The 118,974-nt window shown below is 26.3% G+C and overlaps 12 protein-coding genes across 26 annotated transcripts; 5 read left to right on the top strand and 7 right to left on the bottom strand.

The window, feature by feature from the left end:
* The first annotated feature begins 57,031 nt into the window (after positions 1-57,031).
* eIF2beta (eukaryotic translation initiation factor 2 subunit beta) lies at positions 57,032-61,658 on the top strand. 2 transcript variants are annotated; one of them, XM_012493289.3, is made up of 7 exons: positions 57,431-57,686; positions 58,278-58,535; positions 58,691-58,847; positions 58,923-58,955; positions 59,847-60,031; positions 60,122-60,406; positions 60,495-61,658. In XM_012493289.3, the coding sequence occupies exons 1-7, from the start codon at positions 57,669-57,671 to the stop codon at positions 60,537-60,539; spliced, it is 981 nt and encodes a 326-aa protein (XP_012348743.1). In that variant the 5' UTR covers positions 57,431-57,668; the 3' UTR covers positions 60,540-61,658. The 2 variants fall into 2 exon arrangements, with proteins under 2 accessions (XP_003698371.1, XP_012348743.1); XM_003698323.4 differs by lacking the exon at positions 58,923-58,955 and having other exon boundaries at positions 57,032-57,686.
* Positions 61,430-63,684, bottom strand: LOC100865284 (putative malate dehydrogenase 1B). Of its 6 annotated transcripts, none has more exons than XR_015292348.1 (7): positions 63,462-63,684; positions 63,199-63,402; positions 62,813-63,126; positions 62,406-62,695; positions 62,146-62,322; positions 61,937-62,072; positions 61,430-61,882 (listed from the first exon to the last, which is right to left on the bottom strand). XR_015292348.1 is itself a non-coding variant. In XM_086909322.1 (7 exons), the coding sequence occupies exons 1-6, from the start codon at positions 63,603-63,605 to the stop codon at positions 62,023-62,025; spliced, it is 1,179 nt and encodes a 392-aa protein (XP_086765448.1). In that variant the 5' UTR covers positions 63,606-63,684; the 3' UTR covers positions 61,430-61,882; positions 61,996-62,022. The 6 variants fall into 6 exon arrangements, 5 of the variants coding, with proteins under 5 accessions (XP_086765448.1, XP_086765440.1, XP_086765430.1 ...); XM_086909322.1 differs by having other exon boundaries at positions 61,996-62,072; XM_086909314.1 differs by having other exon boundaries at positions 61,996-62,072; positions 62,141-62,322.
* Positions 63,685-63,716: 32 nt separating this feature from the next.
* On the bottom strand, positions 63,717-65,245 carry LOC116413872 (uncharacterized). Its single transcript, XM_086909367.1, has 5 exons — positions 65,038-65,245; positions 64,702-64,937; positions 64,431-64,623; positions 64,240-64,335; positions 63,717-64,167 (listed from the first exon to the last, which is right to left on the bottom strand). Exons 1-5 carry the CDS (start codon positions 65,084-65,086, stop codon positions 64,055-64,057), a joined length of 687 nt encoding a protein of 228 aa, XP_086765493.1. The 5' UTR covers positions 65,087-65,245; the 3' UTR covers positions 63,717-64,054.
* Positions 65,246-65,439: 194 nt separating this feature from the next.
* On the bottom strand, positions 65,440-67,234 carry LOC100865165 (stress-associated endoplasmic reticulum protein 2). The gene is made up of 3 exons (XM_012493290.3): positions 66,742-67,234; positions 66,214-66,286; positions 65,440-66,117 (listed from the first exon to the last, which is right to left on the bottom strand). The coding sequence occupies exons 1-3, from the start codon at positions 66,823-66,825 to the stop codon at positions 66,080-66,082; spliced, it is 195 nt and encodes a 64-aa protein (XP_012348744.1). The 5' UTR covers positions 66,826-67,234; the 3' UTR covers positions 65,440-66,079.
* Positions 67,235-67,449: 215 nt separating this feature from the next.
* TM9SF3 (transmembrane 9 superfamily protein member 3) lies at positions 67,450-71,712 on the bottom strand. 2 transcript variants are annotated; one of them, XM_086909277.1, is made up of 10 exons: positions 71,216-71,712; positions 70,841-71,036; positions 70,649-70,771; positions 70,328-70,572; positions 70,000-70,239; positions 69,627-69,912; positions 69,333-69,540; positions 69,103-69,249; positions 68,937-69,020; positions 67,450-68,857 (listed from the first exon to the last, which is right to left on the bottom strand). In XM_086909277.1, the coding sequence occupies exons 1-10, from the start codon at positions 71,300-71,302 to the stop codon at positions 68,713-68,715; spliced, it is 1,761 nt and encodes a 586-aa protein (XP_086765403.1). In that variant the 5' UTR covers positions 71,303-71,712; the 3' UTR covers positions 67,450-68,712. The 2 variants fall into 2 exon arrangements, with proteins under 2 accessions (XP_086765403.1, XP_086765400.1); XM_086909274.1 differs by having other exon boundaries at positions 69,333-69,537; positions 69,624-69,912.
* Positions 71,713-71,765: 53 nt separating this feature from the next.
* Positions 71,766-77,301, bottom strand: LOC100868491 (pre-mRNA-splicing factor RBM22). 2 transcript variants are annotated; one of them, XM_086909341.1, is made up of 4 exons: positions 77,165-77,301; positions 73,203-73,438; positions 73,076-73,129; positions 71,766-72,977 (listed from the first exon to the last, which is right to left on the bottom strand). In XM_086909341.1, the coding sequence occupies exons 2-4, from the start codon at positions 73,254-73,256 to the stop codon at positions 71,850-71,852; spliced, it is 1,236 nt and encodes a 411-aa protein (XP_086765467.1). In that variant the 5' UTR covers positions 73,257-73,438; positions 77,165-77,301; the 3' UTR covers positions 71,766-71,849. The 2 variants fall into 2 exon arrangements, with proteins under 2 accessions (XP_086765467.1, XP_086765463.1); XM_086909337.1 differs by lacking the exon at positions 77,165-77,301 and adding an exon at positions 73,715-73,936.
* RpII215 (RNA polymerase II subunit RpII215) lies at positions 75,983-87,306 on the top strand. Of its 4 annotated transcripts, XM_086909260.1 has the most exons (11): positions 76,013-76,174; positions 77,865-78,046; positions 78,755-79,024; positions 79,117-81,778; positions 81,876-82,081; positions 82,756-83,415; positions 83,500-83,888; positions 83,958-84,076; positions 84,174-84,362; positions 84,450-85,594; positions 85,783-85,911. In XM_086909260.1, exons 1-10 carry the CDS (start codon positions 76,159-76,161, stop codon positions 85,589-85,591), a joined length of 5,835 nt encoding a protein of 1,944 aa, XP_086765386.1. In that variant the 5' UTR covers positions 76,013-76,158; the 3' UTR covers positions 85,592-85,594; positions 85,783-85,911. The 4 variants fall into 4 exon arrangements, with proteins under 4 accessions (XP_086765390.1, XP_086765386.1, XP_086765381.1 ...); XM_086909264.1 differs by having other exon boundaries at positions 75,983-76,174; positions 77,883-78,046; positions 84,450-87,306; XM_086909255.1 differs by having other exon boundaries at positions 84,450-87,306.
* mah (solute carrier family member mahogany) lies at positions 86,128-89,543 on the top strand. The gene is made up of 8 exons (XM_031919732.2): positions 86,128-86,394; positions 87,489-87,609; positions 87,685-87,797; positions 87,871-88,003; positions 88,083-88,217; positions 88,274-88,383; positions 88,447-88,653; positions 88,748-89,543. Exons 1-8 carry the CDS (start codon positions 86,169-86,171, stop codon positions 89,434-89,436), a joined length of 1,734 nt encoding a protein of 577 aa, XP_031775592.2. The 5' UTR covers positions 86,128-86,168; the 3' UTR covers positions 89,437-89,543.
* A 667-nt stretch (positions 89,544-90,210) lies between these two features.
* Positions 90,211-92,873, top strand: LOC100871436 (putative pyruvate dehydrogenase E1 component subunit alpha, mitochondrial). Of its 2 annotated transcripts, XM_003698321.3 has the most exons (7): positions 90,211-90,568; positions 90,727-90,744; positions 91,087-91,323; positions 91,404-91,622; positions 91,688-91,936; positions 92,006-92,254; positions 92,337-92,873. In XM_003698321.3, exons 1-7 carry the CDS (start codon positions 90,518-90,520, stop codon positions 92,520-92,522), a joined length of 1,209 nt encoding a protein of 402 aa, XP_003698369.1. In that variant the 5' UTR covers positions 90,211-90,517; the 3' UTR covers positions 92,523-92,873. The 2 variants fall into 2 exon arrangements, with proteins under 2 accessions (XP_003698369.1, XP_031775602.1); XM_031919742.2 differs by lacking the exon at positions 90,727-90,744.
* A 260-nt stretch (positions 92,874-93,133) lies between these two features.
* Positions 93,134-95,052, top strand: LOC100871673 (uncharacterized). Its single transcript, XM_003698322.4, has 3 exons — positions 93,134-93,528; positions 93,886-94,008; positions 94,083-95,052. Exons 1-3 carry the CDS (start codon positions 93,368-93,370, stop codon positions 94,258-94,260), a joined length of 462 nt encoding a protein of 153 aa, XP_003698370.1. The 5' UTR covers positions 93,134-93,367; the 3' UTR covers positions 94,261-95,052.
* Positions 95,053-96,376: 1,324 nt separating this feature from the next.
* LOC100871555 (zinc transporter ZIP3) lies at positions 96,377-102,819 on the bottom strand. Of its 3 annotated transcripts, none has more exons than XM_012493266.3 (4): positions 102,750-102,819; positions 101,378-101,914; positions 99,760-100,798; positions 96,377-97,381 (listed from the first exon to the last, which is right to left on the bottom strand). In XM_012493266.3, exons 2-4 carry the CDS (start codon positions 101,612-101,614, stop codon positions 97,101-97,103), a joined length of 1,557 nt encoding a protein of 518 aa, XP_012348720.2. In that variant the 5' UTR covers positions 101,615-101,914; positions 102,750-102,819; the 3' UTR covers positions 96,377-97,100. The 3 variants fall into 3 exon arrangements, with proteins under 3 accessions (XP_012348720.2, XP_086765422.1, XP_086765428.1); XM_086909296.1 differs by having other exon boundaries at positions 101,378-101,949; positions 102,750-102,783; XM_086909302.1 differs by lacking the exon at positions 96,377-97,381 and having other exon boundaries at positions 99,682-100,798; positions 102,546-102,786.
* Positions 102,820-102,947: 128 nt separating this feature from the next.
* Positions 102,948-117,229, bottom strand: LOC100864810 (zinc transporter ZIP1). Its single transcript, XM_086909377.1, has 8 exons — positions 117,073-117,229; positions 106,770-107,023; positions 106,179-106,346; positions 105,827-105,988; positions 105,594-105,752; positions 104,791-104,998; positions 104,462-104,592; positions 102,948-103,020 (listed from the first exon to the last, which is right to left on the bottom strand). The coding sequence occupies exons 2-8, from the start codon at positions 106,994-106,996 to the stop codon at positions 102,963-102,965; spliced, it is 1,113 nt and encodes a 370-aa protein (XP_086765503.1). The 5' UTR covers positions 106,997-107,023; positions 117,073-117,229; the 3' UTR covers positions 102,948-102,962.
* Positions 117,230-118,974: the final 1,745 nt, after the last annotated feature.

A 118,974-nucleotide genomic window follows, 5' to 3' on the forward strand; every position in this document is an offset into this window, starting at 1 on the left:
GATGTGGATTCGCGTTTATGATTCAAAACCGAATAATTATGTAAAAACTGATATTTCGACATAGGTGTCGAAATGTATCGGCCAGAAAACAATAACGCTTTTGTAATCGTGGACGTTCTTCTAAATCTTAGATATGATGAAAGAACATCATAATTTGGAGATTTCTATTCGAAATAATGTGGATTCGCGTTTATGATTCAAAACCGAATAGTTATGTAAAAACTGATAATTCGACATAGGAGTCGAAATGTATCGCCAGCAAACAACAACGCTTTTGGAATCGTGGAAGTTCTTCAAAACCTTAGATATGATGAAAGAACATCATAATTTGGTGCCTTTCGATTCGAAATGATGTGGATTCGAGTTTATGATTCAAAACCGAATAATTATGTAAAAACTGATAATTCGACATAGGAGTCGAAATGTATCGGCCAGAAAACAACAACGCTTTTGGAATCGTGGAAGTTCTTCTAAATCTTAGATATGATGAACAACATAATTTGGAGATTTCTATTCTAAATGATGTGGATTCGCGTTTATGATTCAAAACCGAATAATTATGTAAAAACTGATATTTCGACATAGGTGTCGAAATGTATCGGCCAGAAAACAACAACGCTTTTGTAATCGTGGACGTTCTTCTAAATCTTAGATATGATGAAAGAACATCATAATTTGGAGATTTCTATTCGAAATAATGTGGATTCGCGTTTATGATTCAAAACCGAATAGTTATGTAAAAACTGATAATTCGACATAGGAGTCGAAATGTATCGGCCAGCAAACAACAACGCTTTTGGAATCGTGGAAGTTCTTCAAAACCTTAGATATGATGAAAGAACATCATAATTTGGTGCCTTTCGATTCGAAATGATGTGGATTCGCGTTTATGATTCAAATCCGAATAATTATGTAAAAATTGATAATTCGACATAGGAGTCGAAATGTATCGGCCAGAAAACAACAACGCTTTTGGAATCGTGGAAGTTCTTCTAAATCTTAGATATGATGAACAACATAATTTGGAGATTTCTATTCGAAATAATGTGGATTCGCGTTTATGTTTCACAACCGAATAATTATGTAAAAACTGATAATTCGACATAGGAGTCGAAAAGTATCGGCCAGCAAACAACAACGCTTTTGGAATCGTGGAAGTTCTTCAAAACCTTAGATATGATGAATGAACATCATAATTTGGTTCTTTTCGATTCGAAATGATGTGGATTCGCGTTCAATATTCAAAACCATATAATTATGTAAAAACTGATAATTCGACATAGGAGTCGAAATGTATCTGCCAGAAAAAACAACGCGATTGGAATCGAGGAAGTTCTTCAAAAATTTAGATTTTCGATGTTGAAATAGAATTTTTCACAAAATTGATTTCACGGTTCGGACTCATCGAAAAAAGGAGATTTCATAAAAGAAAAACATAATTTGGAGATTTCGATTCGAAATGATGTGGATACGCGTTTATGTTTCAAAACCGAATAATTATGTAAAAACTGATAATTCGACATAGGAGTCGAAAAGTATCGGCCAGCAAACAACAACGCTTTTGGAATCGTGGAAGTTCTTCAAAACCTTAGATATGATGAAAGAACATCATAATTTGGTGCTTTTCGATTCGAAATGATGTGGATTCGCGTTTATGATTCAAAACCGAATAATTATGTAAAAACTGATAATTCGACATAGGAGTCGAAATGTATCGGCCAGCAAACAACAACGCTTTTGGAATCGTGGAAGTTCTTCTAAATCTTAGATATGATGAAAGAAAATCATAATTAGGAGATTTCTATTCGAAATGATGTGGATTCGCGTTTATGACTCAAAACCGAATAATTATGTAAAAACTGATATTTTGACTTAGCAGTCGAAGTGTATCGACCAGAAAACAACAACGCGATTGGAATTGTGGAAGTTCTTCTAAATCTTAGATATGATGAACAACATAATTTGGAGATTTCTATTCTAAATGATGTGGATTCGCGTTTATGATTCAAAACCGAATAATTATGTAAAAACTGATAATTCGACATAGGAGTCGAAATGTATCGGCCAGCAAACAACAACGCTTTTGGAATCGTGGAAGTTCTTCAAAACCTTAGATATGATTAAAGAACATCATAATTTGGTGCTTTTCGATTCGAAATGATGTGGATTCGCGTTTATGATTCAAAACCGAATAATTATGTAAAAACTGATAATTCGACATAGGAGTCGAAATGTATCGGCCAGCAAACAACAACGCTTTTGGAATCGTGGAAGTTCTTCAAAACCTTAGATATGATGAAAGAACATCATAATTTGGTGCTTTTCGATTCGAAATGATGTGGATTCGCGTTTATGTTTCAAAACCGAATAATTATGTAAAAACTGATAATTCAACATAGGAGTCGAAATGTATCGGCCAGAAAACAACGACGCTTTTGGAATCGTGGAAGTTCTTCTAAATCTTAGATATGATGAACAACATAATTTGGAGATTTCTATTCTAAATGATGTGGATTCGCGTTTATGATTCAAAACCGAATAATTATGTAAAAACTGATAATTCGTCATAGGAGTCGAAATGTATCGGCCAGAAAACAACAACGCGATTGGAATCGTGGAATTTCTTCAAAAATTTAGATTTTCGTTGGTGAAATAGAATTTTTCACAAAATTGATTTCCCGTTTCGGACTCATCGAAGAAAGGAGATTTCATAAAAGAAAAACATAATTTGGAGATTTCTATTCGAAATGATTTGGATTCGAGTTTATGATTCAAAACCGTATAATTATGTAAAAACTGTTATTTCGACATGGGAGTCGAAATGTATCGGCCAGAAAACAACAACGCTTTTGGAATCGTGGAAGTTCTTCTAAATCTTAGATATGATGAAAGAACATCACAATTTGGATATTTCTATTCGAAATGATGTGAATTCACGTTTATGATTCAAAACCGAATTATAATGTAAAAACTGATATTTCGACATAGGAGTCGAAATGTATCGGCCAGAAATCTACAACGCGATTGGTATTGTGGAAGTTCTCCTAAATCTTAGATATGATAAAAGAACAACATAATTTGGAGATTTCTATTCGAAATAATGTGGATTCGCGTTTATGTTTCAAAACCGAATAAATATGTAAAAACTGATAATTCGACATAGGAGTCGAAAAGTATCGGCCAGCAAACAACAACGCTTTTGGAATCGTGGAAGTTCTTCAAAACCTTAGATATGATGAAAGAACATCATAATTTGGTGCTTTTCGATTCGAAATGATGTGGATTCGCGTTTATGATTCAAAACCGAATAATTATGTAAAAACTGATAATTCGACATAGGAGTCGAAATGTATCGGCCAGCAAACAACAACGCTTTTGGAATCGTGGAAGTTCTTCTAAATCTTAGATATGATGAAAGAAAATCATAATTAGGAGATTTCTATTCGAAATGATGTGGATTCGCGTTTATGACTCAAAACCGAATAATTATGTAAAAACTGATATTTCGACATAGGTGTCGAAATGTATCGGCCAGAAAACAACAACGCTTTTGTAATCGTGGACGTTCTTCTAAATCTTAGATATGATGAAAGAACATCATAATTTGGAGATTTCTATTCGAAATAATGTGGATTCGCGTTTATGATTCAAAACCGAATAGTTATGTAAAAACTGATAATTCGACATAGGAGTCGAAATGTATCGGCCAGCAAACAACAACGCTTTTGGAATCGTGGAAGTTCTTCAAAACCTTAGATATGATGAAAGAACATCATAATTTGGTGCCTTTCGATTCGAAATGATGTGGATTCGCGTTTATGATTCAAAACCGAATAATTATGTAAAAATTGATAATTCGACATAGGAGTCGAAATGTATCGGCCAGAAAACAACAACGCTTTTGGAATCGTGGAAGTTCTTCTAAATCTTAGATATGATGAACAACATAATTTGGAGATTTCTATTCTAAATGATGTGGATTCGCGTTTATGATTCAAAACCGAATAATTATGTAAAAACTGATAATTCGACATAGGAGTCGAAATGTATCGGCCAGCAAACAACAACGCGATTGGAATCGAGGAAGTTCTTCAAAAATTTAGATTTTCGATGTTGAAATAGAATTTTTCACAAAATTGATTTCACGTTTCGGACTCATCGAAAAAAGGAGATTTCATAAAAGAAAAACATAATTTGGAGATTTCGATTCGAAATGATGTGGATACGCGTTCATGATTCAAAACCGAATAAAAATGTAAAAACTGATATTTCGACATAGGAGTCGAAATGTATCGGCCAGAAATCTACAACGCGATTGGTATTGTGGAAGTTCTCCTAAATCTTAGATATGATGAAAGAACAACATAATTTGGAGATTTCTATTCGAAATAATGTGGATTCGCGTTTATGTTTCACAACCGAATAATTATGTAAAAACTGATAATTCGACATAGGAGTCGAAAAGTATCGGCCAGCAAACAACAACGCTTTTGGAATCGTGGAAGTTCTTCAAAACCTTAGATATGATGAATGAACATCATAATTTGGTTCTTTTCGATTCGAAATGATGTGGATTCGCGTTCAATATTCAAAACCATATAATTATGTAAAAAATGATAATTCGACATAGGAGTCGAAATGTATCTGCCAGAAAAAACAACGCGATTGGAATCGAGGAAGTTCTTCAAAAATTTAGATTTTCGATGTTGAAATAGAATTTTTCACAAAATTGATTTCACGGTTCGGATTCATCGAAAAAAGGAGATTTCATAAAAGAAAAACATAATTTGGAGATTTCGATTCGAAATGATGTGGATACGCGTTTATGTTTCAAAACCGAATAATTATGTAAAAACTGATAATTCGACATAGGAGTCGAAAAGTATCGGCCAGCAAACAACAACGCTTTTGGAATCGTGGAAGTTCTTCAAAACCTTAGATATGATGAAAGAACATCATAATTTGGTGCTTTTCGATTCGAAATGATGTGGATTCGCGTTTATGATTCAAAACCGAATAATTATGTAAAAACTGATAATTCGACATAGGAGTCGAAATGTATCGGCCAGCAAACAACAACGCTTTTGGAATCGTGGAAGTTCTTCAAAACCTTAGATATGATGAAAGAACACCATAATTTGGTGCTTTTCGATTCGAAATGATGTGGATTCGCGTTTATGATTCAAAACCGAATAATTATGTAAAAACTGATAATTCGACATAGGAGTCGAAATGTATCGGCCAAAAAACAACAACGCTTTTGGAATCGTGTAAGTTCTTCAAAATCTTAGATATGATTAATGAACATCATAATTTGGTTCTTTTCGATTCGAAATGATGTGGATTCGCGTTCAATATTCAAAACCATATAATAATGTAAAAACTGATAATTCGACATAGGAGTCGAAATGTATCTGCCAGAAAAAACAACGCGATTGGAATCGAGGAAGTTCTTCAAAAATTTAGATTATCGATGTTCAAATAGAATTTTTCACAAAATTGATTTCACGGTTCGGATTCATCGATAAAAGGAGATTTCATAAAAGAAAAACATAATTTGGAGATTTCGATTCGAAATGATGTGGATACGCGTTCATGATTCAAAACCGAATAATAATGTAAAAACTGATAATTCGACATAGGAGTCGAAATGTATCGGCCAGCAAACAACAACGCTTTTGGAATCGTGGAAGTTCTTCTAAATCTTAGATATGATGAACAACATAATTTGGAGATTTCTATACTAAATGATGTGGATTCGCGTTTATGATTCAAAACCGAATAATTATGTAAAAACTGATATTTCGACATAGGTGTCGAAATGTATCGGCCAGAAAACAACAACGCTTTTGTAATCGTGGACGTTCTTCTAAATCTTAGATATGATGAAAGAACATCATAATTTGGAGATTTCTATTCGAAATAATGTGGATTCGCGTTTATGATTCAAAACCGAATAGTTATGTAAAAACTGATAATTCGACATAGGAGTCGAAATGTATCGGCCAGCAAACAACAACGCTTTTGGAATCGTGGAAGTTCTTCAAAACCTTAGATATGATGAAAGAACATCATAATTTGGTGCTTTTCGATTCGAAATGATGTGGATTCGCGTTTATGATTCAAAACCGAATAATTATGTAAAAACTGATAATTCGACATAGGAGTCGAAATGTATCGGCCAGCAAACAACAACGCTTTTGGAATCGTGGAAGTTCTTCAAAACTTTAGATATGATGAAAGAACATCATAATTTGGTGCTTTTCGATTCGAAATGATGTGGATTCGCGTTTATGATTCAAAACCGAATAATAATGTAAAAACTGATATTTCGACATAGGTGCCAGATAACAATAAAGCGATTGGAATTATAGAAAATCTTCAAATTCTTTGATATGATGAAAGAACATCATAATTTGGAGATTTCTATTCGAAATAATGTGGATTCGCGTTTATGATTCAAAACCGAATAGTTATGTAAAAACTGATAATTCGACATAGGAGTCGAAATGTATCGGCCAGAAAACAACAACGCTTTTGGAATCGTGGAAGTTCCTCTAAATCTTAGATATGATGAAAGAAAATCATAATTAGGAGATTTCTATTCGAAATGATGTGGATTCGCGTTTATGATTCAAAACCGAATAATTATGGAAAAACTGATATTTTGACTTAGCAGTCGAAGTGTATCGGCCAGAAGACAACAACGCGATTGGAATTGTGGAAGTTCTTCTAAATCTTAGATATGATGAACAACATAATTTGGAGATTTCTATTCTAAATGATGTGGATTCGCGTTTATGATTCAAAACCGAATAGTTATGTAAAAACCGATAATTCGACATAGGAGTCGAAATGTATCGGCCAGAAAACAACAACGCGATTGCAATCGTGGAAGTTCTTCAAAAATTTAGATTTTCGATGGTGAAAGAGAATTTTTCACAAAATTGATTTCCCGTTTCGGACTAATCGAAGAAAGGAGATTTCATAAAAGAAAAACATAATTTGGTGATTTCTATTCGAAATGATTTGGATTCGAGTTTATGATTCAAAACCGGATAATTATGTAAAAACTGATATTTCGACATGGGAGTCGAAATGCATCGGCCAGCAAACAACAACGCTTTTGGAATCGTAGAAAATCTTCAAAACCTTAGATATGATGAAAGAACATCATAATTTGGAGATTTCTATTCGAAATGATGTGAATTCGCGTTTATGATTCCGAAAACCGAATAATTATGTAAAAACTGATATTTCGACATAGGAGTCGAAGTGTATCGCCAGAAAACAACAACGCGATTGGAATCGTGGAAGTTCTTCAAAAATTTAGATTTTCGATGGTGAAATAGAATTTTTCAAAAAATTGATTACCCGTTTCGGACTCATCGGAGAAAGGAGATTTCATAAAAGAAAAACATAATTTGGAGATTTCTATACGAAATGATGTGGATTCGCGTTTATGATTCAAAACCGAATAATTATATAAAAACTGATAATTCGACATAGGAGTCTAAATGTATCGGCCAGAAAACAACAACGCTTTTGGAATCGTAGAAAATCTCCAAAACCTTAGATATGATGAAAGAACATCATAATTTGGAGATTTCTATTCGAAATAATGTGGATTCGCTTTTATGATTCAAAACCGAATAGTTATGTAAAAACTGATAATTCGACATAGGAGTCGAAATGTATCGGCCAGAAAAAAACAACGCTTTTGGAATCGTGGAAGTTCTTCAAAACCTTAGATATGATGAAAGAACATCACAATTTGGATATTTCTATTCGAAATGATGTGAATTCGCGTTTATGATTCAAAACCGAATAATTATGTAAAAACTGATAATTCGACATAGGAGTCGAAATGTATCGGCCAGAAAACAACAACGCTATTGGAATCGTGGAATTTCTTCAAAAATTTAGATTTTCGATGGTGAAATAGAATTTTTCACAAAATTGATTTCCCGTTTCGGACTCATCGAAGAAAGGAGATTTCATAAAAGAAAAACATAATTTGGAGATTTCGATTCGAAATGATGTGGATACGCGTTCATGATTCAAAACCGAATAATAATGTAAAAACTGATATTTCGACATAGGAGTCGAAATGTATCGGCCAGAAATCTACAACGCGATTGGTATTGTGGAAGTTCTCCTAAATCTTAGATATGATGAAAGAACAACATAATTTGGAGATATCTATTCGAAATAATGTGGATTCGCGTTTATGTTTCAAAACCGAATAATTATGTAAAAACTGATAATTCGACATAGGAGTCGAAATGTATCGGCCAGCAAACAACAACGCTTTTGGAATCGTGGAAGTTCTTCAAAACCTTAGATATGATGAAAGAACATCATAATTTGGTGCTTTTCGATTCGAAATGATGTGGATTCGCGTTTATGATTCAAAACCGAATAATTATGTAAAAACTGATAATTCGACATAGGAGTCGAAATGTATTGGCCAGCAAACAACAACGCTTTTGGAATGGTGGAAGTTCTTCAAAACCTTAGATATGATGAAAGAACATCATAATTTGGTGCTTTTCGATTCGAAATGATGTGGATTCGCGTTTATGATTCAAAACCGAATAATTATGTAAAAACTGATAATTCGACATAGGAGTCGAAATGTATCGGCCAGAAAACAACAACGCTTTTGCAATCGTGGAAGTTCTTCAAAACCTTAGATATGATGAAAGAACATCATAATTTGGTGCTTTTCGATTCGAAATGATGTGGATTCGCGTTTATGATTCAAAACCGAATAATTATGTAAAAACTGATAATTAGACATAGGAGTCGAAATGTATCGGCCAGCAAACAACAACGCTTTTGGAATCGTGGAAGTTCTTCACATTAGATATGATGAAAGAACATCATAATTTGGTGCTTTTCGATTCGAAATGATGTGGATTCGCGTTTATGATTCAAAACCGAATAATTATGTAAAAACTGATAATTCGACATAGGAGTCGAAATGTATCGGCCAGAAAACAACAACGCTTTTGCAATCGTGGAAGTTCTTCTAAATCTTAGATATGATGAAAGAACATCATAATTAGGAGATTTCTATTCGAAATGATGTGGATTCGCGTTTATGATTCAAAACCGAATAATTATGTAAAAATTGATATTTCGACTTAGCAGTCGAAGTGTATTGGCCAGAAAACAACAACGCTTTTGGAATCGTGGAAGTTCTTCAAAATCTTAGATATGATGAAAGAACATCATAATTTGGTTCTTTTCGATTCGAAATGATGTGGATACGCGTTCATGATTCAAAACCGAATAATTATGTAAAAATTGATATTTCGACTTAGCAGTCGTACTGTATCGGCCAGAAAACAACAACGCGATTGGAATTGTGGAAGTTCTAAATCTTAGATATGATGAAAGAACATCATAATTTGGAGATTTCTATTCGAAATGATGAGGATTCGCGTTCATGATTCAAAACCGAATAATTATGTAAAATCAGATATTTTGACATAGGAGTTGAAGTGTTTCGGCCAGAAAACAACAACGCTTTTGGAAACGTGGAAGTTCTTCTAAACCTTAGATATGATGAAAGAACATCACAATTTGGAAATTTCTATTGGAAATGATGTGGATTCCCGTTTAAGATTCATGACCGAATAATTATGTAAAAACTGATATTTTGACTTAGCAGTCGAAGTGTATCGACCAGAAAACAACAACGCGATTGGAATTGTGGAAGTTCTTCTAAATCTTAGAAATGATGAACATCACAATTTGGAAATTTCTATTGGAAATGATGTGGATTCTCGTTTATGATTCAAAACCGAATAATTATGTAAAAACTGATATTTCGACATAGGTGTCGAAATGTATCTGCCAGATAACAATAAAGCGATTGGAATTGTAGAAAATCTTCAAATCCTTAGATATGATGAAAGAACATCATAATTTGGAGATTTCTATTCGAAATGATGTGAATTCGCGTTTATGATTCCGAAAACCGAATAATTATGTAAAAACTGATATTTCGACATAGGAGTCGAAGTGTATCGCCAGAAAACAACAACGCGATTGGAATCGTGGTAGTTCTTCAAAAATTTAGATTTTCGATGGTGAAATAGAATTTTTCAAAAAATTGATTTCCCGTTTCGGACTCATCGGAGAAAGGAGATTTCATAAAAGAAAAACATAATTTGGAGATTTCTATACGAAATGATGTGGATTCGCGTTTATGATTCAAAACCGAATAATTATATAAAAACTGATAATTCGACATAGGAGTCTAAATGTATCGGCCAGAAAACAACAACGCTTTTGGAATCGTAGAAAATCTCCAAAACCTTAGATATGATGAAAGATAATCATAATTAGGAGATTTCTATTCGAAATGATGTGGATTCGCGTTTATGATTCAAAACCGAATAATTATGTAAAAACTGATATTTTGACTTAGCAGTCGAAGTGTATCGGCCAGAAGACAACAACGCGATTGGAATGGTGGAAGTTCTTCTAAATCTTAGATATGATGAAAGAACATCATAATTTGGAGATTTCTATTCGAAATGATGTGGATTCTCGTTTATGATTCAAAACCGAATAATTATGTAAAAACTGATATTTCGACATAGGTGTCGAAATGTATCTGCCAGATAACAATAAAGCGATTGGAATTGTAGAAAATCTTCAAATCCTTAGATATGATGAAAGAACATCATAATTTGGAGATTTCTATTCGAAATAATGTGGATTCGCGTTTATGATTCAAAACCGAATAGTTATGTAAAAACTGATAATTCGACATAGGAGTCGAAATGTATCGGCCAACAAACAACAACGCTTTTGGAATCGCGGAAGTTCTTCTAAATCTTAGATATGATGAAAGAACATCATAATTTGGAGATTTCTATTCGAAATGATGTGGATTCGCGTTTATTATTCAAAACCGAATAATTATGTAAAAATTGATAATTCGACATAGGAGTCGAAATGTATCGGCCAGCAAACAACAACGCTTTTGGAATCGTGGAAGTTCTTCAAAACCTTAGATATGATGAAAGAACATCATAATTTGGTGCTTTTCGATTCGAAATGATGTGGATTCGCGTTTATGATTCAAAACCGAATAATTATGTAAAAACTGATAATTCGACATAGGAGTCGAAATGTATCGGCCAGCAAACAACAACGCGATTGGAATCGTGGAATTTCTTCAAAAATTTAGATTTTCGATGGTGAAATAGAATTTTTCACAAAATTGATTTCCCGTTTCGGACTCATCGAAGAAAGGAGATTTCATAAAAGAAAAACATGATTTGGAGATTTCTATTCATAATGATTTGGATTCGAGTTTATGATTCAAAACCGGATAATTATGTAAAAACTGTTATTTCGACATGGGAGTCGAAATGTATCGGCCAGCAAACAACAACGCTTTTGGAATCGAAAAAAATCTTCAAAACCTTAGATATGATGAAAGAACATCATAATTTGGTGCATTTCGATTCGAAATGATGTGGATTCGCGTTTATGATTCAAAACCGAATAATTATGTAAAAACTAATTCGATATAGGATTCGAAATGTATCGGCCAGCAAACAACAACGCTTTTGGAATCGTGGAAGTTCTTCAAAACCTTAGATATGATGAAAGAACATCATAATTTGGTGCTTTTCGATTCGAAATGATGTGGATTCGCGTTTATGATTCAAAACCGAATAATTATGTAAAAACTGATAATTCGACATAGGAGTCGAAATGTATCGGCCAGAAAACAACAACGCTTTTGGAATCGTGGAAGTTCTTCACATTAGATATGATGAAAGAACATCATAATTTGGTGCTTTTCGATTCGAAATGATGTGGATTCGCGTTTATGATTCAAAACCGAATAATTATGTAAAAACTGATAATTCGACATAGGAGTCGAAATGTATCGGCCAGAAAACAACAACGCTTTTGCAATCGTGGAAGTTCTTCTAAATCTTAGATATGATGAAAGAACATCATAATTAGGAGATTTCTATTCGAAATGATGTGGATTCGCGTTTATGATTCAAAACCGAATAATTATGTAAAAATTGATATTTCGACTTAGCAGTCGAAGTGTATTGGCCAGAAAACAACAACGCTTTTGGAATCGTGGAAGTTCTTCAAAATCTTAGATATGATGAAAGAACATCATAATTTGGTTCTTTTCGATTCGAAATGATGTGGATACGCGTTCATGATTCAAAACCGAATAATTATGTAAAAATTGATATTTCGACTTAGCAGTCGTACTGTATCGGCCAGAAAACAACAACGCGATTGGAATTGTGGAAGTTCTAAATCTTAGATATGATGAAAGAACATCATAATTTGGAGATTTCTATTCGAAATGATGAGGATTCGCGTTCATGATTCAAAACCGAATAATTATGTAAAATCAGATATTTTGACATAGGAGTTGAAGTGTTTCGGCCAGAAAACAACAACGCTTTTGGAAACGTGGAAGTTCTTCTAAACCTTAGATATGATGAAAGAACATCACAATTTGGAAATTTCTATTGGAAATGATGTGGATTCCCGTTTAAGATTCATGACCGAATAATTATGTAAAAACTGATATTTTGACTTAGCAGTCGAAGTGTATCGACCAGAAAACAACAACGCGATTGGAATTGTGGAAGTTCTTCTAAATCTCAGAAATGATGAACATCACAATTTGGAAATTTCTATTGGAAATGATGTGGATTCTCGTTTATGATTCAAAACCGAATAATTATGTAAAAACTGATATTTCGACATAGGTGTCGAAATGTATCTGCCAGATAACAATAAAGCGATTGGAATTGTAGAAAATCTTCAAATCCTTAGATATGATGAAAGAACATCATAATTTGGAGATTTCTATTCGAAATGATGTGGATTCTCGTTTATGATTCAAAACCGAATAATTATGTAAAAACTGATATTTCGACATAGGTGTCGAAATGTATCTGCCAGATAACAATAAAGCGATTGGAATTGTAGAAAATCTTCAAATCCTTAGATATGATGAAAGAACATCATAATTTGGAGATTTCTATTCGAAATAATGTGGATTCGCGTTTATGATTCAAAACCGAATAGTTATGTAAAAACTGATAATTCGACATAGGAGTCGAAATGTATCGGCCAACAAACAACAACGCTTTTGGAATCGCGGAAGTTCTTCTAAATCTTAGATATGATGAAAGAACATCATAATTTGGAGATTTCTATTCGAAATGATGTGGATTCGCGTTTATTATTCAAAACCGAATAATTATGTAAAAATTGATAATTCGACATAGGAGTCGAAATGTATCGGCCAGCAAACAACAACGCTTTTGGAATCGTGGAAGTTCTTCAAAACTTTAGATATGATGAAAGAACATCATAATTTGGTGCTTTTCGATTCGAAATGATGTGGATTCGCGTTTATGATTCAAAACCGAATAATAATGTAAAAACTGATATTTCGACATAGGTGCCAGATAACAATAAAGCGATTGGAATTATAGAAAATCTTCAAATTCTTTGATATGATGAAAGAACATCATAATTTGGAGATTTCTATTCGAAATAATGTGGATTCGCGTTTATGATTCAAAACCGAATAGTTATGTAAAAACTGATAATTCGACATAGGAGTAGAAATGTATCGGCCAGAAAACAACAACGCTTTTGGAATCGTGGAAGTTCCTCTAAATCTTAGATATGATGAGAGAAAATCATAATTAGGAGATTTCTATTCGAAATGATGTGGATTCGCGTTTATGATTCAAAACCGAATAATTATGGAAAAACTGATATTTTGACTTAGCAGTCGAAGTGTATCGGCCAGAAGACAACAACGCGATTGGAATTGTGGAAGTTCTTCTAAATCTTAGAAATGATGAACAACATAATTTGGAGATTTCTATTCTAAATGATGTGGATTCGCGTTTATGATTCAAAACCGAATAGTTATGTAAAAACCGATAATTCGACATAGGAGTCGAAATGTATCGGCCAGAAAACAACAACGCGATTGCAATCGTGGAAGTTCTTCAAAAATTTAGATTTTCGATGGTGAAAAAGAATTTTTCACAAAATTGATTTCCAGTTTCGGACTAATCGAAGAAAGGAGATTTCATAAAAGAAAAACATAATTTGGTGATTTCTATTCGAAATGATTTGGATTCGAGTTTATGATTCAAAACCGGATAATTATGTAAAAACTGATATTTCGACATGGGAGTCGAAATGCATCGGCCAGCAAACAACAACGCTTTTGGAATCGTAGAAAATCTTCAAAACCTTAGATATGATGAAAGAACATCATAATTTGGAGATTTCTATTCGAAATGATGTGAATTCGCGTTTATGATTCCGAAAACCGAATAATTATGTAAAAACTGATATTTCGACATAGGAGTCGAAGTGTATCGCCAGAAAACAACAACGCGATTGGAATCGTGGAAGTTCTTCAAAAATTTAGATTTTCGATGGTGAAATAGAATTTTTCAAAAAATTGATTTCCCGTTTCGGACTCATCGGAGAAAGGAGATTTCATAAAAGAAAAACATAATTTGGAGATTTCTATACGAAATGATGTGGATTCGCGTTTATGATTCAAAACCGAATAATTATATAAAAACTGATAATTCGACATAGGAGTCTAAATGTATCGGCCAGAAAACAACAACGCTTTTGGAATCGTAGAAAATCTCCAAAACCTTAGATATGATGAAAGATAATCATAATTAGGAGATTTCTATTCGAAATGATGTGGATTCGCGTTTATGATTCAAAACCGAATAATTATGTAAAAACTGATATTTTGACTTAGCAGTCGAAGTGTATCGGCCAGAAGACAACAACGCGATTGGAATGGTGGAAGTTCTTCTAAATCTTAGATATGATGAAAGAACATCATAATTTGGAGATTTCTATTCGAAATGATGTGGATTCTCGTTTATGATTCAAAACCGAATAATTATGTAAAAACTGATATTTCGACATAGGTGTCGAAATGTATCTGCCAGATAACAATAAAGCGATTGGAATTGTAGAAAATCTTCAAATCCTTAGATATGATGAAAGAACATCATAATTTGGAGATTTCTATTCGAAATAATGTGGATTCGCGTTTATGATTCAAAACCGAATAGTTATGTAAAAACTGATAATTCGACATAGGAGTCGAAATGTATCGGCCAACAAACAACAACGCTTTTGGAATCGCGGAAGTTCTTCTAAATCTTAGATATGATGAAAGAACATCATAATTTGGAGATTTCTATTCGAAATGATGTGGATTCGCGTTTATTATTCAAAACCGAATAATTATGTAAAAATTGATAATTCGACATAGGAGTCGAAATGTATCGGCCAGCAAACAACAACGCTTTTGGAATCGTGGAAGTTCTTCAAAACCTTAGATATGATGAAAGAACATCATAATTTGGTGCTTTTCGATTCGAAATGATGTGGATTCGCGTTTATGATTCAAAACCGAATAATTATGTAAAAACTGATAATTCGACATAGGAGTCGAAATGTATCGGCCAGCAAACAACAACGCGATTGGAATCGTGGAATTTCTTCAAAAATTTAGTTTTTCGATGGTGAAATAGAATTTTTCACAAAATTGATTTCCCGTTTCGGACTCATCGAAGAAAGGAGATTTCATAAAAGAAAAACATGATTTGGAGATTTCTATTCATAATGATTTGGATTCGAGTTTATGATTCAAAACCGGATAATTATGTAAAAACTGTTATTTCGACATGGGAGTCGAAATGTATCGGCCAGCAAACAACAACGCTTTTGGAATCGAAAAAAATCTTCAAAACCTTAGATATGATGAAAGAACATCATAATTTGGTGCATTTCGATTCGAAATGATGTGGATTCGCGTTTATGATTCAAAACCGAATAATTATGTAAAAACTAATTCGATATAGGATTCGAAATGTATCGGCCAGCAAACAACAACGCTTTTGGAATCGTGGAAGTTCTTCAAAACCTTAGATATGATGAAAGAACATCATAATTTGGTGCTTTTCGATTCGAAATGATGTGGATTCGCGTTTATGATTCAAAACCGAATAATTATGTAAAAACTGATAATTCGACATAGGAGTCGAAATGTATCGGCCAGAAAACAACAACGCTTTTGGAATCGTGGAAGTTCTTCACATTAGATATGATGAAAGAACATCATAATTTGGTGCTTTTCGATTCGAAATGATGTGGATTCGCGTTTATGATTCAAAACCGAATAATTATGTAAAAACTGATAATTCGACATAGGAGTCGAAATGTATCGGCCAGAAAACAACAACGCTTTTGCAATCGTGGAAGTTCTTCTAAATCTTAGATATGATGAAAGAACATCATAATTAGGAGATTTCTATTCGAAATGATGTGGATTCGCGTTTATGATTCAAAACCGAATAATTATGTAAAAATTGATATTTCGACTTAGCAGTCGAAGTGTATTGGCCAGAAAACAACAACGCTTTTGGAATCGTGGAAGTTCTTCAAAATCTTAGATATGATGAAAGAACATCATAATTTGGTTCTTTTCGATTCGAAATGATGTGGATACGCGTTCATGATTCAAAACCGAATAATTATGTAAAAATTGATATTTCGACTTAGCAGTCGTACTGTATCGGCCAGAAAACAACAACGCGATTGGAATTGTGGAAGTTCTAAATCTTAGATATGATGAAAGAACATCATAATTTGGAGATTTCTATTCGAAATGATGAGGATTCGCGTTCATGATTCAAAACCGAATAATTATGTAAAATCAGATATTTTGACATAGGAGTTGAAGTGTTTCGGCCAGAAAACAACAACGCTTTTGGAAACGTGGAAGTTCTTCTAAACCTTAGATATGATGAAAGAACATCACAATTTGGAAATTTCTATTGGAAATGATGTGGATTCCCGTTTAAGATTCATGACCGAATAATTATGTAAAAACTGATATTTTGACTTAGCAGTCGAAGTGTATCGACCAGAAAACAACAACGCGATTGGAATTGTGGAAGTTCTTCTAAATCTCAGAAATGATGAACATCACAATTTGGAAATTTCTATTGGAAATGATGTGGATTCTCGTTTATGATTCAAAACCGAATAATTATGTAAAAACTGATATTTCGACATAGGTGTCGAAATGTATCTGCCAGATAACAATAAAGCGATTGGAATTGTAGAAAATCTTCAAATCCTTAGATATGATGAAAGAACATCATAATTTGGAGATTTCTATTCGAAATGATGTGGATTCTCGTTTATGATTCAAAACCGAATAATTATGTAAAAACTGATATTTCGACATAGGTGTCGAAATGTATCTGCCAGATAACAATAAAGCGATTGGAATTGTAGAAAATCTTCAAATCCTTAGATATGATGAAAGAACATCATAATTTGGAGATTTCTATTCGAAATAATGTGGATTCGCGTTTATGATTCAAAACCGAATAGTTATGTAAAAACTGATAATTCGACATAGGAGTCGAAATGTATCGGCCAACAAACAACAACGCTTTTGGAATCGCGGAAGTTCTTCTAAATCTTAGATATGATGAAAGAACATCATAATTTGGAGATTTCTATTCGAAATGATGTGGATTCGCGTTTATTATTCAAAACCGAATAATTATGTAAAAATTGATAATTCGACATAGGAGTCGAAATGTATCGGCCAGCAAACAACAACGCTTTTGGAATCGTGGAAGTTCTTCAAAACTTTAGATATGATGAAAGAACATCATAATTTGGTGCTTTTCGATTCGAAATGATGTGGATTCGCGTTTATGATTCAAAACCGAATAATAATGTAAAAACTGATATTTCGACATAGGTGCCAGATAACAATAAAGCGATTGGAATTATAGAAAATCTTCAAATTCTTTGATATGATGAAAGAACATCATAATTTGGAGATTTCTATTCGAAATAATGTGGATTCGCGTTTATGATTCAAAACCGAATAGTTATGTAAAAACTGATAATTCGACATAGGAGTAGAAATGTATCGGCCAGAAAACAACAACGCTTTTGGAATCGTGGAAGTTCCTCTAAATCTTAGATATGATGAGAGAAAATCATAATTAGGAGATTTCTATTCGAAATGATGTGGATTCGCGTTTATGATTCAAAACCGAATAATTATGGAAAAACTGATATTTTGACTTAGCAGTCGAAGTGTATCGGCCAGAAGACAACAACGCGATTGGAATTGTGGAAGTTCTTCTAAATCTTAGAAATGATGAACAACATAATTTGGAGATTTCTATTCTAAATGATGTGGATTCGCGTTTATGATTCAAAACCGAATAGTTATGTAAAAACCGATAATTCGACATAGGAGTCGAAATGTATCGGCCAGAAAACAACAACGCGATTGCAATCGTGGAAGTTCTTCAAAAATTTAGATTTTCGATGGTGAAAAAGAATTTTTCACAAAATTGATTTCCAGTTTCGGACTAATCGAAGAAAGGAGATTTCATAAAAGAAAAACATAATTTGGTGATTTCTATTCGAAATGATTTGGATTCGAGTTTATGATTCAAAACCGGATAATTATGTAAAAACTGATATTTCGACATGGGAGTCGAAATGCATCGGCCAGCAAACAACAACGCTTTTGGAATCGTAGAAAATCTTCAAAACCTTAGATATGATGAAAGAACATCATAATTTGGAGATTTCTATTCGAAATGATGTGAATTCGCGTTTATGATTCCGAAAACCGAATAATTATGTAAAAACTGATATTTCGACATAGGAGTCGAAGTGTATCGCCAGAAAACAACAACGCGATTGGAATCGTGGAAGTTCTTCAAAAATTTAGATTTTCGATGGTGAAATAGAATTTTTCAAAAAATTGATTTCCCGTTTCGGACTCATCGGAGAAAGGAGATTTCATAAAAGAAAAACATAATTTGGAGATTTCTATACGAAATGATGTGGATTTGCGTATATGATTCAAAACCGAATAATTATATAAAAACTGATAATTCGACATAGGAGTTTAAATGTATCGGCCAGAAAACAACAACGCTTTTGGAATCGTAGAAAATCTCCAAAACCTTAGATATGATGAAAGATAATCATAATTAGGAGATTTCGATTCGAAATGATGTGGATTCGCGTTTATGATTCAAAACCGAATAATTATGTAAAAATTGATATTTCGACTTAGCAGTCGAAGTGTATCGGCCAGAAAACAACAAAGCGATTGGAATCGTAGTAATTCTTCAAAATCTTAGATATGATGAAAGACCATCATAATTTGGAGATTTCTATTCTAGATGTGGGTTCGCGTTTACGATTCAAAACCGAATAATTATGTAAAAACTGATATTTCGACATAGGAATCGTAATGTATCAGCCTGAAAACAACAACGCGATTGGAATCGAGGAAGTTCTTCAAAAATTTAGATTTTCGATGTTGAAATAGAATTTTTCACAAAATTGATTTCACGTTTCGGACTCATCGAAAAAAGGAAATTACAGAAAAGAAAAACATAATTTGGAGATTTCCATTCGAAATGATGTGGATTCGTGTTTATGATTCAAAACCGAATAATTATGTAAAAACTGATATTTCGACTAAGCAGTCGAAGTGTATCGGTCAGAAAACAACAACGCTTTTGGAATCGTGGAAGTTCTTCTAAATCTTAGATATGATGAAAGAACATCATAATTTGGAGATTTCTATACGAAATGATGAGGATTCGCGTTTATGATTCAAAACCGAATAATTATGTAAGAACTGATAATTCGACATAGGAGTCGAAATGTATCGGCCAGAAAACTACAACGCGATTGGAATCGTGGAAGTTCTTCTAAATCTTAGATATGATGAAAGAACATCATAATTAGGAGATTTCTATTCGAAATGATGTGGATTCGCGTTTATGATTCAAAACCGAATAATTATGTAAAAACTGATATTTCGACTAAGCAGTCGAAGTGTATCGGTCAGAAAACAACAACGCTTTTGGAATCGTGGAAGTTCTTCTAAATCTTAGATATGATGAAAGAACATCATAATTTGGTTCTTTTCGATTCTAAATGATGTGGATTCGCGTTTATGATTCAAAACCGAATAATTATGTAAAAACTGATATTTCGACTAAGCAGTCGAAGTGTATCGGTCAGAAAACAACAACGCTTTTGGAATCGTGGAAGTTCTTCTAAATCTTAGATATGATGAAAGAACATCATAATTTGGAGATTTCTATACGAAATGATGAGGATTCGCGTTTATGATTCAAAACCGAATAATTATGTAAGAACTGATAATTCGACATAGGAGTCGAAATGTATCGGCCAGAAAACAACAAAGCGATTGGAATCGTAGTAATTCTTCAAAATCTTAGATATGATGAAAGACCATCATAATTTGGAGATTTCTATTCTAGATGTGGATTCGCGTTTACGATTCAAAACCGAATAATTATGTAAAAACTGATATTTCGACATAGGAATCGTAATGTATCAGCCTGAAAACAACAACGCGATTGGAATCGAGGAAGTTCTTCAAAAATTTAGATTTTCGATGTTGAAATAGAATTTTTCACAAAATTGATTTCACGTTTCTGACTCATCGAAGAAAGGAGATTTCATAAAAGAAAAACATAATTTGGAGATTTCTATTCGAAATGATTTGGATTCGAGTTTATGATTCAAAACCGGATAATTATGTAAAAACTGATATTTAGACATGCGAGTCGAAATGTATCGGCCAGCAAACAACAACGCTTTTGGAATCGTAGAAAATCTTCAAAACCTTAGATATGATGAACGACATAATTTGGAGATTTCTATTCGAAATGATGTGGATTCGCGTTTACGATTCAAAACCGAATAATTAAGTAAAAACTGATAATTCGACATAGGAGTCGAAATGTATCTGCCAGAAAAAACAACGCGATTGGAATCGTGGAAGTTCTTCTAAATCTTAGATATGATGAAAGAACATCATAATTAGGAGATTTCTATTCGAAATGATGTGGATTCGCGTTTACGATTCAAAACCGAATAATTATGTAAGAACTGATAATTCGACATAGGAGTCGAAATGTATCGGCCAGAAAACAACAACGCTTTTGGAATCGTGGAAGTTCTTCTAAATCTTAGATATGATGAACAACATAATTTGGAGATTTCTATTCGAAATGATGTGGATTCGCGTTTATGATTCAAAACCGAATAATTATGTAAAAACTGATAATTCGACATAGGAGTCGAAAAGTATCGGCCAGCAAACAACAACGCTTTTGGAATCGTGGAAGTTCTTCAAAACCTTAGATATGATGAAAGAACATCATAATTTGGTGCTTTTCGATTCGAAATGATGTGGATTCGCGTTTATGATTCAAAACCGAATAATTATGTAAAAACTGATAATTCAACATAGGAGTCGAAATGTATCGGCCAGCAAACAACAACGCTTTTGGAATCGTGGAAGTTCTTCAAAACCTTAGATATGATGAAAGAACATCATAATTTGGAGATTTCTATTCGAAATGATGTGGATTCGCGTTTATGATTCAAAACTGAATAATTACGTAAAAACTGATAATTCGACATAGGAGTCGAAATGTATCGGCCAGAAAACAACAACGCTTTTGGAATCGTGGAAGTTCTTCTAAATCTTAGATATGATGAAAGAAAATCATAATTAGGAGATTTCTATTCGAAATGATGTGGATTCGCGTTTATGTTTCGAAACCGAATAGTTATGTAAAAACTGATAATTCGACATAGGAATCGAAATGTATCGGCCAGAAAACAACAACGCTTTTGGAATCGTGGACGTTCTTCTAAATCTAAATATGATGAAAGAACATCATAATTTGGAGATTTCTATTCGAAATGATGTGGATTCGCGTTTATGATTCAAAACTGAATAATTACGTAAAAACTGATAATTCGACATAGGAGTCGAAATGTATCGGCCAACAAACAAAAACGCTTTTGGAATCGTGGAAGTTCTTCTAAATCTTAGATATGATGAAAGAACATCACAATTTGGATATTTCTTTTCGAAATGATGTGAATTCGCGTTTATGATTCAAAACCGAATAATTATGTAAAAACTGATAATTCGACATAGGAGTCGAAATGTATCGGCCAGAAATCTACAACGCGATTGGTATTGTGGAAGTTCTCCTAAATCTTAGATATGATAAAAGAAGAACATAATTTGGAGATTTCTATTCGAAATAATGTGGATTCGCGTTTATGTTTCAAAACCGAATAATTATGTAAAAACTGATAATTCGACATAGGAGTCGAAAAGTATCGGCCAGCAAACAACAACGCTTTTGGAATCGTGGAAGTTCTTCAAAACCTTAGATATGATGAAAGAACATCATAATTTGGTGCTTTTCGATTCGAAATGATGTGGATTCGCGTTTATGATTCAAAACCGAATAATTATGTTAAAACTGATAATTCGACATAGGAGTCGAAATGTATTGGCCAGCAAACAACAACGCTTTTGGAATCGTGGAAGTTCTTCAAAACCTTAGATATGATGAAAGAACATCATAATTTGGTGCTTTTCGATTCGAAATGATGTGGATTCGCGTTTATGATTCAAAACCGAATAATTATGTAAAAACTGATAATTCGACATAGGAGTCGAAATGTATCGGCCAGCAAACAACAACGCGATTGGAATCGTGGAATTTCTTCAAAAATTTAGATTTTCGATGGTGAAATAGAATTTTTCACAAAATTGATTTCCCGTTTCGGACTCGTCGAAGAAAGGAGATTTCATAAAAGAAAAACATAATTTGGAGATTTCTATTCATAATGATTTGGATTCGAGTTTATGATTCAAAACCGAATAATTATGTAAAAACTGATAATTCGACATAGGAGTCGAAATGTATCGGCCAGAAAACAACAACGCTTTTGGAATCGTGGAAGTTCTTCTAAATCTTAGATATGATGAACAACATAATTTGGAGATTTCTATTCTAAATGATGTGGATTCGCGTTTATGATTCAAAACCGAATAATTATGTAAAAACTGATATTTCGACATAGGTGTCGAAATGTATCGGCCAGAAAACAACAACGCTTTTGTAATCGTGGACGTTCTTCTAAATCTTAGATATGATGAAAGAACATCATAATTTGGAGATTTCTATTCGAAATAATGTGGATTCGCGTTTATGATTCAAAACCGAATAGTTATGTAAAAACTGATAATTCGACATAGGAGTCGAAATGTATCGGCCAGCAAACAACAACGCTTTTGGAATCGTGGAAGTTCTTCAAAACCTTAGATATGATGAAAGAACATCATAATTTGGTGCCTTTCGATTCGAAATGATGTGGATTCGCGTTTATGATTCAAAACCGAATAATTATGTAAAAACTGATAATTCGACATAGGAGTCGAAATGTATCGGCCAGCAAACAACAACGCTTTTGGAATCGTGGAAGTTCTTCAAAACCTTAGATATGATGAAAGAACATCATAATTTGGTGCTTTTCGATTCGAAATGATGTGGATTCGCGTTTATGTTTCAAAACCGAATAATTATGTAAAAACTGATAATTCAACATAGGAGTCGAAATGTATCGGCCAGAAAACAACAACGCTTTTGGAATCGTGGAAGTTCTTCTAAATCTTAGATATGATGAACAACATAATTTGGAGATTTCTATTCTAAATGATGTGGATTCGCGTTTATGATTCAAAACCGAATAATTATGTAAAAACTGATAATTCGTCATAGGAGTCGAAATGTATCGGCCAGAAAACAACAACGCGATTGGAATCGTGGAATTTCTTCAAAAATTTAGATTTTCGTTGGTGAAATAGAATTTTTCACAAAATTGATTTCCCGTTTCGGACTCATCGAAGAAAGGAGATTTCATAAAAGAAAAACATAATTTGGAGATTTCTATTCGAAATGATTTGGATTCGAGTTTATGATTCAAAACCGTATAATTATGTAAAAACTGTTATTTCGACATGGGAGTCGAAATGTATCGGCCAGAAAACAACAACGCTTTTGGAATCGTGGAAGTTCTTCTAAATCTTAGATATGATGAAAGAACATCACAATTTGGATATTTCTATTCGAAATGATGTGAATTCACGTTTATGATTCAAAACCGAATTATAATGTAAAAACTGATATTTCGACATAGGAGTCGAAATGTATCGGCCAGAAATCTACAACGCGATTGGTATTGTGGAAGTTCTCCTAAATCTTAGATATGATGAAAGAACAACATAATTTGGAGATTTCTATTCGAAATAATGTGGATTCGCGTTTATGTTTCAAAACCGAATAAATATGTAAAAACTGATAATTCGACATAGGAGTCGAAAAGTATCGGCCAGCAAACAACAACGCTTTTGGAATCGTGGAAGTTCTTCAAAACCTTAGATATGATGAAAGAACATCATAATTTGGTGCTTTTCGATTCGAAATGATGTGGATTCGCGTTTATGATTCAAAACCGAATAATTATGTAAAAACTGATAATTCGACATAGGAGTCGAAATGTATCGGCCAGCAAACAACAACGCTTTTGGAATCGTGGAAGTTCTTCTAAATCTTAGATATGATGAAAGAAAATCATAATTAGGAGATTTCTATTCGAAATGATGTGGATTCGCGTTTATGACTCAAAACCGAATAATTATGTAAAAACTGATATTTTGACTTAGCAGTCGAAGTGTATCGACCAGAAAACAACAACGCGATTGGAATGGTGGAAGTTCTTCTAAATCTTAGATATGATGAACAACTTAATTTGGAGATTTCTATTCTAAATGATGTGGATTCGCGTTTATGATTCAAAACCGAATAATTATGTAAAAACTGATAATTCGACATAGGAGTCGAAATGTATCGGCCAGCAAACAACAACGCGATTGGAATCGAGGAAGTTCTTCAAAAATTTAGATTTTCGATGTTGAAATAGAATTTTTCACAAAATTGATTTCACGTTTCGGACTCATCGAAAAAAGGAGATTTCATAAAAGAAAAACATAATTTGGAGATTTCGATTCGAAATGATGTGGATACGCGTTCATGATTCAAAACCGAATAAAAATGTAAAAACTGATATTTCGACATAGGAGTCGAAATGTATCGGCCAGAAATCTACAACGCGATTGGTATTGTGGAAGTTCTCCTAAATCTTAGATATGATGAAAGAACAACATAATTTGGAGATTTCTATTCGAAATAATGTGGATTCGCGTTTATGTTTCACAACCGAATAATTATGTAAAAACTGATAATTCGACATAGGAGTCGAAAAGTATCGGCCAGCAAACAACAACGCTTTTGGAATCGTGGAAGTTCTTCAAAACCTTAGATATGATGAAAGAACATCATAATTTGGTGCTTTTCGATTCGAAATGATGTGGATTCGCGTTTATGATTCAAAACCGAATAATTATGTAAAAACTGATAATTCGACATAGGTGTCGAAATGTATCGGCCAGCAAACAACAACGCTTTTGGAATCGTGGAAGTTCTTCTAAATCTTAGATATGATGAAAGAAAATCATAATTAGGAGATTTCTATTCGAAATGATGTGGATTCGCGTTTATGATTCAAAACTGAATAATTACGTAAAAACTGATAATTCGACATAGGAGTCGAAATGTATCGGCCAACAAACAGCAACGCTTTTGGAATCGTGGAAGTTCTTCAAAACCTTAGATATGATGAAAGAACATCACAATTTGGATATTTCTTTTCGAAATGATGTGAATTCGCGTTTATGATTCAAAACCGAATAATTATGTAAAAACTGATAATTCGACATAGGAGTCGAAATGTATCGGCCAGAAAAAAACAACGCTTTTGGAATCGTGGACGTTCTTCGAAATCTTAGATATGATGAAAGAAGAACATAATTTGGAGATTTCTATTCGAAATAATGTGGATTCGCGTTTATGTTTCAAAACCGAATAATTATGTAAAAACTGATAATTCGACATAGGAGTCGAAAAGTATCGGCCAGCAAACAACAACGCTTTTGGAATCGTGGAAGTTCTTCAAAACCTTAGATATGATGAAAGAACATCATAATTTGGTGCTTTTCGATTCGAAATGATGTGGATTCGCGTTTATGATTCAAAACCGAATAATTATGTAAAAACTGATAATTCGACATAGGAGTCGAAATGTATCGGCCAGCAAACAACAACGCTTTTGGAATCGTGGAAGTTCTTCAAAACCTTAGATATGATGAAAGAACATCATAATTTGGTGCTTTTCGATTCGAAATGATGTGGATTCGCGTTTATGATTCAAAACCGAATAATTATGTAAAAACTGATAATTCGACATAGGAGTCGAAATGTATCGGCCAGCAAACAACAACGCGATTGGAATCGTGGAATTTCTTCAAAAATTTAGATTTTCGATGGTGAAATAGAATTTTTCACAAAATTGATTTCCCGTTTCGGACTCGTCGAAGAAAGGAGATTTCATAAAAGAAAAACATAATTTGGAGATTTCTATTCATAATGATTTGGATTCGAGTTTATGATTCAAAACCGAATAATTATGTAAAAACTGATAATTCGACATAGGAGTCGAAATGTATCGGCCAGAAAACAACAACGCTTTTGGAATCGTGGAAGTTCTTCTAAATCTTAGATATGATGAACAACATAATTTGGAGATTTCTATTCTAAATGATGTGGATTCGCGTTTATGATTCAAAACCGAATAATTATGTAAAAACTGATATTTCGACATAGGTGTCGAAATGTATCGGCCAGAAAACAACAACGCTTTTGTAATCGTGGACGTTCTTCTAAATCTTAGATATGATGAAAGAACATCATAATTTGGAGATTTCTATTCGAAATAATGTGGATTCGCGTTTATGATTCAAAACCGAATAGTTATGTAAAAACTGATAATTCGACATAGGAGTCGAAATGTATCGGCCAGCAAACAACAACGCTTTTGGAATCGTGGAAGTTCTTCAAAACCTTAGATATGATGAAAGAACATCATAATTTGGTGCCTTTCGATTCGAAATGATGTGGATTCGCGTTTATGATTCAAAACCGAATAATTATGTAAAAATTGATAATTCGACATAGGAGTCGAAATGTATCGGCCAGAAAACAACAACGCTTTTGGAATCGTGGAAGTTCTTCTAAATCTTAGATATGATGAACAACATAATTTGGAGATTTCTATTCTAAATGATGTGGATTCGCGTTTATGATTCAAAACCGAATAGTTATGTAAAAACTGATAATTCGACATAGGAGTCGAAATGTATCGGCCAGCAAACAACAACGCTTTTGGAATCGTGGAAGTTCTTCTAAATCTTAGATATGATGAAAGAAAATCATAATTAGGAGATTTCTATTCGAAATGATGTGGATTCGCGTTTATGACTCAAAACCGAATAATTATGTAAAAACTGATATTTTGACTTAGCAGTCGAAGTGTATCGACCAGAAAACAACAACGCGATTGGTATTGTGGAAGTTCTCCTAAATCTTAGATATGATGAAAGAAGAACATAATTTGGAGATTTCTATTCGAAATAATGTGGATTCGCGTTTATGTTTCAAAACCGAATAGTTATGTAAAAACTGATAATTCGACATAGGAGTCGAAATGTATCGGCCAGCAAACAACAACGCTTTTGGAATCGTGGAAGTTCTTCAAAACCTTAGATATGATGAAAGAACATCATAATTTGGTGCTTTTCGATTCGAAATGATGTGGATTCGCGTTTATGATTCAAAACCGAATAATTATGTAAAAACTGATAATTCGACATAGGAGTCGAAATGTATCGGCCAGCAAACAACAACGCTTTTGGAATCGTGGAAGTTCTTCAAAACCTTAGATATGATGAAAGAACATCATAATTTGGTGCTTTTCGATTCGAAATGATGTGGATTCGCGTTTATGATTCAAAACCGAATAATTATGTAAAAACTGATAATTCGACATAGGAGTCGAAATGTATCGGCCAGCAAACAACAACGCGATTGGAATCGTGGAATTTCTTCAAAAATTTAGATTTTCGATGGTGAAATAGAATTTTTCACAAAATTGATTTCCCGTTTCGGACTCGTCGAAGAAAGGAGATTTCATAAAAGAAAAACATAATTTGGAGATTTCTATTCATAATGATTTGGATTCGAGTTTATGATTCAAAACCGAATAATTATGTAAAAACTGATAATTCGACATAGGAGTCGAAATGTATCGGCCAGAAAACAACAACGCTTTTGGAATCGTGGAAGTTCTTCTAAATCTTAGATATGATGAAAGAAAATCATAATTAGGAGATTTCTATTCGAAATGATGTGGATTCGCGTTTATGACTCAAAACCGAATAATTATGTAAAAACTGATATTTTGACTTAGCAGTCGAAGTGTATCGACCAGAAAACAACAACGCGATTGGAATGGTGGAAGTTCTTCTAAATCTTAGATATGATGTACAACATAATTTGGAGATTTCTATTCTAAATGATGTGGATTCGCGTTTATGATTCAAAACCGAATAATTATGTAAAAACTGATAATTCGACATAGGAGTCGAAATGTATCGGCCAGCAAACAACAACGCGATTGGAATCGAGGAAGTTCTTCAAAAATTTAGATTTTCGATGTTGAAATAGAATTTTTCACAAAATTGATTTCACGTTTCGGACTCATCGAAAAAAGGAGATTTCATAAAAGAAAAACATAATTTGGAGATTTCGATTCGAAATGATGTGGATACGCGTTCATGATTCAAAACCGAATAAAAATGTAAAAACTGATATTTCGACATAGGAGTCGAAATGTATCGGCCAGAAATCTACAACGCGATTGGTATTGTGGAAGTTCTCCTAAATCTTAGATATGATGAAAGAACAACATAATTTGGAGATTTCTATTCGAAATAATGTGGATTCGCGTTTATGTTTCACAACCGAATAATTATGTAAAAACTGATAATTCGACATAGGAGTCGAAAAGTATCGGCCAGCAAACAACAACGCTTTTGGAATCGTGGAAGTTCTTCAAAACCTTAGATATGATGAATGAACATCATAATTTGGTTCTTTTCGATTCGAAATGATGTGGATTCGCGTTCAATATTCAAAACCATATAATTATGTAAAAACTGATAATTCGACATAGGAGTCGAAATGTATCTGCCAGAAAAAACAACGCGATTGGAATCGAGGAAGTTCTTCAAAAATTTAGATTTTCGATGTTGAAATAGAATTTTTCACAAAATTGATTTCACGGTTCGGACTCATCGAAAAAAGGAGATTTCATAAAAGAAAAACATAATTTGGAGATTTCGATTCGAAATGATGTGGATACGCGTTCATGATTCAAAACCGAATAATTATGTAAAAACTGATAATTCGACATAGGAGTCGAAATGTATCGGCCAGCAAACAACAACGCTTTTGGAATCGTGGAAGTTCTTCTAAATCTTAGATATGATGAAAGAAAATCATAATTAGGAGATTTCTATTCGAAATGATGTGGATTCGCGTTTATGACTCAAAACCGAATAATTATGTAAAAACTGATATTTTGACTTAGCAGTCGAAGTGTATCGACCAGAAAACAACAACGCGATTGGAATTGTGGAAGTTCTTCTAAATCTTAGATATGATGAACAACATAATTTGGAGATTTCTATTCTAAATGATGTGGATTCGCGTTTATGATTCAAAACCGAATAATTATGTAAAAACTGATAATTCGACATAGGAGTCGAAATGTATCGGCCAACAAACAAAAACGCTTTTGGAATCGTGGAAGTTCTTCTAAATCTTAGATATGATTAAAGAACATCACAATTTGGATATTTCTTTTCGAAATGATGTGAATTCGCGTTTGTGATTCAAAACCGAATAATTATGTAAAAACTGATAATTCGTCATAGGAGTCGAAATGTATCGGCCAGAAAACAACAACGCGATTGGAATCGTGGAATTTCTTCAAAAATTTAGATTTTCGTTGGTGAAATAGAATTTTTCACAAAATTGATTTCCCGTTTCGGACTCATCGAAGAAAGGAGATTTCATAAAAGAAAAACATAATTTGGAGATTTCTATTCGAAATGATTTGGATTCGAGTTTATGATTCAAAACCGTATAATTATGTAAAAACTGTTATTTCGACATGGGAGTCGAAATGTATCGGCCAGAAAACAACAACGCTTTTGGAATCGTGGAAGTTCTTCTAAATCTTAGATATGATGAAAGAACATCACAATTTGGATATTTCTATTCGAAATGATGTGAATTCACGTTTATGATTCAAAACCGAATTATAATGTAAAAACTGATATTTCGACATAGGAGTCGAAATGTATCGGCCAGAAATCTACAACGCGATTGGTATTGTGGAAGTTCTCCTAAATCTTAGATATGATGAAAGAACAACATAATTTGGAGATTTCTATTCGAAATAATGTGGATTCGCGTTTATGTTTCAAAACCGAATAAATATGTAAAAACTGATAATTCGACATAGGAGTCGAAAAGTATCGGCCAGCAAACAACAACGCTTTTGGAATCGTGGAAGTTCTTCAAAACCTTAGATATGATGAAAGAACATCATAATTTGGTGCTTTTCGATTCGAAATGTTGTGGATTCGCGTTTATGATTCAAAACCGAATAATTATGTAAAAACTGATAATTCGACATAGGAGTCGAAATGTATCGGCCAGCAAACAACAACGCTTTTGGAATCGTGGAAGTTCTTCTAAATCTTAGATATGATGAAAGAAAATCATAATTAGGAGATTTCTATTCGAAATGATGTGGATTCGCGTTTATGACTCAAAACCGAATAATTATGTAAAAACTGATATTTTGACTTAGCAGTCGAAGTGTATCGACCAGAAAACAACAACGCGATTGGAATGGTGGAAGTTCTTCTAAATCTTAGATATGATGAACAACATAATTTGGAGATTTCTATTCTAAATGATGTGGATTCGCGTTTATGATTCAAAACCGAATAATTATGTAAAAACTGATAATTCGACATAGGAGTCGAAATGTATCGGCCAGCAAACAACAACGCGATTGGAATCGAGGAAGTTCTTCAAAAATTTAGATTTTCGATGTTGAAATAGAATTTTTCACAAAATTGATTTCACGTTTCGGACTCATCGAAAAAAGGAGATTTCATAAAAGAAAAACATAATTTGGAGATTTCGATTCGAAATGATGTGGATACGCGTTCATGATTCAAAACCGAATAAAAATGTAAAAACTGATATTTCGACATAGGAGTCGAAATGTATCGGCCAGAAATCTACAACGCGATTGGTATTGTGGAAGTTCTCCTAAATCTTAGATATGATGAAAGAACAACATAATTTGGAGATTTCTATTCGAAATAATGTGGATTCGCGTTTATGTTTCACAACCGAATAATTATGTAAAAACTGATAATTCGACATAGGAGTCGAAAAGTATCGGCCAGCAAACAACAACGCTTTTGGAATCGTGGAAGTTCTTCAAAACCTTAGATATGATGAATGAACATCATAATTTGGTTCTTTTCGATTCGAAATGATGTGGATTCGCGTTCAATATTCAAAACCATATAATTATGTAAAAACTGATAATTCGACATAGGAGTCGAAATGTATCTGCCAGAAAAAACAACGCGATTGGAATCGAGGAAGTTCTTCAAAAATTTAGATTTTCGATGTTGAAATAGAATTTTTCACAAAATTGATTTCACGGTTCGGACTCATCGAAAAAAGGAGATTTCATAAAAGAAAAACATAATTTGGAGATTTCGATTCGAAATGATGTGGATACGCGTTTATGTTTCAAAACCGAATAATTATGTAAAAACTGATAATTCGACATAGGAGTCGAAAAGTATCGGCCAGCAAACAACAACGCTTTTGGAATCGTGGAAGTTCTTCAAAACCTTAGATATGATGAAAGAACATCATAATTTGGTGCTTTTCGATTCGAAATGATGTGGATTCGCGTTTATGATTCAAAACCGAATAATTATGTAAAAACTGATAATTCGACATAGGTGTCAAAATGTATCGGCCAGCAAACAACAACGCTTTTGGAATCGTGGAAGTTCTTCTAAATCTTAGATATGATGAAAGAAAATCATAATTAGGAGATTTCTATTCGAAATGATGTGGATTCGCGTTTATGATTCAAAACTGAATAATTACGTAAAAACTGATAATTCGACATAGGAGTCGAAATGTATCGGCCAACAAACAGCAACGCTTTTGGAATCGTGGAAGTTCTTCAAAACCTTAGATATGATGAAAGAACATCACAATTTGGATATTTCTTTTCGAAATGATGTGAATTCGCGTTTATGATTCAAAACCGAATAATTATGTAAAAACTGATAATTCGACATAGGAGTCGAAATGTATCGGCCAACAAACAAAAACGCTTTTGGAATCGTGGAAGTTCTTCTAAATCTTAGATATGATTAAAGAACATCACAATTTGGATATTTCTTTTCGAAATGATGTGAATTCGCGTTTGTGATTCAAAACCGAATAATTATGTAAAAACTGATAATTCGTCATAGGAGTCGAAATGTATCGGCCAGAAAACAACAACGCGATTGGAATCGTGGAATTTCTTCAAAAATTTAGATTTTCGTTGGTGAAATAGAATTTTTCACAAAATTGATTTCCCGTTTCGGACTCATCGAAGAAAGGAGATTTCATAAAAGAAAAACATAATTTGGAGATTTCTATTCGAAATGATTTGGATTCGAGTTTATGATTCAAAACCGTATAATTATGTAAAAACTGTTATTTCGACATGGGAGTCGAAATGTATCGGCCAGAAAACAACAACGCTTTTGGAATCGTGGAAGTTCTTCTAAATCTTAGATATGATGAAAGAACATCACAATTTGGATATTTCTATTCGAAATGATGTGAATTCACGTTTATGATTCAAAACCGAATAATTATGTAAAAACTGATAATTCGACATAGGAGTCGAAATGTATCGGCCAGAAAACAACAACGCGATTGGAATCGTGGAAGTTCTTCAAAACCTTAGATATGATGAAAGAACATCATAATTTGGTGCTTTTCGATTCGAAATGATGTGGATTCGCGTTTATGATTCAAAACCGAATAATTATGTAAAAACTGATAATTCGACATAGGAGTCGAAATGTATCGGCCAGCAAACAACAACGCGATTGGAATCGTGGAATTTCTTCAAAAATTTAGATTTTCGATGGTGAAATAGAATTTTTCACAAAATTGATTTCCCGTTTCGGACTCGTCGAAGAAAGGAGATTTCATAAAAGAAAAACATAATTTGGAGATTTCTATTCATAATGATTTGGATTCGAGTTTATGATTCAAAACCGAATAATTATGTAAAAACTGATAATTCGACATAGGAGTCGAAATGTATCGGCCAGAAAACAACAACGCTTTTGGAATCGTGGAAGTTCTTCTAAATCTTAGATATGATGAACAACATAATTTGGAGATTTCTATTCTAAATGATGTGGATTCGCGTTTATGATTCAAAACCGAATAATTATGTAAAAACTGATATTTCGACATAGGTGTCGAAATGTATCGGCCAGAAAACAACAACGCTTTCGTAATCGTGGACGTTCTTCTAAATCTTAGATATGATGAAAGAACATCATAATTTGGAGATTTCTATTCGAAATAATGTGGATTCGCGTTTATGATTCAAAACCGAATAGTTATGTAAAAACTGATAATTCGACATAGGAGTCGAAATGTATCGGCCAGCAAACAACAACGCTTTTGGAATCGTGGAAGTTCTTCAAAACCTTAGATATGATGAAAGAACATCATAATTTGGTGCCTTTCGATTCGAAATGATGTGGATTCGCGTTTATGATTCAAAACCGAATAATTATGTAAAAATTGATAATTCGACATAGGAGTCGAAATGTATCGGCCAGAAAACAACAACGCTTTTGGAATCGTGGAAGTTCTTCTGAATCTTAGATATGATGAACAACATAATTTGGAGATTTCTATTCTAAATGATGTGGATTCGCGTTTATGATTCAAAACCGAATAATTATGTAAAAACTGATAATTCGACATAGGAGTCGAAATGTATCTGCCAGCAAACAACAACGCTTTTGGAATCGTGGAAGTTCTTCAAAACCTTAGATATGATGAAAGAACATCATAATTTGGTGCTTTTCGATTCGAAATGATGTGGATTCGCGTTTATGATTCAAAACCGAATAATTATGTAAAAACTGATAATTCGACATAGGAGTCGAAATGTATCGGCCAGCAAACAACAACGCTTTTGGAATCGTGGAAGTTCTTCAAAACCTTAGATATGATGAAAGAACACCATAATTTGGTGCTTTTCGATTCGAAATGATGTGGATTCGCGTTTATGATTCAAAACCGAATAATTATGTAAAAACTGATAATTCGACATAGGAGTCGAAATGTATCGGCCAAAAAACAACAACGCTTTTGGAATCGTGTAAGTTCTTCAAAATCTTAGATATGATTAATGAACATCATAATTTGGTTCTTTTCGATTCGAAATGATGTGGATTCGCGTTCAATATTCAAAACCATATAATTATGTAAAAACTGATAATTCGACATAGGAGTCGAAATGTATCTGCCAGAAAAAACAACGCGATTGGAATCGAGGAAGTTCTTCAAAAATTTAGATTATCGATGTTCAAATAGAATTTTTCACAAAATTGATTTCACGGTTCGGATTCATCGATAAAAGGAGATTTCATAAAAGAAAAACATAATTTGGAGATTTCGATTCGAAATGATGTGGATACGCGTTCATGATTCAAAACCGAATAATAATGTAAAAACTGATATTTCGACATAGGAGTCGAAATGTATCGGCCAGAAATCTACAACGCGATTGGTATTGTGGAAGTTCTCCTAAATCTTAGATATGATGAAAGAACAACATAATTTGGAGATTTCTATTCTAAATGATGTGGATTCGCGTTTATGATTCAAAACCGAATAATTATGTAAAAACTGATAATTCGACATAGGAGTCGAAATGTATCGGCAAGAAAACAACAACGCTTTTGGAATCGTGGAAGTTCTTCTAAATCTTAGATATGATGAACAACATAATTTGGAGATTTCTATTCTAAATGATGTGGATTCGCGTTTATGATTCAAAACCGAATAATTATGTAAAAACTGATATTTCGACATAGGTGTCGAAATGTATCGGCCAGAAAACAACAACGCTTTTGTAATCGTGGACGTTCTTCTAAATCTTAGATATGATGAAAGAACATCATAATTTGGAGATTTCTATTCGAAATAATGTGGATTCGCGTTTATGTTTCGAAACCGAATAGTTATGTAAAAACTGATAATTCGACATAGGAGTCGAAATGTATCGGCCAGAAAACAACAACGCTTTTGGAATCGTGGACGTTCTTCTAAATCTAAATATGATGAAAGAACATCATAATTTGGAGATTTCTATTCGAAATGATGTGGATTCGCGTTTATGATTCAAAACTGAATAATTACGTAAAAACTGATAATTCGACATAGGAGTCGAAATGTATCGGCCAACAAACAAAAACGCTTTTGGAATCGTGGAAGTTCTTCTAAATCTTAGATATGATGAAAGAACATCACAATTTGGATATTTCTTTTCGAAATGATGTGAATTCGCGTTTATGATTCAAAACCGAATAATTATGTAAAAACTGATAATTCGACATAGGAGTCGAAATGTATCGGCCAACAAACAAAAACGCTTTTGGAATCGTGGAAGTTCTTCTAAATCTTAGATATGATTAAAGAACATCACAATTTGGATATTTCTTTTCGAAATGATGTGAATTCTCGTTTGTGATTCAAAACCGAATAATTATGTAAAAACTGATAATTCGTCATAGGAGTCGAAATGTATCGGCCAGAAAACAACAACGCGATTGGAATCGTGGAATTTCTTCAAAAATTTAGATTTTCGTTGGTGAAATAGAATTTTTCACAAAATTGATTTCCCGTTTCGGACTCATCGAAGAAAGGAGATTTCATAAAAGAAAAACATAATTTGGAGATTTCTATTCGAAATGATTTGGATTCGAGTTTATGATTCAAAACCGTATAATTATGTAAAAACTGTTATTTCGACATGGGAGTCGAAATGTATCGGCCAGAAAACAACAACGCTTTTGGAATCGCGGAAGTTCTTCTAAATCTTAGATATGATGAAAGAACATCACAATTTGGATATTTCTATTCGAAATGATGTGAATTCACGTTTATGATTCAAAACCGAATAATTATGTAAAAACTGATAATTCGACATAGGAGTCGAAATGTATCGGCCAGAAAACAACAACGCGATTGGAATCGTGGAATTTCTTCAAAAATTTAGATTTTCGATGGTGAAATAGAATTTTTCACAAAATTGATTTCCCGTTTCGGACTCATCTAAGAAAGGAGATTTCATAAAAGAAAAACATAATTTGGAGATTTCTGTTCGAAATGATTTGGATTCGAGTTTATGATTCAAAACCGGATAATTATGTAAAAACTGTTATTTCGACATGGGAGTCGAAATGTATCGGCCAGCAAACAACAACGCTTTTGGAATCGTGGAAGTTCTTCAAAACCTTAGATATGATGAAAGAACATCATAATTTGGTGCTTTTCGATTCGAAATGATGTGGATTCGCGTTTATGATTCAAAACCGAATAATTATGTAAAAACTAATATTTCGACATGGGAGTCGAAATGCATCGGCCAGCAAACAACAACGCTTTTGGAATCGTAGAAAATCTTCAAAACCTTAGATATGATGAAAGAACATCATAATTTGGAGATTTCTATTCGAAATGATGTGAATTCGCGTTTATGATTCCGAAAACCGAATAATTATGTAAAAACTGATATTTCGACATAGGAGTCGAAGTGTATCGCCAGAAAACAACAACGCGATTGGAATCGTGGAAGTTCTTCAAAAATTTAGATTTTCGATGGTGAAATAGAATTTATCAAAAAATTGATTTCCCGTTTCGGACTCATCGGAGAAAGGAGATTTCATAAAAGAAAAACATAATTTGGAGATTTCTATACGAAATGATGTGGATTCGCGTTTATGATTCAAAACCGAATAATTATATAAAAACTGATAATTCGACATAGGAGTCTAAATGTATCGGCCAGAAAACAACAACGCTTTTGGAATCGTAGAAAATCTCCAAAACCTTAGATATGATGAAAGATAATCATAATTAGGAGATTTCTATTCGAAATGATGTGGATTCGCGTTTATGATTCAAAACCGAATAATTATGTAAAAACTGATATTTTGACTTAGCAGTCGAAGTGTATCGGCCAGAAGACAACAACGCGATTGGAATGGTGGAAGTTCTTCTAAATCTTAGATATGATGAAAGAACATCATAATTTGGAGATTTCTATTCGAAATGATGTGGATTCTCGTTTATGATTCAAAACCGAATAATTATGTAAAAACTGATATTTCGACATAGGTGTCGAAACGTATCTGCCAGATAACAATAAAGCGATTGGAATTGTAGAAAATCTTCAAATCCTTAGATATGATGAAAGAACATCATAATTTGGAGATTTCTATTCGAAATAATGTGGATTCGCGTTTATGATTCAAAACCGAATAGTTATGTAAAAACTGATAATTCGACATAGGAGTCGAAATGTATCGGCCAACAAACAACAACGCTTTTGGAATCGCGGAAGTTCTTCTAAATCTTAGATATGATGAAAGAACATCATAATTTGGAGATTTCTATTCGAAATGATGTGGATTCGCGTTTATTATTCAAAACCGAATAATTATGTAAAAATTGATAATTCGACATAGGAGTCGAAATGTATCGGCCAGCAAACAACAACGCTTTTGGAATCGTGGAAGTTCTTCAAAACTTTAGATATGATGAAAGAACATCATAATTTGGTGCTTTTCGATTCGAAATGATGTGGATTCGCGTTTATGATTCAAAACCGAATAATAATGTAAAAACTGATATTTCGACATAGGTGCCAGATAACAATAAAGCGATTGGAATTATAGAAAATCTTCAAATTCTTTGATATGATGAAAGAACATCATAATTTGGAGATTTCTATTCGAAATAATGTGGATTCGCGTTTATGATTCAAAACCGAATAGTTATGTAAAAACTGATAATTCGACATAGGAGTCGAAATGTATCGGCCAGAAAACAACAACGCTTTTGGAATCGTGGAAGTTCCTCTAAATCTTAGATATGATGAGAGAAAATCATAATTAGGAGATTTCTATTCGAAATGATGTGGATTCGCGTTTATGATTCAAAACCGAATAATTATGGAAAAACTGATATTTTGACTTAGCAGTCGAAGTGTATCGGCCAGAAGACAACAACGCGATTGGAATTGTGGAAGTTCTTCTAAATCTTAGAAATGATGAACAACATAATTTGGAGATTTCTATTCTAAATGATGTGGATTCGCGTTTATGATTCAAAACCGAATAGTTATGTAAAAACCGATAATTCGACATAGGAGTCGAAATGTATCGGCCAGAAAACAACAACGCGATTGCAATCGTGGAAGTTCTTCAAAAATTTAGATTTTCGATGGTGAAAAAGAATTTTTCACAAAATTGATTTCCAGTTTCGGACTAATCGAAGAAAGGAGATTTCATAAAAGAAAAACATAATTTGGTGATTTCTATTCGAAATGATTTGGATTCGAGTTTATGATTCAAAACCGGATAATTATGTAAAAACTGATATTTCGACATGGGAGTCGAAATGCATCGGCCAGCAAACAACAACGCTTTTGGAATCGTAGAAAATCTTCAAAACCTTAGATATGATGAAAGAACATCATAATTTGGAGATTTCTATTCGAAATGATGTGAATTCGCGTTTATGATTCCGAAAACCGAATAATTATGTAAAAACTGATATTTCGACATAGGAGTCGAAGTGTATCGCCAGAAAACAACAACGCGATTGGAATCGTGGAAGTTCTTCAAAAATTTAGATTTTCGATGGTGAAATAGAATTTTTCAAAAAATTGATTTCCCGTTTCGGACTCATCGGAGAAAGGAGATTTCATAAAAGAAAAACATAATTTGGAGATTTCTATACGAAATGATGTGGATTCGCGTATATGATTCAAAACCGAATAATTATATAAAAACTGATAATTCGACATAGGAGTCTAAATGTATCGGCCAGAAAACAACAACGCTTTTGGAATCGTAGAAAATCTCCAAAACCTTAGATATGATGAAAGATAATCATAATTAGGAGATTTCGATTCGAAATGATGTGGATTCGCGTTTATGATTCAAAACCGAATAATTATGTAAAAATTGATATTTCGACTTAGCAGTCGAAGTGTATCGGCCAGAAAACAACAAAGCGATTGGAATCGTAGTAATTCTTCAAAATCTTAGATATGATGAAAGACCATCATAATTTGGAGATTTCTATTCTAGATGTGGGTTCGCGTTTACGATTCAAAACCGAATAATTATGTAAAAACTGATATTTCGACATAGGAATCGTAATGTATCAGCCTGAAAACAACAACGCGATTGGAATCGTGGAAGTTCTTCTAAATCTTAGAAGTGATGAAAGAACATCATAATTAGGAGATTTCTATTCGAAATGATGTGGATTCGCGTTTATGATTCAAAACCGAATAATTAAGTAAAAACTGATAATTCGACATAGGAATCGAAATGTATCAGCCAGAAAACAACAACGCGATTGGAATCGAGGGAGTTCTTCAAAAATTTAGATTTTCGATGTTGAAATAGAATTTTTCACTAAATTGATTTCACTTTTCGGACTCTTCGAAAAAAGGAAATTTCAGAAAAGAAAAACATAATTTGGAGATTTCTATTCGAAATGATGTGGATTCGCGTTTATGATTCAAAACCGAATAATTATGTAAAAACTGATATTTCGACATAGGAATCGAAATGTATCAGCCAGAAAACAACAACGCGATTGGAATCGAGGGAGTTCTTCAAAAATTTAGATTTTCGATGGTGAAATAGAATTTTTCACAAAATTGATTTCCCGTTTCGGACTCATCGAAGAAAGGAGATTTCATTAGAGAAAAACATAATTTGGAGATTTCTATTCGAAATGATTTGGATTCGCGTTTATGATTCAAAACCGGATAATTATGTAAAAACTGATAATTCGACATAGGAGTCGAAATGTATCGGCCAGCAAACAACAACGCTTTTGGAATCGTGGAAGTTCTTCAAAACCTTAGATATGATGAAAGAACATCATAATTTGGAGATTTCGATTCGAAATGATGTGGATTCGCGTTTATGACTCAAAACCGAATAATTATGTAAAAACTGATATTTCGACTTAGCAGTCGAAGTGTATCGGTCAGAAAACAACAACGATTTTGGAATCTTGGAAGTTCTTCTAAATCTTAGATATGATGAAAGAACATCACAATTTGGATATTACTATTCTAAATGATGTGGATTCGCGTTTACGATTCAAAACCGAATAATTAAGTAAAAACTGATAATTCGACATAGGAATCGAAATGTATCAGCCAGAAAACAACAACGCGATTGGAATCGAGGGAGTTCTTCAAAAATTTAGATTTTCGATGTTGAAATAGAATTTTTCACTAAATTGATTTCACTTTTCGGACTCTTCGAAAAAAGGAAATTTCAGAAAAGAAAAACATAATTTGGAGATTTCTATTCGAAATGATGTGGATTCGCGTTTATGATTCAAAACCGAATAATTATGTAAAAACTGATATTTCGACTTAGCAGTCGAAGTGTATCGGGCAGAATACAACAACGCGATTGGAATCGTAGTAATTCTTCAAAATCTTAGATATGATGAAAGAACATCATAATGTTGTTCTTTTCGATTCTAAATGATGTGGATTCGCGTTTATGATTCAAAACCGAATAATTATGTAAAAACTGATATTTCGACTTAGCAGTCGAAGTGTATCGGTCAGGAAACAACAACGCGATTGGAATTGTGGAAGTTCTTCTAAATCTTAGATATGATGAACGACATAATTTGGAGATTTCTATTCGAAATGATGTGGATTCGCGTTTACGATTCAAAAAAGAATAATTATGTAAAAACTGATATTTCGACTTAGCTGTCGAAGTGTATCGGTCAGAAAACAACAACGATTTTGGAATCTTGGAAGTTCTTCTAAATCTTAGATATGATGAAAGAACATCACAATTTGGATATTACTATTCTAAATGATGTGGATTCGCGTTTATGATTCAAAACCGGATAATTATGTAAAAACTGATATTTCGACATAGGAGTCGAAATGTATCGGCAAGAAAACAACAACGCTTTTGGAATCGTGGAAGTTCTTCCAAAACTTAGATATGATGAAAGAACATCATAATTTGGAGATTTCGATTCGAAATGATGTGGATTCGCGTTAATGATTCAAAACCGAATAATTATGTAAAAACTGATATTTCGACATAGGTGTCGAAATGTATCTGCCAGAAAACAATAAAGCGATTGGAATTGTAGAAAATCTTCAAAATCTTAGATATGATGAAAGACCATCATAATTTGGAGATTTCTATTCTAAATGATGTGGATTCGCGTTTATGATTCAAAACCGAATAATTATGTAAAAACTGATATTTCGACTTAGCAGTCGAAGTTTATCGGGCAGAAAACAACAACGCGATTGGAATCGTAGTAATTCTTCAAAATCTTAGATATGATGAAAGAACATCATAATTTTGTTCTTTTCGATTCTAAATGATGTGGATTCGCGTTTATGATTCAAAACCGTATAATTATGTAAAAACTGATATTTCGACTTAGCAGTCGAAGTGTATCGGTCAGGAAACAACAACGCCATTGGAATTGTGGAAGTTCTTCTAAATCTTAGATATGATGAACGACATAATTTGGAGATTTCTATTCGAAATGATGTGGATTCGCGTTTACGATTCAAAAAAGAATAATTAAGTAAAAACTGATAATTCGACACAGGAGTCGAAATGTATCGGCCAGAAAAAAACCACGCGATTGGAATCGTAGTAATTCTTCTAAATCTTAGATATGGTGATAGAACATCATAATTTGGAGATGTCTATTCGAAATAATGTTTATTCGCGTTTATGATTCAAAACCGAATAATTATGTAAAAACTGATATTTCGACATAGGAGTCGAAATGTATCGGCAAGAAAACAACAACGCGATTGGAATCGTGGAAGTTCTTCAAAAATTTAGATTTTCGATGGTGAAATAGAATTTTTCACTAAATTGATTTCACGTTTCGGACTCATCGAAAAAAGGCGATTCGATAAAAGAACAACATAATTTGGTGATTTCTATTCGAAATGATGTGGATTCGCGTTTATGATTCAAAACCGAATAATTATGTAAAAACAGATATTTCGACATAGGAGTCGAAATGTATCTGCCAGAAAACCATAACGCTATTGGAATCGTAGTAATTCTTCAAAATCTTAGATATGATGAAAGAACATCATAATTTGGTGCTTTTCGATTCTAAATGATTTGGATTCGCGTTTATGATTCAAAACGGAATAATTATGTAAAAAGTGATATTTCAACATAGTAGTCGAAATGTATCGGCCAGGAAACAACATCGCGATTGGAATCGTAGTAATTCTTCTAAATCTTAGATATGGTGAAAGAACATCATAATTTGGAGATGTCTAATCGAAATGATGTGGATTCGCGTTTATGATTCAAAACCGAATAGTTATGTAAAAACTGATAATTCGACATAGGAGTCGAAATGTATCGGCCAGAAAACAACAACGCGATTGGAATCGTGGATGTTCTTCAAAAATTTAGATTTTCGATGGTGAAATAGAATTTTTCACAAAATTGATTTCCCGTTTCGGACTCATCGAGGAAAGGAGATTTCATTAGAGAAAAACATAATTTGGAGATTTCTATTCGAAATGATTTGGATTCGCTTTTATGATACAAAACCGGATAATTATGTAAAAACTGATAATTCGACATAGGAGTCGAAATGTATCGGCCAGCAAACAACAACGCTTTTGGAATCGTGGAAGTTCTTCAAAACCTTAGATATGATGAAAGAACATCATAATTTGGAGATTTCGATTCGAAATGATGTGGATTCGCGTTTATGATTCAAAACCGAATAATTATGTAAAAACTGATATTTCGACTTAGCAGTCGAAGTGTATCGGTCAGAAAACAACAACGATTTTGGAATCTTGGAAATTCTTCTAAATCTTATATATGATGAAAGAACATCACAATTTGGATATTACTATTCTAAATGATGTGGATTCGCGATTACGATTCAAAACCGAATAATTATGTAAAAACTGATATTTCGAAATAGGAATCGAAATGTATCAGCCAGAAAACAACAACGCTATTGGAATCGAGGAAGTTCTTCAAAAATTTAGATTTTCGATGTTGAAATAGAATTTTTCACAAAATTGATTTCACGTTTCGGACTCATCGAAAAAAGGAAATTACAGAAAAGAAAAACATAATTTGGAGATTTCAATTCGAAATGATGTGGATTCGCATTTATGATTCAAAACCGAATAATTATGTAAAAACTGATATTTCGACTTAGCAGTCGAAGTGTATCGGGCAGAAAACAACAACGCGATTGGAATCGTAGTAATTCTTCAAAATCTTAGATATGATGAAAGAACATCATAATTTTGTTCTTTTCGATTCTAAATGATGTGGATTCTCGTTTATGATTCAAAACCGTATAATTATGTAAAAACTGATATTTCGACTTAGCAGTCGAAGTGTATCGGTCAGGAAACAACAACGCCATTGGAATTGTGGAAGTTCTTCTAAATCTTAGATATGATGAACGACATAATTTGGAGATTTCTATTCGAAATGATGTGGATTCGCGTTTACGATTCAAAAAAGAATAATTAAGTAAAAACTGATAATTCGACACAGTAGTCGAAATGTATCGGCCAGAAAACAACAACGCGATTGGAATCGTGGAAGTTCTTCTAAATCTTAGATATGATGAAAGAACATCACAATTTGGATATTTCTATTCGAAATGATTTGGATTCGCGTTTATGATTCAAAACCGGATAATTATGTAAAAACTGATATTTCGACATAGGAGTCGAAATGTATCGGCAAGAAAACGACAACGCTTTTGGAATCGTGGAAGTTCTTCCAAAACTTAGATATGATGAAAGAACATCATAATTTGGAGATTTCGATTCGAAATGATGTGGATTCGCGTTTATGATTCAAAACCGAATAATTATATAAAAATTGATAATTCGACTTAGCAGTCGAAGTGTATCGGCCAGAAAACAACAAAGCGATTGGAATCGTAGTAATTCTTCAAAATCTTAGATATGATGAAAGACCATCATAATTTGGAGATTTCTATTCTAAATGATGTGGATTCGCGTTTACGATTCAAAACCGAATAATTATGTAAAAACTGATATTTCGACATAGGAATCGAAATGTATCAGCGAGAAAACAACAACGCGATTGGAATTGTAGAAAATCTTCAAATCCATAGATATGATGAAAGAAAATCATAATTAGGAGATTTCTATTCGAAATGATGTGGATTCGCGTTTATGATTCAAAACCGAATAGTTATGTAAAAACTGATAATTCGACATAGGAGTCGAAATGTATCGGCCAGAAAACAACAACGCGATTGGAATCGTGGAAGTTCTTTAAAAATTTAGATTTTCGATGGTGAAATAGAATTTTTCTCAAAATTGATTTCCCGTTTCGGACTCATCGAAGAAAGGAGATTTCATTAGAGAAAAACATAATTTGGAGATTTCTATTCGAAATGATTTGGATTCGCGTTTATGATTCAAAACCGGATAATTATGTAAAAACTGATAATTCGACATAGGAGTCGAAATGTATCGGCCAGCAAACAACAACGCTTTTGGAATCGTGGAAGTTTTTCAAAACCTTAGATATGATGAAAGAACATCATAATTTGGAGATTTCGATTCGAAATGATGTGGATTCGCGTTTATGATTCAAAACCGAATAATTATGTAAAAATTGATATTTCGACTTAGCAGTCGAAGTGTATCGGCCAGAAATTAACAACGCTTTTGGAATCGTAGTAATTCTTCAAAATCTTAGATATGATGAAAGAACATCATAATTAGGTGATTTCTATTCAAAATGATGTGGATTCGCGTTTATGATTCAAAACCGAATAATTATGTAAAAACTGATATTTCGACTTAGCAGTCGAAGTGTATCGGTCAGAAAACAACAACGCTTTTGGAATCTTGGAAGTTCTTCTAAATCTTAGATATGATGAAAGAACATCATAATTTGGTGCTTTTCGATTCTAAATGATTTGGATTCGCGTTTATGATTCAAAACGGAATAATTATGTAAAAAGTGATATTTCAACATAGTAGTCGAAATGTATCGGCCAGGAAACAACATCGCGATTGGAATCGTAGTAATTCTTCTAAATCTTAGGTATGTTAAAGAACATCATAATTTGGAGATTATGATTCGAAATGATGTGGATTCGCGTTTATGATTCAAAACCGAATAATTATGTGAAAACTGATATTTCGACATAGGAGACGATGTGTATAGGCCAGAAAACAACAACGCGATTGGAATCGTAGTAATTCTTCAAAATCTTAGATATGATGAAAGAACATCATAATTTGGTGCTTACCGATTCTAAATGATGTGGATTCGCGTTTATGATTAAAACCGAATAATTAAGTAAAAATGATATTTCGACACAGGAGTCGAAATGTACCGGCCAGAAAACAACATCACGATTGGAATCGTAGTAATTCTTCAAAATCTTAGATATGATGAAAGAACATCATAATTTGGTGCTTACCGATTCTAAATGATGTGGATTCGCGTTTATGATTAAAACCGAATAATTAAGTAAAAATGATATTTCGACACAGGAGTCGAAATGTACCGGCCAGAAAACAACATCACGATTGGAATCGTAGAAGTTCTTCAAAAATTTAGATTTTCGATGGTGAAATAGTATTTTTCACAAAATTGATTTCACATTTCGAAATCATCGAAAAAGGCGATTTGATAAAAGAACAACATAACTTGGAGATTTCTATTCGAAATGATGTTGATTCGCGTTTATAATTCAAAACCGAATAATTAGGTAAAAACTGATATTTCGACATAGGAGTCGAAATGTGTCGGCCAGAAAACAACAACGCGATTGGAATCGTAGTAATTCTTCAAAATCTTAGATACGTTGAAAGAACATCATAATTTGGTGCTTTTCGATTCTAAATGATGCGGATTCGCGTTTATGATTCAAAACGGAATAATTATGTAAAAAGTGATATTTCGACATAGGAGTCGATGTGTATCGGCCAGAAAACAACATCGCGATTAGAATCGTGGAAGTTCTACAAAAATTTAGATTTTCGATGGTGAAATAGAATTTTTCACAAAATTGATTTCACGTTTCGGACTCATCGAAAAAAGGCGATTCGATGAAAGAACAACATAATTTGGTGATTTCTTTTCGAAATGATGTGAGTTCGCGTTTATGATTCAAAACCGAATAATTATGTAAAAACTGATATTTCGACATAGGAGTCGAAGTGTATCGGCCAGAAAACAACAACGCGATTGGAATCGTGGAAGTTCTTCAAAAATTTAGATTTTCGATGGTGAAATAGTATTTTTCACAAAATTGATTTCACGTTTCGGACTCATCGAAAAAAGGCGATTTGATAAAAGAACAACGTAATTTGGAGATTTCTATTCGAACAGATGTGGATTCGCGTTTATGATTCAAAACCGAATAATTATGTAAGAACTGATTTTTCGACATAGGAGTCGAAATGAATCGGCCAGAAAACAACATCGCGATTGGAATCATAGAAGTTCTTCATAAATTTAGATTTTCGATGGTGAAATAGAATTTTTCACAAAATTGATTTCATGTTTCGGACTCATCGAAAAAAGGCGAATTCATAAAAGAAAAACATAATTTGGAGATTTCTAATCGAAATGATGTGGATTCGCGTTTATGATTCAAAACTGAATATTTATGTAAAAACTGATATTTCGACATAGGAGTCGAAGTGTATCTACCAGAAAACCATATCGCGATTGAAATTGTAGAAAATCTTCAAAACCTTAGATATGATGAAAGAACATTATAATTTGGTACATTTTGATTCGAAATGATGTGGATTCGCGTTTATGTTTCAAAATCGAATAATTATGTAAAAACTGATATTTCGACATAGGAGTCGAAATGTATCTGCTAGAAAACCATAACGCGATTAGAATCGTAGTAATTCTTCTAAATCTTAGGTATGTTGAAAGAACATAATTTGGAGATTATGATTCGAAATGATGTGGATTCGCGTTTATGATTCAAAACCGAATAATTATGTAAAAACTGATATTTCGACGTAATAGTCGAAATGTTTCTGCCAGAAAACCAAAACGCGATTGGAATCGTAGAAGTTCTTCAAAAATTTAGTTTTTCGATGGTGAAATAGAATTTTTCACAAAATTGATTTCTCGTTTCGGATTCATCAAAAACAGCCGATATGATAAAAGAACAACATAATTTGATGCTTTTCGTTTCGAAATGATGTGGTTTCCCGTTTTTGATTCCAAAACTATATAATTATGTTAAAAACTGATATTTCGACATACGAGTCGAAATATATCTGTCAGAAAACAATAGTGCGATTAGAATCGTAGAAATTCTTCAAAAATTTAGATTTTCGATTGTGAAATTCCAAAAATTCATTTCACCGTGCAGGGTTCATCAAAAACAGGCGATATGAATGAACAACATAATTTGGTGCTTTTCAATTCGAAATGATCAGGATTCTTGTTTTTGCTTCCAAATCTAGTTAATTATGTAAAAACTGATATTTCGACATAAGAGTCCAAATGTATCTGCCAGAAAACCACAATGCGATTGGAATCGTAGAAAATCTTCAAAAATTTGCATATGATGAAAGAACAACATAATTTGGTGCTTTTCCATTCGAAATGATGTGGAATCTCGTTTTTGTTTCCAAAACTAGTTATTTATGTAAAAACTGATATTTCAACATAGTAGTCGGAATGTATTTGTCAGTAAATTATAGTGCGATTGAAATCGTTGTACAGTATTCAAAAATATACATTTTCTAACAATAAGCTAGAATATTCCACAAAATTGATTTCTCCGTGCAGGTTTCATCGAAAACAGGTGATATGATGAAAGAACATCATAATTTGGTGCTTTTCGATATTAATTGATGTGGATTCGTGTTTTTGATTCAAAAACTTGAAAATTATGTAAATACTGATATGTTGATATAGGATTCGAAATGTATCTGTCAGAAAACAATAACGCGATTGGAATCGTAGAAATTCTTAAAAAATTAAGATTTTTGATGGTGTAATTGAATTTTTCATAAAATTGATATCACCGTGCTGTATTCATCGAAAGCAGGCGATATGATGAAGGAACAACTTAATTTGGTGCTTTTCGATTCGAAATGATGTGGAATTCCGTTTTTGATTCCAAAACTAAATAATTATGTAAAAACTGATATTACGAAATAGGAATCGAAATGTATCTGCCAGATTATTATAGTGCGATTGGAATCGTTGAACTGTCTTCAAAATTATAGAATTTCTAACAATAAATTTGAACTTTTAACATAATTGATTTCTCCGCGCAGGATTTATCGAAAGCAGGCGATATGATGAAAGAACATCTTAATTTGGTGCTTTTCGATTCGAAATGATGTGAATTCCCGTTTTTGATTCCAATACTAGATAAATATGTAAAAACTGATATTTCTTAATAGAAGTCGAAATGTATCTGCCAGAAAACAGCAATGCGATTGGAATCCTAGAACAGTCTTCAAAAATATAGATTTTCTAATAATAAACTAGAATTTTCCACAAAATTGATTTCTCCGTGCAGGTTTCATCGAAAACAGGCGTTTTAATGCAACATAATCTAATGTTTTGCGATTCGAAATGATGTTAAATAGTGTTTTTGATCCAAAAATTTAAAAATTATGAAAATACTGATATTTCAACATATGATTCGATTTGTATCTTCAAGAAAACTACAGTAGTATTGGAATCGTAAGTTATCTTTAAAAAATTTAGATTTTCGAGCGGTATATTAAAATTTTCCACAAAATTGTTTTCTCCATTTAAGATTAATCGAAAACAGGCGATATGATGAAGGAACATCATAATATGGTGCTTTTCGATTCGAAATATTGTGGAATTGCGTTTTTGATGCCAAAACTAAAAAATTATGTTTAAACTGATATTTCAATAGGTTTTGAAATATATCGACCAGAAAATTACAGTACGATTGGAATTGTAGAACATTCTTCAAAAATTTAGATTTTCGAGCGATAAATTAGAATTTTCTACAAAAACGTTTTCTCTTTGCAAGATTCATTAAAAATTGGCGATTTAATGCAAGAACGACATATTCTGATGCTTTTCGATTCGAAATGATGTGGAATCTCGTTTTTGATGTCAAAACTTGAAATTTTGTTAAAACTGATATTTCAACAAAGGATTAGAAATGTATGTGCATGAAAACTACACTGTGACAGGAATTGACGAATTTTCTGCTAAAATTTACAAATTCGAACAGTAAACTTGCATTTTTCATTAATTCGATTTCTCAGTGCAAGATTCATCGAAAACGGGCGATTTCATGCAAAAACAACATAGTATGACGCTTTTCTAAATGATATGAAATAAAAATTTTCAATGTCAAGAGTGCAAATTTTGTTAACTTTTAATACAATTTGTTTCTATCTTAAAATATCCAACATTCTTAGCAATAGAATATTAACAGCTGTTTAAATTTATGTTATTATAATTTGAATTATATTATTATATTGTATGTAAATTATTGTATGTAATTCATTTATTTTATCAATTTGAATTAATCATTAATTTTTTTTCAGTTCATTTATTATTATTTACGTTATTTTTATTTCAAAATTTTTTGTTTAAAATTCTCCATAGATAAAGTCAAATAGTATAAAATTGACTCTTCTCGACATTTTTAAGGAAAAAATTTTAAATAATTTAATTTAAATTTAATTATTATCATAACCGTAATCTCAAGCAATATTTACTTCTATTACGGTTCCAATTTCATTTATTATTTTTATTTATAATTTTTTCATAAAACAGATATATTTATATAATAATTTTTGCTTATTTAGAATATGGTTAAAGTTCAACACTTCAAATCTAACTTGTTTCTAAGATATCAATTCAAATCTAAGATATCTTTTTTGTTAATGCGATAAAAATAATTGTTTTATATTTTACTTAATAATTTTTAAATTTCTATTATTTCTATAGTAATTTATATCATAATTTTTGAGATATAAATGTTGATCGAATATTATTATTACATATTTCAATGCATTCACTAAAATGGAGCAATTATCTTAACATAAAAAATGTTAAATTATATAATCAAATTATATTAATTGCAAATTAATGTTATCAGTAATATATAAAATACATACATATTAACTAGTTTTATAATGAAATAAAAAATAATAACAAATTTTTATCAAAAGTTACTTACTTAAAAATATATAAGACTGATTTTATTATATGTACATATACTGAAAAATTTTTTTAAATGTAAAAAAATTATTATTAATTAATTATCAATATTATTTAAAATTTAAAATTACTTTTGTTTTATATTATTATATGTATAATTTTTCTTTTTATTTAAATATTCTTAAAAAATTCCAAAAAAATGAATTATATTTAAATAAAAACATTTTTTTCATTGTATTTTATATTATAATTTAAATGTATAATGCAATAAAAAATATGTTTTATTATTTATATAATAAATATATATTATTATTAAAAAATACGAATAAATTTATATACTTATATATCATTTTTTATCCTTCTTTTTGAAATTTCTTTTTTATATTTTTTTTATATTTTTAATTTTTATTATTTATCTTTTTTTATATTAAATTATTATTAAGTAGATATTTCCTTTAAAAACTAAATTACTTGATGTGTTTAAATCAATCTTTAAATATAAAACGGCTGCAATGTAATGATCAACTAATTTAATTATTTGCAAAAAATTTCGATATAATAGCTTATATTAAATTCTGTTTATACGTACATATTCGTATACATGCAACAATATATAAATATCACTTTTCAATTGCATAAATATGATATAATGAACGAATAATATTAATAAAACATTATTTTAATATCTATTCATAATGTATTTGATACTTGAATATTATGAAAACAATTCTTAATTCAAACGATCGAAAATTGAATAACTGAAATTAGTTTTTTCGTTATATATACAGAGTGTTTATAAAAATATAAAATACTTTTAAAGAATGGATTTTAGACATCAAAATTAAAAAATTTATATATATATTAGTAATACTTATTTAAAATTTTAATTTACATTAGATAGAATGAGAAATGAATATACAACATAGCTTACATAGCATAGTTTTTTAACGAAAAGAAAACACAATAATATTCTTTCAAATATATAAAAAACTATTTTTGAATTTTAATGTGATATAATATGCAATATACATAAATATCGTATAATATAACTATATAATGTACTTATGTCATTTTAAAAAAGAAAAATTTTATCATTTTTTTAATGCAAATTAAATTATATGTATAAATATACGTATAAATAATACGTAAATAATACGTAATTTGTTATTTAATAAAAAATTATCTCGAACAAGCTATAGCAATATCTACGATATTTAATGTTTATGTAATATTATAATATTTAATGTTTATGATAGATAAATCGTTGTATTTATTCAACTGGCCAAAACACATTTTATAGAAACAAACTAAAATATACTTCTATAAAATTTTGAATTAGAAATGTTGAATGTTTTTTTTTTTTACATAATTTTACTTCTTTTAAATATTTTCATAAGAAAACTATTAAGATTTGAATAATTTTATATTTTACAAATCATTGAATATTAATGAATCAATTTATGAACTTTATCTCTATCTAATTTTACAATTTATTAATTTTTTAATTTTATTAAATAGTGTATATATACTATCCACATTATTTAATTAAACATAGTAATATTTTTTCAATGTTATTTTGAACTCAATCTTGAAATATATTCTATTTTTTTTATAATTCTATTTAATGAAACTATATATTTGTCTTAGATAATTATTTATATAAAAAAATTCATATTTTATAGAAGATATAAAAGAATATTATTATTTATAGAATTATAAAAAAATGTTCTTACATTATTTGAAACGCATAAATAAAATATAAAAAATCAATATTTTCATTACAATATATTTTATTTAATTTATTAGCTTTTTTTTACTTACAATATGTATAAATATATAGTATATATATATATGCTCATTTTTGTTTATATATTTATATCTTTAAAAATATGATTTGATATTTATTTAAGTATTTAGATATGAAATACATTTTCTCCATTTGACCTTTACAAGATCTTTTTAATGAGAAAATTAATGACTATATTCATATAAAAATTTGTCTTGATAAATATCCTTAAACATTTTCAATGATGTTCAAACTCAATAATAATTTCAATGATCATTTCGGTTTGTATAATTTATTTCCTATTTATATAGTTTGTTTCCTGAATTAATTTAGTTTTATGTATATCATGTTGAAAATAATTAATCTCTCTGCGATAAAATTTCTTTTTTCTAATTTTTTCAATTTTTTTTAATTTTTTGTATTTTTTGTAATTTCTATTTATCTTTTTAATTTTTTTTATTTTAAAATCCTTAAATTTTAGTTATTTAAATTTTCATTATTTTTTTTAATTAATTGTATCGATATCATTTTTTTCTTTTCACAATTTCTTTCACAACTTTTTATAATATTATCTTTTCTGTATATTACTATTACTAAGCAATTAAAAATATAATAAATAAAAAAATAGCACACATAATTAGACAATGAAGTGAAAAATAAAATATGTTTATTTAAATGATGCAAGATATTCGTAATTTTTCTGTAAAATATACTACTTTAGAACATATTATTGTTGAAAAATAAAATATATTAATTTGAAACTGAATCTAATAATATTGGAAAAATATTATTGTATTTAATCAAGTATTGCTATATAATTATATATATTATATTTGATTTTTGAAAATAATATAAGTTATGTTATTACTAATAACATTGTTTAATTATATATTGATGTAATTTGTTTGATTTTGAAAAATTAATATAACTAATAAAATACAAATATCAAGATTAAGTATATACTACATATGTATAAATTTTGAAGTGAATTCAATAATATTTATTGAATTAGAAAAAATTTAATAAATATTACTGAAAAATGAAAGATACAAAAAAGAAACTCATAAAAGTATTCGAATACTTAGAGATAAATTGTGTTTATACTGAATTTATACAGTATATGTCTTAATCAAAAAGATAGCACTCTATGATTTTTAATGTTTTTCGATATTATTGTAATTTATTCATAAATATATATTTATATCTATATATAACGTATCTTTTTCTTAATAAGAACAAGTCAAACACAGTTAACATTTTTTTCTATAAAAATTATTAATTTATGTAAAAAAAAAAAAAAATTCGAACAAAATAATAGCACATATCTGAAAAAACAAAGAATTTTAGAATTAAGAAACTTTTTTTCAATATATTATTTTTTGAAGAGGATATATAGAGGTTATAATTAACGAATTCAATACTAAGATGTTTAAATTTAATGTATTAATTATTTATAGTTGTGAGAGTATAAATGAAATTTGAAAAAATCTAAAGAATGATGACAAACGAAAATTAATATTAAAACTTTGTAAAGAAAATAAATCTTATAAATTATAAATTAATTTTATAAATTATAAAAAAATTAATAATCTTTTTAATAAAAATAAACGGATGATTCAATATGAGTATTATATTATTAAAAAATAAAATAAAGAGGAAATTTTATAAATGAAAAAAAGTTATATGAAAAAATTAAAATACCATTGAAAAAAAATTATTCGTGTAATATTGATGATCGATTCTTACATTCACCCTGAAATTTGAAAATATAGAGAAAAAGATGTTCATCTAAAATTCTATCAAAAAATGTTAGAAGAATATAATTTTTATTATAGAATAATAAGAAAGAAATTGTATATTAATTATTATTATATTAGATATATTAAAAAAAAATGATTTTTACAAAAAAAATACATTAATAAAGACAAATTTTTCTGAAATATTGTTATATTTTCTGATGAAAATAAATTTAACATAATAAATATTTTTCATTTTAACAAATATAATTATGCTAAATATAATAAATAAATAAAATTATTTTATATATTATATATTAAATATTAATAAATATAATAATTATGGAAAAAACCAAAACATTAAATTAGAAATGTAGATTTCACACCCAGCAATAAAATATAATGGTTTTTTCTGGAATTAGATAACAGCCAATGATACTAAAAACTTTATTATATTTACATATGGAATTTTAAATGAATTTATATATATATATATATATTAAAAGAAAATCCTAAGTAAAGAATCGAAAAAGATTTATCACAAAATTTTTAAACAAAATAATAAAAACATTATATTCGTAATTAAAACTATAAAAAAATGGATACTGTGAACAATATATCTCATTTATATATATAAATACCCCATAAAAATAGGATATATGAAATATGAATATATATCATATAATAAATATGATAAATATCATAAAAAAATTAGTGTGTATAAAAAGTCATTTTATACATAACATTTGATCAAAAACATCAAAAGTAGATTAATTAAATATTAATATGAAATAAAATATAAAAATAATAAGAAATAATACATGCGTTCATATATTAAATTTTTCTTTATCTCTATAACAAATTTTTTTTAATTTTAACAAATAGAGGAGAGATTACATGAAAAGAATATTTTTGTTTCGAAAAATTTTATAAAAAAAATTAAAAAGTTATTCTACTTTTAATCGATAATATAAAAAAGATTAGAAATTGATCATATTAAAAACTATCTATTAAATAAGTTAAATGTATGTAACTATAAATAATATTATTAATTTTCTACGTTTAGAAATCTTTTTTTTAAAAAAGTATATTTTATGGTTTTTATAAATTAATTGTATTAAAAGAAACAGTGATTTATGAAAAAAATAGTATAATAAAAAAGAATAATATTAATATCAATTCATACTATTATATTTATTAATTATTATTTCTTTATTATTATCGATTTATTTCATCAATATGAATTCTATACTATTAATAATATAATATTCCTTTTTTTTAATAAGTCAGATTGATTTTTTATTTTTTATTTTTTTTTTTTTTTTTAGATGCATAACTAATATATTAATATATTATATTTTCTAAACTGGATAGTAATCCGTTAATCCATAACATATTTTTGTTGAAATTTTTAAATATTTAGTAAGATAAAGAAATTCTCTATCTATAATAAATATTTTTCTATTAATATTTGATTCATAAATAAATAAAGTAATTTTTAAATTTGTCTGCTTACCCAGTTTAACTAATATTAACAAATATAATTTAATTATTTTAAAAAATTTTTTAATTGATCTTATTGAACTTTTCTGTTTCTGAATTATTTTGTATATCATTTTTTGTATTTTATTAATACCGTTTTTTATGTGTTATTTGAATTGAAAAAAATATTTAAAATATTAAAAATAAGTGCATAATCAAAATCAATAATAATGATGCCCTTCATAATTTAATGATAATATCAGATCATGATATTTCTTTCATTCTTGTATTCCTTTCATAAATTTAATAAATAAATGAAAAAATTAATATATAATAATTTTAAATAAAAAATAATTAATTGTTCTGGAAATATAGTAAAAAAAATATTTATTTAAATATAGTAAAAAAAATTAGTTACAATATTTTGCAAAATATTTTGGAAAATTATCAGAAATTTTATTTTTGATGTCGGAAACATTCAATTGCATATTACCATATTATTACCATATTACCACATTATTACCATATTTTAATTCAACAATAATTTAAGACTAATGAATATACATGAATGTAATTAAAAAACAAAAAGATCATCGTCCTACATCGATTTTTCATCTTTAAGAAATTTACAATTTTTCAATATATATTCCTTTCACGTTATTTTTTTTCTATTATCAAATTTACTTCAAAGTTTATTAACATTTCTATATATATATATACACACACATATATATTATTATATAATCTTAATTGTATCTTAGTTGTATTTTATTATAGTTATAATATTATTTTGAAAAAATTAAATATAATATTTTCTTAAATAATAAAATTAAATATAGAAAAAACAAATTTTTATTATTTAAAGTTTTACTACGAGTACGTTTAATTCAAATACTTTCGTAAGTCAAATATAAGTCAATTTTTGGAATAAATTTTTTAATTTATGTGACTTATTTGTTATATCTATATGTGTATGTTATATGTATTATGCCTTTAAATATTAATTTCAAAAGCATGAAGGAAAAATATGTATATTTTATTATTATAAATAAATTTATTTATTTATATTTATATTAATTCGAATAATATATAAATTAATTGAAATATAATCTTTTAATGAATATATAATAATTTGATCACAACAAATCTATTCGTTCTGAGATTCAAATTCATAATAAATAAAATTATAACATTACTAATATAATTAATATAAATAACACTTAATAATCATATATATACATAGAAAATTATATTATATATATAATATAATATAATAGAAAGCAATTCAAGCTTATTTATTTTTGTAATTCGCGCTTAAATTCCTATTGCTTAATTCAGAGATTAAAGATCGATAAAATATATATGTGCAAGACCTTACAAAGTAACAGCATAGAAAAATGGCTGCATGACTTTCTATTTTTCTCTTTTTTTTTTAATTTCATTTTTTGTATCTAAAAATTTACTTAGTTTTGTATTGTTCTTTAAATTCATGATTAGAAAATTATAAGTTTATAAAATTTTGTTTAAGTTTTATTATGAACGTTAAGTTTTTTATAAATTATTTTTACTCAATCCGATTGGACAATAAAAGCATCAGTACGGATCAAATTCAAATTATCTTTTAATTAAAAAATTTATAACTGAAATTAAAATTAAATAATAATACTCAAAACAATACAATGACAAAATTTGATTTTTTAATAATGCAAATTTTGACTAATATTTTTTTAAATATTTTAATCTATAAGAAATAACCAATAAAATCCGCATTCTTTCTAAGTATCTTCTCTTTGTATAGTGAACTAGGCTGTGTGAATCATATAGAATATTTGGAAGTGTGAATGGCTCTTTGTACTTAGAAGTCGAATTTCTGATGCAATATTCGTTAACAAGACGTGAATGCACTGTATAGACAGTACGAAAGTATTGAGACCCGCGTGATAAAGATGCTAATATATATTTGAAAGCTAAGCAAATTAATAAGATAATTGAAGACACCAAAGTATTTAGAAAAATTTTCAAAATGACTGAAGAAGATTCGGTATGTAATAATATTAAAATTATATCTTTAGGAAAGAATCCATGTCGTATTGGAAAAGCATGAGAGTTGATTATCTTGACATACTTCTTGATTTTTTAGTTTAATTTTAATATTTATAAATAAAAGATAAAATTTAAATCTATGTAAAAGAATATTTTGTAAGGTAATTTATATATAATAAGAAAAATGCTACTTTATACATTCCAACCTCAAAACCATGTGGATAATATTCGAAAAAAATGTACAAATATATATATATATATTTATTACCAATATATCATGATAAATATTTTATTGTAATATTTTTCTTTATTGTAATATTCCATGCTTACGAATATAATATAATATTATATTTAATCTATGAAATATTTTGAAATGTATTTAACATAGTATATTTAAAAAAATTTATTTTTAAATTTCTATAAAAATATATTAGATTAATTAAGATAATTAATAATAATCTTTTATTATATCAATAAAGTTACTAAATTTCTTAAATATTATATATAATAATAAAATAATAAAATATGAAATTTCATATATAATAATAATATATTCATATAATAATGTAATAATTAAAAAAATTTATAGGTATTTGATCCTACTTTGAAAAAGAAAAAAAAGAAAAAGAAAACTACTTTTGATCTTGATGCAGCATTTAATGAAAGCGGTAATACGGGAGATGTCTTGGAAAATATTGACAAAGAAAATCAGGAACCTGAATCTTCTGCACCAGCTGAAGATGACGAAGCATTGGATTTAGAAAATTTTGGAAGAAAGAAAAAGAAGAAGAAAAAAGCATTTAATTTAGATGAACTTGATGCAGCTTTGCCTGATGCAAAAAAAGAGGTAGTATATATGTAACATAATGTGTAATTGTATATGAAATTATATTTAATAACATAATATATTATTAAAATACATAATGTATTATTTATTATAATTTATATACTATAATATATTTATATATTATATATATTATTTATAATTTATAATTTGAAAAGGATGTTGTTGAACAACAAACAGAAGAAGTTATTGTGGATGACACTTTTGACTTAGATATGGACTTCTCGAAAACTAAAAAGAAAAAAAAGAAAAAGAAAGATCTTGATGAATTAGTGGCTGAAGAAGAGCGTAAGGAAATTGAAGATAAAGAAAATGGTAAATATTATATATTGCAAAAATATCATTATTTGAAGTAACTAGTTGTTTATGTTACACATTATTTGTTAACATGCTGCACTGAATCTGAGCGAAGTGCAGAATACGGTAAGAAATATGTATTTCGTGTTTTCTGTATAATATTCTAAATATATATATATATATATAATAATCATATTTATATAATAACTAATTTTATATATCATTTCATTATTTTAGTTCCAACATAAAATAAATTGTTATTTTTCTTTGTTATTATATATTTTCATCAAATTAAATGATAAATAATATGAAAAAATTTTGAATAATAAGATTGTGTATATATTTAATGTATATTAAATATTGAATAATATTTTGATATTTAATATTGAACAAGAATATTGTTACGTTCAACAATATTGCCTTTATTTTTTTATCTTAATAATAGAAGCAGAATTTCTCATGTATCTTCACTATAATTTTGTAGACTTATGTAACTCATTATCAAATAATATTCGATATGTTCTTTCTATTCCATTCTCATTTTAATGTTTCTCATTTTCAAAATATTAAGAATTGCAAACTGAAATGAAAGAAATAACACTCATAATTGTTAAAAATCTGTGTATTGTCTTTGATAATATTAATTACATATAACACAACAAAGTGTATGTTGAATATATTTTTATTAATATCAGAGCAATATTGTATATTGTATAGTAATAGAAAATTACTAAAAATTATATTTACAACTTTTTGTTTATTAAACTTATTAATATTTTAATAATTTTTTTTTAGATTCTACAAATATTATAATAAAAAATTAATTATTCAAATAAAATTTTCTTTTTTTTTTTTTTTAAGTTAAATGTGGTTTTATATACTATATATATAAATTAAAATTTACAAATTAAAAACAAAAAGATTTAATATATTGATTAATAAATTTATTTATTAAATCTTTTATCATTTTTCTCAATGTATAATCATATATTAAATTAATATTATATTTCTTAATAGAAGAAACAAGTTGGGTTGGATCGGACAGAGATTATACTTATGACGAATTATTGGTAAGAGTATTTAATATTATGAGAGAAAAAAATCCAGATATGGTTGCTGGTAAAAAACAGAAGTTCGTCATGCGTCCTCCACAAGTAGTACGTATAGGCACTAAAAAAACATCTTTTGCTAACTTTACAGAGGTTAGTTTTATAATAATACTTGTTTATTTAAATTCATAAATTCTAAATTCTTTTTTTTTTTATTACTTGTCTTACAATTTTTAATTGTAGATATGCAAAACACTTCATAGGCAACCAAAACATTTACTCGACTTTTTACTCGCTGAATTAGGAACTAGTGGTTCTGTTGATGGAAATAGTCAACTTATCATTAAGGGTCGTTTTCAACAGAAACAAATAGAAAATGTTCTTAGGAGATACATTAAAGAATATGTTACCTGCCACACTTGTCGTTCTCCAGACACCATTCTTCAAAAAGATACCCGACTATTTTTCTTACAATGTGAAACTTGTGGTTCAAGATGTTCAGTAGCTAGTATAAAATCTGGTTTTCAGGTAATTATTTTTAAAAAAATTTTATAGCATTTATAATTAATTTGATATTTTTAAAAACTTTTCTAATAATCAATTATTTGTTTTACAGGCTGTTACAGGAAAACGTGCAGCTATTCGAGCAAAAACTGCCTAAAAAATTTGTCATATATCATGTTTATCAATTTTGTAGCATAATTTTGAAATTATCTGAGATTTCTTGTGTCAGAACGCAGTTTTTTACAATATCTATTATAATGGTGTGCAATTTGAACATTCATTTTTTTACTTATAGCAATTGAGAATGATCGATTAAAAAAAAACATTGTAAAATTTATTGCACAATATTTTTTATTAATCTGCAACAAACAAACAAAAATTATAGAAACTATTGATGAAAAAAAATTTTCTTCAAATTCACCTATTTTTAACATTCTTATCTTTATTTTTTGGGTTTGAAGTCTTTAATATATCATTTCCTCTTAAAATACATAAAATTATATAATTTTAACTTTTTTTTTATGCATTTTCATTATTTTGGCAATAATCATTGAACGCTTTCCAAAAAATACCTATACAGTTATATTGTACACTATTTCAATGATGGGGATAAAATAATCATATGATAATACGAAATGCATTATCCATTTGTCTACCATTGTGACATAACATCCTGTATAAAGAACTATCTACTAGATATAAAATGGTATGGATTACCAGTTGTTAACAATAGATTTTAAGCTGGTAATAACTTGTTATATCATTTTCTGTATACAGAAACTATAATTAAATTCGAGTACATTATTACACATGGTGAAAAGTATTATTCCCATAATTATCTTTTTGTGAAAAATATCATGATAAAATATAATAATTTTTTTTAAGTGATCAATAGCTAACTTTACTTAATTAATTTATTCAATTGTATTTATTAGGTAATAAATTTATTTTAAGAAACTTTATTATTCTTCTTATGTTCTTCATTAATAAATTAATAATTTGTATTTTTAAAATAATTTCAATATTACATAATTAATTTGCAAGTCATTAATATTTAAAATTATATTTTTTATTTGAATTGTTTTAATGCAATGCACTGCTAAAAATATCACTTATAAAATTATGTGCAATTTTAATGATTATATGTGCATATTATAATGATTAATCTGAATATACATATATGTTATATAATAAATTTGAATAATTTAGTATTTTTATGTATTACATAATACAATAAAATTGTAATTTTTTTAATAAAAATTTCTTGAAAAGTAAATTATCAAATAAGTAATTAAATTTTCGTTATATCAATTTCGTTTTTTAATTTAATTATTTTTTCCTTAATATCCATAGCAGTATCTATAAAATTTTGAAATATAGAAATTGGCATGTTTGGTATTGGAAAATCTTTGAAAGGAATCCATTTTCGTGTGCCATCTTCACATTCTTTTAAATATACTGGCTGTGAAAACACTAATCCCTTTGGTATACCAAATGAACCTAAAAAATTTAAAGTCCTATTTTATTCTATGATTTTTTCTTATTTTATATTACCATCAGATGCGATTCCCAATGATATAATTTCGTCTCCAATGATTTTTTTTTTGCTATACCATAATTTCAAAAGATCACAAATAGCTCTACATTTTGGAAAATCTTCTGATCTGCCTACTTGATATCGAACAAGGGCCTAAATAAAATTCATTTTTTTTCATATGTATAGAATATAGAAGAGTATAACAAATTTCGTATATATACCTTACGTTTAAAATGATTTTTATATGGATCTTTATCATGTGCCATGTAAAAAAACCATCTTAATTCTGAATATTTGATTCTAAATGGTATTGTAGTTTCATTCGAATTTAAAGCTTTTTTATGTGGATAATATATATCATATTTTTGAATCATATGATCAACATCTACAAAATGATTGATTCCTATAATTAAATTTAATATTAATACATATGTATAATAAGATATACTAATAATAATACTTTTTTTTATATAAATATAAATCAACCTAAGAAACCCCAAATAGGTGGACAACCAAAATTTTGGTGAGTAAGACCCAATGAATTCACAAATGTATGTATAAGTTCCAAACCATAATGAGCACTAGCAACTACAATATTTGTACTTGATAATTTTGTAACAAGTTCAAGCATAATATTAGCATAAAAACATGGAAGACTCATTGAACAAAAAATTATCTTCATATGTGAAGGTGCATATTCGTTTATATATGCAGATAAATTTTCTATAATTTTATAATTACGTTGCAACCAATTTTCTGTTCCTTCATTATCTTCTCTAAAATGAGCATATATAAATACTAACAGTTTATTATAATTATAATTATAATTATAATTATATTACAATAATAATTATAATAAATTTATTATTTTTTATAATAATAATAATAAATACCGCATAAAACTATCAAGATAAATTAATATATCACAATTTTTCAGTCCGTCAGGAATACTTTCCACGATATTTACTGTATTTAAACCAGCACCTATCGTTCTTGCATCTTTAAAAATTCTCCTAAGTTTAAAAAAACATCCTGGTTGATCATATAAACTAATAACGATTCCATGAGTCATCCAGAGTTCTTTTGTCATTAATAATTGAGACACAAGATCTGGACACATTGATCTTCCTGCTCCTATTATCATTATTCTACGACATTTTTCTTGTATTTGTAAATGTTTGCTTTTTTGTCTTTTTATGTTATGAGCCTTTATTAAAAAAATTTAATAAATCTGATTAGAATTATATAATATAGATAATTTTTTTATATATTTTTGTACAATTAATAAATCTGCTTGTAATGCGTCAAGTTCTTCTTTATTTAAATATGATGTGATGTTATAATATTTATGCAACAATTCCCAAAATTGATAACTACTTCCAATATAATTTACATGAGTTTGACTAAGTCCAATTTCTCTCCATATTAGAGGAGATTTAGTGTGAGTCCATTTATAAAGTTCACAAGTTTCTTTCAACCATGACTATAAAATAATTTTTAAATTGAATTGCATTTATAAATAAGAATATAATATTAACTTACTTCCCATTTTAAAGAACTTTTACTAATACTTCTATAATGAAAATTCGGTAATATTGTAGATAAACTTTCGGCAATAAAACATATATGATTAAAAGTAGGATCTTCTAAAATACCAGCTATTACAGTTAAACATCTATTTGTCATTTTGTATTATTAACAATTGAAAGAGCATTTAATACTTTTTCAAAAATTTTGATAAAAACATATTGATAAAATATATTTATAAAAATTTATTCATGTATAAAGAAAATAAAATTTATTAAAATTTTATTAAATTATTTTATTTTTAACTTGTTTTTATCTATTTATATAATAGATCTTAAATATAGAAATCATTCAATTATTAATTAATCAACTTTGAAAATTTTTTAATTTTAATGTCAGAATATATAATTAGTATTTAATTTTTAAAAATCAAATAATTAACATAAATAAATTAATTAAAATTAATCTTTTATATATTTCAGATATATTTTAATATAATATGATTGTTCTAAATTATTTTATATTAATAAATTATTGATAAAAAAAATTTAAAGTTAATCTTAAGTTAAATGAATATTTTTATATTTAAAATTGGTTATATTTTATATTTAAAATTCATTAGATATTTCTGGTAAATCAGGAATTTTATATTGTATCCATTCTTCATCAAATATAGGTGATATACATAATTTTGGTATTTCAAACTTAATTTGCCTTTGATCTAAATAAAAAATTTTAAATTAAATATATGTAGAATACATACATAAAAAATATATAATTAAATGTACTATACCTAATTCAAATTCATCTTCATAAGGTATTACTTCATTTCCCTTTTTTTTAAGTAATTCTTTAAATTCATTTTCTATGTCTTTAGTATAAATATCATCTGTAAAAATATATTTAAAAATTTTTTTAAATTATTTAATAAATTTTTAATAATTTTCAAATTATTTAATAAATTATGTAATTAAATTATCATACCAAATTCAAATTGCATATCATAATATGGAGCTAAATTTTCTGGTTCAGAATATAATTTTTTAACATGATTTTTTAAAAGTAATGGCTTTTTAAAAATACTTTCATTATACGATAAAGGTGATTTTACATGTTTTATATCAAGTTCTTTTTTTGGAGATATATCTTTTTTTTTTATGGAAAATGCACTTAGTTTCTGTAAAAAATTAATCTTATTTATAAAATAATTATATTTTATAATTTTTTATTTGTAAAATTTTTTAATAATTTATACTTCTGATGAAATATTTTTCCTAGGTGATATTAGTTGACCATCATTATCTAATTGTGTTAGTTTTGGCTTTAACAATTCTTGTTGTTTGTTGAAAGTAGCTTGCACAGTTTCAGGTACATTTAAATCAGAACTAGATCTAATTGATAATCCTTTTGGTTTTGATTGACCAACATTCTTTAAAGAACCATTTATACCAAGACATGTTTTTGATCTTGTTAGAGATTTTGTAGTTGAACCTATAGTAATTTTATTATTAATAATATTATATTAATTTAAAATAACATTTACAAAAAACAAAAAGAATAAATATTAACCTTTATATATTCTTATTCTTACCTTTGTGAAATTCTGATATTTCACCAAATAAATTAAATATGTTAGCCATAATAAAAATTTTAGCGAAAAATAAAATTAAAATAATAAAAAAAATATTTTGTAAAATAGAAAAATAATTTAATAACGTTTCGGTTTCTATAAGCTTTCCGTTTAATATGAATTGCTCTCTAAACAAAACTAGGGAAAATTGGTCACATTGAAATCTTAAATTACTAAAAGTTTTTTTATATAAAAAATAAAATATTTTATTACTATATCACATTATATGTGATATACATATAAATATAAACATTTCAATTATTTATAATATTTTATATTTATAACGAATTTAAATAAATTTTTTTATTGTTTTTTTTTCATTTTGTTTTTCCTATAAGGATCAATTAAGTTTATACAAAAATGTATTTATTCATAATATAATTTATTAAAAGAGACAAACAATTGTCCATAGCAAATATTTCATTAGGATAAATTACATTGAAAATACATATAATATATATTTTTTACACGTACAATGACTTATCATGTCTTAAGGCCTCTAAAAATATAGACAACCAAAAGCTACCAACTGCTTACATTGGAATGCTTTGATTAAATTGATACAATAAATTGATCATATATATATATACAATTATTTATTATATATAAGTATCAATGAAAGAATTTAAATTTTTCATAAGACTGAGAGCAAGAAATGCTATACAGAATTACAGAAAAAAAAATTATTTAATTTATAATATTTTGATTTCTGTAAATAAAATATATTAAATGTAATATTCTTTCATTGATATACATATATACAATTACATAAAATGTTTATAAATGCTAAATTCCTTTTACAAATAATTCTTATGAATTGTAGCAAAAAAAGGGAATTGTTTAATGGAAATTTGAATTCAGTTTTGTGTCAATATCATTACGACATCTACAATATGCAAAAAGACAGTTTGTTGTTTTCACTTGTATACCAATAAGATGTAGACAATTTTTTTAATATAAACTGCAATAGCAATATCTTTTTATCTTCATATTTTTAGTTTTTTTAACCCATTCTAATACTTTGAATTATTTGAAATACAGCTGGAAGTTAAAAAATTTTAATTTATATAGATATATAAATCTTTTCTATATATTTATTAAAAAAAATTATATTTAAATTATAATAATAAAACTCACCAGAACCACATACAACAAAGAGAAAAAGTGCTAATAAACAAGGTCCAACAGGAGATCCTTCATCTTGTGGCTTCTAGAATATTATTAAATGTAATAATTTGATATAAAAATTAAAATAATTAAATTCATAATAAAAAAAATTTATATATTATTTTACAATTCATACTTTAATAAAAAAAATATTTAAATAATTGATTCCTAAATTAAATATATATTCATATTACATATGGTAGATTTATTACTAGATTATTTTTATTATTGTTAAAAGATAAAAAATCATAAATATTAAAAATAAGATCTAACATTATTTAATTATTATTAAAATATATATAATATAAAATTAATAATATAAAGAAGTAATATATATTACTATCATTGCATACCATTGCATATCAATTATTTTGTCAATTAACCTTAATATTAAAAACCAATAATTATATATTTGAATGTAAATAATACATTTTAATTGTTTAAATAAATTTATATATAATTTAAATATATTTTATTAGATAATAAAATATAACATACTGATGACTTTGGAACATTTCCACGAAGTGTAATATTTTTTGTAGCCCTTTCGTTAGCGATACGCATTCTTTGTTTTGGTGCCATCTTTATTGTTTTTTATTTGCCAAAAGTACTTCAATAAGATTTGAAATAAATTAATAAATAATTTAAACACTATTTTAGTCACTGTACGTGTATTAGAATATGACGTTCTTGTGCTATAAACAAGTGTATACACTACACTCTATCCCTTACATCGACGTGTGCGCTTTGACACGTGAATACTTTGGAATATAGACGGAGTAACTTTTAGTGCCACACTGGCACCAACAGAATCAATTTAATAATTATATTTTTCACAATATTCTGATTTTTATAATTATATATACATACATTATTTTAACATTTATTTAATTATTAATATATTCATAATCATCTAAATATTTTACATGAAATATGTTTGAATAACGTAGTATAAACACGGTTCTTTAAATGTATATCTTATACACGCACTGTGATTATTTTTAAATGTAAAAATAATATATTTTGTGTATAGAGGAAAAATAAGTTAATAAATAAAATTTTAGAAAAAATTTAAATTAAAATAAAAAATAATTTCAACTAATGAAATCTATTTTTGCTGTTTACTATCAGTAATTTAAGAAACGATTTATAAATTTTAAAATAATTACTTTAAATGAATATGTGTATAAATAAAAGTAAATTGTATTTTTGCATGTAGAAATTTTATATTTCTTAGAACTGTTACGTCTAACAAACCATATGGTTCATTCGAATATTTTCATCGATATTCATTCAGCAATGCTTCACGTTAAGATAAACATACTCTCTACAACTCCCATATCCCTTTCCGTTTTATTTTTTTTTCAACAGCGATTAGATATTTAATATAATTCATATAATTAGATATTTAACCGCGTGAAAAAGATCACAATTAAAAATTTTACCACCATTATAGACTTACAATATTTTACACTTTACCAACGCACTCACAATTCATAATGAAGAGTATTCACAACAAAAAAAATGACATGTCGTGACATATAATGCGCAATTAATGGTAAAAAAATTTCTTATAATTCACATTTAATCCTAACTTACCTATAAATTAATATTATTTGAATTTTTAGTAAACAAATATTTATAATTTCAATTCAGAGTCACAAAAGTATTATTTTAACTTTAAATATTTTTTTAAAAAACTGAAGTACAGATTGTGTGATTAAATTGTATCGAAAATTAATATTACATAATTCATACATAATAATCTATAAATTTATAAAAATTTTTTTTGTTTTAATTATTTTTCAATTTAACTATTGATATCTAATTGGAATTATTTATATTTCTATCTAAAAAAAAATATTAAAATTCTTGAAATATTTTCAAATTATATTACATAAATATATAAATTTTTATGTAAATTCCAAGAAAAAAATAATCAGTAAATTTCAGACAAAATTAATTATATTATAATATAATGTAATTGAATAATCTTAAAAAATTGGTTGTTTTAAGTAAAATAATTCTATCATATAATAATCGGAGCCTATATTTTATATAATATTAAATTGTGACTCATGAAATGAATAATATGTATAATTGTTTGAATAATTGCTAAACTATTTGTTTCGCAAATATCTAACCTTCGTAAAACTTATCTTTTACTAACATAAAACAAATAAATTAATCATTTTCTTGAAATGAAAGTATCATTGTTACATCAATTGATATAAGGATGATAAAATATTCGTTGAATATTTTAAAAAAATGATATAACAAATATTTCTCTTTAAATATTTAAGCTACACTTCATTAAAATTAATATAGTTCTTTCATGGGTTGCATCTGTACATCATAAATAACTTTAATTTCAACCAAAAGAATAAGTTTTACTTTATAAAAACCGGCAGGTTTTATTCTGTATGTTCTTATTTTAGTCGATTGTAGATGTTATCCTAGAATTGTGGTTTAGTCTATTTTGACTGTAGAATAAATTTTTCGTACAAATGCATTAGTACCAACATAACCAACTGTTCCACACATTATACCCAAGGCAAGACTAAATAATGCCATATAACCAAAATAAAATGCCGTTTGGAAGAGACCATACATTCTGAAAAAGAAAAATATAATTACATTCTATTTTTTTTAATAAATTTGCATGAGATTAATCAAACATAATATAAATTTACTTAGTTTTAAAGAAGAAATAATAGAAGGAATATATATAGACATAACCAGCGGTTGAAGCAGCCGCTAAGAAACTTGTCCACTGCCTATAAAAAATATATAAAAATATAAAACACTATATAACAATATTCATAATTAATTAATATATAATAATCAAATAATGTTTACCATCGATAATCTTCAGCATTTAATAAAAAGTATGTACATACAATAGTAACACAAACAGTTACTATCATTAGAATAACAAATACTAGTAACATAAATCCATAAACATAATAAATTTTATATGCCCAAAATGAGGTAAAAATAAAGTACCTAAAAAAAAAATATATATAAAAAATAATTTGACATATTTTTTTAATGATAAATTTTAATGATAAATAAAAAATGAATATTACATTTCAATGAATATTGATCCAAAGGGCAAGATACCACCAAGCATAATAATAACTAATGGTTCCATGAACCATTTTTTTTCAGGAATTGGTCGAGGTACTGCATTAACTCTGCATGGTGCATCTGGAGTTCCAGCTAAATTACGACCCAAAATAGTTCCAACTAATGTTAATGGTAATATAACAAATATACAAATACATGTTACTGCTACCTATAATAAAATATTTTTGTTAATATATAGAAAAAACAAATGTATATAATATATAAATAAATAAGAATTACATAAATAATACTTTCCATAGAACCAAATGGTATAGCACGGCTGGCATGATAATACATTGCAATGAAGTTAATAAAAAATGCAGTGCCACAAACAATAAAAGGTAACATAAAGGCACTGAGAATCATTTGTTTAATCCAAATACGACCTCCCATACGTGCATATAAACCTCCTCCAGCATAACCATTTATAGGTGATGTAGCAGCATACACAAAAATTGCTGTTGATAACATCGATCCTCTCTCTGTATACAATTCTCCGAGGATAGCAAAAATAATAACACTAAGTACAACCACAGTAACCTAAAATAAAATAATTCATAAAATGTTATAATTACTATTTTAAAAATTTAAAAGTTTGATTTAGAAATTTTTAATTAGAATAATTACCTGATATCCAGCGCCTATAAGAGCTGAAAAAAGCATTGCATGACTAGCAGGTCTAAATACATCTCCATGAACTTGTTTCCATCCATATTCATCACCTAAATCTCGTTCCATGTCATCCATTTCTTCATCCCTACTATATCTAGCATAATCTTTTCTTAATGTACGCATTAAAATCATTGAAACAAGTCCAACAAGAAAGATTACCATCATAAAACTATTAAAAATACTGAACCAATGAATCTGAAAAAAATAAAGGATAAAAATCCATTTTTAAAATAAAATAATATATAATTTTTAATTTCACATTTTTTGATTAAAATATATTTACTCTGTGTTGAAAAAAATTAGGATCCAGATATTTGTCAAATCTATCTTCGAATTTAACATTACTCTTTTTCCAATTAACTTCATAACTGAAAGAAATGGCTGTATCCTGCACTAATTTAATTTTATTTTCACTAGTCAAATTTACATCAACTATTTGCTTTCCATTATATCCTATATCAAATTTCTTATGTGTCCAAATATAATAAGATACAATTCCATTATTATCTTCAGGCTCTCCCACAACACCTAAATATTAATAACAATCAATTAATATAATAGGAAAATACTCAAGAATTAAAAAAAATTAAAACTTTAATTTTACCCCATATTGGTAGATCATCCATATACATCTTATACCAATATTGATTCTTCACTGCATATATAAAAGCCTTTTCACTTTCTTCAGATAATTTTATTTGACAGTAATCCATTTTTGCAACATCAGCTATCAGATAATAAATATATATTATCATAATTAAAATATCTACCATTAATTAATAAAACTTCAAAATACCTTTGTATTCAATTTCCAGACCACTAAATTTGAGTTCAATTCCTTGTAATGCTTCAGAAAAAGTTTCATGATAATGATTAATAACATTTTTTGTGCCCATACAAAAAGGTAATGAATAATAAGAATAAGTTTCCTGTCGATTATGATATGGTCCAACAGTACTCATCCACAATACAACTTCATCATTATCTTCATACTAATGAAAAGAAAATATATTCCATCAATACATATATAAATATGTAAAACATAATACAATTAACATGTATATATGAAAACAAATCAATTTTTAATAAAATTATTAATTAAAGATTAGTTATTAAAATCTACAATATTAAATATTTTGAAAATATGTCAATTTTCTGAATATATACTTACAATGTGAGTGTGCTCGTCGAGATAGACAAAGGGGAGTAGGCTAAGCGCCAGAAAATGGAATAACAATCGAGCCCGACACATGATCATCGTGACGGGAAGGCGCACTAGGCGCCTTATGCTAATACAAATAGAAATTCAAAGATATTTTACAATAAAGATACTCCATAGATTCACGAAACAAATATTGCTTAATAGAAACACCGGACAAACAGGTACCAATGGACACGTATTAAAACACGATGATGACACTCACAGCAACCGCTAATGCGCTAGGTGTTAAGAATTCACTATCATAATAGATGGCGCTTTTATCATTACATTCCAGAAGTCCTTGCTGAATTATCGTAAAAATTAAAATAATTTATATGATTAAAATATTAAAAAAATTCATTGATATGAAATTACATTTAAAAAAATATATATATACAATATATAAATATATATATATATATATATATATATATATATATATATATATAAAATAAATATTCAAATAAACTTTAATATTTAATTAATTTATGAATTAGACATATTAATTTAGATACAATAGTTTAAAGAAAATCAAAGATATATATTTATTTTTTTACATATTTTTTTGCTATAATTACAATTAGTACAAATTTAAACTTTATTATTATTCTTCAGGCCAAGGTTTTCCTATTCCTTGAGATGCACCCATTCTTGATGGATCTTGACTGGGATAATGTATTGGAGCTGTTCCAGGTGGAAAAATTGGTGTTGCAGTGGCAGGTGTCATTTGAGGTGGAAACATATATTGAGGAGCAACTGGTGGAGGTGGAATCATCATTGGTGGCATCATACCAGGAGTAGTTTGAAGATTGAAAAAATTATTTCCCATACTTTCTGGTGGAGGTGGTAGAGCACCAGGAAGACCTGGTACAGGTTCTAAGATTTCTCTAGTTGCTTCTGCTGCAGATACAGTTTGTCTTCCTTGCGAACGTCCCCATTTAATTGTTAATCTTCGTCCTCCTAATATCAGTTTATTAAATGTTCTTTCGGCAGCTGCTTCAGCAGCACTTCTTTGCGTATACTGAATAAAAGCACATTGTTGACGAGGAACCATAGTTACAGAACGTATTTCTCCATATTGATAAAAGTGATCACGTAATTGCTTTTCTGTTAAAACATCTCCCAAGTTACCAACATATAAAGTTGTAATAGATTTATCCTCCGGTGGATCTAACTTAGGCATAGCTGCAGCTCTGCGCATTAATTTATCAGCAACAGGATCATTAACTCCATAATAACGATCTTTAATATTTTGATCAGCTAATGGATCATCAGGATCAGTAGGTTTTTCATGACGATATGGGCATTCTTCTCCCCTTTTACATTCTCCTTTAACCCAAAAGGAACAAATATGTGGTCTATTTCTTTTATAGTAAGGACTAGTCCTTGCTAACTTCATCAATAAATCACTAGCAGCTGCAGATTTACCAACAGCACCTGCTGGTGATGTGGGATCTATTTTACCAATTTCACTATCTATATTTTGTACATAATATTCTTTGTTTACATCTGATCTTGGTAAATCATCTTTAATTTTAAGTGCTGCATCACGTACTTGAATTGGCAAACCATATTCTAAATCAAGTAAACATGTTTGACAGACATTTTTCAAGCGACTACAAGTTTGACAAACTTCAGTCTTTTTAAACCGCATTCTTGCACCTGGACACCATCTAAATACTGTAAATGGACGCATGCATATTTTACATTCTTTTCCATATCTTTCTTTTGTCTGTAAATGCAAATATAAAAAATAAATTAAAATATATTTTTAAAAAATTAAAATTAATTAAAATTTTTATAAATTAATTAAATTAAAATTTGATCTACCATTCGAATATATGGATTGTCACCCAAACAAGTTTGACATAATATTGGAAATTCCTAAAAAGAAAAAAATAAACAAATATTTAAAATTTCATTTTAAATCATTATTCAAATATTTAATTATACTTACTGCATCTTCCCAATTTTGTCTATTATACATATTTGTTGTTTTAGAAGTAGCCATTTTTAATTATTTTATCTTGACTTTCTTATTCTTCTTACCAAAGACAAATATCAAATACGATTGTGACTAGTGCTTCTACATAAAAGTCACTAGTTAGTATTTTTTATAAAGCATTACTGCATGAAAGAAAATCGTGGCATATATTCATCTATGGATGAATATGGATTCATCGAATAGAGTTACTAGAAATAAGCAAATCAAAATATATAACACATGCTATGAATTTAGTTATTGGTTAATGAAATAACTATATATCAGTATCGTTTAATACATAAATTATATTATAAATATATATATATATATTATATATCCATTTTAAAAATATTGTTATGTAAATTGTAAACATGTTAATTTTTCATATAAAGTTTTAAATATAATTCATTCGTCTTTCACAAAATATTATTATTTATAATATATATATTAATATAAAAAAATTAAAAAATTTATTTATTAATTACTTAGTAATAAAAATATTTTTTTAATTATTTTATTAATCTTCTAAAATATGATATACAGAATGTAATATTAGAACATAAGAAATATTAGAAACTGGAGATTTTTCAAACAATATTTTCTTTTGCAAAAATTTTCGTTACGACTATTGAGTTATTAGCAAAAAAACGCTAATCACGAAGTATGTAACTTAGTTGAACTGCAACAATAGCGTTGGCTGCTGTGTCGGCTATTGAATATGAACAAATATATAATATTATATAATATATAATACTATTTAGTAATATATAAAATATTATAAAGTTTATTAATAATTTAATAAATTTAATTATATTTATAATTATATAACATAGTTCAATTTATTATTAAAGTTATTAATTTATTTGTTTGTTAAATCGTATTATAAATTTAAGAACAGCTTAAGAAATAAATCTATTATTTAAAACTATAAAAAAATAATACAATAAAACAATTTTTTTTTAAAATCTATATTATTTTATTCCTTACTTTAAAGATATAATAAAAGTTGTATTAAAATATATTGATAATTTACATTTTTTAATATTGATATTTACAAATATTAATTTTTATTATTATTATTTAGTTTCATATAAATTGATTGCATTAAAAATTTTGTTAAACTTTGTATTATATTATATATATATATATATATATATATATATATATATATATATATATATATACATTTACAAAATATATAACTTATCATTTAATTTCATAAAAATTGATTGGATTTGTAAATTTTATTCAATTCTACTTTATTATTTATTAATTTTATTAAATTTTACCTTTCTAAGTATTAAAAATTCTGAAATTTCTTTTATGATTTTTTATTAATTTTAACAAGTATTTAGGATGTCATTTTAATCAATATGATATTTTATATGATTATCTAAGTTTGTGTAAAACTTTTATTAAATCTAATAAAATTAATTCTAAAATTTTAATTCAAAAATTATTAAATCTAAAAATTAATAGAAACTATTACAAAATCTAAAAATTTTTGAAAAATTAAAAATAAGTTTTTTAAAATGTTTATTTCTTAAATTTTATTAATAACACACATTTTAATATTCAATCATACATCTATTATTTAATATTTTTCAAACAGATTTAGAAAGAAATAGATCTAAATCAAATCTAGATCTAATAATAACATATGAAATAGAAAGAGATGCAATGTTAAATTCAAATAAATAATAATAGAAAACATAAGTAAAATATAACACAATATTAATAAAATAATATAATTTGTAATAAAAATAAAGAATGAAAAATAAATAAGAAAAATTAAAAAAGCCAATAACAGTAAAAAAATATAAAGTATTCAAACATATTATAGTAAAACATGTGGTATAAATCATAGAGAATAAAAAAAAAGGATAAAACAATAAAAGAAAAAATAAAAAATAACAAAAGAAGAAAGGAAATCTTAATGAATATAAGAAAGCATGTATAATGGGATGTAATAAAACAGAATAAACAGAATAAAAAGAACATTTAGTTTATAAAAAGATCAATATGAAAAACTAGAATAGATAGAAAAAAGAAACAAAAAAGAAACAAAAAGTTAATAGAGAAAAAAAGAAGGAAAGCCTGAAAAGATTTCATTGAGAACATAGATCATAGAACAAAACAAACTTGTGATATTAAGCTATGTGAGAAAAATAAAATAATTCAATAGAAGATTCAAGAAAATATCATCTCTATCAAGAAGAAAGAACAAATAAAGATGAAAGAAATAAAAAAAAAATATTCTATCAAAAGACATAAATCTATACAAATATTAGAAAAAATAAATACTGTTATCAATCTGGAACTGGAAATGAAGAAAATGATACAAAACAGCAAAGCAGAAAAGAAAGAATAAAAGATGACAATATACAGGAATATATAGGAATTGAAAAAATAAAATAGCAAAATAATAAAGAAAAAAATAGATGAGAATAAAACACATCTTTTAATAGAATAAAAGGTAAAACAGAGATAATATTAACAACAAAGTTATTAAAAAAGATATAGAATATAAAAAATAGAAATATAATGAAAAAATCTATAATAAAATTTAGGATAAAGAAGAAATACCAGAAGAATGAAAAAAATATAACAATAGTTATTTAAAAGGAATAATAAAAAGATGTAGAATAAATTAAGAAAAATTTAAAAAAAAATCATAAAAAATGACAGAATGAATTTAAAAAAAATAAGAACATAATGAACAATCGTGCTATTTTGATTGCAGATATAAAAATAGAATCTAAAAAATACAAGAAAACTCTGATATTTGTGAATATAGAGAGAATTTACAACAAAGTCACAACAAAATAATAGTCACAAAAGAAAAAATTTTCTCCACAAGAAATATGGAAATATATAGATAAATACCTGCCAAATAGAACATACAAAATTATCCATCAATAATCAAACAATGGAAAATAAAAAAGGTACAATTTTTAATTCCAATATAATATATACATATAATATGACAAATATGAAAAATGAAATAAAAGAATAATTTAAAGAATAATTTAATTTAAGATATGAAAATTGTGAAATACAAATATTTCTTAATATAACAAACAAATATATAGTTTATTTATATAGTATATTTATATAATAGTTTAAATTTAGTTTATAAAAGTTTACAAAAATTTATACTTTTATATAAACATGTTATAAATAATAAAATTTATAATACAAGTTAAATTATAATATAAATATAAATATAGTATAAGTATAGTATAAGCAAACAAATTATCAGATTCATGATATTATTTTGATATTTTGATATTCTACGAGCGTATAGATATAAGAAAAGATTGGAATAAATACTTAAGGGAATAAAATGAAATGTTCGCACGTAAAATAAGAAATGAAAATAAACATATCTTTTCTGCAACATTTTCTTTTAGCACAATCACAAAAAAGAGAATAAACTAAATTAAATTAAATTACTATTTAAAAATTAAGAATGAAAATATTTTTTTTAAAGATCAAACTTTTTTAAGATTAAACTTTATTTGTTATTGGAACTCCAAAAATTATTAACTTTTTTATATTTATATTTTTTAATAATTTTTGATGAATAAAATCCAAAAATATTAATTTTAAATTTTAGAAATCCTGATTCAAAAATTATATGTAATGTTAATGATTTTAAGTATATTTAATAAATTATTAAGATACCAGATTAATTTATTATATATATTATTATGTATTTATAATTTATTCAATAAATTTAATCATTAATAAATAGAATCATTGTTTTCATATGAACAAATTAAATTGAGCTATACAAATATATTGAATATGTTTTATTTTTTTTAATAATTTATACGTGCGTGCGTATGTATGTAATATATATAATATATTACAACAATTATTTATTGAATCAATTTAATATTGAAACAAAAATAATTTTCTAAAATAATTACTGATATTGTTGTCATCTGTTGCATAAAAAATCTAACTTAGTATTTTAAAGATTTTATTTAATAAGTTTAAATAGTTGTCATCTATGAATAGTGATCAATAGTAACGAATGTGAATATAAACTAATATGGTGTCTAGTAACTTTTCAAATCATTTAAAAACCACTAACTTTATACACGAATAATTTTTAAACTTTTTAATAAACTATTAAACTTAAAATTAACATTTTTGAATTCTTTAAAAATTATTAAAGAGCACAAAAAAATTTAATTTTTCTTAAAATATAAAAAAAATCAATAATTTTAAAATAATTAATGTTTGCAAAGTAAATTAAAATAATATAAATTCAATTTTTAGTTTGAGATGTAAATAAATAATATGCTTTAGAATTTACATGTATTTAGATAAATAGTTAAAAAAAAATAAATACTATTTAATTAAAATACTAAACTAACATGTAAAGAGAAATAAAATTTGCCGGGATAAAATGATCAGAATAGCAGAAATATAGGGGAATAATGTTCCGTTGTGTATGTATGACTATGCAAAGACTTGATATGATTTGCTTCATATTCCAATCTTTTTTTTAATTATTTTTTTTAGTTTTACAATTCTTATTCATTCTTTGTAGATTGATAAGATTGTCTCGTACGGTTTCCTCGCGTTATTTTGTGACGTCATTAATAGCCATTTTGTCTCTAGCATGTATTAAGTCTGCAGGGAAGGGAGATGTCTTCATCAGGAAAGAACAGTTAGGAGTCGCGACGCAGAAGGCCGCGAGAGAAGCTGTATTCGTTCGTTGCAAAATGGCTACGTCCGACTCCAAAGCGCCTCTGCGAACTGTAAAAAGGGTCCAATTTGGCATTCTTTCTCCCGATGAAATAGTAAGTTTGTGGTTTGTAAATGAATAATACTGTGCAATATGTTTTTTCTGTGCTGAATTATTTTATTATGAATTTATCTATATCATATGAAACTTTGTCAAAATATTCAATGTTAATCAAACAGTTGCGCGTGTGATTTTCAACGATATTTATTGTATTTTTAAAGAAATATTACTTAAGATTATAAAGTATATGGAATAATAATAATAATAATAATAATAATAAATTTATATATAAAGTTCAATGTAAATCTTATTTATTTATTTATAATATCTACAAGCTTTTTTAAAATTTAATCAATTATAATTTTTTTAATATAAAAAGTTAAAATGTTTCATTTTAAATAAATAAAATTAAATATTAATAGATATAAAATTTAAAATAATCAAATTCAAAAATAAATTAAAATTATGATTTTAACAATAAACCAAAGTTTATTTATAAATATATAATTGTTGTATTTTTTCTTTAATAATTTTCTAATAATTATACAATTATATTATGTATATCTGTTTGCACATAAATGTGTTAAATATAAAATCTTAAAATAGTTTTGATGAATATATATATACATATATATATATTTCTACTATTTTGCTAATAAAATAGTTGGTAATAATATATTTAAAATTTTTTTTTGCTTATTATATATTGTAAATTTTTCAATTACACATAGATATATATAATTTTGTTTAATGTTTTGTATAGCGTCGGATGTCCGTCACAGATGGCGGTATTCGTTTTCCAGAAACTATGGAAGGTGGTCGTCCAAAACTTGGTGGACTTATGGATCCAAGACAAGGTGTCATTGATAGAAATTCTAGATGTCAAACATGTGCGGGTAATATGACAGAATGTCCAGGACATTTTGGTCATATAGATTTGGCAAAGCCAGTTTTTCATGTTGGTTTTATAACAAAAACAATAAAAATCTTAAGATGTGTATGTTTTTATTGTTCAAAACTACTTGTTAGTCCAGTAAGTATAGATTATGCATAATTAAAATTTTTTTATATTTATTATTATTATCTGTAACTAAAATTAAATTTGTATTATTTTCTTATTTACAGCATAATCCAAAAATTAAAGAAATTGTTATGAAAACTAAAGGTCAACCACGAAAACGTCTTACATTTGTTTATGATTTATGTAAAAGTAAAAACATTTGTGAGGGTGGTGATGAAATGGATATTAATAAAGAAAATCAGGAACAGCAATCTATAGAAAGAAAACCTGGACATGGTGGATGTGGTAGATATCAACCAAATCTTCGAAGATCTGGTTTAGATGTTACTGCTGAATGGACACATGTAAATGAAGATTCACAAGAAAAAAAAATGGCACTTACAGCAGAAAGAGCTTGGGAGATTTTAAAGCATATTACAGATGAAGAATCATTTATTCTTGGTATGGATCCGAAATTTGCACGACCAGATTGGATGGTAGTAACTGTTTTACCTGTTCCACCTTTATCAGTTAGACCAGCAGTTATTATGTATGGTTCTGCTAAAAATCAAGATGATTTAACACACAAGCTTGCTGATATTATAAAAGCAAATAATGAATTAATCAGAAATGAACAAGCTGGAGCAGCAGCTCATGTGATATCAGAAAATATAAAAATGTTACAATTTCATGTAGCAACATTAGTTGATAATGATATGCCTGGTATGCCAAGAGCTATGCAAAAATCAGGTAAACCTTTAAAAGCTATAAAAGCGAGATTAAAAGGAAAGGAAGGTAGAATACGAGGAAATTTGATGGGTAAACGTGTTGATTTTTCTGCTCGTACTGTTATTACTCCTGATCCCAATTTACGGATCGATCAAGTGGGCGTGCCTAGAAGTATTGCTCAAAATTTAACATTTCCTGAAATTGTAACGCCTTTTAATATCGACAAAATGCAAGAACTTGTTAGACGTGGAAATTCGCAATATCCAGGAGCTAAATATATTGTTCGAGATAATGGAGAAAGAATTGATTTGAGATTTCATCCAAAACCATCCGATCTACATTTGCAGTGCGGTTATAGAGTGGAACGTCATATCCGAGATGGCGATTTAGTAATTTTCAATCGACAACCGACATTACATAAAATGAGTATGATGGGTCATAGAGTAAAAGTTTTACCATGGAGTACATTTCGTATGAATCTTAGTTGCACATCACCATATAATGCCGATTTCGATGGTGATGAAATGAATTTACATGCCCCACAATCAATGGAGACTCGTGCAGAAGTAGAAAATATTCATGTAACTCCGCGTCAAATTATTACACCACAAGCTAATAAACCAGTTATGGGTATTGTACAAGATACACTTACTGCTGTAAGAAAAATGACTAAAAGAGATGTTTTTATTGAAAAAGAACAAATGATGAATATTCTTATGTTTTTACCTAGTTGGGATGGCAAAATGCCTCAACCTTGCATACTAAAACCAAAACCTCTATGGACTGGTAAACAAATTTTCTCCTTGATTATACCAGGCAATGTAAATATGATAAGAACTCACAGCACACATCCAGATGAAGAAGATGATGGACCATACAAATGGATTTCTCCTGGTGATACTAAAGTCATGGTAGAACATGGAGAACTTGTTATGGGTATACTTTGTAAAAAAACTTTAGGAACATCTGCTGGGTCATTGCTTCACATTTGTATGTTAGAATTGGGACACGAAGTCTGCGGACGATTTTATGGAAATATTCAAACTGTAATTAACAATTGGTTACTTCTGGAAGGTCATTCAATTGGTATCGGAGATACTATTGCTGATCCACAGACTTATTTGGAAATTCAAAAAGCCATCAAAAAGGCCAAAGAAGACGTGATAGAAGTTATTCAAAAAGCACACAATATGGAATTAGAACCTACACCAGGTAATACCTTAAGACAGACTTTTGAAAACCAAGTAAACAGAATTCTGAATGATGCTCGTGACAAAACTGGTGGTTCTGCCAAGAAATCTCTGACAGAATATAACAATCTAAAAGCTATGGTAGTATCAGGATCAAAAGGATCTAATATTAATATTTCTCAAGTTATTGCTTGTGTCGGTCAGCAAAATGTAGAAGGTAAACGTATTCCATTTGGTTTTCGTAAACGAACATTGCCACATTTTATCAAGGATGATTATGGTCCTGAATCCAGAGGATTCGTCGAAAATTCATATCTTGCTGGTTTGACTCCATCTGAATTTTATTTTCATGCTATGGGTGGTCGTGAAGGTCTTATCGATACTGCTGTAAAAACTGCAGAAACTGGTTATATTCAACGTCGTTTAATAAAAGCTATGGAATCTGTAATGGTGCATTACGATGGAACAGTTAGAAATTCTGTGGGACAACTTATTCAATTACGTTATGGTGAAGACGGTTTATGCGGTGAAACTGTGGAATTTCAGAATCTACCTACTATTAAATTGAGTAACAAAGCATTTGAAAAAAAATTCAAATTTGATCCAACTAATGAAAGATATCTTCGTCGTATTTTCAATGAAGATATCGTTAGAGAAATGATGGGATCTGGTGAAGTAATATCTGAATTAGAAAGAGAATGGGAACAATTAAATAAGGATCGTGCTGTACTTCGAGAGATTTTCCCTAGCGGAGAATCGAAAGTAGTATTGCCTTGTAATTTGCAAAGAATGATTTGGAATGTACAAAAGATTTTTCATATAAATAAGCGTGCACCTACCGATCTTAGTCCTATGAAAGTCATACAAGGTAAATAATTTGATAATTTTATCATGATTATGTTACATTCTATATAATTATAAATAATTTTATAATTACTTTAAAATTAAAATTTTTTTATTTCTAGGTGTGAAAGATCTTTTAGATAAATGTATTATTGTAGCTGGTGATGATAGACTTAGCAAACAAGCTAATGAAAATGCCACATTATTATTCCAATGTTTAGTAAGATCTACTTTATGTACAAAATGTGTTTCTGAAGAATTTAGATTATCCAGTGAAGCTTTTGAATGGCTTATTGGAGAAATTGAAACTAGATTCCAACAAGCACAGGTTTGTAGAAAATAAATTACATATATAAATAATGATAAATCAATTATATTTTTCATAAACAATATCGATTTCTAATAATGAAATATCATGGCATTGCATGATTTTTTTGAGTATATAAAAAAATATTAAAAAAATTAAATCATAAATTATATTTATTCTTTAAAAATTTTATAAATCTATATATCTTGGATAGAATTAAATATTTACAATTCAAATGTTATTACTTTATATATACTAATGTAATATTTTCATTATTTTTGATTTCTTTTTCTTATATTAAATATTAATAAATATAATATGATTATTAGATTCAATTCTTTTCATTAAATATATTCATTTATATGTTAATTAAAATTTTTGAGATTTGATATCAGTTTAAATAATTTTAATATCTAATTGTTGTCATCAGTTATAGATATAGTTTGACAACTATTATGACAAGGCTAATACATGATAATTCTGAATCTTTAATCTTTAATCTGATATAATAAACTTTTAAATATTTGAGCATCATATTGATTGAATATCATGAATATCATATCCATAAATATTTATATACATAATAATATATAATAAAATAAATTATACATATATAATTATAATTATATATCTATATGAAAATAGACTTAAAAATTAAATTCTATGTTTAAACTCAATTTTTTTATTTTACTTAGGTATCACCTGGAGAAATGGTAGGTGCTTTAGCCGCACAATCACTTGGTGAACCTGCAACTCAAATGACACTTAATACTTTTCATTTTGCTGGTGTATCATCGAAAAATGTAACTCTCGGTGTGCCAAGATTAAAAGAAATTATAAATATCAGTAAGAAACCAAAAGCTCCCTCCTTGACTGTATTTTTGACGGGAGCTGCAGCAAGAGATGCTGAAAAAGCAAAAAATGTACTTTGCCGATTAGAACATACCACATTAAGAAAAGTTACAGCAAACACTGCGATTTATTATGATCCAGATCCACAAAATACCGTAATCGCAGAAGATCAAGAATTCGTAAACGTTTACTATGAAATGCCTGATTTTGATCCAAATAAAATATCACCATGGTTACTTCGAATTGAATTAGATCGCAAAAGGATGACCGATAAGAAATTAACTATGGAACAAATTGCGGAAAAGATTAATGCCGGCTTCGGTGACGATTTAAACTGTATATTTAATGACGATAATGCCGAAAAATTAGTTCTTCGAATTAGAATAATGAATAGCGATGATAACAAATTTCAAGATAGCGAGGAAGAAACTGTTGATAAAATGGAGGATGATATGTTTCTTCGATGTATTGAAGCAAATATGCTTAGTGACATGACATTACAAGTGTGTTCATAATAATCTTTATAATTTCAATAATTTATAATTTTTAACTTAATTTATAATTATAATTATTTTTTTTATATATAGGGTATTGAAGCAATTGGAAAAGTGTACATGCATTTACCTCAAACTGATGCTAAGAAACGTATAGTTATCACAGAAACTGGTGAATTTAAAGCAATAGCAGAATGGTTATTAGAAACGGATGGTACAAGTTTGATGAAAGTATTGAGCGAAAGAGATGTTGATCCAGTTAGAACATTTAGCAATGATATTTGTGAGATATTTCAAGTATTAGGTATAGAGGCTGTGAGAAAATCGGTAGAAAAAGAAATGAATGCTGTGTTGCAATTTTACGGTCTTTACGTAAACTATCGTCACCTTGCTTTGCTTTGTGACGTAATGACTGCTAAAGGACATTTAATGGCTATAACTCGTCATGGAATTAATAGACAAGATACTGGTGCTCTTATGAGGTAAATTATTAAAAAATTAATTATAAAATCGTTTTATATAATTTTTATAATTTATATTTTATTTCTCAGATGTTCCTTCGAAGAAACAGTAGATGTTCTATTGGATGCCGCATCTCATGCGGAGGTAGATCCAATGAGAGGAGTATCAGAAAATATTATCATGGGGCAACTTCCACGTATAGGAACAGGTATTGCTAATTTTAATTATTATTATTATTATTATTATTATTATAAATAAATTTAAAATTATTACACTAATATATATATTTGATTTTATTTTTTTAGGATGTTTCGATTTGCTATTGGATGCCGAGAAATGTAAGGTCGGTATTGAAATACCAATGGCAGTAGGTGCTGGTGTGATGGGAACTGCTGGAATGTTCTTTGGTAGTGTTGCTACACCAAGTATGAGTCCTCAAATGACACCTTGGATGGGTGCCACACCTGGTTATGGAGCTTCAAGTATGTCACCTGGTATGTATATTTTTTATAGCTACATCATTCTAATATAGAAATATGTATTAAATTTCATATTAAATGATTCTTATTTTTTTTTTATAGCATTGGGAAGTGGTATGACACCAGGAGGAGCATGTTTCTCGCCATCAGGAGCATCAGATGCTTCAGGACTTTCTCCTGCATATTCTGCATATTCTCCACAACCTGGAAGTCCAGGAAGTCCAGGACCTAGCATGAGTCCATATCCAATGTCACCAGCAGGTGGCGCCTCACCAAGTTATTCACCTACATCTCCAGCCTATTTGCCAACATCGCCTAGTATAACACCATCAAGTCCAAACTATTCACCTACAAGTCCCACTTATTCACCTACCAGTCCAAATTATTCACCAACAAGTCCAAGTTATTCACCAACGAGTCCAAGTTATTCGCCAACATCACCAAGTTATTCACCAACAAGTCCGAGTTACTCACCAACATCACCAAGTTATTCACCAACAAGTCCGAGTTATTCACCAACTAGTCCAAGTTACTCACCAACAAGCCCGAGTTATTCGCCAACAAGTCCAAGCTATTCGCCAACAAGTCCAAGTTATTCTCCTACAAGTCCAAGTTATTCACCAACAAGTCCAAGTTATTCGCCAACAAGTCCATCATATTCACCAACGTCACCGAGTTATTCACCAACAAGTCCAAGTTATTCACCAACCAGTCCAAGTTATTCACCGAGTTCACCAAATTATACACCTGCTTCACCATCTTATTCTCCAACAAGTCCAAGTTATTCACCAAGTTCTCCTCAATATTCACCAGCTAGTCCAAGTTATTCACCAAGTAGTCCAAAATATTCTCCAACGAGTCCATCGTATTCTCCTACATCTCCATCATTTGCTGGAACTTCGCCACAATATACACCAGCGAGTCCAACATATTCTCCAACAAGTCCAACATATTCACCAACGAGTCCATCATATTCACCTAGTTCACCACAACACACAGCATCAGGAAGTACAAGATATTCACCTAGTAGTCCAAATTATTCCCCAACTAGTCCAACATATTCGCCTACAAGTCCTCAATATTCACCGTCGAGTACCAAATATTCACCTACCAGTCCAACATATACACCGACTAGTCCAAGTTATTCGCCGACGAGTCCAACGTATTCCCCACCAGTACCGGGTTATTCACCAACGAGCCCCACGTATTCCCCTGCATCTCCAGCTTACGAAACAGATGATTAAAAAGTATTATATTTATTTATATAATTTTTTATTATTGAATATTTACTATGGATTAGATATAAATATGAAAAATTGTCACTTTTTAATCCTCAATTTTCTAATTTTATATTATATAAATTTATGTATGATTTTCTTAATTCTCGAGTAAATATCTTAATTAGGTCGGAAAATATTTTTGTTTCTTTTTAAAGAAGAAATGACTTCGAATCAAATTTGGCTAAAATGAGTATGGAATAATGATATTCGAAAAAAGCAATATATTGTTTAAATAATGAAGAAATCATCAAGCGGATTCACATGATAAGATTAACAAGCGTTGGTACAATATATAGGTTGCGTATATAAATCAATATACGATAAATTTATCAATGCCATTTAAAAGGTATTTTTTATATTACAAAATGCATATATCATATCGAGCATATTATTTATATTTGAATTTTATGTTCAACATAGATCTTGTCACTTCATATTATATTTCTTGTTATGTAGCTTTGAAGGAAGAAATGTTAATATGTTGAAGGTCTTCCTTCGTCGCTATTGCTGTATCTAAGCCATATGCGCTCGATAAAGTATCATGTTACCTAGAGTATTTGCCACCACAAAACAGAAAACCGGTTCACATTCTGCATACATCGATGTCGGACAGTACGAAATATTTTCTGTCATGAATCGCGAGAGACTTCCACTACTTTTCAAAGATGTAAACTCGGATTTATCACTTCTATTTGCCACATTATGCGTTATCGATATTTTCGGCATTTTTCCAATTATTGCATTACCGCGTTCAATTATGCAATGCGGTAAGTCTATTATTTTTATCTTTTTTCGTATTACTTTATTTTTTGTTTTCTTTTCGCATTTCATAATCTAACTATTGAAAAAAAATTATAAATGTTCAATGAAAAAAATGATCTTTTTTTTTCATAATGTTGATGTTTGTGTAAATAATTTCTTTTTTATTAAGTTAATGTTTTAGCATTAAGTGACTCGTTTCTTTTATAATATATACATAGACGATTATTCTATAATGTGTGATAATATTAATATTAATTAATTTATTAATATTAATATAATTAATTAATATTATATATATATTTATATATATGTATATATGTGCACACACAGAAAGTTTTGTTATGAAAGATACAAAGAAATGAATTTAGAACAAAAGTAATAAATAAGAAAAAAAAATAATATAAATTTTTTTCACTTGAAGTCTTATTGAATAATAATAATATAATGAGAAGAAACTTGTACACATAAATTCAATTAATTTTTTTAATGAATATAAATAGAAAATTATCAAAAATTTATTCTATATACAAAAGAAAATTAAAAATATAAAACAAAATCATTTTATTTAAAATCATATTTTTAGAAAATTTGTACATGTCTAATCACAAATTATTATGACTTCAATGAAAAAATTTTATTTTATTTGCAACTTATTTTTGTGTCTTGAATTCACCTTTGTTTTATTTACTACACCTTATATAAATAGATTGTAATTATCATATAATTAAGATTTTTTTTCTTATAAAATTTATTTAAATTGAAACAATTTATATAATTGATTTATTATATTTACTATTATGGTCATATTGGTCATATAACTTATATTATGGATTATATGAGAAAATTTAGAGCATAAAGCATCATGTAAAAAAGTTAATAATTTTAAAGAAAAATAAAGTTGGTTAACTTTTTATAAATATTCTTTTATTATTCAATTTATTTTCAGCTATCAATAATTATTATATGTGTCATAAATTATTATGATTATGTATTTATTATATGCTAAATTTTTTTTATAAAATTTTATATATATATATATATATTTAATTATATTTATTTGATAATAAATAATAAAAAAAATAAGAAAACTATATTTTAGGATTATATGGGATTCCTTTGGTCTTTATTGTATTGGCTTTGCAAATTTATACGGCTATTCTTCTTGGTAAATCATGGATTATTGCAACTACAATAGATCCACAAATTTTAAGAAAAAATCGGTAAAATTGAATTTTTCATTTTAGTTTTTTTATATCTATTATTATTAGTAATATTAATTTGAATTAATTTTGTAGAAATCCTCTTGCAGCTGTAACTGAATTGACTTTGGGTTCTCGGGCGAGAAGTTTAATCACTATAATCTTAGATCTTACAGTTTTTGGGTGCAGTATACCTAACTTATTGGTTGGTAAGTTTAAATAAATTTTAATAAGTGATTTTTATATAAAATTTTGTTTATGTTTAATATATGTAAATTTTAGCTTCACAGAATTTACAAATTTTTGGATTGAAAATTTCGGGACAACAATTTAATTTATCTTTCTGTTATTGGCTTTTAATCGTAGGTATTCTTTTATGTCCAATTATGTGGCTTGGCAGTCCACGTGATATGAAGTAATTTTTTCTCAAATTCTATCAAAATTATATGTTATAAAATTAAAGTATAATATCTAAATATTATGATTATTTACAGGATAATAAGCTTATTTTCTTGTACAACGGTTTTATTAACAGCACTTTTGATATGGTGGTGCATAATTACTGATACTCGAGAATTTGATATTATTCCAATACCTACTTCTCCTTCTTGGGATAAGTTTATTTCCGGGTATGATTATTTATTAATTATATAATATTATTTTTTGTTTATTATATAATTTTCAGTTATGGAATGTTAGCATTTCAATTTGATATACATCCAACATTGATGACTGTGCAAGTTGATATGCGTCATCCTCAGGACATCAATAAAGCAGTTGTAATTTCTTTCTTAGGTAAATAAATTGACAAATTTCTTCATATTTTAATCACAGTAATTAATAATACCATTATTATAGTTACTGGTTCATTGTTTCTTGTTACTACTATTTTGGCTGTCTGGAAATATGGAAGTAATATAACAGCCAATATCCTACAATTAATTCCAGGAAATTTCATAATGAGTATTGTCGTTCTTATTGCGGCTCTTCAACTATGTCTTTCTAGTGTTCTTAGTCATTCAACTCTTTTTCAAGATTTAGAAGATCAGTGTAATATTAAAAGAAGTATGATATTTTAAAAAGTAAAAATAAATAAAAATAGCCAAAAAGAGAATAGTAGATAAAAAAGTTAATTTATGAAATTTATATTTTATTATAGATTTTGGATGGAAACGATGTCTTATAAGATCAGCTATTGTTTTTCTTGGAGTAGCAGTAGGAGAATCTATACCAAGATTTGATATTGTAATGGTATTGATTGGAGGATCGTTAACTGGTTTATTAGTATTTGTATTTCCACCTTTATTATACTCAAAAATAATTGCTTTAAAAACAAAATCCATTCGATCTTTAACTCCTGAGGTATATTCGGGTTCTGAAAGATGCCAAAGCAATAAAGATATGTCAATCAATCCAAAAATCCATTCGAAATCAATTTATTATGGAGTTCTAAGTGTACCTAGAACTGAATATCATCGATATTCATATGTTTATTATAATGAATTAGAAAATGAATTGGATGAAATTGTGGATTATGAAAATGATATCATAGATTCTGAAAAATTTTTTATGACAAAAAGAATTTATGATAACAAACCAATATTTATAGATGCCAGTCAGCCTTATAATGTTTATAAACAAATTATAATTCCTGAAGAGCCAATTTCAAAATCAACCACATATTATAATTATAAAAAATGGCATAATTGCTTCAGTTATTTGATTGTACTTTTTGGTATTATAATAACCATTTCTTCTACATATATCAATATGAAAAATACCATACATTACGTACAATTTACACCTTCTTGTATTATGAATATTACCATATTACAAAATTCTGCATAAAATAAGATTTTCTTTATTAAAAAAAATTTATTTATTTTCTTATAAATATTTTAGAAATAATTTTATATATAAATAAATATATAAATAAAATAGCTTTTTATATTTTTTTAAGTATTATATTTATTTTATATTTATTTTAAGTATTTTATCAATTAATATTATGTAATATTAATTAATATTATATATAAAATTTCCAAGTATATAAGCAAGATTTTGCAAGAATATCAATTTTATAAAATATATTTTCGAAATAATTTTTTATATAATATACTTATTTTTTTTTATAATAAACTTATAAAAAATATATTTATTTAAATGCATTACTTTCTTATTTTTAATTTTTTTTTTTATATTTTTTTTTATTCAATTCTGTAAATAAATTTTTTATTCAATTCTTGTAAAATAAAAAAATAAATATTATATATAAAATTATATTAAAATTATTATATCAACAGAAGTAAATAGAAAACATTGCATAAAATTGATATAATTTATAATTATATGAATTAAATAGCTTTTAACATCAAATCATTTCTTAACTCTTTCTACATTTTCATAAATTTCGTTAATTATATCTAATAAAAATAAATATCTTATTATTAAAACATTTTTATTTTTATTATTCTTATTATTGTAGTTATTATTAACTTCATTATTGTAGTTTAATTTATTAAATTAATTTAATATTAACTTATTGTTATAGTTTAACATCTATATATATATATAAAATCAACAATATATTAAACATTTATAATATTAATCAATATATTTTGTATTTTTAATTATATATTTAATTATTAATACATATATTTTACTTTTACATATTCTATATATATTTATATTTATGTATATATATATATATATATCCTCGTTTTCGATCACTTATTACGTCATATTATTCAACACTTTTAATGATGATTATGGAGGGGATACGAATCAATCTGTGACGTTTACAAATCAGGTCTTACGATCCGCGCCATACGAATGATTATTCTCTCTTCTAAATTAAATTTATTTTGTATATTAATTTCTATTTTACATTAAATAATTTTTCTTGTTTACAAGTAAAAATCATTTAAAAATGATACCTAACTATATCAGACATATAAGTGTCCAAACGTCGAAACGAAATGTGAGTATATGACCGAACGATAAATGACCTCTAAATTAGATACTTGCCAACACGTTTTATACTAGACTCTTGCTACAATTTCTAATCGTACAGTCTATCGAGTCTTACAATTGAACATTCGTTCTTTTTTTTTATATTTCCTCCTGGTGTCTTACCAGTTCGGCAGCTGGAATGAGGTAATTATTCGTATTAGTCGTATAAATATCGCTAAATATGAGATATTTATTCGTGTGTTTATTATACTAATAAATTTTTTTTACATTGTATCCAATTTTTTTTTTTTTTTATTTTTTTGCAAAAATTTTCAATATGGTAAGTTTAGAATCATAAAATAAACTTGTGTATTTTTCAAATTTTATACGATTTTACGAACATGATTCTTAAATTTATATTATTTATAAGTAATTTTTTATTTCATTTTTTTATTACTTTGTATATTTTTATAAATCATCTTCAATAATTTGTATATATCTTACAAAATGAAATATAAGGAATATATTTGTAATTTATATTTGTAGGTAGTATCATACTTCTTCAATAAGAAAAACAATTATGCTACAGAAGCTTCATTTGAAACAAAACCTTTTCGATTACATAAATTGGATAATGGACCTTCGACTCAAGTTACTGTTACTAAAAATGAAGCAATAGAACTTTATAAAAAATTACATACAATCCGTCGTATGGAAACAGCTGCTGGAAACTTGTATAAAGAAAAAATTGTCAGAGGCTTTTGTCATTTATATTCTGGTCAAGTAAGAATTATATTATATTTTTTTTATTTCAATTAGAATAACTATTTTTTATTATTAGTAAAATCTTTTCATTTTTTTAGGAAGCTTGTGCTGTTGGTATAAAAGCAGCTCTTCGACCACAAGATTGTGTAATCACAGCTTATAGAGCTCATGGATGGACCTATTTAATGGGAATAGATCCATTTGGTGTCTTGGCTGAATTAACTGGTAAAAAAGGAGGAAATGCAAAGGGTAAAGGTGGTTCTATGCATATGTATTCTGACAATTTTTATGGTGGAAATGGTATTGTTGGTGCCCAAGTGAGTAATAATTATTAAAATTATTAAATGAACTATAAAAGAGTACTATTTACAAAAATTTATAGGTGCCATTGGGAGTAGGAATTGCCTTCGCTCATAAATATAATAATACTGGAGGAGTATGTGTTACATTATATGGAGATGGTGCTGCTAATCAAGGTCAAGTATTTGAAGTATACAACATGGCTAAATTATGGGATGTCCCTTGTATTTTTGTTTGTGAAAACAATGGATATGGCATGGGTACTAGTGTTGATCGTGCTTCTGCAAGTACTGATTATTATACAAGAGGAGATTATATTCCTGGAATATGGGTATGTTTTTGAAAAATTATTTTGTAATATTATTATTTTGCAAATTATGTTAATTAAATATTTTATTAGGTGGATGGTATGGATGTACTAGCAGTTAAACAAGCTACTAAATTTGCTATTGACTATTGTACATCTGGAAAAGGTCCTATTGTGTTAGAAACTGTAACATATAGATATAGTGGCCATAGTATGTCTGATCCTGGAACAAGTTATCGTACTAGGGAAGAAATTCAAGAAGTAAGACAAACTAGAGATCCTATTACTGGTTTTAAGGAAAGAATATTGAATGCTAATCTTGTTACTCCAGAAGAAATAAAGGTTTGTTTTTTTTTTAATATTTTTTTTAATATATTGAATCTTATATCATGTAAATCATCTAAAATTTTTTCTTTTTTTTTAGACAATTGAGAATGAAATAAGGAAACAGGTAGATGATGCTGTAAAAGCTGCAAAAACAGATACTGAAATTCCATTAAATGAGTTGACTGCCGATATTTATGCAAATTGTGTAGAAAAAGAAATTCGTAATATTACTCCATTTAATCCTTTACCACATACAAGGCTAGGTCCAGCTGTTAATTCCTAAGTTAATCTTTAAAAAATGAATATTATTATTAAATCTTGTTTATTATTACACTGCCTGCCATTAATTAATACAAAAAATTTTTAGAGAAAAACTTTTAGAGAAAACTTTATCTTTTAAAGTTGGGCAAAAAAAATAATAAACCAGAATATATTTTCTTTTACCACTTTTGTTGTATATGTACAAATTATATATTTATTTTATTTATAGATATATAATATAATAAAAAAATTCTGTTTTATTTAATCAGTACATAATAATATTCATAATATTTATATATTATTATGAGTGACTTTATATGTACTTGTAAATAAGGATAAAATTAATGGAGTAAAAATAGATCAAACAATTCAACAATATCGTTTTATTTTCTTATCCTTAGTAAAAAATTATACTTATATAAATAAACTTATGTTTTATTTATGTTCGTTATCTTAAATTAGTGAAATAATTAAAGTTTTAAGTTATTAATAAGATATTTAATCTAATGCGATTTTAAATAATAGATTATACATACTTGGATAACAAAAGATAAAAATAATATTATAAAAAAATATATATTGTATAAAAAATATGTAAAAAAAATTTTATATTTGGAAATAAAAAAATTTATAATTAAATCAATTTTATTTATAACTTAATTTTAGAACATAACGCGATAGATATACATTAATGTATTTACGAACACACTATTGGAATCCATTTTTTTTATCCTTGTTCTATAAAATTTGATCTGTTTAGTGTCGTTCATTTGGTTGAATTCGTGTAAACACTTATAAAATTACGTTACAGTTACAATTATTTGGTCAGTAGCTCATTGACAACGATTTGGTGAAGACGAGCAAACAATGGCTGCTGCAGGAAGTACGAGTGCCGGTACAATTTTGCAAAAACTTGGTTTGAAGCCAATTACAAAATGTAGTCTTGTAAAATTTTACACTCCTGCTTTTGGTGTTGCTTCATACACTGCATTGTCTATCAACGTGATGAATCCTAGTCTTGTCATTAGGTAAGATAATAATGAATTCATTCAACTCTTTAACATTAACCTCTATTATATCTTTAGGTTTTAGATTTTTATCATTCTTACAATGTTACGTAATCTTTAGAGATAAATATTCCTTAATGAATTTTTTGAATTTATTCAAAAATTTTAACTGAAATATTCAATTTTGTCTCTCAAATAAAAATGACTATGTTAAATATAAATATCATGACCTACTTACAATGTTATTCGATTAACAAATTAATTAATCATAATTTTCTGTATATGAAAATATTTGCATTTTAATTATTTTAATCAAATAATATAATTTTTTATTATTTTATTTTGCTTTTTAATTATCTTTTTTTCATATATTTATAGGATCTTTCCAAAGAAAGATATTACAAATTTCTTACTGGGAAGTGCTCTTCTTGGCACTGGCTCCTATATATATACTCGTGACCATATGAAAAGTGCCCCCACATGTGTAAAAATCTTATACAGGTAAAATATTTTTATTATAATATATTCAAATTTTTCTTAAATAATATTAATAAATTGTTTTATAATTTTTATAGTACTGCTGGTGCTGTATTGCTGAGCTTTGGATCAGTTTTAGTATGGGCGGTACTTCGTTCTATAGTACCACCTAATCCAACTCTTTGTACAATAATTGGCATTGGTTCTGGACTTGCATTCATTAAAGTTGGTTCTAGTTATTTGAACTTTGTTGATGAGCAGATACCAAAAAAGTAGATAAAAGTACTTTTTGTAATTGATGTATAATTAATGTATACTAATTGCATCTAAACAAAAAGTTCATAATAATACAACATAAAATAGTGGATTATATTGAATTAAGAATAAGGAAAAAAAGATTAAGCAAAGAATTCTTGAAAGTTTACAAATTTTTATATTTTCTATAATCTTTGCTCTATACATACTAAAATATTCTGATGCTGAATTGTGTTAAAAATAATTATGAACTATTAATTTTACTTTAACTTTGTTAACCATTTACAAGATCTGACAATTATATAGAGAATACATAAAGTAAAAATTTATATATTATTACTTACTATTATTTTACATGAAATGTGTAAATGGTAAAAAATTAATTTCCTGACATGCAAAATATATTTCACATTCTTTGTATGTATGAAATTATATGACTTATATGTTAAAAGAAAAGCAGAGAAAAAAATTTTATAATTGTTTAAAGTATCTTTGTAACATGAATGCATTTTTCAAGGCATATATTTCATCCAAGTAATTGATTAGCAGTAATGGTAGAAATGTGCGATTTTTTTAGCAGTTTTAATAAATATCATACTAGAAAAAAATTGAAAGAATTTTATGTTACAAACATTGAATCAATTTTATTTTGGAATTTGGAATTAACGTAAGTATGATAAATTAAAAACAGATTATTTATATACACAGAATTATTTTTCAAAAGAAAAAATGTATGCTTTCCAAAATTGTATATGCATGCACTGGAACAGGAAATTGTATTACTTCTATAATAAATTGAATTACAAATTTAAATTGATATAATTTATGAATATTATTACTTATGAAAGAAAGTAATTTTTTTATATTTTATTAAAAAAAGATTTTTTATTTTATTAATAAATTTTTAGTATAAAAAAATAGAATTGTGTGACAAATAAATGTATTATTGAAAAATAATTGTATGTACAAATTAATTATATTCATATAGTAAGATTAATATATATTTATATTAAAAATAATGATGATAAGAATGATTAATAAATTCAAATTTAGCAAAAGTTAATGATTTATACATATATATATATATATATATATATATATATATATATATATATATAATTTATTAATATTAATTATAATTGATTATAATTATATATATATAATTTTAATATTATTAATTATTTTGTATATAATGTAAAAACTTATATTAGAGTCACAAAACATTTTAATTCGAATATAATTAGTTATTTAAAAAATAATATACTTTTCTTTAATATACTCTATTTCTTTTTAATTTATTGTTTTATGTACATATTGAGAAAAATATAATTTATGTTTAAAAAATAATTATTAAATTTGATTTAAAGAAAATAATATTTATTTATGTTATTAAAATATTTTTATAAATAACTCTATCATATAATATTTCTATCATATTATATTAATTTGCATATATATAAAATGAATAAAACATGATATTGTAAATATTTATAGAGTTTCTTATATTTTGATATGATCTCTTCATATGTTGTCAGCATATTATATCGATTTTAATAACATATAAAAAAAGTAATCATATACAACATAAAATATTAATATATATAAAAGTTGTTAGAATTAAATTATTTCATAAATAATATCATTTTAAAAATTCTGTTTTGTTTGAAAGTAATCGTTTAATATAAAATATAATAATAATAAATTTTTGAAAAAAAAATTATAATTGCACTTTAATAAAGATAAAGAAAAACAAAGAATTGCAAAACACAGTTTGATAAACAAAAAAATATTATAATATTAATAATATTATTAATAAGTCACAAAGGAATTCTTTTTTAGTTGAAAATGAATGATAATATATAATATAATAATAGTAAATAATTAAATTTAAATGTACAATTTAAAATGATATTAATGTATCATATTCAAATTTTTTTGATTCACTATCAATAAATTATCATTTATTTTATAAATTATATACATTAATATTAGACAAATTTTTTAATTGAAGTAATAAGATTTTTTTGTTAAAAAACATTAAATTAATAAATTAAAAAATTATGTAAATCATAGGATCTAATCATAGGAAATGTCTTTATAAATGGTTAATATGTCATTGATTAAAAATAACTTCTTATTATTAACTTATTAACTTATTCTTATTATTTTTTTTATTGAAAATTCTTAAAATAATATTACTTGGAACGGTTTAATATTTATAGTTATTAAAAAACTTTAAAACTGTTTCAAACATAAAGAATCGATAATAGCAAAATATATTCTATTTTATTACAATATTATACAATATGCACATTATATAAGCATGTATGTACATATTTGTACATATTTGAATATTGATATAAAGAATTAAGAAACAGTTTTGTATTGTATTATATATTATAATTAGTTATAATATAAAAAATAATGATAGATATAAGATAGATAGATTCATATAGATATAGAATTTACATTAAGAAAAAGTTAAGTAATTACGCGATTACATAGTTATACTTATGAATCATATCACATTTGGTCATTCAAAAACAATGGCGATATTTTATTGTTGTTTTAGATGTACATTTCTACCATATTTCGCAAATATTAGCATTTAATATCTGCATATTTGCATAATTGGTAACATATGCATATAATACCCGTATAATAAGAGTATTGTTTTCCTTTCTTAGATTGAAACCAAAGTTTCATAATACTGTTTTTTTTCACTCAAAACTTCTTTTTTATTCTTTTTATCGTATATGCATCATTGCAAAATCAAACAAATTTCAAGGTTCATTTATCCCATGAAAGAGATATTAAATATTTTAGTTTGTATTCAATATTATTTATGTTATTAACGGATATTAACTTCGATTTTCGTGCAATACTGTTTCGTTATTAGTTTGAAAAGATACATCAGTTGAAATTTTTATTGTTGAAGATAAAACGTTGCTCACAGTATCTGCAATACTTTCTGTCACTTTATAGATTTTGTCAGTGAGTATTCGTTCGCTCATTTCATTTGAATAGATATGTTCGTGGGAATCCAGCTCGTGATTATGATTATTTTCTTGATGCTCAGCATTATGATCGTGCAAATGTGCATGATCGTCATGTGAATGTGAATGAGAGTGAGAATGCGCAGCTGAAAAATAGAAAAAAATAATTTTTTAGATGAATGTTTAGCACCTTATTTTTTTATTTATTGCAAATTTTATAATTAGATAAATTTTATTTAGTAGATAGATTTCATAATATAGTTGTAAATATCTACAATTCCAAAAAAAATCAAGAATAATTTCATTGAATAACTTGAAGAATTGATAAATCTTATTAGGAGAAAAGTTAAACTTACTAATAAATTTTCTCTGATTAAAAACAAATTTATAATTCTAAGGATAATTTTTTGAATAAAGAATAAATAAAAATAAAAAGAATAATAAAAATATTCTTTACCATTTTTTATATGAAATATCGAATATTTATAAAAAATATCTATATTTTTAAATATTTAAAAGAAGATTTTTATTATAAAAAAAATTGTTCGATATTCAATAACATCTAAAATATCATATATATTGGTGAAAATAATTTCCTACATTTTTTTTTCCATAAATAGCAAATTATAAATTTGATAAATAGTTGAGAAAGCAGTCGAAAGTTGGTTTGATTGTTCGTTGTCTCGGGTCATTGACATAGAAATGGAGAAAGTCGATACATAAGTTTTTTTAAAGTATTATTCTTCATGAACCAAATTATTTGATTTTTTAGAATCATGATTAATTGTATAACATTTGAAATATATCGAAAAAAAAATTTTTTTTAAAAAGACAACTTTAAAAAGAAATAAAATAATCAAAATTGTTATTGAAGTTGTTATCTTCTCCATTTAAAATAATTTTATGTAATACAAATTTTCATATGAATCAGAAAAAAAGAGAAATAATAATACAATTTAATGACAAAAGATTAAACTTAATGAAGTTAATATAAATAAGTTCAATGAATTGTATGCAAATAGTAGGCTATTACATTGTGCTTGTCTTTTATTAAATCGAAGAAAGAATTTGTTGTTTCATTTTGTTTAATATAATATCTTCATTGTTTCTATCATGAGATCAAATTGCATAACTTCTGTAAAAAATAGTTATTATTCTAACTGTTCCTGTAGATTCTTGTGAAATCTAAATCTCTTAAATAATTTGTTATTAAAATGAATAGCAATATCGAATGACTTGAATAGAAATTTTAAAACTAATTGTATATATATATATATATATAAATCGGATTTTAAATCGATTTTTTTTAATTCTTCAAAGATATTATTATATATTTATGTATATAAATTATGTATATAAATTATTTATTATTTGATAAAAATATATATGTATATATATGCATATTTTTATAAAATTAATAGATACATTTGAGCATATTATAATATACGAATGAGATGTTCGATGAAAAATTATTGCAATGAATAACATTATTGCGAAATAGAAATTTAATTAATTAAATTAAAAATTAATTTAACATTTGTCTACCATTGTTATCAGAATCATTAGCTTAATTGAAAAGTATATCAATTGGAATATTATTGTATAAAAGAAATAAAGATTGACAACAAATGAAATTGACAGCTATATTCTATGTATATAATTAGTTTTTTTGAAATGATTTAAATCTATCTAGATTATTAGATTAAATAACCAATTTAGTCTTACAATTAAATTCAGATTATTGATTTATTTTAAATCAAATTAATTATATTTATTTATAAAAAATATTGAATAGTAAATAAAATTTTTGTATACATTAATAATAATAATAATAATTATCTATTAATAATAACTAATAATAATAATCATTAATTTTTTTTCTTTTTTAATGAAAAATTAAAATTTGATTAAAAAATAAAATTGGGAATAAATATTATATAATATAATTCGATTTCTTACGATTTTTGTAATTATGATTTTTTACTAAATCGATAGGAATAGTTTTCACGTATTACGAGAATACGTGGGTGGTGATTGCATCAAGGACGTACTAGCAATAGGTTTGCACCGATATTGATAATTTTAAAATAGAAAGAAAACCAAAATAATGGCCATTATTATAAGCAGTTAATATGATGATAAATTGAATATTTTTGTGATTTTATTGAGTAGAACTTATAAAATATATCTTATTTAGATTTTAGAATCAATATTATTATTTTCTTAAAAATAAAGAAATTAATTATAATTTATTAAATTATTTCTGTCTCTTGAATTGAAATTTAAATTTTTTTCAAGACAGGTATTAAATTAAAAAAAAAAGATAAAAGTATAAAATAAAATATATAGATTCCTATTAGATATAAACCAATAATGATTTCAGATGATAATGAATGAATATGATGATTTCAATTTTATTAATTAGAGATTAGAAAGAAAAAGTGGATATTTGCAAAAATTTTTATATCGAATTATTATTTTATTATACACTTTAATTTCGGATCATTAATCAGAAAACACTCACTGGCGATTTGTAAACCCAACATCAGCATGAATCCAATAATTATGGCAGTTAATTGTAAAAGGCCACTTTTCTCGTTAGCTCTCTCTCGTGCCAACACTTCAAAGAAAACCACGTACAGCAATGTTCCAGCGGCCATTCCTTGTAATATTGTTGGAGTAGGTCCTAAATTCTCACTATCATTTTTAAAATGACCAAGGGCTAATCCAACAGCAATACCAATTGGTGTTACCATAGAAAATATTGTTAGATATCCAAGAGTAGTCTTAGTAGAAGCACCAGCAACATAAAGTTCCATACCAACACAAAATGAGATCACTAATTTATGAGTAGCTATTGCAGCAGCCAGATAAATAACAGAACTAATAGAGGGTTCTAGACCTACAGCTAAACCTTCAAAAATTGCGTGAAAAGATAAAGCAAGAACTGTTAATAATCCTTGTATTGATGCCTTTTTTGTTATAGTCATGTGACTGTGTTCATGATGCTCCATTCTGGGATAATGCTCTGCATCAGAAAAGTGTTTCACATTGTTTTGTGAATTATGCTTTGTGGAAGACAATCCTATAGGAGATGATAAAACAAATATTGCGGGTAACATTTTGTCTTGTTTGCTTTCGCAAAATTCATCCAGGTCGTTTTGCCGTTTGTTTAAATTATTTTCGCTATCTTCTAAATCATTGTTATCTTCCTTCCATGTAGATCTGATTGTAGTGGATACCGTGGTGGTCGATCCAATTGTGGTTGATGTTGCACCTGTTTGATTGTTACATCTACGCACAGATACTGTTCTATATAGCAATGCCTCTGATGACTCGGGTTTTCCCGTCAATGCTGCATGTACCGCCTCTTCAACGAAGTAGACGAGAAAAAATCCGGCGCAGAATAGTAGCTCCGATAAACTTAGCGCACCTAGAGTAGGTAGTTGACTGTTTGTTTGATGTCTTTCTACGCTGATTCGGACCTCTGGAGCTAGATGTAAGAATGTAGTGAAGAGAAGAACTCCTCCGCCAAAACAGAGCAGCAACGATGTTTGTAAACCCTGAAGATTATATGTTATATTTTCTAATTTGCCAAACATTTCGTGTCCTTTAAAATGATTTTATTCTTTCTATTTCCTTTTTTTTCTTTGATTTTTGTCATTGAGAAAAAGTTTAATTAAATAGAATTATTGCTATTGTATTTAATATTATTGTTAATTTAGTTTGCGAAAATAAATTTTTTTTTATAAAATCAAGAATTTTACCACAATAAATCAATATAAGAAGAATAGGAAAAGTTGGTTTTTCAACAGAAATTCTCAATTGATAAGATATAATCAATGAGACATATGAAGAAATAAGTGAAATAACTATATAGAGTTTATGATATATAAAATATAAATATAAATAATAACAATATTAATATATAAAGTAGAAAACGTAATATATAACAAAGTATAAAATATTAGAAGGATATTATGAATTATATTATATATTTATTTATTTTTTTCGATATAGAAATAAAATTTAACTGGATTAATTTTCAGATAAATAATTCTATCAATTGAGGACTATTAAGAATTATTCAATTCTTTTACAATTTTATTATTGAAATTTTGGTACTAAGTTTCGAAACATACTTGTGAACTCGTTGCAGATTCAGAGATGACACTAGCGGATGAAGCGTTTGAAACTGATGTTGATGTACAAGTACTGGAATTACTGAAAATTCCACAATGTCTTTTTTTGCGATGATTCATTCTGTAACGTCCGACAATTAGTGGTAGCATTCCCAAAAGCAAAGAACCAAAACCAAGACCAATCATTGCACCTATCTTTGCTACTAATAAAACAGTAGATGTAGTTGCTTCCTCCATTTTTATTTTTCGTTATATTTTAAAAGATAAATTTGAATTTTAAGAAGTTTTTATCTCAATTCCATGTATTATCCGAAATGAATGACTTATCGATAATCAGTCAATCTTGAGATTTCTTTTTTTTTTACTATTATTTTTTCTTAATTATTACTTTTATCACATTTCTTCTGTTCAATTAACATTTTATTTTTCGATCTCTTTTTGACGTTTAATTTGTCAAACGTTTCACTTTTTTCGTCTTTGTCCAGACAATCAATCCAACGAAGCATTCACTTTGTCACTTAACACACGTATGAGCCACTGGTGAACGACATTTAAACGATAAGACCAGATTACTTTAGTAAAATATTAATAGAATATGAAATTTAATCAAAGAATTAATTCTCTACTATTTCAGATTTTTCATATTCTTTTAAAATATTTATAAATTTTTAATAATTTATATATATATATATATATATATATATATATATAAATATAAACTATCGATCTTTAGTATGTAAATATTTGAATGCATTACATAAATGATTAAAATTAAAATAAAATTATAAAAATAATTATATATATAATAATCTTTTCTAATTTAATATATATACTATATTATCAATTTTTTTTTGAAAAATATTTGTAAAAAAAGAACATTTTTAATAATCGTAAAAATTTAAATTTAATTGCTTTGATAATTTTAATGTTAATAAGAAGAAAAATTTGCAATTTTATTTATCAATCTTTTCACTTTAACTCTATAAAACTGTAATTATTACTATAACTATATTTATTAAAATAGTGATAATTAATAAAATTATCATTTAATATTACTTTAACAAAATAATTATAATCTTTATTAAAAATGAAATTTAAACATTTTAATGATGTAAAAATTTTTGTATATATCTTAGATCCAAATTCTTGAAGAAATTACACTCTTTACTTTGTATTGCAACACTACTTTTTGATTGAAAAATATGAATATATTAATGTTTTGAAATGTTATTGAAATGACTGCTTAATTGTGATGATATCTTCTAAATATATTTTATAACTGTATATTTTAACTGATGAGCTTGTGAGAAGATTTTTTATTTTTGAGAATCGCGAAAAAATTATATAAATGAGTCTAGTTAGAACAAATTACGTCCGTTCCATGCGGTACGACGGTGAATCGAATACTCAGGGCTGGTTGCCTACTCAACTCACGATCCCCTCGCGTCTTACGTAGCCGCGCTGTTTCCTGCTCTCTTCCCCTTCCATTAGACACATTGCTTCCTACCAGACCGATGCTCGTTTCTCTCTTTTTCTCTTGTGTGTGACGTGTTATGCTGTAGTGTTGGACAGTTACGTGCCATAGCTAACGTGTATGTAAATGTTTCTCGCAGATGCATGAACTCAACGCGACTGTTGGTGACCTGATAGCGAACATGACTTACAGATACTATATACTGATGATCGTGGAAGAGAATGAACGATTTGCAAGCATCGCGTGCTTGAAGTGTTGGCTGAGCGATTGTTATTTTCATTGATTGCTGAATCGATTCGTCGCGAGACTAGGTGTTCGATAATTTTAAAAAAGTATGTGGGCTATTACTATTGCTAATTTGAAGATGAAACTAATAAAAAAATTATTGATAAAATTTGACATATTCTATGATGAATATGTTAGTTTGTATGAGAAATGATTGAGAATTGTTTATCGTAATTTTGTTTACAAATTTTATTTATATTTTCAAATTAGAAAATTATTAAAAATAGAAATTAAAAATACGAATTATAAGTATATATTTTTTTATGTTAATTTAATAGTTTATTTAATTATAAGTAATAAATTTAAAAATTTGAAATTAAATTAGAAAATTAAAATTAGAATTAAAAATAAATATATATATTGCACATGTTCTTTTATTCCTTTAGTTTGGGTTTTCTAAATATAACTAACACTAAATTAGTTTCAGTTCGAAATTTGCAGCGTAAATGTATATCTATGTTATACCATGAATAACCATAAATTAAATAAACTGCATAAATATTTAAAACTTGTTTCAAAGGCATTTCCAATTATACAAGTATTACAATAATAATAATTAAATCATTGAAACATGATACAAAAAAAGCTTTTGTTTTGTTGTAAGATAGTCTTAAAATATTCTTTAAATAATTTTTGACACATTTTTATAATCTAATTGAATATACATTTTTTATCAATAGAAGTTTAAATTACTCACATATTATTTTATTACAGTTGACATTTTCATAATTTTTTTATACATTACATTAGCGAAAAAAACTTAATTTAAGTCAATAAAGTTTATTCAAATATATATTAAATAATGATTATTACTATTGATAATTTCATTTTTGATTGTTAATCAACAATTATTCAAATATAATTTCGAAAAAGTTAATTTTAACGTGGAATTTTTTTTTAACTTTAACAATTTAATTTTCTTCAAATAAACAATAATTTTCGCACATTCATAATTATAAATTATTATGATTGCTTATGTTTCGTTGTCAGAAATGTTTAATTTATTTTCTTAATTTCTTTAATTATAAATTATATTTACAAAGAAGATTTTGATTACTGAATGGGTACTTAATTATAATTCAATATATTTCAATATATTCAATATATTTGAATATATTATATTATAATATATTCAATAATTCAAATATTTCTCGCATTGAACAAATATTTATGCGATAATTCTAACAAAAGAACAACAATTTCATATTTAATTTTAGACTATTTATATTAGAAAATATAGAATAACATTTATGTTTATAAAAGTATATCTTATGAATATTTTTAAGTATTTATTTGAAGTTTTTATTTGAAAATAAATTTTGTACTTACTTAGCAACTGTAATCCAAACATCAAAATGAATCCAAATAGAATCGATAAATATTGATTGAATCCATTTCTATGTTCTTGAAGAATTTCGAAAAATACTACATACAATAGAGTACCAGAAGCCAAACCCTATATTAATTATATATCATTATATTAATTATATATATAATTATATGTTATATATATTAAATATATATATGTAAACTATATATATATTTATATTATTTTTATTTTCTATATGTATTTAATTAACATATTTAATTGATTTGATCCAAGAAGAAAAGTATAAAAAAAAAAAGTATAAAAGTATAAAAATTTTATATATACCTGTAATAGTACCGGTAATATGCCACTGGCGGCGGCACTTTCGCCACCAACTAGAAAAATTCCTATGGCAATTCCTAGAGGAGAAACAATTGCAAATGTGCAGATATAGATTATCGAAAGATATCGTCTAGTGTTATAAGTAATTAATTCTACACCAATACAAAATGCTATCACAAATTTGTGAGCTGCTACTGCTGCAAACATGTACCTGAAAATAAAAACGAAAATGAAAACGAAATCAATACTTTAATTAAAATATATTATTATAAATTTTTGTTTTTATAAATCTTTCTTTTGCAAATGTTAATATGTTATTTATTTATGAATTGATGTTTAATATTATTTATTACGATTTACAATTTTCAAATAAAGAAAACATATTATTGAATATATATTTTATTAATTTTTGCGAAGTTATTTTTGATTTGTTCATCTTAACAATTAATGATAATTATATCGACGATTATTAAATAAAAAAAATTAGAAGTTTGAATGTATTAGATTGAATGTATTAGATCTTTGATCAAATTTGAAAGAAAAAAAGAATCTTAATTTTTAAATTAGAACATTATTAACATTTATGTAGCAATATAATTTGTTGTATAATCATTGATGATTCAAATAGATCTGCTTCAAACATTTTTTTTGAAATTTTTGGTTTAAATTCTCTCTGTTCTCTCTTTTCTCTGTTAATTTTTTTTTAATTTAAATAAAAATAAAGATTTTTAAATATCCAAACAATATTACAAATTTTAATATTGTATTTTATTTCTATTTCATTGTTTATTAAAAAACAAACATACCAAACATAAGAGGCTGAACTTTCTAATCCAATGGCAAGTCCTTCAAATAATTCATGTACAGATAAACCCAAAACAATTAATAATCCTCTTAATGAACTTATGACAAAGTCATGTTTTTCATCTATGACTGGTAAGTGATGCGAATGACCATGATCGTTGCTACGACATATATATTTTCATTCCATGTTCTATTTAATTTGAAATAAAATGATTGTTAGATATTTCTTACTTACTAATGTGAATGTCCATTAACAAAATTCGGCAAAGTTTCTCCATTTTCGACTAATTCATTGGTACTTCTGCTAACATCTTTCTTTGAAAATTCTTCTTTGTGTGCTTTTTTCTTTCGCAAATATGAATGTACTGATTCTTCGACCAAATACATAATAAAAAAACTAAGAAACATATATAATATAATATTAAATTTTTGTTTATATATTATATTTATATTATTTTATATTATTTTTATAAATTTTAGAATCTCTCTTAAATATAATAAAAATAAATAAATTAATAAAAATTAATAATTAAATTAATAATTAAATGAATTAAAAAAAATTAAAAAATTAATTTTATTTTATTCACCCAATACAAGTAAGCATTTCGGATAAAGAAAAACTAAATTCTGGAAGTTTTCCTTCTTCTGTAAGATGTTGCAGTCCTTCCTTTACTTCCGGTAATAAATGAAGAAACATTGTGCAAAAAAGAACACCACCACCGAATCCAAGAAGAAAGCTTACTAATTTTGTTGACCTATAGCAATACAGAAAATCAATCTTTAATACTAACCTATCATCTTCACTTACAATCAATCTTTAATAATACTAACTTATCAATTCATCTTTTCGATTTTTATTTTATTTATGTTTTTATATTTATATATTACTTCATAGAGTTTTTTACTAGTTTTGATAAGTATTATAATACATGTTATGTTATAATCAAATTGATAAAATTTCGAAGTTTTAAACATTTATTTTATAAATAATGTGAATCTGACATTTGTTTTGTCTTTTTAATTTTTTTTTAATTTGATTAAGATTTATGTTTACAACAAAGTAGAAATATAAATAAACAATTTGAATTAATTTAATTATTAATGAGTAAAAAAGATTACAAAATAAAAAAATTTTTTTATTGTGTAATTATGTAATTTATTATTAATTATGTTAATACCTAGGATTCTCAGTATTGGAAATATTCCATTTTAAGCACTTTGCTATTTGCATTGGTAAAATACCCATGCAGGTGCTTACTGTGCATAAAATAATCATTGTGATTCCTTTTGCGATTAGTACATTCGATATACTTTCATCATTGTGATGATGTTTTTCATATTCTTCGTCATGCGGATGGAAAGTTGTCGTCAGTGTTTGAATAAATTTATCTTCTAACAGAGACATGATTTTCCTTTATCGACAACCGAGATTCTAGATATTAGATATATAAAATTAGATATAATTTATGTATGCTGAGTAAAATTTAAAATTTTAATTAAATTTAATAATAAATATAATAAAACAACAATAAAATTTCAATTATTAATGTGGAATTTTTCATATTTTATGATGTCAATTACAATTTAAATTTAAAAAATTTTTTAAATTATAAAAAATTTTTGTATATAAAAAAATATTAATATATAGAGTGGAAAAATGTAGGACTCCTTTGAAAGGTGGATTTTAGATATCAAAACGATGAAAAAAGTTTATATACACATATGTATACACATATTCGATTAACGAATTAACGAATTATAAGTATTTTAAGTTTATATTAAATAAAGTGAGAGAATGTTCAGCTGGATGCGCGACAATATTGTATTGCAATAACTCTTGCATAGCGGCGCTTTTTAATGAAAATAAATATACTGATATTTTTTTATATACAATTGATTATTTCAAATAAATTTCAGTGTAATGTAATATAATGTATGTATCATTATCTTACTCCTTATTTAACAAAAACTTACCTTGAATTAATTTTAAATAAATTCTAAAATATTAATATACTTTATTTAAATCCATAAATAAATCATTTTGGTTAATATATATATAATTATATATACTTACAAATATTACATATACAATATATAATTATATATAATTATATATATCTAAGTATATATAAATATATATACTTACAAATATTACATATACAATATATATACAAATATTATTTAAATCCATGGCTGAATTGTTATATGATATTCAATTTGTCTACTTACCTATTATTATTCATAGGAGCGAATCAAAATATATTCTTATAAAATTTCAAATTAAAAATTTGAATGTGTTCATAAATTTATAAATAATTAACATATAAATTTGCTTATTTTCATATGTACAAAAAAATCACTAATGACACTTGAATCAATTTAAAATTCATAGATCAATTAAAGTATCAATTGAAAAATCTTTGTGTTTATTTCATTTGAATTCAATCTTTTTTATTCTGGTATAAAATTATTAAATAAAAAAAAATAATAGTAGATATAGTTCAATATCTATATTTTTATCATACTAATACCATTATGAATCTTAAATCTCTTCACTAAAAAGTCATATAACTATTGTACTTTTTTTTTATATTACTATTACATATTATATTATTATATTTATATATATAATTATATATTAGATACTTTTTTTTATTTACTATTTGTTTGAATTAAATTATTTCGATTATTATTTTTTATTGTACGATTTAATTTTATATGAAAATTATTTAATTAAAATTTTTATTTTAATCAAATATTTAAATATGTATTATTTCATCAAACTCTAAACTTGACTGTGCGACACGACAATGTATTACTGAAATAGTGTTGTTAACAATTGAATGTTGGTCGTGGGTGTTAAAAAAAGAGATTTGAAAAAAGAGAAAGAAGAAATAAATAAAATCGAATGTTATATTTATGTGTATTAAATGTAAGAATGCGAAAAATCAATAATCTTTTTATTTCTAAGATAGTGTTGCTTTGTTTTGAGCTCAGATTGTTCATAACAATTCGTGTAACATATATTAAAGATAAAAGTATAAAAAAATTAGTAATTTGTAATTTGTAATTTAATTAGTAATTTGTATATTCATTCGAACATGCATAAAAAAAGCAATGTATATGTATGCATTTTTTATGGATATGTGATATTAATGTGTAATATTGATTCATATTATTAATAAATAATATCCAAATCGACTATTATTTCTCCCTTATATAAGAATAAAAAATATCGAATGCAAATGAAATAAAGATGAAAATTTGTAATTTGATTGAATATTTAATAATCTGATATTCAAATTTTAACACGACATAATTCAAGTATCATTATTACTTCGATTTTCTTGTACATGTGAAAATAGTTAAAAAAACTGTACATATAAAAACACAATTTTTCTAATCCGAAATTTTATAGAAATATGTTTTGATTTGCTTCTATGGATTTCGATAAGTACATTAAATGAAATACAACGATTCATCAATGATTTTAAATGAAATAATTTGTAATTTGTAATCGTATAATTTCAAATTAGGATTAGTAGAATTTATCGAGCTAAGTTTTTATTAAACAACAAATTATATAAATTATATAAATTTCAATTTGCATAATTTTTTTTTAAATAATATAAAAACATTGCATAGTTACATTATACGATATTAATGTACACTGTATATTATCTTATACTGAAATTATCTTATACGAAAAATATTTGAAATAATTAATTGTATATAAAGAAATCAGTGTATTTATTTTCATTCCTCTACACAAGCAACATTGCAATACGATATTATCGTGCACAGCTAAGCATTCTCTTTCACCATTTCATTCTATTTAATACGAACTTAAAATGCTTATAATTAACTAAGCCTCATCATATATGTGTATAAACTTTTTTCATCGTTTTGTATGTTGAGAATCCACCCTTCACATTTTTATATTTTATAAATACCCTATATTTATATTTATAAAATATAAAATATATTATATAAAATATTATAAAATATAAAATATATTATATAAAATATTATAAAATATAAAATATATTATATAAAATATTATAAAATATAAAATATATTATATAAAATATTATAAAATATAAAATATATTATATAAATATATTATAAAATATATTATATTTATAAAATATAAATTGTAAATTTATAAATAAGTAAATTACATATATATAATGTACAATTTTTTTATATAGATAAAATTTTACTGCATAATATTTTTGAAAAAAATAGTTTTATAAAAAGTTTATAAAAAGTATGTATCTTTTTATATTTGCAAGTTTCAAGTTAAAAGTTCAAGTTTTTTAAATTATAAATAAGAATAGATTTTTTATTTTTTAAAAATATAATAGGAATACATTGATACATAATATTTTATCATTAAAGTATCATTAAAAATTTTGATATCAACTATCAATTATACAATTAGCGATTATACAAATAAATTGTAAATAATATTAATGTAATAAGAACATCATTCCAGTATTCCAAAATTTGCTTTAATTTATCTATATAAATTATCTAATTTATTTTTGTTTATAAATAATATATTGAATTCATATTATTTACAAAATTTATTAAATTTCATAATTTTAATTAAGACGAATTTTATAAAGTATAAAAATACATATTTCAAAAACATTTAAATATAAAAAACAAATAGATATTTTTATTTTCTTTAAAAAAGAGTAATAATGATTTTAATTATTTTATATTCATTATTACAATAAAATATACGCATAATCTATATTGACTATATATGTAATATACAATAATTACATATATTTCGATTGACAAACATATGTGAACAATAAGTTAATTGTACGAATCAAAAATTGAAGACATTCATAAAAATTAAATATTAATGATTATTAAAATTAAATTAGATTAAAATTTAATATTAAAATTAAATATTAAAATTAAATATAAAGATTCGAATTAGATGCATACATCATTTGAAATTATTGTTAACATTTAATATTAATATAAAAATTTCGCAATTCAAATGGCGATATCAAATGTTACATACTTCAGATTAAACAGGATTTTAGATAATAGATTTAACACTTATAACAATTGTAATAAAAAAGTATATTTTTTAATATCAAAAAATATTTTAAATTAACGAAATTTTTCTTTATTTTCTTTTTATAAAAGGAAAATGTCATTATTTTAATAAATTTTTATATGTTCTATCATTTTATATAAAAAAAAAAAATATATATATATATATATATATATAATAGTTTGTTATTTTTTATTAATATATTTATAATTAAAAAATTATTATTATATTATATTATATTTATATTATTATATAATTATTATATATATTATATTTATAATTAAAAAATTATAATAGAATATTATATTTATAATAGAAAAATTAATTTATATCGATTTATTAAATTAAATTATATTGAACTAAAATCAACTTCAATTATACTTTAATGTTAAGATAAAGTATATTTCAGTTTTTTTATCTTAACCTTTTTTTCTATCTCATATAATATTTCTAGTCATGTAATTAAATAAATATTAAAAGTAATGATTACAATTATAACGAACATTTTATATTTTCTAGGATAGTAAAATAGTTTTATAAAGTCGTTTTTATCTGCTCACCATTTGAATTCATTAATAAGTATTTAAACGTAGCGACGTTAATGTGTCGACACCTGTTCGTTTAGTTCTATTTACTCAACTGAAGGCATTTCAGATGTTTCATATAATTATAAGAGTAGACGCACTACTAATCATCTTTTTCAATGGATTGTATATATGTATATCTATATACATACATATAGATAGCGCGCAATGTCGAATCGGCTTTCTATTCGAATCGTAATATTATTGGTGATAACATTTACAATGAAGTCTCCTAATCAGAACTGGAGACTTTTGATATCTTTTTACCTTCTTGAAAAAATAAAGACTTTTAATACATAAGTAGTTGAAGTTTTGTTCGTAAAAATAATGTTAGCAATTTTTTAAATAAGTGATATCAATTCAATTTAGAATATTTTATACGATATCTATATTTTATAGAATATCCAATTTAATAACTTTACATTTTATTATAATTTATTTGTTATTAGATTTATATATTTATATATTTATATTAACATAGATGCAAATACATCTTATATTAAGATAGTTTATGTATGAATATGTTATTATATATTTATATACCACTTGTAAGTGTGAATTATAATTATAATTTGAATATAAGATGTTAATATAGAATACATTAAATATATTTAGAAAACTAATTCCAAAAGTTAAAACAAATACAAAAGTTGGAATATAAAGTTTGGAATATATAAATGTCGCTTAAGATTTATTTATTAAATCATAAGTAATTGAAATTTATGTTAGATGAATCAAAATGAAAAAAGAGATTGTTCTGTTTCTGTTATACTGCCATTACACTATTCCCGCCTTATTTCATTTAAATTGAATTTAAAATGTTTATGATTTAATAAATAAATCTTAATTGATATTTTTGTATAATAACTTTTGTATTTATTTTGGTCTTTTAAAATATCTCAAATTTATTAATACTCTATAACATAATAGCCATGATTCACGTATATGGTTATTAAATTTATCTAGATATATAACTATAAAATTGAAATTTTTTGAAAAAATATAATAGAAAGAATATAGTACTGCGCATAGAAGAATTCACTTTCAATTAAAAGCATGGAATAATTGTATAAAAGCAAAGGAAATAATTGTATAAAAACAAAATAGAGAGAACAAATAGTATTATAAGTACAGTGAAAGTATGATCGTTCTGTTTCTTTAGTAAAACAAAGAGAGAAGAAATAACTTTTCAGTTTATTCAAGGTAAACTACATAGCTTCTCGAGGTCATCGTGATTGATAAATTGTAACCTTTCTTCTGTTCGTTCAAAGCAATCTTCCTTTATATGACATTGAAAAAATAAAATTGAGGATAACAATGTTAACTTGATATCTAATTTTTAATATTACTATATTAAATATACTAGTATTATAAATTCTATATTATAATGCTATATGTAAAAAATTATTATAATTTTAAAAGTTTATATAAATAATTTAAAGAACTTATCGAATTGAATTCTTTTCGACTATTTTATTATTTATACTTAATATATATATTTCTGTATGCAAATTTATGTAATTTATCTTAAAAAGAAAAATAAAAAAAAAACTTTCTGAAATGATTATCTATAATATTAAATAATTAATTAATGTATATATATCACATAAGTCGATTATTTTTTATTCATTTTATTTATCGATATTTATTCTATCTATATATGTGTATTTTTTTTTATTAATTTCTTTTTTACTTTAATGTATATATTATCATCAAATATCATATATCAATATGCAATAATTATTTTTAAATATTGGAAATATTCTTCTTATCTTATTTAAGTCACATTAACACGATGAATTAAATCATTTTAATATTCAGATAAAACAAAAATAACAATATAATCGGTAAACATGAATTTTCGAATCATATTGTTACAAAGAAATTTAATTTAAATAATAAAAATAGTTATAGTTACAAATTTTTGAGATAATATATTAATTAAATTTTTCAGATCTTTGAATTTGATGTAATGTACGTTTCGGTAATGAAAGGATCACTGACTGACTAGTTAGTGTCCACCAGCTGTCCGCATATTCGCGAAACCAGTTTTGGCTGGCATAATGATCCGAAAAACTGACAGAAACAATAAAAAGTTTCTTTGTTTTATCTTATAGTTTGTAGAAGTATACACAATGACTCTTTTTTGTCATAGAACATTCTGTTTCATAGAACATTGTTATTTCAAAATCAAGTAATTCGTTAGTTTTTCAATCATAATAAAGATTTATCGATTTATTTATACAAAATAAAAAATAGAAGATTCTTAAAATTTTTTTTCAGTTGTTGTAAACTTTGTATAGATATTAAAAAATTTATTAATTAACAATTAATTAAATTATAACATTCATCGCATGCATGGCTTTTTTAAATTATTTGAAAAATATAAAATAATAGTATATTCAAATATAAATGATATATTAATAGTGCATTAATTGTAGTTGTAAATTTAAAAAAACATTAGTTGTAGTTGTAAATTTAAAAAAACATTAGTTGTAAATATGAAGAACATATATATATATATATATATATATATGTAATTGCAAAAGAAAAAAGATGAAAAAATGATATTCATGTTGTAATTTGAGATATTATAGTAGTAATTTGTTATCTGATACTATTTTTATTACATAGTCAATATAAAATTATATATAATTATATTTTTATTATATAGTCAATATTTTTTATTATATAGTCATCATATATAATGTATTGAATGATAAATTTGAAATATATCACTATGTATTTTGATCACCTTTGTTTTTATTCAATGATTAAAATATGAAGAATTTTATAAATTTTTTAAAATTATCATATAATTTTATACATAAATCACTAGACACTTCTCCTTATTAATTTTAAATAAAATTTTATTTAAAATAAATTTATAATATGATCTTCATAATTTAGTTTTTTTTTAATTCTAATATATGATTAATAAAAATCAATTTTATTTTGTAATTACAATTTATTTTTATTATAAACATAATATATATCCGATAACTAATAAACAGAAATTTTTATATTATGAAAATATATATTATAATGCATGGAATATGCTGATAATAAATTTAAATAATTAATTATTTTTAATTAATTATTATTGTATTATTAATATTTATATTGTAGAAGAATACTTAGAAGAAATACTTAGAAGAAATATTATTCAACTAATAATAAAATTAGATTTTTAATTAAAAATGATATTAAAGAATATAATTTGATTAAAAAATCAAAAGCGGAAAGAAAAAAAAAGAAAAATGACGAAAATGTGTATTCATAATTAATTCCATATTTTTATTATAGTGCTAGACAAAATGATAGCCACATAATTTGATATTTTTAAATCATATTAATAATTAAATAAGAAAATATATTAAAATATAAATATATGTAAATATATATTTACATATCTACATATAATTACTCATAAAAATATTCGAATATTAGTATATGCTTAATCTTAATGATTTATATCTTTGCTAATTATGGAATTCTTAAATTTTTGATTCTTGTGATTCTTATTGAATGAATTTTTTTGATAGAGTATTTATTGTACAAAATTTACAAAATTTATTTATTAATTTGACATAATAAAATAATGTTAAAAAATAAAAAAATAAAAAACAGAAATAAGAAATTCAGATATTTTAAAAATATGTAATAAAATAATAAAAATAGCAATTTTTTATAAAAATTAAAGATTGATTTTGATATGTATTTAATTTTATAATATATTTTAAATTTAAAATATTAAAAAATTTTTATCAATAATATATTTGATATTTTATTCATTTTTAACAAATTTTTCTTTAGTATATATTGTTATTTTTGTTCATTTAATTATTTGTATTCATACAACTTAAACATAATATTAATTTAATTTGATAAATTTAATTTTTCAATGTGTCTGAATATTCTTGCAAAAATAAAAAATGCATTTCTCTTCGATTTTTCCAATAATAGAAAATTGAATAGAAAAATTCATTTAAGCTTAAATAAAAAAAGAAAAAGATTAAAGAAAAATAAAATCATTTAAATTTTATTATTATGATTGCAAAATTTTATAGGAATCACCAATATTATTTAAAATTTCTTAAAAAATTCAAAAAACTATAAGAAAAAAAAAACATTTGATTTGCTTATAATAGAAACTCTTATCGATAGAGATTATTATATATGAAAATAAATAAAAATATAGAATAAAATTTTTTTATTTAAATCTTTGTTTTTGAAAAATTAAACATATACAAAAAAATTGTATAATTAATTATTAATATTTACAAAATTTTCGAAAACTAATTTTTAAACGAAATAAAATTAATTCTGTATTTTTGCTTATTTTTATAAATTCATCATTATTTTTCAAATTCTATCGATAATTCATTCAATATTAATATGCAATTAAGAATTAGCCAATTTCATTTGTAGTAAAAAAATTTTCAAATTCGATTCTTTCAAGAACAAAATCTACAACGAAGAAATTTTATTATTTTTTTTTATTTTTTCATAAGAAATTATTTTATATCAGTTATATTTATATATTATCAGACTAAATCCGATGTAGGTTAAGTAGAATATATATTTTTTTTAATTATAATAATATTAAATATAAAATATTTAAATATATCAATTGTTCTATCATTTTATTTGTATAAGATAAATTACAATAAATAAATGATAGTAAATTAATATATATTAATAATATTAATAAAATCAGAACAATATATAATTATCTATTATAATGTAATGTAATGATATTTATAATAATTCTAATAATATAATTAATTATGATATTCATAATTTTTAGAGAGTTTAAAAAAGTAATTAAAGCAATAATAATTTTCACAATATTGCAATGAGTGAATACTGTTTCTTTTATACTTCTTTACCGTGAGATAGTTATATATAACTTAACATTTTGAAACAAAATACGGTTTATGTTTCAAAGATAATATTGTCTCTTTCAACGATATAGTTTTTCTAATTTTTTTAATTTTTTTTCAAATTATTATTTATAATTAAGTTATTTATTTATTATTTATTATTTATTTATTATAAGTTATTTTTATATAATAAAGATTTTAAAAACGATTTTATTATTCTTTTTCTTTTATTTTTCTTCTTCTCTTTCTTCTATCTTTGTTGATTATTTTTCTTAAAATTATTTTTGATAGTAATTTATATTTTCATGATCTTTGTATCTATATTTTCGATTTATATAAAAAAATTTGTACAATTTTGTAATCAATAGTGTTCTTTGTCACAAATATTTATTTAATTCAAAATAAGTTATATATATAAATATTCCTAATAATGTATTCCTAATAATAATTTTATAAATAAAATTCTTATGTTAAAATAAACATTGCGTAATTTAATAATATTAAACATAATCAATAATTTTTTTTCTTGTTTTTTTTTTTAACTATAATTGAACTATTCAAAATTTGCGATATTGGTTAAATTTTATCATTTGTACATTGATAAATTTCAATGAAAATTCATTATTAAATTTCGTTTTTTAATTTGAAGTCACATATAAATCTACATGGTAGTTTCTCTATAGTAATTATTTAACATTTTTATATTTCATCAAAAATTTAAACTATTTCATTAAATGATTTTTATATTGTAATAAATTCTTATTTATTATAAAAGGAGTTACATTATAAAAGTAAGTGTATATATATATATATATATATATATATATATATATATATATATATATTATGACATTGATAAAAAATAAAGCAATAAAATAAAAATAAATCATATAATGTATTATTTTATCGATCAATTTTAATATAAACTTACTAGTATTTATTATATACATATATCATTATCCCAGATAATTAATAAACAATTTTTTGGTACAGAGGTAAACAAACCAAACTTTAAACTAACACTATAGAGAACGGCGTAAATGGCACTTGCAGTGGTTGCGGCGAACCACAGCATACTAACTAACAAGTTGGATGAGTGAATGAAGAATAGCAAGTAATACATGGGAGAGAGTAAGCAGAGAGGCGACAGAAGTAACTTTCATACCTGTTTATCGGGATTCCCTGACATACGCGTTCCTCCTCGATCTGGGGATTCCAGAGTGTAGATTTAATCATCGATTCATCTAATCACGTGTACGGATATGCTGCATTCATAAATAATCTAAATACACATATAGCATCTATTTAATGATTATCTAAATCAAATAAAAAGAAAGAACAATTTTTTTATCTTCATAATAATCTAATAAATTTAATTAATTTAAATGATTAATTATAAATTTAATTAATTTAAAAATTAATTATTTAAAGTATTAATATAACTGAATTTAATTAAAAAACAGTATAATTTTGTTTCTTTTTAAATAATAAATAACGAAACTTTAAACTTGTTTAATTTAAGAAATTTTTTGAAAAATAATTTATATATGTAAGAATAAAGTAATAAATTTGGAATTATAGAAGATTTCTTTACAATGATGTCTAAATTATTATTTATAATAGAAATTTTTTGGCAATTCAGATTAAAAGATTTGTACGTGGCGATGCTGCTTTGCTAATAGTTAACTCAAATTATCTTTTTTTCACATAGATGTAGCTATGTATGATCTGTAATTCTGTTAATTAAGATAAGCATGAATCGTTAATACGTAGAAAATATCATATATATTTTGTGACATCATTTATACTTTGTATGTTGTACAATGGAAATTTTGTACAATGAAAAAGAAAAGAATAACTTTATTAATTTTATTTTTTATTTTATAAGTGTTGATATATTTTATTGATTTTTATAATATATTTTATATATTTTATAATAATATGAATTTTTATAATAATAACAATAATAATATATTTATATTTATTTATATATATTTATATATATAGATAATATTGTTAAAATTTTCACAAATTTATAATATATGATATAGTTCAAAGTTTTTAATTATTTACTATTTCAAATTTTCAAATTTTGTAAATGTAAATATATATGTGTATGTTTTAATTATTGTTAATGTATTTATAGAAAGATACAATCGAACAAAAAATTTTGATTTTACGTGAAAAAAATAATACACATCAAATATATAAAATAAAATTTGTTTATTTGAGATTTTGTTTTTGGTTAAAACAGTTTAAAAAATATAATTAAAATAAACTATTTCTCAATTAGAATGAAAGAATTATTGTAGTATACAATTCTACATATAAAAATTAGAAAAAAAAAAAAAGAAAAAATAGAATAAATTTTTTTTCATATAAAAACTAGTTTTTCAGAAAATTAAATTTAAAAAAAGAAATTCGCTAATCATATGATTCGAAAACAAATATAAAAAATTTAAACAAATTTAAAAAAAATTTAAAAATTTTATTCTATCTTATTTTTTGCTTATTTTCATTTGTTATCCATTCATATCTAATTAGAAAATAGCCAATTTTAATTATATTTGAAAATTTTTTGATTTTTTATTTTATACATACATACTATAATATATACAATACATGCCTAAAATATACAAATTAAATGCTAATCATTAAAAATAGAAAATAGATACGTAAATATTGTATACAAAAAATTTAATCAAACTCTTAAAAGTTTTATTTATAACTTAAATATTTAAAATTATTATTTACAAACTCTTAATAAATATAAATTTTTATTTATGAACTTTTAATATATTCTAATTTCATTAATCTTTTTAATTTTTCAGCA

The sequence above is a fragment of the Apis florea genome, unplaced genomic scaffold, assembly GCF_048593485.1.
Source record: "Apis florea isolate Af1SG1 unplaced genomic scaffold, ASM4859348v1 contig_1789_pilon, whole genome shotgun sequence".
NCBI lineage: Eukaryota > Metazoa > Arthropoda > Insecta > Hymenoptera > Apidae > Apis > Apis florea.

Excerpts from the sequence above, each read along its gene's own strand:
- eIF2beta (XM_012493289.3), top strand. Across the intron at positions 58,536-58,690 it reads TGCCTGATGCAAAAAAAGAG|GATGTTGTTGAACAACAAAC; the intron begins GTAGTATATATG and ends TAATTTGAAAAG. Across the intron at positions 58,848-58,922 it reads AATTGAAGATAAAGAAAATG|GCTGCACTGAATCTGAGCGA; the intron begins GTAAATATTATA and ends ATTTGTTAACAT.
- LOC100865284 (XM_086909304.1), bottom strand. The coding sequence starts at position 63,605 with ATGACAAATAGATGTTTAACTGTAATAGCTGGTATTTTAGAAGATCCT. Across the intron at positions 63,403-63,461 it reads AAAGTTCTTTAAAATGGGAA|TCATGGTTGAAAGAAACTTG; the intron begins GTAAGTTAATAT and ends ATTATTTTATAG. Across the intron at positions 62,323-62,405 it reads ACCTATTTGGGGTTTCTTAG|GAATCAATCATTTTGTAGAT; the intron begins GTTGATTTATAT and ends ATTTAATTATAG.
- LOC116413872 (XM_086909367.1), bottom strand. The coding sequence starts at position 65,086 with ATGGCTAACATATTTAATTTATTTGGTGAAATATCAGAATTTCACAAA. Across the intron at positions 64,938-65,037 it reads AATATCAGAATTTCACAAAG|GTTCAACTACAAAATCTCTA; the intron begins GTAAGAATAAGA and ends AAATTACTATAG. Across the intron at positions 64,168-64,239 it reads TGAAGATGAATTTGAATTAG|ATCAAAGGCAAATTAAGTTT; the intron begins GTATAGTACATT and ends TTTTTTATTTAG.
- LOC100865165 (XM_012493290.3), bottom strand. The coding sequence starts at position 66,825 with ATGGCACCAAAACAAAGAATGCGTATCGCTAACGAAAGGGCTACAAAA. Across the intron at positions 66,287-66,741 it reads GAAATGTTCCAAAGTCATCA|AAGCCACAAGATGAAGGATC; the intron begins GTATGTTATATT and ends ATAATATTCTAG. Across the intron at positions 66,118-66,213 it reads CTTTGTTGTATGTGGTTCTG|CTGTATTTCAAATAATTCAA; the intron begins GTGAGTTTTATT and ends TTTAACTTCCAG.
- TM9SF3 (XM_086909277.1), bottom strand. The coding sequence starts at position 71,302 with ATGATCATGTGTCGGGCTCGATTGTTATTCCATTTTCTGGCGCTTAGC. Across the intron at positions 70,772-70,840 it reads TCTGGAAATTGAATACAAAG|CTGATGTTGCAAAAATGGAT; the intron begins GTATTTTGAAGT and ends ATTATCTGATAG. Across the intron at positions 69,250-69,332 it reads GGATCAATATTCATTGAAAT|GTACTTTATTTTTACCTCAT; the intron begins GTAATATTCATT and ends TTTTTTTTTTAG.
- LOC100868491 (XM_086909341.1), bottom strand. The coding sequence starts at position 73,256 with ATGGCTACTTCTAAAACAACAAATATGTATAATAGACAAAATTGGGAA. Across the intron at positions 73,130-73,202 it reads GACAAAATTGGGAAGATGCA|GAATTTCCAATATTATGTCA; the intron begins GTAAGTATAATT and ends TTTTCTTTTTAG. Across the intron at positions 72,978-73,075 it reads ACAATCCATATATTCGAATG|ACAAAAGAAAGATATGGAAA; the intron begins GTAGATCAAATT and ends TTGCATTTACAG.
- RpII215 (XM_086909255.1), top strand. Across the intron at positions 78,047-78,754 it reads TTCTTTCTCCCGATGAAATA|CGTCGGATGTCCGTCACAGA; the intron begins GTAAGTTTGTGG and ends TGTTTTGTATAG. Across the intron at positions 84,077-84,173 it reads ACTTCCACGTATAGGAACAG|GATGTTTCGATTTGCTATTG; the intron begins GTATTGCTAATT and ends TTATTTTTTTAG.
- mah (XM_031919732.2), top strand. The coding sequence starts at position 86,169 with ATGTTACCTAGAGTATTTGCCACCACAAAACAGAAAACCGGTTCACAT. Across the intron at positions 87,610-87,684 it reads CAAATTTTAAGAAAAAATCG|AAATCCTCTTGCAGCTGTAA; the intron begins GTAAAATTGAAT and ends TTAATTTTGTAG. Across the intron at positions 88,218-88,273 it reads TGGGATAAGTTTATTTCCGG|TTATGGAATGTTAGCATTTC; the intron begins GTATGATTATTT and ends TATAATTTTCAG.
- LOC100871436 (XM_003698321.3), top strand. The coding sequence starts at position 90,518 with ATGATACCTAACTATATCAGACATATAAGTGTCCAAACGTCGAAACGA. Across the intron at positions 91,937-92,005 it reads ATTATATTCCTGGAATATGG|GTGGATGGTATGGATGTACT; the intron begins GTATGTTTTTGA and ends ATATTTTATTAG. Across the intron at positions 92,255-92,336 it reads TTACTCCAGAAGAAATAAAG|ACAATTGAGAATGAAATAAG; the intron begins GTTTGTTTTTTT and ends CTTTTTTTTTAG.
- LOC100871673 (XM_003698322.4), top strand. The coding sequence starts at position 93,368 with ATGGCTGCTGCAGGAAGTACGAGTGCCGGTACAATTTTGCAAAAACTT. Across the intron at positions 93,529-93,885 it reads AATCCTAGTCTTGTCATTAG|GATCTTTCCAAAGAAAGATA; the intron begins GTAAGATAATAA and ends ATATATTTATAG. Across the intron at positions 94,009-94,082 it reads TGTGTAAAAATCTTATACAG|TACTGCTGGTGCTGTATTGC; the intron begins GTAAAATATTTT and ends TAATTTTTATAG.
- LOC100871555 (XM_012493266.3), bottom strand. The coding sequence starts at position 101,614 with ATGGAGGAAGCAACTACATCTACTGTTTTATTAGTAGCAAAGATAGGT. Across the intron at positions 100,799-101,377 it reads AATCTGCAACGAGTTCACAA|GGTTTACAAACATCGTTGCT; the intron begins GTATGTTTCGAA and ends TATAATCTTCAG. Across the intron at positions 97,382-99,759 it reads GTTGGGTTTACAAATCGCCA|CTGCGCATTCTCACTCTCAT; the intron begins GTGAGTGTTTTC and ends TCTATTTTTCAG.
- LOC100864810 (XM_086909377.1), bottom strand. The coding sequence starts at position 106,996 with ATGTCTCTGTTAGAAGATAAATTTATTCAAACACTGACGACAACTTTC. Across the intron at positions 105,989-106,178 it reads GAAATGCTTACTTGTATTGG|TTTTTTTATTATGTATTTGG; the intron begins GTGAATAAAATA and ends TATGTTTCTTAG. Across the intron at positions 103,021-104,461 it reads GGATTACAGTTGCTAAGTAA|GTCACCAACAGTCGCGTTGA; the intron begins GTACAAAATTTA and ends GTTCGCTATCAG.